Source organism: Leuciscus leuciscus (genome assembly GCF_965113295.1).
Source record: "Leuciscus leuciscus genome assembly, chromosome: 19".
NCBI classification, from domain to species: Eukaryota; Metazoa; Chordata; class Actinopteri; order Cypriniformes; family Leuciscidae; genus Leuciscus; species Leuciscus leuciscus.
The window spans coordinates 34167715-34311893 of NC_138743.1; the positions used below are offsets into that span (position 1 = coordinate 34167715).

The following is a 144179-nucleotide window of genomic DNA, read 5'->3' on the forward strand; positions in this document are numbered from 1 at the left end:
AGATTCACCTGAAAGAAATTTTTCAATTTAGGAGACATACATTTTTTATTTTTTTATTTTTTCAAAAAAATTGTAAAATTTGCTTGACAGATTTTGACAACTAGTTCAACATTTTTGTATGTAATGACTCAAGCAATGAAATGAGGACTATTAGTTTTATATGGAATGACTATTCAGCATTCACAAGTTAATTTTGACTGACATGACATAAGCAAATGATAATGTTATAAAACAGCAGAGAGTTGTGTGAAAGCAATTGATGCATGTCCAAAAGCATTTGTAATTTGTTGGGAGGAATGAGAAACTGCTACTATGATGTGCACAAATGACTAAATGTTGTGGAGGTTGAACTAACTGTTGTGCAAATGTAAATAGTGATGTGAGAAATGCACCAAAGCGACTGAGAAAAACTGTAACAACATTATTTTTATTTATTTTTCGTTAATGATGACAACACTGTTAATGTCTCATAGATGACTGACAATCATGGTATCCCAACAATCCAGAAATGAAGGGAGAGATGCACTCAAGGCATTAATATCTGGGTTACATAATTGACTCTTTAAGCTGTGGGAGCAGTATGACCTTGAAACAAAGCATAAATAGACACACATCTATGCGCAGATTCCCACTGATAAAGCCCTGCAGACACTGACCAGACTGATTTATTCTGCTTCTAACAATGCAGTCCACCTAACCACACCTCTTTCTCTCCGTCTCTCCGTCTCTCATCCCTTCTCTGCAGTCTCTAGCGGTCCGTCATCATCATACCTCTACATCTGCGCTCCCTCCCTCTTACTCTCTGACAGTGCCTTGGTCTCCGTCTTTTGCCTGAATTGATTCTGTCCTATAAGATTGTTGCTCGTTTATTCAGACTGTAACATTTTAGCATGGTGATATCTTTGGTAAAAGTATGTACGGTCATTACATGAAAGGAACATAAATGCTAAATAATAAGAAGTGTATTGGTTCTTCATTAGATAGGCATCATAGATTCATTCACACAACAGCTGATGCTGTCAAAACCAGTTTGAAGGCTTATATTTACTGCAAATCATCCATTTAATCAGTTATCGGTGAGCATTCCAAACTAAGTGATATAAATATTTTATGATACCAAAAATGTGTCAATTGTGTGGGGAATCACGCCGTATGCACCAGAGCTTAAGGCGTAGTGGGTTGCAAGAAAGAAAGAGTGTGTGTATGGCGTGTTTACGTCTGTGTGTGCGGTCCCCTGGTTTGATCATAGGTCTATGGCACCCCAGTGAGGCAGACTGTGGTATTACAGATCCTATAGGGGTGGAGAGGAAGAAAGAGAGGAGAGAGGGATGATGAAATCCTGGCTGCTTTTCAGCAACGAACCGTACATGAGATCATCCCTTTTCACTATACATCCAGCCTCGCACACGCACACGCGCCCGCGCCCGCGCGCTCTCGCCATTATGCAAGCGAGAGACAGACGGGGGGGGGGGGAGAGGACAGGGGAGACGGGGAACTGCAGGGCTTTACAAGGACACATGAAACACTGTCTGGAATGCTTCATATGCTCTCACACTTATACATGCACATTCAGCTCATGCTATATAAATACATTTTGATTTTCCTAGATCAAGTTACAGACAATGGCTCCATGAAACAAAGACTATCCCACCCAAAAATATATATAAATGTACGTTTTAAAATTTCACAAATTTTTATTTTATTTATTGTATAAAAAACCCCACATTGTGACAGTAATTGTTTTATAAGTACATATATTCCAGAAACCATTATAAAAAAATTATTACATAACAATAATAATGATTATACCCTATACCTTAATTTTATATATTAATTATTATTAATTATTTTATGTTATTAACATATTAATTCACTATTTTCAAAACTTTTCATTGCGTTTTATCTCTCCAGTTTATCTAATCTTTAACACAAGATAACAAGATAAAAAAAAATAAAAAATAAACATTTAAATGAACAGGCAGCCCACAAATTGATATTCAAACACACACAAATTGTGCAGTATTATAAAACAATATATACATTAATAAAATAAAATAAATTATGATTTTTTAAAAAGAAATATATTATTTTAATTCTGTGTTTTACAGGTTCTAGGACATACTGAACGTGCAGAACAAAGCCTGCAGGATAGGTGCCGTGAACAAAGAGTCCCAGCTCTGGCTGAAAAGTGTATTACACAACCACATGCTGTACAATAAAGAGGCGCTGCAGGATTGGCTGAGATGAGCTGTGTCTGACTCCAGGTAATAAACCCGTTGAACCCTCCGTGTTTTGTTTTTTTGCTCTCACTCTCTCTCTCTCTCTCTCTCTCTCACTCAATGTACACGCATGCATTTAAGCACACATACACACACCTTTTCTTGTGTACAGACAAAGCCAAATTCATTTTCCCTTATTCTCTTTCGTCCTCTCCTGCTTTTCCACTCTCTTCATTAACCTTGACACTCTTTCAGCCAGCACTACAGTATGGAATTCACAAAAAAAAGCATGTTAGGACACACACAGTCACTGCAACAAAGTAAATATACTGTACAGGCTCACTGCTGGGCTTTTCAATGGATCCGGCACGAAAGTGCCAAGAATCATTAATCACCGGCAAGACCGGAGATATGAATTCATTGAGCACGTCACGGTGGGGTCATCACAGTCATTCAGCGGCATGAGGAGGGATGTTTCCTTAGCATTCCCACGACATCCGTGCAGGATTCCCTAACCTTACCACACACGGAGCCCGAACCGAACTCCGCGTACCTAACAAAGGTAGACGGCTCGCAGCATACGGGAGGGAAGCCCACTCCTGTCCGATCCAGTCAAAGCAAACGTCCGTCCCCGCACAATCACTCAGTATGGGAGAAGACAAGAGACAAAATTACCAAGCACAACCAATTAAACAACACAATGTCTTGAAGAAAGGAGAAAGACAGAGAGGAGGAAAAGAATAGAAACGCAAAAATCCTTTCCTTTGTCACTGCCATGTTTGAAGCCTTTGTGCCCATGGAAATGTTTCAGGTTTAAGTGAATAGCCAGTGACGGGTGAGCAGAGTAGCGGGGCACATGAATTACCCCGGGTGGGGCGGCGAACGGCCAGAACAATGGCAGAGCGCCGGTTCGAGTTGGAGCTCTATTTGTGCGGCAGATGGATGCTGCTCTGCGTAATTTGTGTCCTGTACATGATAAGGGGCCCAGCCGAGCTCGGGTGGTTTCACCGTCCAATCGCACATCACAAGCATGGAGCCCACTGAGCCCACTGAGCCCACCGGGTTTGAACCACTGCATGCACACGTGTTAAAAGAAAAACCCATCAGAAGTGGGCATGCCTGAAAAAAAAAAAAAAAAAAAAAAGAATAGAGACACGTACAGAAACCCTAATGAGTTTGGACAAGTCTCCCATCACGGCACTGCCGGTAGCCCCAGCTCAAGTTTTGCTGTCATTTCCATATCATTACACAATCATTGTTGTTAGATCTCTTCAGCAGTCCGGCTCCATGGCTGCTGTTGCTTATTAGGAGGCCCTGAGGTCGACCCGCTCGCTCGGTCCTACACACGGCGCTCTGTTCAGGCCAGCATCGTAGGTGGGTGAGGCGGGGGGCCAATCACCCACGGTAGTTCCCAGGAGCGGAGCGCCATGGGCCCCCGAGATCCCCCTCAGGGGTAGAGGCATCTGGATAGGGGGAGGAGGGGGCTCACTATTGTCAAAAGCCATCAGATCTCAATATAAAGCACAGAACTCAAGCGAAATCCTTTAGAGCGGCATTTTTCCACCATTTTTACCCTCTTTTTTAATCTTTTCTCTTTCTTTTCATTTTTCCTTCAATGGTGTTTTCTTTTGGTCCTTCCTTCTTTTCCCCCCTCACACTTTTATACTTTCCACTGGCCTGAATTGGATAAGGCATGGCTCAGGCTTGAAAGGAATAATTCACTCTCATACTATTTCAAAAACAAATGACACAAAATAATAAATAATTGAAGAATATTTGGTCATCCTTTTTATAATGCAAGTAAATGAGAATTGGGGCTGTCAAGCTCTACAATGTCAAAAAATAACCATAAAAGTATCATACAACTGGTTGATATAACTACATTCAAAGTCTTCTGAAGTCATACAAGGGCAACTGTGTCTAAGAGAAGTAGTGCTTTACAAATCATTCTTTTGCGCTGGATCTTTTCAATGAATCACTTGATCCAGTTCACAACAACGGTCTAAATGATTTATTCATGAATCGGAATGATCATGAATCTCTTCATACGCACTAGGGCTGCACGATTAATCGCAATTTACATGTAATCGCACTTAAACCGATTTGGCTTATGGCGATTATGAAATCGCAAAGGCTGCAATTATTTTTTATGCGCATCTTAAGTGCACGGCTCTGTAAACGCTCCTTCATCTGAAAGCACTGTGAGTTTGATTCACTTATAACGTGCATTTGAAAAAGCAACACGAGTCAAACATCTTTCCAAAGCATTTATGAACCTCTTGTCCAACAAAAGACAACATTTAATAACATGGATGCAGCATTTACTACCGATCAGCCGAGCTGCACTGACAATCTGCACATTAAATAATCGCAGCCTTTGCCAAATCGTGCAGCTCTAATACGCACCCAAATAATAACCAGAATAACATGAATGACTTTGTGATGTGCCATTTTGTGCATGTTGCGTTTGCATATTTGTTTTACGTCTTACGAATATGTGCATGTTTATTTACATTTTTATTTACAACTGGTCAGAGGAGGTGACTGAATATTTACTAAATAAATGCTCGTCACAGTACCAATATTTTAGTAGTCAGTACCAGAGCAAAAACTGTTGAATTCAGTACATTAAAAATCTTTGATGCTTTGAAACAATCTGTATTGTATAGCTAAATCTTTATATAAAGAAAGGTGACTTGACTTAAAACATTTTATCCCGTTTTGTCTCATCTGTTGGTTATCACTGTCATCGCATCATCGCACTTTCGGATTCAATCGTGCATTTACAGTTGTCAATCCAGAAACATTGCAGTGTACTTCGCAGCATGAAAAACTAAACTTGTATTCCGACTGTAAATGGGTAATAAACAGAAAGCAAGAGTATAATCACTAAGGCTGTCAATCTCTAAAGCGCAAGAACACTGAATTCTGCACTCTCACAAAATCTTGTTTCCATCTTGTTTAAAGGATGAAAGGATTCACGAGCGTGTGGCTCGCGTTGAACAAAACAATATGTTTTTGTGCATTTTCAGCGGTGATAAACTGATTCTGGCTTACTGACTAGCACCTCTGATAGGCCAGTGCGTTCACACGCTGAATAGCTATGATTGTGTTTGGCTACAATGCTCAATGCTTGTAATTTTTTTTTTGAATATTTAAAAAAATAATGATATTCGAACAAATATTAGGCATCCTTTAATATTCGAACCTGTTATGGGCATTATTTTTTGTAAATGTGTTTGCTTGTAAACGTTGTTTTCAATTTAGATTCCGAGGCTTTTTCACGGCTGGTGAAGTTGTGAATCGCGAGCTCATTAGCAAGGCTATTATTGGTCATCTGGGCTCCTGTAGGTGACGTTAGCGTCCTGGTTAGCACTTATTTTGTATACCAAAACAATGGCCGCGCCAGCGCCTACAACAACCACGCCTGACGAGGAGTTCGAAATCTACACTCCTGACAATTTGAAAAGCAACGTGTGGCGCTACTTTGGGTTCCCAAAGAAACAGGGAAAAATCACGAGTAAGGACAAAGTGATGTGTAAAATATGTAGGACCAAACTCACACACCACGCGACGACCAGCAACATGAGAGCCCACCTGTCAACACTACATCCCGGCAAGCTGGAAGAGGAAGAGGAAGAGGAGGAGGAGGAGGGATTGGGGGCAAGGCAGGCCAGAATCGACTCCATGCTATCTCCATCAAAATATTATTAATCAATTTGAATATATTCAAATATTAATATTAATAAACAAACGAACTTAGAATATGATTTTTGGGCAAAAGTCAAAGCCTTACTACCGGTACTGCAGAAAACATATTTTTTTAGTACCGACTGGTACCAGTAGAAGCCTACTGGTACGTTTGACAACCCTAAATGTGAGTTTTCTTTTTAGAAAAGTACCACTCACGGTAGCTCTGGTGTCATGATGATCGCAGCAGATTTCTCCGGTGAGGAACACTGTGACTGGACAAGTTTTGCTCTGCATATAGTCTACGTAATGCACATGGAAACCAATATGTGAATCAGATTGCAAAGTTTAGGGTTCATATAAACAGAACTTGAATCTGAAATCAGATTGAATTCATTCAGATTGATGAAAACTAGTCCATGTAAACATACTGAATGATCAGGTTGAAATGGTTAACAGCTCACCGGAGTGAAAGTTTATCCATCAATAATGACTTATATTTTGGATTGTTCCTCATACAAAGCTATTTTATTGATTCAGAAGACTTGGACTAGAGTCCAGTCTAGTATAGGCTACACATTTTTCTTGTTTTTTGTCATTTTGGAGATTGACGGTCCTCATTAATTTTCATTTTATCGATAAAAAAGTCATACAGTTTTTAAACGACATGTCGATAAGCAAATGATGATGCAAAATTTTATTTCTGGGTGAACTGTCAGTTAAAAATATTCAGAGCAGGCAAAGAACAGGGAAGATACAAGATGACAAAACCAGACAGAGTCAGCTCAGTCTCTCTCCATCACAGCCATATGAGCAAATACTTTCACCATTCCCCAGAACGTCACAGACGGTGACATAAATAATGCATCAGAATAAAAATAGTGTGCATTATGTATATCAGGGGTGAGTGAGTGCATGCTGACGGAGAGAAGCCACTGTCACTGTTAGCTATGGACAGATCATCCTAACTCCCTCTCAATGATGACATCATAAAGCTTATATAATCCACCAGTATCACTGACCTGCTCTAATAATAATAATGTAGCCTAACTTTATTTGCGGCAGATAATCCTAGTGGTCCGTCAATCCCATAATCATATTCCACCTGCAATAATCCACATTTTACAGGAGAGTTACTATTATTTGATTACATAAAATAATATGCATGTAGAAGGTGAATAATTACAAGGAAGTAGAGTTCACATATTCTGATACAAACATGTTATATAACATTTACCATAGATTTCCCAACCATAGTTCCCACTATAATTCCAGTCACTGTTTTTGCTATCCCTGTAAAATAATAACAAATTAATATTAAAATGTAATAAAATCTAAAGAGAGAAAAAAAAGTCACATAGCCAAGCCCGATGAAAAAAAAAAATCTATATTTCCATTTATATATCAAAACAAATAGTAAGAATATTGTTTAACTGTATTTTTATTAAAATATTCATAATGCAAATTCTTCCCTAATTGTTGTTCTCTAATTATTAAGCTATTATTTTGTCAAAAAGTATTAAAAATGCGTCTGGAGATCATCTGATTTACAAAAACAGAAAGAGAACTAATATAGTTCTGAAAGTATGGTCGTTTCTGCCAGACATAAGACAAATCACACCAGCCGACATCATGATGAACAGCATCACAGGACATGATCTAAATAAAGATAAAGAGAAACAAACAACAATCCATAAATCAAGTGACAAAAGACACCTCGAGAGTGTCATGAGATCTGCATCACTGCTTGAGAGAGCTCTCTGTTCAGACACCCAATTAGCCAATCAGCAGCCAAAGCTCCAAAGGCCTGTAGATTCTAATTGGCAGCTTCCTCCTCCCTTCGCTTAACACGTTTTGTTTTTGTGCAGTCAGAGGAAGGGAAGCCTCATCTGCTTCAACATGAGTGTGAAACTCGCCGACCCTCGCACAACAATGCGGCCGCTTATCTGCATGTGACAGGGCCAATTTAAATGAAGAGTACATATGTAAAACAGGGGGAGGAGTGGGCACTCTGTTAAAGCAATCCTAATTAGCGCAAGAGAGCCGTCAGCCAATCAAAGGCCGACTTATATTCTTAATGACTGATTGGTGTTGCACCACAGAAATCAAGAAGCGTTTCAGAGTTACATATTATTGATAAATGATCATGCTTAAAATGGATAGAAATGCCACCTTCAAGTTCTGTTTGAGGTCTCAGAGACACCAGTGCCCTTTAGACATCTCAGAAAATGTTGAATCAGGTTGATACTTCATGACTTTTCCAAAAAGATTGACTATAAACAAAATTTTAAAACATACATCAAGCTATGATTTATCTAAAATGATTTTGGGGGTCTCTGAGACACCTAATATAAAACATGGCCAGGGCTTGACATTAACTTTTTGAGGCACTTGTACCTTCGGACAAGTAAATTTATGTTTCACTTGTCCATGCACAAAAGTCACTTGTCCGGGTAAAGATTTATAATTTAATCATTTATGTTTTTGTGTTTTGCTAATGCAGAATTCGAACAAACCATTGAAAGCATCCAAACACTATCAATATGAATAAAATTCAGTTGAAAGGAACGTGTCCCAAGAATAGAGTTCCCCTTCAACAAGAAATAAGGATCTCCAGTCCAGACTCCATAATACAAAGTAATGCTTTGCACGCTGGTGTGCAGTGTATCACCAGAGGTAGTGGTGACTCTTGGTGTAAAAAATAAAACTCTCTGACCTTTATACAGGCTTCAGTATGGACAAAAACACTTCAAAATGTGTTTGTTTCAAATCGGTAAAATAGACGTAATGAGTGGCACATACCGTGAAGTAACATGGCATTTTATTTTGTTTGAAATTTAACTTGTCCAGAGGGGCAACTAATTTTCTCTTCCACTTGTCCTACAAAAAAAATACACTTGTCCCGGACAAGCGGACAAGCCTTAATGTCGAGCCCTGATGGCTAACAAATGGTTAAAGCTACTTAATTCAGATGAACATATTCAAATAATTTAGAGCAGTGGTTCTCAACTCCAGTCCTCGTGACCCGCTGCTCTGCACATTTTGTATGTCTCTCTTATCTGACACACTCAGTTCAGTTCATGGAGTCTCTCCTAATGAGCTGAGGATCTGGTTCAGGTGTGTTAAATAAGGGAGACATACAAAATGTGCAGAGCAGCGGGTCCCGAGGACTGGAGATGAGAACCACTGATTTAGAGAGTGGAAAAAATACTTACATTTTGAAATTACAATTGGGTCAATCCATGTCAGAAGTCTGGTTTCACTAATTTACTCTACTGTTACTTTTTTTGTTTTAAGTAAAACAAATGTTAATACTTGTATTTAGCATGGGCACATCAAACTGATTAAAGGGTAACTAAACCAACTTTTTTTAGTTAATGATCTGTAAGAATGGGGCTTTATTAGTGCTGTTCATTGATTCGAGTAACTTTTTTGTCATTTGGGTATAAAGTGTTTTAATTTTACAATATATGGTGTAAAAACGTCTGAGTGCTGCCCTCTTCAGGTTGAACGGTGGCTACTGCAGTTGAATTTTCCTATTGGATGTTTGCGGTACTACATGATGTAAGCGGTACTACGTGATGTAAGCAGGTTCCAGCTCACCACGCCCTCCCTTGGTACGAGCTCACCACGCCCTTGGATGAGCTAGCGTAGATTTATCTGTATTTCGTACAGTGGTCAGGAGGGTACGTAGGTGTAGTGTTGCTGGTTGCACTGGACTGCATAGCTTTCCAGCAGACTTGGAAATTAGGCGCCAGTGGTTGCATGCACTTGGCCTGGAAGACCGTGAGTGTGAAACCTGCATTTTACGTGGAATTGCTTTTGAAACGCAATAGAGGTGGACATGGGCTTCTCCACACAGCTCGCGCTGAAAAGCGACGCAGTGTCAAACGTTACTCCTCCTGCATGGACTCCACCGCCGCAGCGGCGTCTTGATGTGAGTGATCATATATATTTTAATCACAATTTATGGTTAGGCTAAAGTTAATCCTCTGGGGTCGACAAACGCGCCGGCGCATTTTGCTGGATTTTTTCACATAGCGGCAAAATATGAAAATGCCTATAGAGAGCGCGCGCTATTGACATCAACTCGATAAAACTCATCAGATGCATGTACTTTACGTCGTCTTGAGACCCTGTGAGTCACTCTCCATTTTAGAGAGTCTGACAGCAGGTCTCAGGTGCACGCCCCCCCGCTCACGGCTCGTCCCCTCTATCTCCGCTGGGGTCTGCCCACTTTTCTAGCATTTTTCAAATATTGCCAGTGGGTGGAGTCAGGCTCTGACCAGGGGTTTAGTTACTCTTTACAAGTGACAGGAAAGACTTTTACATTGTTACAAAAAGATTTCTATTTAAAATAAATGCTGTTCTTTTGAACGTTCATTTAACAGTTTGGCTTTAATCATCAGTTCATTAATCAGTTCAGCTATGATTACCATTTATGTTTTGATTTGACATTTTACAAATGTCTGGAACCCCAAAGACTCACAGTAAAGTTAATCTCAACAAAGCATGAGGGTTGAACTTTTCGTTGAAGACGTTTCATTGGGTCTGTGAGGGAGAGACAGCATGAAGACATGCAAACGTGCATGAGACCACCCCAGCTGTCACGGCTGCAGTGGAATGTAGCGTTACCCAAAACCCCCCCAAAACACACCTTTGGGGTCTCCCCTCAAAGTTCACAGAAAGTTTCCTTCTTTCTCCATCTAAACCGGAGAATACGGCGAGAAAATATCCTGCCCTGGAACCGTTTTTCAGTGCTTTTGATCACAGAAACTTCCCCCAAACTTCCCAAGATGAGGTCCAGGAGGAAAACCGCGCAGATTTGTCCTATTTATGTGATTCAAATTCCGGTTTTAAACAAAAAGGGGGGAAAAGACAGCAAGCCTGCGGCCATTATGTCCACAATTTGCTCCTTCAGCCAGTCAGAGAAGCATCTGCCCCAGGGGAAGTTTGGTGTGTAAATTACGCCTTACCTAGAAAGCATGTTTCAGTTCCTCAAAATGTTGCTTCCCTGGGGTATTTTTATGATGTGAAGAACTTCCAACTACAACAATAACATGACCCCCGTGAGCATGAAGTGCACAGATGCCACACATCATCATTCCAACATAAAGGATCCACTTCAAAGTCACACAAGAGTGTCTGTAACACACATCTGTAAATGAAAATATTGTGTGCAAGCTTGAATTAAGCTGTCCTGGTTCTCAGTCTCTTTGGTTCTGGTCTGAACGTATCTTCATAGCGCGATATACGAGAGGTTGTGTGTGTATAGACATATAAATCAAAAACCTGGATAACAGGATGGTATTTCCTGTGTTCCTGTAACACAGATACACATATTCACATGGTTCGGGGCAATTTAACAGAGAGCTTAAGTTATGGGCTCCAAGATGTTCCTCATTGTGAGCGCTCTCTGTGTGCATTTTACCCGCCGTAACATGTGTTTCTGATGAGCAAATATAGATCTGAATTTCAAATAAAAGTAATGGCGAGCAGACGCCATGTAGGTGGGAGAGCATTCCTGAGCATTGAGGTAAAGGGGAAGCGGAATTAGAAATATCCTGGTCGGCTGGCTCAACTCCAGGTGTGTGAAACAGCGGGAGGCTCCCAGGAACGGTTAACGGAGCGGATGAACGGTAGCGGGCGCTGGGCACAGCGGATCCCAGTGACATTTCAAGCGGGAGGCCGTTTCAGCACGAGACACGATGATTAATGACTAGCATTATCCCTACTGAGAGAAAACACACCACTCACAGCCCCCTCCCCAAAAAATATACATGTGCCTCTTCCTGCAAGAATAAAGGGATGAAAAGAACAAGTGTGGGGAGGTTCCTCTCGGCTCTGCGTGTACTGTGGGTAAACTCACACATATGGCACATCTGAGGGTAATCATCTCATACACTCTCCCTTTATCTCACAGATGAGATATTTATTACTTTGTCTAGAGTGGAGATTGTGTGTCACTGAGCTGTGCTATGGGGTAAAATAGACATGGGATATTGTCAGAACAAAATACTAACATTCTCATAAATGTTTGAGAAAAAGTATGCAACAATCAAAGAGTTTAAATTCACTAAGCATGTGTGACATCTACTTATGAAACAAATCATGATTTAACAATTTCTTTAGATAAAAATGATTGTAATTTTACAATTCATTCTAAAAACACTTTTCATAGAAATTTTCAGTTTATTTCTATGAGATATTCTGTAAAGTTTAGCAGCAGTAGCCAATGTGGCAGATCTTAAGGGGAAAAGGGGTAATTCACAGCTGGAAAGACGGGCTTTTAATAAAACGTGGCTTCTATGCAATAGAAAAAGGCAAAAGAAAGTGCTGACAGAGAAAAAGGGGCTGTGGCATTCACTTTTGCCAAAGACGTAGGGACACTTCAACACCCATAATGCTCTGGGCTCAACCCAACTGAATACAAAAACGTGAATAACAAAACTCTGAAGTACGAACTGGAGATTTAACAAAAGCCAGATTTGTTAAAAGGACTTAAACTGACAAATAAACTGGGAAATCTGTGTGCAGTTAACATGGAGAAAGAGTACATACATATTGTTCATTTACAATTAATGGGTCTCATTCATGAAACACGTGCAGAACGAATTTTTGTGTAAATTGTGTGTAAAGTGGTTCTGGCGTAAATTTTCGGATTCATTAAAATTTTCGTTTTTTCCAAATGTTAGTTGGTACGAAAGAAATCTCCACCTGCTCCCAGCCACGCGTAAATAGTGCGTTTAACATCCGACCGTTTTGCTCATTAATAAGGCTGCATTTTAATTCACCTTAATCGGCTACATATTACACAGCATTTTGAAAAAATATTATATATAGTAATTACATACGGTTTTTCTTTTTACTTTTATTACGAGAGCCAGTAATAGCATCTGCAAACGGAACACAAGTCCGCAAGTCTTTTATTTTTATATATTTTTTTTAGCTGTCTATTCTTTTTTTTTTTCGCAAGTCACAAGTGTTGCAGTCAAGCTTCATGTCGAACCATTTTCTTTTCACTTCTGGGACTGTTCGATTAACAGATGAAACTCCGTTAACTGCATCTGCCAAGCATTTTTAGCTAAAGCATTTAGGTAAAAGCATTATTACCTAAAAAAAACATTTTTTTTAGGACCTGATACGCCACTATGTACGCTTGAAAATAAAATGTGGCGTTTTGAATGAACTTCTGATAATAAAACTTCAATTTCTGCATCTGAGAAATTTCTCTTCTTCATTCGCATTTGAGAAGACATGTTGAAATCCTTCATTTGGTGTCATAATACGATGCCCATATATAGTTGTCAGTCGGTTTTAATGGGCGGGATTTATGGTAATTGAGAGAATGAGCGTGCACGCGCGTCCCATTTACGACTGATTGGAATTCATTAACACACACACATTTCACTATCACATCTGACATTTACGAAGTATTTGTGAATCAGGAGAAGAATTTTCGGGAAGGTCTCTTTATGCGCAAATCACTCACATATTTACTCGTATATTTACGAATGTTTCATGAATGAGACCCATTGTTGTCATTGTAACAATACAAAGCTGGTTAGAAATATTTTCTTTCAATTGTAGTAGTAGTAGTAGTAGTAGTAGTAGTAGTTAAAGAAAACCATAGCTTTCTGTTCTTTCATCACTTAAAATGGAAGGTCAAGATCTCATGCAGTGCACTTTGTTATAAATGTAGAAGGTCATCTGGACATTACATATAAAGAAAAAATCTGAAATAATACACACTACATTCTCGAGGGGGAAGGGGGGAGTAGTAAGGTAGTATGCTATTCTGAACATCACCATGCTCTCCCACTCTACTCTTAATGCTTTTTGCCTTTAGGATGTGAACTCTCTTCCTCACATATAAATCACATTCACATACACTCAGTATAACAATGAAAAGCCCAACGGACAGATGCTGATGGTACAGTAACAGGTTTCTAAATCCTCCTTTTGTCTCTGGTACACGTGGAGGCATATCCACAGCAGATTGATTTCATTAGAGCATGCTGTTGTGTGTGGATGCAACCTAATGCGTGCTCAAGTGTGGCCGATCAATGAGGATAGAGACTGCGCTAGAGTTTCGCCTTCTCAGCACACCGGAGGTCGGAGCTCAGTCTGTTCTCTCTGACCTCCACGAGCCAGAGGACATCTGTCCGACCTGACTGATGACCACCTGCTACAAAACTCACACACACACACACACACACACACACACACACTTCACTAATCCTAAAGTGCCATCTTTTAAAAGGGATAGTTCACCCAAAAATTTTAAATTCAGCATTTGCTCATCCTTTATCTCATTCCAAACATGCACTTTCTTTATTCTGAGGAACACAAAAGAAGATATTTTGTCTTCCCAAAACTGTTTTTGTCCATACAGTGAAAGTCAACGGGTCAAAAACAACATTGAGATTGGATTCTATTGACTGTTTTTGTATGGAGGCATTTTCCAAAATATTTTCTTTTGTGTTCGACAGAAGAACGGAAGTCATACGTGATTGGATCGACATAGATAGGGTGACCATACGTCCGGTTTAACCAGGACATATCTGGCCAGGATTTCGAGATCGCCCAAAATGCCCGGGATTCGGCTTTTGCTTTCTACAGTCACCATTCATTATGTTTACATTATTACGTTATTTGACACTGACACGTACGTGCCAGCTTTGCAGGTCATGCATTCTGATTCACACGGATCCCGATCGAGACGAAAACACAGGAATTTTCTTAGCAATGCTAGAACGCACATCAACCGATCACTTGTTTAGTGTTCATGTAAACACTACATTCAGATTAACCAATCGGAAGTAATTCAGTACTACTGAATCAAAAGGTGTACATGTAAATAAAATGAATGGCGACGAGAAAGCAAAAGCCGAATCGCGGATATTTTGGGCGATCTCGAAATCCCGGCCGGACATGACCTGGAATATGGTCACCCTAGACATAGAGCATCAAGTAAATGAGAAGAATTTAACAATAGTCAAATGGCAGATGAGTTAAATATAATGCACAATGTACAGTCAGCCAGACATTATTGCAAAAAAAACAGGCCTATTTGACAGGGTCATTCTTCTTGCATCACCTTGTCAGGGTTTTTGTTTTCCGTGTGTGACACAAGCCAGCATATCTCTTTGTAAAGTGACTAAACAAGAATGAAACATGACTCTCAAAACTTCACACATGACTGAGCAGACAGCATGTGGCCTCACCATCACCTCTGACCTGGGTCCACCACAGCATCATTTTTGGGATTTCAACCCTGACCTTAACGGATTGCGTTTGGACTTCATTGATCATTTGGCCAAAGCAGTCTTTTGTGGTCACTGGCATTCCTGTTCCAAAAATAATGCAGAGAGGACCAATAATACCAGTGACCTCTCACCTTCAGGAATGGCCATGGAGTTTGGGTTAATCCAGCCAGTCAGATGACGAGAGTCAGTGGCGCTTATGAGAAAACAGCTCTTCACTCATCATTGATGTTCATCAACACTTCATCAGTTAAAATGGCATATTTCCTGCTTTTTTGTATCATGGAACACCCAAACATTCTACATTTGGCAAAAATGTACATTATACAAAACATTTTGGAATGCTGAATCCCAAAACGCAATGCGCTCACCCTAACGCCACAATCTGGCTCCACAGTACTTGACTGATTTATGAATGCTTTACACACCACGCCGTAATCTGCGTTCCTCTCAGAGTGGTCTATTGGTTGTTCCCAAGACACGGCTTCATTCTAGGAGTGATCGAGCATTTTCTGTCTATGCTCCCAAGCTTTGGAATTCTCTCCCGGCCGACATCAGGGAAGCAAATACCTTAGTGACTTTTAAATCTCTTCTTAAAACATTTTATTTTAGGATTGCTTTTACTTGATGTTCATTTTTTGTGTTTATTTTTGTATTTAAAGTGTGTAGTTTCTCTGTTGTTATGTTTGCTTGTAAAGAGCTTTGAGAAAGCAACTTTTAAAGGCGCTATATAAAATAAATGTATTATTATTATTATTATTATTTTCACTGTGATAAATGACCCAAAAGCAATATCAACTGATATTTCTGACTTATTGTAATCATAATCATACAGGTTTGTTGTGCAAATAGTTTTACTGTGTCCTACAATTTGTTGTTATTCTAGTAATTTACCTTTACCGACAGTGGCTAAGAAATCATAAGTCTCAAACATTCATAAGAAATAGCCTTGCTAACTGCCACACTGAAAAATAAGGTGTATTTGATCAGACTACTAAAAGTTACGACTTTTTAAAAATAATAAATATAAAATAAAAAATTATACTTTTTGAGACAAACTTCATTTCACTGCAAACATACAACTTAAAGACATTGTGTGACTACAGTTACAGCACAGATTGTGTTTCTCAAAAGTATTATAAGACATTCTATAAGCAAATTAGTGCCACTGGTTTATGATTCTATGATGCTTTCGGGATATTCCTTCGAGAATACTTAAAGAACAGTAAGCTGCATTATTTATTACAGTAAGCAGTGCAGAAATAGTCCACTGAAAACAAAGACTAGGGCGGTATCCGAAATTGGTCCCTATACCCTCATTTACTAATCCCTACATTAGACCACTATATTGCCTAGTCCTCTAAAAGGAATGGATAAAAACAAGTGAGCAAATCTGGACACTTAATACACTGGAAGAGTCGCCTCTTTTGAGACAGGCCATGCTTTCTATTTAATAATCATTTGACACTTAGGTAACTAGCAAGTTCCAGGACTAATGAAACGATTTATCTTATAAAAACATCATAGAAAATAGCTTGTATAAACCTAATTAACAATTAAAAATCAATTAAAACCTTTATGTTTCACTGTGAATGGCATTTACTGTTGAGACCATAGACTGTAAAGGTTGAGACACAGGAATTAATTCGCCCCGACCCTCACAGTGCAGAATGCGTATCCGCTACCCTCTGAGTGTACATCGGTTGTACAATCATTCTTGCAGTGCATTGTGGGATTAAATGAGTGCACTCCTTAATGTCCACTACAGTTTCTGACACCATCTCAAATGGTTGTCCCTGAAATAGTGCGGTGATTTATGGGCACAGCATGGGACTGATGTTTGACAGATTTTATGAACACTTGGTTTGACAGTGCAAATTATATTTTCACACTGTACATAAATGAAATATCTAGAAAGATGAACTTCCAAACACAAACATACAGCCATCAAAATCCATTTTGTCAATGTTGTGCGCAAGCTTTGTGCAGCATCATCTGAAAACTGACCAAATCAGCTGGTATGAGATTTAGTGCAGACAGAAAATGTTCACATTCTCTCATGCACAGAAAAGATCTGCCATGTAGGCCTAGGTGTTTTATAGTACAGCGCTGACCCTTGTGCCCTTTGTCACGATTCTGTTAACAATCACAAGCCATATAAAAATGGGCAAAGTCGACCAAAAAAACACAAACATCGGCTTCTCACACAGTAAAACGAGACTGCTTGTTGAAACCTTTGTGTAGCCTATTTAACTTTAGAGTCGGTTCCACTCAGGGGAATCAACTCTTCTGAAGGGCCTGATGTGTGATGGCCCTGTCAAAATCAAAAATATATATTTTTTCATAATTAAATTAAATTAATGTATGTCTGAACGTGTCTAAATTCAATTACTGTCTATTTCAGGACGTTGCGATTAGATTTCCAGAAAGAATATGGTTATTTTGTGAGATCGTTACTGAAGGCCCTGACCGAAACCCCACGGTACACCACACGAATAGGGAACTGGATAGCTCACTAGTCAGGGAACTGGATAGCTCACTAGTCAGGGAACTGGATAGCTCACTAGTCAGGGAACTGGATAGCTCACTAGTCAGGGAACTGGATAGTCACTAGTCAGGGAACTGGATAGCTCACTAGTCAGGGAACTGGATAGCTCACTAGTCAGGGAACTGGATAGCTCACTAGTCAGGGAACTGGATAGCTCACTAGTCAGGGAACTGGATAGCTCACTAGTCAAGGAACTGGATAGCTCACTAGTCAAGGAACTGGATAGCTCACTAGTCAAGGAACTGGATAGCTCACTAATCAGGGAACTGGATAGCTCACTAGTCAGAGAACTGGATAGCTCACTAGTCAAGGAACTGGATAGCTCACTAGTCAAGGAACTGGATAGCTCACTAGTCAGGGAACTGGATAGCTCACTAGTCAAGGAACTGGATAGCTCACTAGTCAAGGAACTGGATAGCTCACTAGTCAAGGAACTGGATAGCTCACTAATCAGGGAACTGGATAGCTCACTAGTCAGGGAACTGGATAGCTCACTAATCAGGGAACTGGATAGCTCACTTGTCAGGAAACTGGATAGCTCACTAGTCAGGGAACTGGATAGCTCACTAGACAGGGAACTGGATAGCTCACTAGTCAGGGAACTGGATAGCTCACTAGTCAGGGAACTGGATAGCTCACTAGTCAAGGAACTGGATAGCTCACTAGGGAACTGGATAGCTCACTATAGTCAGTGCACTGGCCAGAGAATTTGCTATTTTTCTAAAACGGTCCCATTGCCAAAAGAACCGTTTAAAAACAACGAGCGTCAGTTACTCACCGGTGGCGTTATGTTCTTTCAGTCTTGTAGAAAACGCATATTCCATGATGCCAACGAAATAATAAATAAAAAACGAATTAACTACCAAACGATATCAATTCTGACGCGTTATAGCAACATCAATAGTGTTGATGAAAAGGCTCTTACCGTGGTTGTAATGCGTGGTACGTAACTTTCCACTGTCGCAGTTAAATTGATTTCATCAATCCAAAGTCCATTGCCAGTCTGAACTCATAATATACCGATTCACGAGGGAGTTGAATGACTGTCCATTGTGTAGTACCGAGTGAACTGACTGAACGGGAACTGTGTCCAATACCATTATTTTCATTCATCCCATTGAATCCCATTCATCCCATTGAATCTGAATTCGCAATTAATCCAGTCTGTCTGAAGGTTACAGCGTTGCACTGTTGCACCAGTAGGTGGCGAAAAGTGGTTGCCTTTTTATGTAAGTTTATGAATCAATCACTCTTTATTTACGAAAAATAAGATGATGATGATGTGCACAGATAAATCATTCATAATAAATATTGCAGTATTCCATAAAAAATAACAGTTTTCCATTTTGATCCATTTCATTGTGGACTTTTAGAATCAAGAAAACTAGAGTGTCATCAAATCTGTTGATTCTAAAAACCTGGGATCTCGGATCGATTCCAGAAAATTCTAAATGCATTTGCTAAGCAAAACAGAAATGACTTTAAAATGGCAGAGATGTATAGAACCAATATAATGTTCTCTCAACAACAGCCTCTTATATAAATTCAGAAAGTCAAAAGATGTTCACTTAGAAACAATCCCAACTTCCCAATTTTTGCTGCAACTGTCACTTCCACAGAGGAAGGTAAAAGGCACAAGAAAAGGTCTTTCATGCTGTGGCCCTCTGCCTCAGGTCACAGAGAAGGGACTGCGATTAAACATGTTTTTGATTAGCGTGAAGTCCTAACAGAGTGAGACACATGAACTGAAGCAGACCTGCACAATGGATTTGATTGTTAGCAGTGCTCTTCCTCTGAGACCAGCACTGACCTGTTAGCCCGTGACCACCGGCGGAGACAGTAGACAATTACATTTCAACAAATCACTGATCTTCAACCAGCCATAAAATCTGTGAATATATTACTGCACCTTTAAATTCAAAACCAGCTGTTACTGTACCAGTTCTGACCCAGAGAGGGTTTGTCAGAGGAGCTGAATGGTGCGCAGTGATTTGTGGTCGGTGGGGAACGGCTGAGCCTCAGCTAGGGAGTGCTTCCTGTGTCATCTCGTGAAAGGCCATTTTACAATCTGAGCGGTAGGCTTTATGGACAGCAGGAGAGAGATCTCAATGCCCCTGATGTACTTTAACAGAGATGACTCTGTTCTCTCCCTCAACACATAAATCGACACATATTAACCGTGTTTCCGAACTTTTAAAGAAGACATATATTCAACCCATATGCAGATGAGAGAATAGTCTGCATTGTCCATTTTAGAAGGATAGTACACCCAAAAAACTCTGTCATCATCATCCTCTCACTCATATGCCGTTTCAAACCTGTATTACTTTCTTTCCTCTGTGGAACACAAAAGAAGAGCATTTAAAGCCTGTTTTTGTCCATATAATCAAAGTAAATATAGGGTCCAAAACAACACTGGACCCCACTGACTTTCATTTTATGAAAAAAAAAAAAATCTAAATATCATCTTTTGTGTTCCAAAGAAGAAAGAAAGTCAAACATATTAGGAATGACATGATTAAACCATTTTTAGCAGAAAAAAAAGTCACACTGTCATCAAACAAAGAAGCGATGACTTTGCGGAACCGTATACATACTACTCTTACTATTTTTCTCATATCTTCCTATGGCAAAAATAGTAAGAGTAGTATGTTAGTATGTGGTTCCAAATTTAGCAACGGGCAGTAAATATTTAAATAAAGATGCACTAACAAAGATATTAGACAAAAAATAAAAATGTTCAGAGGAAATTTCATTGGAATTCTATAATAAGAAAATGCTGTTGCCCTGCACATTTTGCATTTCAAATAAAGATCATACACAAAGGTTTGTGGAAATTGGAAAATAATTTTCCTTTTGTAATACTATTGAGGAGAGTATATGTTATTTGTTTATTTTTACTTTTCTGTAAAAACTCATTTCAAGATAATATTGAATGTGAAATAAATTATTTGTTATTATGAAGAAAAGAGCATTGGCAATTTGTATTAATGTGAATGACAAATTATTTATTTATTTATTTACAAATGAAGACTGGCCAAAATTCCTGTCATAAATATATGACAGCATACAATTTTACAGCATACAATAAAAAGTGCCAAAATATTTAATAAATTGCATTAAAAATTTCCCAATGCAATCAATGATGGTGGAGGACTTGAGCAATGTTAAGAGCCTGTTTTAAGCATCATTGTGTGTGTGTGTGTGTGTGTGTGTGTGTGTGTGTGTGTGTGTGTGTGTGTGTGTGTGTGTGTGTGTGTGTGTGTGTGTGTGTGTGTGTGTGTGTGTGTGTGTGTGTGTGTGTGTGTGTGTGTGTGTGTGCGTGCGTGCGTGCGTGCGTGCGTGCGTGCGTGCGTGCGTGCGTGCGTGCGTGCGTGTGTGTGTGTGTGTGCGTGCGTGTGTGTTAAGGGTTATGAGACAGATATGAGAGCACTGAGAGCAACACTGGTCTTTCATGCTGTTGTTTTTATGATGCACTCAAAGGAGCTCTTAAAGTGAACAGAGGGAGAGAGAGAGAGAGAATAGATCCGTGCTTCACACACACAGCAGCCTGCAAAAACACATTTTATAGCTCTTTAACAGATGTTGATGACATTACATACCAGTCTTAAAAAAACATTTATTTTATGTAATTAATTAAATTTAATAATAATAAATAAAAAAATGCATCCATGCCCAGGAGCATGTGGCAATTTGTGCACATCTGTGCGTGTAAAGCAAACACGTGGGCTCTGACACCTCAGTCGAGGGACTTTAACATGTCGGTTTGACAGTGGCCTCTGATGTAGAAGCATTGTGCATGTGATGGCACGCCACATGTGCTAATGAGACGACAGAGCGCTGGTCTGGGACTTGTCACCAGACAATCCACCCACTTTCAACTCTGAAACAGTTTAAAGCGGTGGGAGAGAGAGAGAGAGAGAGAGAGAGAGAGAGAGAGAGAGAGAGAGAGAGAGAGAGAGAGCATGAAACAGAGTATCACAGTGCTAAACAGCAGTACAGTTTGACACACTTCTCTTATCTCATGCCCAGGCTAACCCGAGACCCCCAGGCTATTGACAGCGGAGAGAGAAAGAAAGATGCTGAACATCAGCAGAGACTGACACATAGAAGCCTCTTATCTCTCACCCAGGCGACTCAGAGAGAGAGACGGCAACAGTCGTGACCCTTTACACAGTTGCACAGACCGTCACGACGGCCAACAGCTGAACGCCGTACACCATCCAGATCTATGAGGAAGTTGTAAAGACCCCCAATTTAAATATATTAATAGTAAAGTCTGTAAAAGTTTAATAGTGATGTTTTAAAAATCCAATGGCGCTGCCAAGAACAGCACAGATCCACAGCTGTATAGGTTATATTTACCCTCTAACAAGAACTACAAATGTGTGTGAGTGCGTGCGTGCGTGCGTGTGTGTGAGTGAGTGAGTGCGTGCGTGCGTGCGTGCGTGTGCGTGTGTGTGTGTGTGTGTGTGTGTGTGTGTGTGTGTGTGTTTCCACATGGTAAAGCCATTCCCTCTTCATGCCTGCTCAAATGCGTTTATTGATTGAGAATGAAAACACCCACTAGTCCATTTATGTAACATTATATAGGCTAAATTTAACATGGTAGATTGTCCTGCTATACTATGTAGACCACACTGTTTAGCCCACAGAGACCAATATGTGAATTTAATAAAACTTCAAAAAGTTCAAAATTGTTTTCTGTCTAATCAGAGTTGGGTTTGTCTTTATGCAAGCCGGAGAAGACTGTGGGCGGATCATGAGGCTAGGGTTCAATCTTGGCTACCGTTCACTGAAGAAAACATGACTCATGAAATCATTCATTGGACAGAATGCAGAAAGCTGCGCTCACATTTACAGAGCAAACAACATGTCAGAGCAGAGTTTTCCATGTGCCAGAAATATCTTCAAAATGGCCTGATTCTGAAGAACATTAGGGTAGATTCATATGACCTCGCCATGTTTTATTCAGTTATCTTCTTTGAAATCAATATTTTAGTAATATTTTTCTTTTTATAATCCAATTTTTTGGTAAATCAAATCATATGTGTGGTGATCAATTAATACGTCAAGAAAGAGACTTTCCATATCATTCATCACACTGGTAATAGAGTGCTGATGAAATAGGCTGGCAATCGCATACGTCCCTACTGTATAGGCCAAAAAAAAACGTATGTAAAATAAGTAGTACATCCGAATTCATCGTATTAATAAAACATTAGGCAAAAACGTCCCAGATGACCTACTTCTTCCGATGAGATTCTAAAGTGCACTTCCAATGGACACTATGCTAATGAGGCCACATTTACATTTGTGAATGGCTACGCAACTGGCGCTATGGTAACATGACAGTGACAACATGATAAATGTAGAACATCCGGATGACATTACACACATTCACATGCAAAGTAATAACTTAATTAAAAGAAGTTCCAAATACTTTTTATTTAAAATCTACAAGTTGAAAAGTTTGAGTTAGAATAGTTTGCAGGAGTTTATACACAACGAGGCTGTAAACAGTGAGTATGAGTAATCGGTACTATACGGCTATCCGGACCACACGATGGCCTACCCCTAACCCCGCCCCTAAACCTACCCGTCAGTGGGGTAAAGACCAATCATACGATGGCCTACCCCTAACCCCGCCCCTAAACCTACCCGTCAATGGGGTTAAGACCAATCATACGATGGCCTACCCCTAACCCCGCCCCTAAACCTACCCGTCAGTGGGGTAAAGACCAATCATACGATGGCCTACCCCTAACCCCGCCCCTAAACCTACCCGTCACTGGGGTTAAGACCAATCATACGATGGTCTACCCCTAACCCCGCCCCTAAACCTACCCGTCACTGGGGTTAAGACCAATCATACGATGGTCTACCCCTAACCCCGCCCCTAAACCTACCCGTCACTGGGGTTAAGACCAATCAGGGATGACTATAAGGACTATACGGGACTAAAAGACACACGTGTGGGGCATGTTCAAGTTCAAAACGGTGCGCAACGTTTTGCTACGGTTTCCGGGTTGAACGTCATGTTTCCTGGAAACGGCGTGCACCGGTGTGCAACGGGGTTTGAGATACGTTTTCTCTTGTTTGGTGGGTGTGTCAGAACTGCAGTCCAATCAGCAGCAACATGTATATAAAACACGGGGTATTAAAGTGAACTCGCACAATGGGTTCAAGGAAAGTAATTTACAAATGTGTTCGATGCAGCTCGGTATACGCAACAACTGAGGATATTAGAAGACATGTTTGTCGTAAGTTTTATTGTAAAAATATAGGATATCAACATAATGATGTAGTTGTTTATATTTTTAGCTTCATTGCAAGTGTATGACATTTGGTATAGAAATAAACAATGGTAATTAAGTGCTTTTCCTAAAAATGAGAAAGAAAATACAGGGTATTAAAACAGTATGACCTACAAATAAAGTCAGTATGTGAGGCTAAATAGATGTGTTTTAGCCTGAATTAGGTAAGATGTGTGCTTCCATTTCAGTTTCAGCAATCCCTTCACTCGATTGGGATGTTCTCTTTTGTTCTGGGCGGCAAGTAACTGTAGTAACTGTAGTAACAGTAACTGTAACATCGAGCATATTTTGTAGTATTAAACACATATTTATACCGACTTCATCAGGCTCAGAAAATTCTTCACAAAGAACACAAAGAATGAGCCTTCTCAGCTGCCATAGTTGCAACTCTTGCGTCATCAGAACAGTGTGTTCAACGCATCACCGTTTTTGTTTAAAAAACGTTGTGCAACGTTTTGCCGGGGCTGAACACAGCCGTGGTCCGGATAACCGTATAGTTCCGAGTAATCCTATTTGATGACAATTCAGGACATAATTCAGTCCAATTTAATCCATTGTGAGCAAGACACGTAAAAGCTTTTTTAATAATCCTGAATGGGGTATTAGCAGTTTAATTTATGTTGTAGAATAAAATAAATAATATCTTGAGCTTGTGTCAACCTCAGACCTTATATCAGGCATTCAACCAATACCCATTGACTTTGGGACAATGGAACCTAAAGCTCAAAACTGCTCAAAACAAAAAAGTCATTAGCAAAACTGAAAAAAAAAAAAAAAGCAGTAAGCAGTATGCCAAAAGTAGACTATGTAATATTAGAATATGAAGTATTTGCGAAACAGTAGGCAAACAATACCCAGCTGTCTACTGAGATTCTGAAGTGGGCAACCAGTGGACACTTTGCTATCCCATGATGGGAGAGAGGAATCCACAGATTCTAAAAGTTAAATACTGCACATTTGAAGGCCATTTGCATGTTTTGCACATACAGAAAATGTGCAGCCTACTCTGCAGAAATGGTATGGCGATATGTTATTCCAAGCAGAATGATTTCCAGTATGTTAAAAGAGATAGGCTAATCAACCAAGGTTCATGATGACAGCATGCAAACAGCCTAAAACCGAACAGATGTAAACACACATAGGAAGCAACCAACACTTTGGATTTGGAATAGATGTTTATGATCATGCTACACTGAACAAAAGGCTTTAGTGAGTATTCCCAAAGATCAATCACTTTTAAGACGTTTATTCAGTAATCAGCCAAACTCAAAATAAAACAAATCCCAATCATGTGAATCAGCCAGTTTCTTTAGCGCCTTAATCTCAACCATATGCTCAAACTTTTGCCCTCTGCTCTCAGCTACCGGGCACCGTTAGACACAATGACGCATAAACGGAGAGGCGCCCGTGGCTCCTCGCTCCCACCGAAACGGATACGCCGCAGTTTTACACGGTGATTAATCACACAAACAGACACGCTATGCTGAACATGCCCCCCGATCACCTCCACAGCGGCTGCCGGGCCATAAGGAGGCGGCCCGGCCGACACAGAGGCCACTTTGTGCAGCGAACACAAGCGATTGTTGGTAGGGGCGACAGGGTCCAGTTGTGCACATGAAAGTGCACATTGTGCGGCTGTTTTGACAACCTCGACGAGAGACGCTGAGGATTTCCTGTTCGGCAGACTTTACTGCCCCTAAACGATTATACAATCTGTCACAAAAGCCTCTCTTGGGGAAGCGGTGATGTGGACTTCGCCCGCCATCTACTGGTGGATTAGAGGTAGCGCACGTGACTTGAAGAGGGGCAATACAAGTGGTACTCACTGCAGAGTCACGTCCAGCCCTGGACGTCTAATGGGGTGTAGTATGGATAGAGTCAGAGATGTGAGTAGGGTGTGGTTGGAAATTCTAACTAGACCCATTAAACCCAAATTACTTTCTCTCCTCCAGCTGGACGTCAAGCGAGGAGGAGCTATACATAAGCTCCACCCATTTGTTCTGCAGTGAGCAGCCTCATTTAAAAAATGCAATTGATTTACTTACAATGCAAGTGCACATTTCGTTTTTGAAGCACAGATTTCTTGTCAAATATTTCATTCTAGTTACAATAAAGTTTTGTAAGTGCAAAAAAGAAAAAAAGAACTGCATTGTAAGGTTGAGGCAAAGATTAACAGTAACTCAATTTCTTTACTAACTAGGCTGCGGTGATTTTATCAGATAAAACACTAATTGTACAAAATACTATTACAATTTAAAACAACAGGTTTTTTTTTTTAAATTTCATATATTTTAAAATGTAATTTATTCGTGACGTCAAAGCTGAATTTTCAGCAGCCATTACATCCAATCTTCAGTCACATGATTCTAATATGCTGTCAAGATACATGTCTTATTATTACCAATGTTGAAAACAGTCGAGCTGCTTAACATTTTTGTGGAAACCATGATATAAAAAAAAAAAATTCGGGATTATTTGATGAACAGAAAGTTTAAAAGAACAGCAGTAATTTGAAATAGAAATATTTTGTAACTCTGTTTTTACTGTTACTTTTGAACTTTAAAGTAGGCCTATTCATTTATTTTTCTTTTATTAATATAAAAATACAGACCCCCTTACTTGTGCATGGTAGTGTGGCTACATGTTTCATAAACAGCATTTAATTTTAGGTGTGTAAAGTATGCTCTAAATTCAAGAATGGAATTTGTTGAACAACACAATTGACTTCCTCAGCCGTTCTTAACCAACAAGAGCAGATTACTTAAACCAGGTCAGCCAGATTTCAAAAGAAGGACCATGCTGGTTTTACTGGACAGCACTATACTGGTCTAAGCTGGTTTTCCAGCAGGGATAGTTGAAAACAAATCAGATAAACCATCAGCCCTTTCTTGCTTCGCTGAATGATATTTCTAAAGCTCCTGATCTGAATCACTCAGTCGCTGGGTGGCTTCACATCAAAGGGCACATCTGTGTAGAAACTCTCCACTGGCATCCGAACAGGCTCCGTGCGCACTGGCACTGCCACATGCCAATGCAAAGGACCAATAATCCTCAACAAATAAATAAAACGCAGCTTCAGTATACACAGACCACCACACACGAAGAGGGAGACACTTCAGCTCGTGCGGTGATGTTGGCACGGTGCGTCTCCTTTGAGGAACGGCCAGCGGCTCCCTTGGATTTGACTGGCGTCGGATGGGGATGAGCTGAACTCAGTCTGTTTGTATGGCTTGATTTGTCATGGTTAAATTTCTAATTAAAAGGCATGTTAGAGCCAGCACACTGGCAGGTGTATGTGAGCTTTATCTCCCCCCAAAAGATGAGACATATTGCATTCGGCAATGATGAGAAGAGATGAAGTGGAACAACATATGGTACAAATCATTAATGGAGGAGGAGGGCTAAATCAAATAACAGAAAACCGAGCAGGATTGATCTGTACAAGCTGAGAACTGTTTTCTTTTGTGCAAATGAGATTTAAATCAGAATACATGTCGTCAAACTTTTACAGCATGTCATCTGGATTTCAATAGATCCTTATTTTTCTTTCATTTAAAAAAAAAGAAAAAAAAAAGAAAAGAAAAGTGTACTTTTCATCAGATTCACCACCGGTCAAATGTCTGGAAGATTTTTAAATGTTTTTGAAGTAAGTCTCTTATAGCAGCCTTGGTGAGCCTGCACCTCTCAAACACAGTATTAACAACAGTAATAATGTGAAATATTTCCTCTGATGATAAAGCTTAATTTTCAGCATCATTACTCCAGTCTTTAATGTCACATGATCCTTCAGAAATCATTCTGAGTACATAAGAGTTTTTATTTTTTTTATCAAAAAATCCTGGGGAAAATGTATCACAGTTTTCACAAAAATGTTAAGTTTCCAACATTGATAATAAAAACAATTATTAATAATTTAGCACCAGTAATAATAAAGCACCAAATCAGCATATTAGAGTGATTTCTGAAGGATCATGTGACACTGAAGACTGGAGTAATTCAGATTTGCCATCACAGGAATAAACTGCATTTTAAAAAGTGAAAAAAACAAACAAATGATACATTGATTTTTGCAAACTTCTGACCGGTAGTGCATAAAGACCTAAAGTTACTTTCTGGCTCCGGCTTGTTGCTCTTAATCTTGCATAAACACATCAATGAAGGAGAAGTACGCCCTCTAGTGCATGCTCACACTATTCTCAGGCTTTTCAAGTACAAAGGGAAACAAGTGAAATTCAGAAAATAAAAACTGTTATCTTTAATTGTGTGCAGGTTGTTTAGAAAGCTTCCGTCAGCGGAGGCAGGACTTTCCACTGACGTATTCAGAAGAGCAGACAGGAGGATCGTTTCAGTGACGAAATCCCAGTTCAAAAGACAAAACATCAGCACAGTTGACATGATACAGGGAACCAGCACAACCGTGAGAGAGATCTACTACAGCAAAGATCTTTTTAATGGTCCCAAATATACTGAACAACTAAGAGTACACTCATGTAAAAGAAAAGAAAATGAAGATATGACAAAAATCGATCACATCTAGAGTTCCACTCAATCTTTAATCAAGACGGGCTTTACAAATTTTCCAAAAAATCTGCAGTTTTGAAGGGCAAAAAAAGGGTAAAACTATCTCCCCCACTGAGGTTTTAAAAACCTGTTCAAGTGCGGCTGAAAACGTCCTGAACATTTAAAGGCAGGTCTCTTTTATGTCATTTAAAAAAATGAGAGAGGAGAACAACAGAATAAGAAAAGGAGGGAACTGCTGGCTTTGAAAGAGGAAGAACTTCCGCTGAGCCACGAGAACAACGGTGACATCATAAACAATGACGACCCAGACTTCTTTGCTCCCTAGTGTCCCGTCTGGCCCTAGAAACTCACGAGAAAAAAAAAAGAAAAAAAATAGGAAAAAAGGCCAACAGAAAAAAGGGCTTAGAGGAAGGAGAGAAAGAAATGGAGATGATGTCAGCAAAGGTGAGTGGTGGTTGTGAATTGGCTGGCCCAGTTCGGGTCATGTGAGGTCCTTCCCTGAGAGGGGGTGGGGGGCAGTGTGTCCTGGTCCAAGCCTGGGACGCTCTGTGGGGCAACAGTTTGAGTGTCTGTGAGTAACTGACTGACTGACTGTGTGTGAGGTCATTTTCACCCCCCAGTACTTTTAGGTTTGTCGAAATTCATTTCTTATTAAATCCATTTTATAATTCTTTTGTCCAGACCACAGTTTTATATTCTCTTCGATCTCTCCGTCCGTTTCACGAGTCTCTCTCTCTCTCTCTCTCTCTTTTGCAGATTGGCACTTGGACAAACTCCATGTGGAGACATTCACCTTTTCGCTCTGTGACCGAATCTTCTCCCTCTCTTGCTCTCCATTTCTCCGTTCCTCACGTGGCGCCCCATGGACACCTGCGGGGGGCTGCATTCGTTCATTTATCCATTCATTTATGTATTCATTCATTGAGTTTCAGTTTTGAGTTCTAGGCTGAGCGCTGCAATAGTCTCTGGATGAAGCTCCCTTTGAGCATGACTGTGCTGATTGACGAGGGAGTGCTTTAGGAGCTCAGCTTGGACTTCTTGGACAGCGGAGGACTTTCTTCTTTACTGTCTGCATCTTCCTCATCCTCGTCCTCTTCATCATCATCAGGATAGTCCACCAACCCCACTAGACCTCCCTGGAATGGGAGAAGACGCCATCAGAAACAAGCAAGCAGTAAGAAATACAATTTTGGGGCATCATTTCAGTGTTCGGCCTGCATAATCACCTTGGTGGTGACAGCTGCCGTAGGTGGGGAGCTCCGGGCTCCTGTCCCAGGAGAGCTTGGAGAACCAGGTGAACCGGGGTGGAGGGATGCGGTTGGAGGAGAGGACAGACTAGGCTTTGGAGAGCTGGAAAAGGAGAGTTTAAAACTGGGGCTCTGCCGTCCTGAGAGGCTCGCCTTACCTGTCAACACCTCCTTCTCTTCTGAATCTTTCACTTGGGGGAAAAACAGGGGGAAAAATTAATCAATTAAAACACACCAAGCAACGCAAGTTATATTAAAGCATCATGCAGTCAGATATGGAATCGTAGTAGTTGGCCATCTGCATGTAGCAGTAACGTACGTTTCTTCCTCTCCATGAACTTGCTGATGGGATCCATCAGGTCCTCGTCACTCTTCATCTTATCTGAGGGCGGCACAACAGCTTCACCGTCCTCCAAGTCTTCCTCATCCGTGTTAAACCACATCTCCTCCTCGTCTTCCAGCGTCCGCGCATCCCGGCGAAAACGGTGATTTCTCAGAATCGACCGCATACTGAAGACAAGCATGCAGACACAAATAACATTCATTAAAAGGTACATCCACTTGAAAGTAGCCATTACATGCACAATGAACCAAGTAACTATTACATGCACTATTTTGATTTTTTTAATTTCGGCTTTAAAGTGTGGATTTACGGTCCACCTCGCAGGTAGGTCTCGGGGAATTCACACTTGACTAGACATAGCTTTAAAAAAAAATTTTTTAATTAAGGCCCCATCCACACTACTGCGTTTTCGTTTAGAAACGGAGACTAAAACGGCAAAACCGAAGACCTAAAACTGAGAAGTTTAGAAACGCTGCCGACCCCGTTTTGCGTTTTAGTGAAGACGGGTAAAAACGGAGGACTTTAGAAACGATGGCGCAGAGGCTCACGCTCGGCTCGGGTGTCATCAGTCATGGAGTATACACAGGTAATATTCAGTACCAGTAAACTCCACCCGCTGGAACAGCTTCTTACAGTAAGGCGCGGTAAACGCGTGCATGCTAGAAATAGAGCCGACGCCTATTCTTCATGCGACACGCAAGCATGTTGGAAGCGTTTCCAGGCAAAATAGAACAGGAAAAGATGTTTATATGTCATTTTGACACAAATACATATTAATAAATGACATTTTGATGTTTGAAAGCATTTTTTTACAGTCTATGTTTGAAAGTCTCTGGGTTTACACCGGCACGCGCATGCCCAGTGTTGGTGACTGGTCACGTGATCCGCGTTTTCAGTCGTTTTAATGTGGACGGAGATCAATTCTAATACGCAGCTAAAACGCTGGTGTGGACGGAGATCGTATTCGTTTTAATTCTCCGTTTCTAAACTCAGGGTGTCTACAGATATAAACAAGTTAAATTTAAGACTTTTTAAGACCTTTTTAATCCCACTTTGAATTAAATTTAAGACCAAACCTGTGATGGAAATACACATTATATTGCATACGTATATGTAATATTTAAGTAATTTAAATAATTTAATATTAATTACTTGTTTATTGAACTAAAATCAATGTAACATTTGCAATCGTGAGAATATTCAGCAAAATAGCTCCCGTCATGTTATGTTACTTAACTATATCACATGTTATAAATAAACATTACATTATCATTATCAATACGCTGATTTCACGCAGCCGTTATTTTGAAATCGAAAGCGAGGCTCCGGTGGGAAGAAAACCGGAAGTGTCGCCTTTAATCACAGGAGAGTCGTGAATGCGATGGCGTATTGTTGTGTTTAATGATGGTGTGTCAATTCTAAAACTGTACATACATTTCTTTCATATTTTAGACTATATACAGTGAAATTCATTTATAAATAAAATATTTTTTTTATACATAATTCAGAATGTAAAAAAAGAAGCAGGAATGAACTATATACATATCCTATATTGAATAGTAACATCCAATAGTGTAAATCGCGGCAGCAGCTTCAGGTTGGTAATCCAAGGCATTGTTGTTTATCTTTACTTCCGGGGTTCTTCCCACCGGAGCCTCACTTTCGATTTCAAAATGGCGGCTGCGTGAAATCAGCGTATAGCTGTTTATGTGATAAAATCTGAATCATTCTCGCGATTCGATGCTTCACTGGTGGAGAAATTTTAGCGGTAATGTGACCAGAAATATTTAAGACCTATCGAATCTGAATTTAAGACATTTTAATACTTTTTAAGGACCCGCGGCCACCCTGAAACTAAAACGCAGTAGTGTGGATGGGGCCTAACTCTCTCCATTGTCAGTTCTCTCAGGCCACATTCATACTGTTTGTTTTATGGAACCTATTCAACAAGGCCAAAGAATAATAATAGTAATTATTATTATTGTTGTTACTGTTAAAATATTTTATTTTATTAAATAAAAAATAGCAATAAAGAAATATACTACTATAGTATTTACACTTTTGTACTGTAAAGTTACAAATGTATTTTACAAAACAACATACTAATATTATGGCTGTCTTCACTGCTTTCAAATTTTAAACGAAAGGGCTTTTTTTTTTTTGGCTGAAAACCACAGAGAGACTATAAAGAGTCTCTTTAGTTGAAAACAGATTTATAAATGATTCTCAGACAAATTTAGGAATTACATCCCCTGATTAGTGATTGACTAAGTTTGAGGATCCATATGACAATGGTTTGAAATGACCATAGACCTGTCAAGTTTCGGGTTGTCCTGTCTTTCTCTCTGCTGTTCATATCGGAGCTTCAGTCCCTTAAACGTCTGTACATAGTCTACGTCCTCCAGGGCTTTCCAGTAGTTCTCTATGATATGAGCCGTCAGGGACTTCACATCCTCCTACACACACAGAGAACACGGCAATTATGAACAAAATTCAACATATATCAGTCTAACGGTATGTTCAGGTGTTTGGATAAATGTACTCACCACTCTGACATACTCAAACATCTCTATAATGGCTGAGTTGATGAGGTTGTATCTCGATCCATTGTTGAGGAAAGCTTTGACCACTGGCTCAAACAGGAAGTTCCTCATAATGTATCTGTTATAAAACTCATCCTTCAGGCCAATGATTTTCCTCATGAAACGCAAAGCACCTGAACAAGAGGAATGATTGAGAAAGGTATAGAGATTTAACAGCCAAGTTATACCTGATGCCTGTCAGTGGGTTAGCATTGAGTGTTTGGTATTGGTATAAATAAATGAGTGCTTGTTAATGCAGCTGGCCCAGCATGTGCTGTAATAATGTAAGGGTAGTCATTATCAACAGGAGCCTTTTATAGGTAAAATGGATCAGCATCATTAGTGTTATTATGCGGTTTGAATCTTCCCATGGTGAGTGGCATGACTGATTATGCCCCATGTCATTTGTCTAGTACTACTTATTTTGAGTCTAGTTCAGTCTTTAAAAAAAATTTAAAAAATCATACTTTCAGTATCAAACCCCGCTATATTCACCAACCCAGTGATCATTAACTAAAACTATTAAAAAACATTGTTCTCGACTGAAATATTGGGACGAAAAACGAAAATAAAAAATGTTGCCTTGCCAATTAATTGCACTAAATTAAAGTGCTAAAATTACTAACTGAAAACTAAAACTGAAATAAAATTGTAATATTTAAATCAAATTAAAAATGACAAAATCACAAAAAAACTAAATTGAAAAATAAAAACTGTAATAATATAAACAACACTAAAAAAAACACTAACCACTGTTGATAAGCAGAGGTTTTGATCCGAGCACAAATGTGTCACAGAGACTAAGAATAATAAGAATAGTATGAAAATTGCAAACAAATCAATCTTTATAAATTTGTTTTAAAAAAAAAATTATGGGAAAAAAAAAACATTACTTACAAGGAAAATATATTAATAATTTTTAAGTAAATACTAAATAATGTACACTTCAATGCAAGCCTAAAAATGTCTAATTAAACATTTAAAATACATTAGAAATATATATATTGTTGGTAGAATGGTGACTACTGGACTACCAAGCAAGCAAAAAATTTTTTTTTTTGAAAATTATGAAAAAAGAAAAGAAAAAAATCATTCTGATAGCACTTCAAAAACACCTGACCCCACTCTTGTGACATTATGAATGTTATATGTATGTGCGTGAGTGCAAACACTCACATAAGGCTAAGAAAGCGTGTTGAGAAGCAGTGAGCACCAGTACTCTGCGGAGGATATCTTTGTTGATGATGTAGTTCTTTATGTGATACGTGTGATGCTCCACACAGAAAGTGAGCAGCTCTACGATCAGAGCCAGCAGCTGACACGTCTGGAAATCATCTGACAAGACAAACACACGGACTGAGAAATCTGCAGATGTTACGTCTTTAAATAGGTATGCAAATTTCAATTGAGGAATGATTAAATACGGCTGCAAACGCATCCAGTCTGCATGAATCCATATGCACAAAACCCTAATTATTACCTTTGCTGGGTTTTTCTTCTGTGGTGTTGGCAAGAAGAGGAGCCGAGAGCACATGCATGCAATGCTTATAGAAGAAACTCAAGAACTCGGTCTTCTCTGTTTTCTGCAGGGACCCAGACAGTTGATGAAATTAAAGGAGAATGTTTTTCTGACAATGAAAGTGTATATTTGATGCAGTACAGGCCAAACGTTTGGACACATTACTATTTTTAATGTTTTTGAAAGAAGTTTCTTCTGCTCATCAAGCCTGCATTTATTTGATCAAAAATACAGAAAAAAAGGTAATATTGTGATATATTATTACAATTTAAAATAATTGGTTTTCAATTTATTATACTTACAATTATCATTTATTTCTGTGATGCAAAGCTGAATTTTCAGGATCATTACTCCAGTCTATCACATGATCCTTTAGAAATCATTCTAATATTCTGATTTATTATGAGTGTTGGACACAGTTCTGCTGCTTAATATATTTGATGAATAAAAGGTTAAAAAGAACTGCATTTATTCAAAATAAAAAAATATATTTTCTAATAATATAATTTTTCTTTACTATCACTTTTTATCAATTTAACAAATCCTTGCTGAATAAAAGTATTGATTTATTTCAAAAAAAGAAAGAAAAAAAATTACTGACCCCAAATTACTGACCAGTAGTGTATATTGTTGTTACAAAAGATTTCTATTTTTAAAACATTTGCGTTTTTAATTTTTTTTTACTTTTTATTCATCAAAGTATCCTAAAAAAAGTATCACAGGTTATGATAAAATATTAAGCAGTAGAACTGTTCCAACTTTGATAATGAATCATCATATTAGAATGATTTCTAAAGGATCATGTGATAGACTGGAGTAATGATCCTGAAAATTCAGCTTTGCATCACAGAAATAAATGTTAATTTAAAGTATAATAAATTGAAAACCAATTATTTTAAATTGTAATAATATATCACAATATTAAAAAAAAAATCTGTATTTTTGATCAAATAAATGCAGGCTTGATGAGCAGAAGAAACTTCTTTCAAAAACATAAAAAATAGTAATGTGTCCAAACTTTTGGCCTGTATGGCACATTGTACTATATTTATATTAAAACCGGCCTCACATTAGCAGTAGCCAGCATGTTCTCCGGGTCCACTAGCGTCCTGAGCAACCCCATTAACTGTACGGCTCCACCCAACTCTGGATCCGTGTCACAGATCATATGCTCAATGATCAGATTTATCAACAGAATGTCCTGTAAAAAGAGACAATTAGTGAAGATGACATGTAGATAGAATGATCACATGGGTCAGTGGGCATGTCTGACTTACATCATCGTTCTGTTGAGACTCCTGCATAACAAACTCGCGCACCATGGAGGGGTTGTACTCCACCAGGTAGGAGAAGATATCAGTGGCTGCTCCACGCACCTGCACATCATCCATGCCCTTTAAAAAGCACACACACACACACGTTGGTAAATACAGCAGGGAAGCAGAAGGTTATGGTTTTGATTGATGGGAAAGTTCAAGCAAGTCAGAGACCGTTTTAGTTGCATAAGGTCTCGATAACATTCAATACAAAAGGTCATTACTCGTTAGTAAAGATGTTAACATAAAAAACTGACACTTGACAATAAATCTGTTGTTTAAAATAGCAAGGACATCTTACAAGAATAACTTCCAGCGCTGGCAGGATTCCCATGTTGGAAAGGGTTTTGAAGAATGCATCTCTGTTCTGTGGTTGTAACGTTTGCGAAAATGCACAAAACTCCTTCAGGAAGTTCACCTGGATGTGACACACATTATGAGTTTTGTACGCATCCATTATGTTGAGGAGGAGGCATCCATTAGTAATGCTGCTATCATACCAGTTCATGTCGCTTGTCGTCATCCGTGGCTTCATCGGTTAGCTGTGCAAAGAGCTCAGTCAAAAATTTCTCATCGTCCTGAAAAACAACACCACCACACACGCATAAGAAACAGAGCTCTGGTTATTACATTACCCTTCATATATATTTTTTTAAAGGTTAAGTCGTTATGCTTTTATGACATGAAATTAATGTAAACAGTCAGTTATGCCATTCAGGGATTAGACTGACAGAACAAAACACATGATGTCTCAAAACAGATCTGTGCGTTAGTGTGAATGCAGCTTATTAGATCTCCCGCTGTCTATGATGTCATCATGATGTCATCAATAATTAAACAGCAGGGTAAAGCTGAGAAAGAGAGAAATCCCTTCATCAGCGGCGGTTTCTTCATTAGGGCGATCGGGCGACGCATCACCAAAGTGTGAAAGGGACTTTTTCAATCACAATCTCATTCAACCACAGAGTTACGCTAGCAGTCACTCACTGTTGTTCTGCCTCTGGATATAATCCAATCAGCGCCAAGTCACGTTCTGTGGAGTACCGCCTCTTTTTGGGCGATTGGTCGCATAGACTTACATTCAAAGATATATATTTTTTTTTGAACCGCAGGCACTGCAATGCATTCTCTATGGGTTCCGGGAGGGCTCGCACTAACGTGCTTTCATCATCATACGTAAACTTCACTTGTGCAGCGATTGGTGGAAACAAATATACCTCTAATAATATTTTGCCATAAGCTGAAGGGACATCCAATAATTTCCTCAGTGCATAACTTACATTTCACGGACATATTCTCCATCTGTAAATGTTAGAAAGTCAATACTTCCAGTTTGCTGTCATGAGTGGGCGAGCTTCTGCAAGCTAAACTTCCGTGAACGAGCGCCGCCGCGTGCATGAGCGCCGAACACACGGAGCGCAGTAGAATAGGAGCGCAATTATTCTGACTAAAATATACATTAGCACTAAATTATAAATATATTTAGCTAAAATATTTGTTGTTGAATATTTGTTGTTGTTGGTGAACATAAATGTGCTAGAGTATTTCAAACCCACATGTGTATTTTTATATTAGCTTTGTTTTTTTTTTGTTTTTTTTAAGTTTAGTAAATTTAACTACTTCTTTAAAAAGCATTATTTTGTTTTTAGATTGTAATGTTGCAATGTTAGAATGTAATATGATTTGACCCCTTTTTTGGATAGACTGCAGATAGACAGCAAGGTTACACTATGTTTGTTTTTATAACCTTCAATATGAACATTGTTTGTAGGACAATATTGATCAGGATATAAAAAATTTTTTTTTTTTTTATTAAATAGTTTTTAAATAGAAAAATAATAATTAAATACTCAGATTATACCATACATCGCCATTTAGCCCAAAAATTCAGATTTATTTGGCAATTGGCTATTTCCCAACCCTACCGGCTGAAGTTTTAGCTAAACTTTAGGCTAATGATAGCTACATTATTATCACTGTTAAATTGTTATTTAACAATTAGCCTACATTCAGTCCTGGATTAATAATTCAGTTTGTTGTCTTGACTGAACAACTTTTGTAGCTTTAATATTAATAATAAATAATATATATTTAATTTATACAGTGAAGATTTTGCAGTATGATTCAATTTCTGTACATTACGGTCATTTGTATCTTTGTTCTGCTGTATTTATCTGAGAAGTTGATTGTAACTTTTTAAAACAAGCAATTTTATTACTGAAGACTCACTTGTCTTCAATAATGTTTGAACTTTGTATTAGTTAGGCTAGAAGTTTTTGCTGTGGTATTGAAATTGTAATCAATCGAGAATTCTGAAATTTCACTGGTATCTACATTTTTTTTTTGCATTAAGTACATTTCATGGTGAAGCGTGATTATATATATATAATCACAGCTGAGAGTGTGAAATATCTTCCTTTTGTGATCTGACATGGCTTCATATCACAGAATGAGGCAGAAATGATATTTTATTGTGTTCAAGGATGTGTGATTAGAATTGCATTATAAATATGTTTATTGTCTTTGTTTCATCAGTCAAACGTCTCTATCTGCATTTTATTCTGCAACAGCGATAGTTGGCAAAGATCATTTCTGGGATATTTTGGCTTCATTTTCTTACAGTGGAAGGAACCAGAGACACGCACGCTTGTCCACACCCTATTCTGTGCAAAAAAGGAAAAATAATCTCTAAAGTTCTCTCTAAAGAAATTTTTAAGTAAACATGCGAATCCACAAGTTTTTCTTCAGAGTGGCGATAGAGAGAGGAGTACAGGAGTTTCTCTCTCAGTGGACGCATACGATTTCCTGACAAAAATGAAAATTCTGTCATCATTTACTCACTTAAGTTGTTCCAAACCTGTATGAGTTTCTTTCTTCTGTTGAACACAAAAGATGATATTTTAAAGAATGTACTATTAAAATACTATTACCGTCAGCTGTCTGGTTACCAACATTCTTCAAAATATATTCTTTTGTGTTAATTTACATTTATGCATTTGGCGGACGCTTTTATCCAAAGCGACTTACATTGCATTTCAAGGTATACATTTACATTCTTATCAGTTCTTGCTTTCCTTGGGAAATGAACCCCTGACCTTGGCGTTGCAATCGCCAATAGGGCTGTCACTTTTGAGAAAAATCTAATTCGAACGGATATCAAATATCAAGCAATGTATTCGAATATCTACGAGTAAAATTAAGTAAACGAACAACCTCGATCCATCAGGAAGCGCCACATGGTCGCTGAATTTCACTGCGCTTCATGAAGAGTTTTTCTTTTGCGTGAAAAAGCCGTTCGCCGGAGATGTGTTAAAAGATAGCGGAGTGCATTCATTATGATTAGGCTACCGGTATAATAATCCTCCTGGCCCATTTTCTCACAAATCTCTACGTTCATTTAAGACTTTATTTAAATATTTTAAGACTGCTCTTATGAGGACACTCGACGAAACGGACATTTGGCATAATGTGTGTGTTATGGTTTGTTCAAGCCCGAAAGAGAACTCGATACTGACACGCGTCTTTTCTGTGGGTCGTGTGTGTGTGTGTGTGTGTGTGTGTGTGTGTGTGTGTGTGTGTGTAATAGGCAGGAATTACAGCGCGGTCTCTTTAGTCTTGTTGTTATCTTCCATTTTCAAAACAAGCTGGCTATTGGCTATTATTTGCTTGATTTGGTCATGGGCTACAATAAGTTTAGAGCGGCCGCTACTGGATGAGATGGCAAACAATAAAATAAAAAGCAAACGGTCTAATCATAGACTGTAAAAAATGCGCTACACATGGCACTTTAAAAACCGGATAGTTTATTTATAGTTCGATTTCGGATATTTCACGTCATGTTCGAATATCGAATAAAAAGTGACAGCCCTAATCGCCAACGCTCTACTTTTTGAGCTACAGGAAAACATTAACAGAAGAAAGAAACTCAGAGGTTTGGGGAAACATAAGGGTGCAATTCTCATTTTGGGGATAACTAACCCTTTAAGAAATAACCATCACAGATTTTTTTTCATAATAATGTAATATTTTATAATAAATCCTTAGACCTTTCTAATGATTTATAGTAATAGCCCTCTTGCAGTGTAATATTGTTATTACAAAAGTAATATTTATTATTTTAATAATTTTGTTTAGCAATAATAATAATAATAATAATAATAGTTATTATAAATATTATTATTATTAGTCATATTTCTGTATAAAAACTAGATTTTGGGCATTGCCTTTACATTTTAAATTGCGATCACAATTTTTAAACCAGAAAAATCGCAGATTTTAGAAAAAATATTAAAAAATCCTTAGTGTTGAGCCCCCCTTTTTTTTTTTTTTTTTTACAAATAAATGTAAGATTTAAAATACACTAATTAGTTAATAAAAAAAATGGTAGATCAAGAATCGTTTTGAAATCGGATCGTGACTCCCAGAATCGTATGGTGAGGTGCTTAAAGATTCCCACTCCTAGAATGAGTAAATATTTGGATGCAATTTTGACTGAAACAGCCTGTATTCACAACAGTACAATAAACGTTCTGATTCTCAATCCCTTTCCTTCCGTATTGTGTGAAATACAACCATTAATAATTTTGTTTAGCCAGATTTGCCACATTAAACCTGGTTTTTGATAAACGTTAATTGTTTATATACATTATCCTAATGTCATTTGAGCTCAATATAAAGCTGTAAATCAGACGCTCAAATCCGTTCTGCAACATTACTTGACCTCTAGCTGAATGAGGGTGACTAGTGACGTATATTTGATCAATGCACGTCGACACCAAGGTTAGAGACGTTACTGATACTGTATCACCTTGTCATGGACATAAAAGATTACACCTCAAAAAAAGAGGAACAAATCAAGTGAACGAAAAAAACTGTGATCATATACGGCCATGGGAAAGTACATCTAATTGCTCAGACAATCATAAGAAATAGCTTTTAGTATCTATGGCCAGTTTATTTAACATCTACTAGATTACACTCAGGTAGTAATGGCATATGGTGATATTAAGACAATAGTGTGCCATATAATATGCACCCTTATCTGCAAAGATGTATGAAACAACCATACTGTACTGAAGCAGCTGACTGGGGGCTGGAGAAAATGATCATCCAGCACGCCTGCCAAGCGTTTGTGACATCACATGATATGGCTCTAAAGAACATGATGGTGCTGTTCCCATGGAAACAAGCCCCCTCCCCTTAACTCCAACCGATATCAAACAAGTCCACTGTAAGGCTTCGGTGAGATGCATGTATAATCAAACTATTTTCATAAAATATATTTTTAACTCACTTTAGCTACGATGAAAACATTTTAGATAATCACTTTACACTTGAAATCTACTATTGAGGTATTTTGTTGCCGGTTTTCTACTAAATATGATCACATGCATCTGAAACAACATCCTTAATCTGTAGACCTTTCGGTGTGGAAAACATCTGATGACCTTTACAGCAAAGAACCACAGTACAACCCACCACCATGGCTCAATGAGATGAAGCAGCAGCAACACAAACATGTAAACTTATTCACTGAAGCCTCAGAAGGTGTTTTGCTGAGGATGCAATGAATTTGAGACGTAAGTTGCTGCTCTGAAAATCGTGGTGAGAAGTTCTGCACAACGACACATAGCAAGCCTGACAGTACGCTACCTGTGAGATATGATGCTAGAAGCCTAAATGGAGAGTTAAACTATAGTTTGTTTTGCTCAGTAGAGCTCAACCATAGGCTTGCTACGATGGTCGGTGTTGATAGTGTTCAGAAGCAAGTATAATTATTTTATACAATAATGTTTTTCAGTTAGAGAACAGACACTACAATTAAACACTGAACTTGTCTGCTTAATAAATTGTGAGCCGAACCAGAGTCGCAGTAGGAGTCAGATTTCATTTATCACGAGAGTGAGGATCTGACTGACAAGGTGATGGCGGAATATTTGGTGTCAAAGCACCTATTTAAGCGAATTTGTCATTGTACTGTTTGGTTGTTGTGTTATTCATCAAGAATAATAGGCTAGTGATAGTGAACTCAACATTCAAGCAATCCGCCCCCGAACTGGCGCAAATTTGAAAGCGAAACTAAAATGCACATCCGTACGGACATTCATAATGTCCACGGGTGCGGAGCGAGCCGAACAGAGCGAGAGTTTTCGGTTCATTCCTATAGACCTTATCCGCCAGAGAAACGAGGGCGCCGCCATCTTTAGAATATTGTCTTTGAACTTCCGTTTTTGCGGTCGCTCTGTATATTTCTATGGCGCTGCTGTCCATGAGTAATTAGCTCTTGAAGTGGATTTACTTAATGTAAAGTTAACGAAAGTTATCATGAGGGCTGTAATGTTTAAAGCAGATGACTAAACAAATGTCAGTCGACCGGGAAGATTTTAAAACGAGCCGTTCATTCATAAACACGCAAAATCGCTGTGAAAATACAAACCGGAAGTCAAAAGACAACGAGCGCAGCGCTGAAAAGGGGCGGAGCTACATAAGCTCTACAGGAATGAATTGAAAACGCTCACTCTGCGCCGCACCATTATGAATGTTGGGCATTTTAATTTCGCTTTCAAATTAGCGATTTAAAAGCCCCTCCAACGATGATACCGGTACTGTCACACGTCGATGAAACGGTGGGAAAATATCATTCAACCACTAATGGTACAAAGCACACTACTGATCACACACACTCGGCTGAGTAGGAGAACCCACCTGCAGCATGCCAACAATCTCCACTTTGTTGAAGAAGATGAAGGAGTGCAGCGTGGAGAGCATGTTTTCTTCAAAGACAGAGGGGGTAGGCAGCACCATGTCCTGAATATACTGCACCCGGTACGTCTGGTGAATCTTCTGCCGCAGCTCCGGGTCTGAAATGGGAATGACCTCTTTAAACCTCGCCGTGGTGGTCAGGAACTCTCGATGCCTCCGCGGTTGGGGTAGCGACGGATCGAACTCCAGACACCCGATCACATCCATGATACATTCTTCGGAGAACATAACTTCGAAGAGCGCCGTGCGGTTGAGGAGGAAAATGCCTTTGATGATGTCATAGAGGTGGTGCAAGCCTTCACGGTTCTCCAAGTCCTCGCACACGCGAAACAGCTCCAGCAGCTTGCGGATGTAGCCCTCGTTCTCTAGCGCCAGGGCCAGTTTCTCCCGCCGTAACGGAGACGGTAAGGATGAGGCCACCAGCTCCGCCACCTCCTCTAGCCGGGAGAGCTCACATGGTGGAAGTTCAAGGCCAGGAGAAGACATGTCATCAAAGCGCTCCTCTTCAGACTCATCTATCAGCTCCTGGGTGATGTCTACTGAGGGGTCCTTTCCCTGGACCTGTAAAAACACACACAACAAAAGGCTTTCAGAATAGAGGCACTACACCAGCATGCAGTACTTAAGAGAAACCTAGAGAAAATATTATTAATGTACATAATTACAATAAGCATAATCACCTGACATATTTTCTCCCAGATCTCATCACAGCCAGCCTTTTCCTGGAAGCTGAGGGCCAGGTCATAGTTTTCAGCCTCAGACCAGACTATTAATGTGTCCTTCAAAAGAAAAATGCAAATACTATCAACAAAAGCCCCCAAAAACAGGTTACTGACACCAGGAAGTCATATTCTGCAAGTACTTACATACAGGGATCTACAGTTTAAGGCAAGACACTAAAGGCTAAAGCACTTATTTTTTCACGACACTTGTCAATTTTTAGCTATTTTGCTTCCACAACATGTCTTCTTTCAGACTAGTAGATAGAAAACATCCAAAGTATATTTTTTTATATTTATTTTGTTACACGTTATGGATTTGTGTCTGTAGATTTTAATAACTTTAAAGGCTGTTTTCTCAAAATGAGTAAATGCGCTGAGTCAGAAATCCACCAAGCTTAACAGTTCTATATTCTGAAGGTGTTTACAGAGGGCTTTATATATCAGTTGCCTGATTTATTTAAGATTTTATGCATTAAAAAAAAATCTGTCTGTTGACTATTTTTGTATTCATGGAGTGATAAAAAATTTTTTTTTTTTTTAAAGGATATATCCAAACCCCCTCTGTGAAAACCTTTAACTCTTATATGTCAGAAGAAAGAAAAGTTTTGGAAGTTCATGCAAATTAGTACATGTGAATGAGTAATTATCAAAATAACATTTATTATCATAGTTGATACCTGGATTTCTAAGGCCTCTAAAAGCTACTCCGGTTTACTTTATTATCCATCTATGGTTACAATCTATGTATTACGTATGAATGATACAACAGGCTTTTGAGGAACATTTGTTTGTACATCTCTCAATCATTACTTTGTTGTATTGCACTGCATTACATGTTTTGCCCCCCATACAATTAAAAGTACAGAGCTTGGGTCATAAAACGAAGCATTTTATTTCATCTTACTAAGAACTATTAATGCATGATTATGGTCAGTTTGGACACCTGAATAAAATTAATTTTATCCTTCTCGGTTGTGAGCTCCATTTTTTTATTTGGGCCATAAAAAGCCTGATGCATTAAAATATGATGTACAACACAAAAATTCTATAAACTGTTCTTACTAGATTTCTGTTCTGAAATTGTTTCTGACTATTATTTCCTATGTCTGACTTCTATATCAGGGTTGTTGTACTGTGAATCCTCAACTGGGGGAAGTATGATATGTGATATTTATTAATTGTATTCACCTGTGCTGTCTTGCATCTTTATAAGACAAATGTATACTTGACTAGTTTTAACCAAGACATTAACAGCACATATTCATGAATTATGTTCACAAATGCACTGATGAGTTGTCAATAAGATCATGTCATTTCAAACGCACCTGCTGTTTCTGATAGGCGGTGTTAGGGTTTATTTTTGACTCCAGCAGCAGTGATCCTGTTTTAAAGAACGGGCACATCTTAATTGCAGTCTCAATCAAAAGTGACCATGTAACTTACATCATTTTTTGTAGTGTTTTGAAACCTACCATCACTTTCGGCGCGCACCAGGAGAGACATGCCTTTCAGTCTCTCCACATAGGCGGATGACACATGTCCCGTCCCCCGATCATCCCACTGGCGATCCTCATTCAGGGTGTACACTTTTACTCTTCTACGAGTGTCAGTCATCCTTGCAAGTAATTCTCAAACAGGCTTTCGCCTTTAATTCAATAAATCTCAACGTCCTTGCCTTGCAAGAGGCAACAGAATCTGCTGTCAACTTCAAGCTGAAATGTATGGCTGTCAGTGGCGAGCTGTCTCGAAGCTGATGCAGATTGTTGTTGTGGTGTCTAACTTACAACAGTAAACTTGTGCTTTCCAGAAAGATTATTCTGACCAGTCTAGCAATGGTCAGCTAGCTGCTGTGTGCAGCCGAGACTCTCCAAAACATACTCAATATTTTGAAATCTTTATAAACGTAACAACAAAAAGCACTTCCGTTTCTAAAAGGGGATGAAACGGTGAGAGGTTTGTTTTAAAAGTATGCAGCCAGAGCACGAATGCAGAATGTGTTTATTTTTCTCCGTGCCCCCCTTACTTTAAGCTAGCTAGGCTAACGCTGCGACTAATTCAGTCAAACGGGGTTAGCGTAGCTAGCGCCTCAGCTAGCAGGCTATCTCCTCGCGCGAGTCATTTTTGACACATAAACGTTAGAAGCGTGCGCGAATTAACTCCAAAGACGTACCGATTACGCTATTTGATAATTATACTCGCGCGCGATAGGTGAAAATGCGGGAAGAGTCGTGTATAAAGCGGCGCGTTCATAATAAGCTAAGCTATATTTTCTCCAAGTATTCCGCCATATTCTGGCTAAGGGCCGCGGATGGACCAGCCAGTCTCTTTTCACACAGAGATAAACATTCCCCAATGCAACTAATCGAATAGACTCGTTCGTTTCGCTTTCCGGGATGGCGAATGGCCAGCGCGACCGTCGAGCACCGTGAAATAGCAGCGACGTGACGAAAAGTAATTATTAGCCCCACTGTGAAGATTCGGCCATCTTGGGTCCCCTCAGAAAGTCGCTACGGGGTTTCCTGTGCTGCAGGCGCAGGGCCGCCGCCACAGTTTAAAGACACAGTACGCCAAAATGACCAGCGCAGACACACACACACACGGGTGTTTCGTAACATCAAACACTCACTGCTGGTGAAAGGGAAGAAGGGACATGGAGAGGAATGTGAATGAGAGGGAAAGTGAGCGCGAACATGCACAGCTCCTTGAGCTGGAGCGCGCGTAAAGATAATGAACTTCATATGTTTTGTCATTCATTCAGTAAAATGAAATGCAGATGCTAACAGTTGTCTCTGAGACCGAAATACATTGTAGTTTCATTTACAGCCATTATAAGTAACAGGAGAAGCCTCTGTTGGAAAAACACAGGCCATCCCATGCTGGTATTACAGTCCAAGCTATTCTTTGGAGTATGGCCAAGTCCCTATCATAGCAAATGTGTTCTTACAGCCATAACTAGGTTGCTCCACCAGATTGTTAATTATATAACTGTAAAATGAATTACAAACTACATGTTAAGTGTTACTTGCCCGTGCAAAACTCACTAACACAATGCGGCGGTGTTGCAATCTGCCAGGATATTGCTAAGTTGTTGATAATAGGTCAGACTGGTTGCTAGGGTGTTGTGGGTGGTTGCTAGGTGATTAACTAGGTGTTAGCATTTGGAAAATGACCAGAAAAGGTTACAGTCAGCATTAAATTAAAATTCGCCCAGTTTTATAAATGGATTTAATTTTTATTATCTTATTGTGAACGATTCATCCATGCATGTTTCATTTTTACTTTTTTATTTTATTTAATCTAAATGTCATAACTCGCTCAGCCGGTGAAACGACAGACTTCTCTCGTGAGGTATGCAGGACTTCTCCTGCCCCTTTCTCACAATTCACAACTTCACAGTCATTCATATCTGCCTCATTAATCCAGGGCCGGCCCGCGGCATAGGCGGTATAGGCAAATGCTAGGGGCGCCACTCATCCATAGGGGCGCCAGAATGAGTGAACGAGTGAATTTTTTTTTTTTTTTTTTTTACTTTTTTTTTAATATATATATATATATATATATATATATATATATATATATATATATATATATATATATATATAATACTATTTTAAAACCATTAATTAGAAATACTACCCCAAAAAAAAAAAAAAAGTCCGGCTCACCAATCGTCCCCCGCCCATCGAGTGCTTGAAGTGCGTCAGAAACAGAGCGCGCGCGCGATCAGTTGTTGGTAATTTGTTGTGAAGCGTGCGCGACTCCGCATCCAATGTAGACAGCACTGCTTTTGTTAACACACAGCTCGTAGAAACGGGCCTGGCAGCTCGCGCCAGTTCCAGACGCGGTGAAAGTTTCCTGATTGTGACGGAAGGCCGAATTTACATGACACATTATAAATGAGCATAGTCTGCGATAGATACAGTACCAAAAAGAAGAGAAGAGGATAAAAGGGGATAAAGACAGAGGTAAAGTGATGTAGTGAATGAACAATTTATGGCATAGGAGTAAGATACTATAATTTCATGGCAGTTATTTTTACCTTAAACTTAATGTTAGCAGTTGTTCTGAGTTCTCCAGAGTCCCCAGACTGTGTGGTTTTGTAACAATCATGTCAGTTTTAAGACGCATTTTTTATTATCACTTTTTTATTAATGTTTTACTCTACAGTTGTGCAGTTGTGGGGATACAGTGCAGGCCAAAAGTTTGGAAACATTACTATTTTTAATGTTTTTGAAAAAAGTTTCTTCTGCTCATCAAGCCTGCATTTATTTGATCAAAAATACAGAAAAAATAATAAATATTGTGATATATTATTACAATTTAAAATAATTGGTTTTCAATTTATTATACTTTAAATTATCATTTATTTCTGTGATGCAAAGCTGAATTTTCAGCATCATTACTCCAGTCTTCAGTGTCACATGTGACATCCAGTCTATCACATGATCCTTTAGAAATCATTTTAATATTCTAAATTATTATGAGTGTTGGAAACAGTTCTGCTGCCTAATATATTTGATGAATAAAATGTTAAAAAGAACTGCATTTATTTAAAATAAAATAAAAATATTTTCTAATTATATAAATCATCTTTACAATCACTTTTTTATCAATTTAACACATCCTTGCTGAATAAAAGTATTGATTTATTTCAACCAAAAAACAAAAACAAAAAAACAACTGACCCCAAATTACTGACCAGTAGTGTATATTGTTGTTACAAAAGATTTCTATTTCTTAAAACATTTAAAAAAAAATTTTTTTTACTATTTATTTATCAAAGTATCCTAAAAAAGTATCACAGGTTATGAAAAAATATTAAGCAGCAGAACTGTTTCCAACTTTGATAATGAATCATCATATTAGAATGATTTCTAAAGTAGATGTGATAAGTACTACTAAAGTAAATGTGATAGACCGGATGTCACATGTGACACTGAAGACTGGAGTAATGATGCTGAAAATTCAGCTTTGCATCACAGAAATAAATGATAATTTAAAGTATAATAAATTGAAAACCAATTATTTTAAATTGTAATAATATATCACAATATTACATTTTTTTCTGTATTTTTGATCAAATAAATGCAGGCTTGATGAGCAGAAGAAATTTCTTTCAAAAACATTAAAAATAGTAATGTTTTGGCCTGTACATTTTATGGCATAGTAATGATATTTATTTACAGGTTTATTCAAAATAGCAAAGTTCACATTAAATCTTTATTGTAAATCGTGCTATAAAAGATAATGGGGACTTGACTTGAATGCTATGTAATGCTCTTGGTATTTGTGTTTAGGCTGTAATGTGTGTGTGTGTGTGTATATAGGCCTATATATATATATATATATATATATATATATATATATATATGCTAAATCATGAACACAATGACGGGGTGAAATGGGCTGTGATGCATGGGGCGCCAGGTAAAATCTTGCCTAGGGCAGCAAATTGGTCAGGGCCGGCCCTGCATTAATCAATAACTGATGGTTAATATTAGGGGTGTGGACCTTCATTCTTCCCTTTTTTTCTTCGAAAAAAATGTTGTTTACATGTTAATCACATCATACTAATTCTCATGAGATCAGGTTGGATGGTTTCTAGGGGTGTAACAATATATCGCAATACAAAACTGCAACAATATGTACAGAGGATAGTGATAATATGTATTGTGTATAATTCACCCAAAATACAAAATGAGAAAAAATGAAAGTTTTCAGATTTTTAGTGTCAGTACTAGGCCTACATTAAACCACTATATATAATGTTGAATATAAAGTATAATAATGAAATGGGGCAATATTTGTGGCTCCTGTTAATGCCAAATGTTACCAGTAAAAAGTGGCCTATTTTAAATCAAATGTACTGTATCTAATCAGTGAAAGAGTGCAAGCTTATTTGTCTAAAATAATTCTGTATTTTCAGCTTCAGAATCATCAATATTTGTATTCTGGTGTCAGCTTTGTCCTGTGCTTTGGGTTTCCAGCACCAAGTCCAAACCTATTCAATTCCACCCCTATGTAAAATCAAATTTAGCATTTTAATCAACAGTACATTTTTTGTTAACCTTTTATCATATGTCTTGGATATGGGGCGCCGTTTGTAAAGCGGCTCACGCTGCAACATTTTGTCACGTTTAGCTTCAAACAATGTTTAAAAAACTGGTATGAATTTTTGACGGTCACTTTTTAGCACATTTATAACAATATTTGTCAACTTAGAGATATTTTAAATAGTTAAATCTAAATATTAAATGTTAGTTACACCTAAATGTTAAATGCTAAATCTAAATGTTAAATCTAAATCTTGAATCTAAATGTTTCGGGTGAAACTAAATATTTAACTAATATGCAAATTTAGATTTGATAAATGATAAAAATTAAGATTCAACATTTAGATTTAGATTTAACATTTAGATTCAACATTTAGATTTAGATTTAATATTTAGATTTAACATTTAGATTTAGATTTAACATTTAGATATAGATTTAATATTTAGATTTAACATTTAGGTGTAACATTTAATATTTAGATGTAACTATTTAAAATATCTCTAAGTTGACAAATATTGTTGTAAATGTGCTAAAAAGTGACCGTCAAAAATTCATACCAGTTTTTTAAACATTGTTTGACGCTAAATGTGACAAAATGTTGCTGTTATTTTCAGCGTGAGCCGCTTTACAAACGGCGCCCCATACTTGGAGTATCGCAATAATATCGTATCGTGAGTTCAGTATCGTGATGTGAGGGTATCGTTACACCCCTAATGGTTTCGAAAGTAAACATTTCAACATTCACTCAGAAACCACTGCTGTGGTGTGTCTCTCTAATCTGAATGAACTCATAAATGTTTGAAAGCATAAACCTGATGAGACCTTTATATCAATAGTATGGGAGGCTACAACAGGACTATGGGCCCAGCTAAGGAAAATGTTTATTTTTTATGACCCCAAAGTATATGACAAATGATTTGATTTTATTGAATACTGCTTAAGAAACGAAACGAAGAAACAAAATTAATGTAAATATAAAACCACATAAGGGCCAGAATTGCCAGCTATAGTGATATATGATAACACTACAGTTAATCTACATTTTCCCCATGCAAGAGTTGGCCTGAAACCAGAGCACATCATCACAAAGATCAAGCCAGACTGTCCAGATTGCAAATCTGCTACAAAATAGAAATTGTTGCAGCTTTATCTTATACTTGTATCTAGCATTACTGTGTTCCTATACTACTTTGAAGTCTAAAACTCAGCTGTTTCCTTGGTTATCCAGTAACAGCCATAAACAAAATGTATTTTTACTTTGGTAACTTTCCAAGAACAATGCAAATACACAGTGGATCATGTAACCAACAGAACAGAATGAAACCTTTTGGGGTTTTCAATACAGCTTGATCACAAACGTCACTCCAGTAGGTATTGGCAACTATAGTGGTCTCAGTAATCACAGCTAATGCAGTGTAATGCTTCTTTACAAAGGTTATTTAGATTCTTGAAAAATTAAATTAAGGCAAAAATTTGATTTTTCATCATCAATAGAAAAGGTTGCTTATAGACCGCAAAGAACTCATAAAAGTTGTTGTACATGTAAAGCGGGGCAGGGGTGCGGGAATTGTAGCAGAACTTGCGTATTTCACAGAGGAATTTGTTCAGCAAGTTCTTATTTGAACAATTACCCCAGTATAGCAGTGTGCTCCCGAGAGTACAAATAAAAAAAAAGGTTGGACGGTCATGCTTTTGTTCCAGAAGATAGCTAGTCATGCTCAGAATTAATCATACCACTGGTAAATATGATCAAAAATGGCTGTAAAAAATAAATCTGCATCGTTTATCCTTTTGATCTTTAATGCAAAAAATTTCGCAAAAATCTAACCTTTCATTGAAGTAAAAGAATTGGAAGTGGGGGGGGATCACATTATGAAATAAATGTTTTTCTCCAAAACACGTTGGCCACAATTATTGATACTTCTATAGGTTTTTTTTTTTTTTACCTGTATTGATACAGTTGGCCATTTTTTATCATATTTACCAGGGGTATGATTAATTCTGAGCATGACTGTATATAAAGATGAGCAGTCGCTTACCCTTAACATTCATTTGTTCAAAATGCAGTAAAACAGCAATATTGTGATTATTTTATTACGATTTCAAATAAAAGCTGAATTTCTCCAGTCTTGTGTCACAAGATTCTTCAGAAATGGAAAAAAACAACAGTATTGACATTAAGTTTTTGTGAGAAATTTTTTATTGTTTTCCAGTGGTGACTACTGGATACATACACAAAACAGAGAGGGTCAACAAAACCTGTAACAGGACTGAGGACAAGTTTGGATATAAGATGACTCAGAACCATCTCCAAAATCTGAAATGTGTAAGTTTTATACTTTACTTAAAAAAAAAAAAAAAAAAAACCACAATAAAAAACACAAGAAAATACATCAATTGAGAGGGATTGTTCCCCCCCCCTGATTTTACCCTCTAGTCTGATAAATATCCCAAGTCCCTAACTCCGGTTACAAAAATTTCGATTTAAAATGCAAAATATTTTCAATCTATTCTTTGACATACGGACTGAATAGACATGCATTCAACAAAATCTGAACTAAGCGGCATCACTTCACCACCTGGTTCCCCTATTGTGATGTAGCGTAGTTCTGATACAGTTGGGGACTAGCTTTAGAAATAATTCAACCTTTCACACTCCTTATTTTCCCGCCTGCTGGGCTTGACGCCTCAGCAGCACGTAGATCTTTTCTTTGATCCAGTCTTTGTTGTAGGGCTGGTAGGTTTGTGTGTCCGCCCTGTACCTGTTTAAACGACCAGAGAGTGAGAGAAATGGACATGATTGGCGAGAGCTCACGTGTTAGTTATGCACTGTTGTGTAAAAAGAGTGATTACTTACACAAGACAGCTGAGGTCAGCAAGATCATCAACAAAGTCGAATAACTGGCTAATGTCATACGTGATGGAGGGACTGTTGGGATTCATCCTCTTCAGATGCTCTTCATACATCTTACAGACTCCTTTTTTGGGAGGAGGGTAAATATTATTAATTAAATGCATTAGAATAGTTCATGACATTAATTTCTAGTCCAATAAAAATGACTAAACATCCTACCTTCCATGCATTCGTTGACAGACTCATAGTCTGCATATGTTCTGCCTTCTGGTCTCTTGGTGGGCTGCACCAGCAGAATAGTGTGAGACTGAACATCAGGAAGAAACAAACAAGTTTAAATAAATTATACAAGTTAAAGAACAAAAATGCATTACAAGTTAATTAGAAAGACCAAATATACCGTAAAATCACCAGAAATTACCTAATTGTGTGGAGCCCTCTACTGCTAATAACTTGCTAGTACTATTTTACATCTGACAATGAGATTAATAGATCACATTTATATTGAAAGGATGACATCTTAATCTGATATTCTGGTTTGGCATATGAACTAAGTAACATTAAATATAAATATTCACACGGAAACTCTGGAATAAGACTCTGAAAACCCCAGCTGTTGGATTCCAACCCTCCCCCAAAACAAAACAGTCTAGATGCTTCTTACCAAGAAAGATACTACCACGGGTGAACTTAAAAATTAGTTTAAATTCACACTTCAAACAAAGTGCTTTACTATGTAGAAAGAGAATGTAGAACTATTCCAGCGGAATATCCAGTTTCCTGAATATTCGACGTTGGCTTGCTAACGTTACACTGCTGCTAGCAGCCCGCGTTCATCTTTTAACGTGCCAAGGCACGCGATAAAACACGGTTTTCTAACAAGACAAACGACAACAATCCATACCATAATACAAAATATAGAACTGAAATACATACCATATCTGCTCCTGGTATCTAAACGTCGCTATGAATGATGTGCTAACCGCTGACGGTTATTCACTGAGAGCAGCAACAGAAAGAGCATAAATGTGCAACGCACATCCACTTCCGGTAGTGGCGGTGACGATTAGGCTTTTCAAAATAAAAGCGCGTGTCACGATTACACAAAAGGGAATTTATTTAATCTCCAAAACGTTCAAATTCGAGGGCTATGAGGGTTTAAAATTGTATTGTAATCATCAGCAAATAATGCCTTTGGTTTTTTTTTCAACAATATCGTATTGTTTTGTGTTAGATGTAGCCTAATATAATGTGCATCCTTTTTATGTCTGTGCTTTTGCTTAGTTTTTTATTTGTTTGTTTGTTTTTTGTGTATATTTATACCATCATTTTCTTCATTTTGACTTTACATTTGATATTTGTTTTCAGGGTGACTTTCTGTCCAGGAACTACAGATGAAAAAATAGGCTAACCCTGGCATATTACTGTAATGTGCACTATCCCTGTTAAATAAACGAATAAAATAAAAACAGAAATCTGCATGCAAGATCGTCTCAAAATGCTGTAGGGAACAAGATATTTATTCTGGTAAGTTCTTGAGTGGAATCATAAACAAAGTGTTCTCAGTTTGTGTTAGCACTTTAATGGCTTAGCAAGAGTATACAATTGAAGTACAAAGTATATGTATATAGAAACATTAAGAAAGGGATCATGATTTTAGCTTAATTCTAAACAGCAAATTTATTTTCATGAAATTGATGAAACAGTTGAGTATGAAATATGTATAAAAAAAAATTATTATTAAAAAAAAATGACATGCTGTTTTTGATGCTTAAAACTTTAAAGAGAATGTGTGTTTATCTTAAACTACAATAAAAAGCTTGAGGGGGCACTCAATATTTTTTCACAAATTAATGTCAATAAATGTCAGTATAAACCCAAGATGCCTTTCAAATAAGCCAGCGTAAAAATGCTGTGTGCACATTCGAATAAATTGTTGTTTTGTCTACATGTTTCTAAGTTGGATTTGTTTGTTGCGGGATTGCAACGACCCTTCTTTTAACCCTTTATGCACGGGATCTCATTCTATAGCCTCTGACCCCGCTGATCCCTCTCCTGGGTGTTGGTTCTCTCGGGGAAAGGCCTCTGCCTGAAGCATTACATGTCCGCTCACATTCCTCTTTGGATACAAAGTTATTGCCATTTCCTCGGCAACCCCCAAACCAGAAATGCGAGCAAGAGCCAGAGGAATGATCAAAGTAGAAACGAGATGTCCATTCATAACAGGACCCAACATCTCGTCCCAAAGAGCACTCGCTAGCAGAGGGTTGACGGACTGAACTGTAGTCCTAAAAACAAAGGAGATAATGTGTTGGAAAGATAGTTCATACAAATAAATAAAGTTATATGATGATAGATGAAGCATAAAGGAAAATTGAGTGTGAAAAATGTACTATTATACCCTATCAGGACATCCTGCTCTTCCAAAACCATGAGCAGCTGTTACTCCATCCAGACAGCAGCCATATCTGTTATCACACACACAGACATAACATAGATAATGGTGTGAAATAGGATATAAATTGTCAGTTTAGGTTTTAAAGTCTTCATTATATTGAATGGACCTTATTAAAATGATAGTCTACCCAAAAAATCACCATCATGTCATTTCAAACATGCATGACTGTTTTTTTTCTCTTCTTCTGTGGAACAGAATAGAAGATATTTTGAAGGATATTTGTTACCCAAACGTTTTGGTTCCCGTTGACAAATTCAATAGATGTCAAATGGGAGTCAATGGGAACCAGAATGGTTTGGTTCTTCTCAATCTTCTGCTTCACGGAAGAAAGAAAGTCATACAGGTTTGGAATGGCATGAGAGTGAGTAAACTATGACAGAACCATCATTTTTTAAGGGACTATCCCTTTAAAATAGACTGACAGTGATTTATTTTAGAGTAGCTAGTACTATTATAAAAAAATACTTTAAAATATCTTGTATATAATTCTCTCTCTATATATATATTATAGTGATCTTAGTGGAAACAAGATTTTTAAACTATTACTGTGTTTTTAAAATAATAGTACTAGGCCTACTATAAAATATCATTTATGAAAGTGTATTGATGTGTGGGCAGATTATATGACTATTTAGTTATGTATTATACTGCATATATGTACCTGGACCTGTGACAGTCATCATGGGCACAGCCTTCTCCACGAGGCCCAGAGGCACCAGTGTGACCATCAGGACAGCAGCCGTAATATGACTGGGCGCAGTGCGGACCAGTCACAGAAGGGTATGGATCGCTTGGTCTGCGAACTGTCCATAAAGCAAATGTAGAGCAAGAATCAGCACATATACAATAGAAATAAGCACATGAGTAACTGCTTTTGAATCATCAACAACATATTTGTGACAGCTTTTTAACCTGAGGTTGCATCATGGGTGTGAGGCACAAATCCAAGCAAGGAGCTCTCGTAAGCGCCAGGATCCTGCAAGCTGGGCACCGCTAAACCAAAGCAACACAAGAGCAGAATGAGTGCCTCATAGCACATAACACACCGTCAATGACCATGAACGAACTCACCTTGTGCTCCAGGGCAGGCCTGTGTGTTGCATTTCTCCAAAGCATGAGGTCTGCTGAGAGAAGCACATCTATCATCGGCATATTGATTCTGATCCAAATCCATGCATACCACTCTGCGCTCGCGAGTACCAGTTCCACAGCTAAGAGTACACTGACGGAGAGAGAGAGAGAGGAAAATACTTAAATCTGTTTGGCTTTCTCCTTTATTTCCTTCCTCCTCTCCTTTCCTTTTCTCACCAAGCTAAAATCATTGGTGTAGTATCTAAAAACTTGGTGACAAGCTGGTCTCTGGCAGGATCTGATGTCTTGTGGACGTGTCAAACCCCTGCAGTGGTGCTCAGGGAGACGCTCTCCTCTGCCACCGACGCAGAACAACTCCCGCGTCTGCTGTCCCTCGCCACACGTCACTGAACACTGGAAGAAACAACAGAAAAGCACTATCATCAATGTTATAAATAAAGGAGCAACACCTGCAAAAAATTCTTCTGAGCATCATGTATACATAGATATTAATGGAATAATTACATACATCACCAAAAGGACCAACGCTGTACTCGGCACAAGGGTGCTGGTTGCAGGCCACCTGGGAGGTTGGTTTCCTTAGGCCTTGTGCACTGCAGTGAGATTCATCCACCATGTCTGATGTTCTCTCATTAATACAGTACACAGTACGGGTCTGCGTGCCTCCACCACAGGGAAGAGAACACTCTGAATAGGTGCCGTATGTGTACCTACAAACACAATATATAAAGATAGTGACTAATAAAGATAGTCACTTGTCGGACCCTACCTATAATCCGAGAGACTCCCTGAAAAATCCTCATCACTAATTCACAGACTGGAACACACATGATACACACAATGAAAATGACATATACAGGTCCTGCACCCATACACAAGAGAAATATATTTGAAATATATGCAAATATTTGAAATTGGCCCAATAAATATATTTCACACTTAACATCATATATTTTTGTTATATTTCAGAATATATTTCAATGTATTTGGAATATATGCCACATATATTTTTGACACTTTTGGGGACCCATACAGAAAAAAATACATTGAAATATATTCTGAAATATTACAAAAATATATGATGTTAAGTGTAAAATATATTTATTGGGCCAATTTCAAATATATTTCTTTTGTGTATTGCCAAAGGGGGAATTTTGTTGAGCCATTCCTCTTCCAAAATAGTGGCCAGGTCAGGTCACTGTATGTGATGCTGGTGGAGGCAAAGGCTTTCTGACTGGCTCCTCCAAAATATCCCACAGTGGCTCAAAAATATTTCGATCTGGTGACTGTGCAGAACAGGTTTGGTTGCAACAGAAGAGTCAAGGTGCGCATTTAAAGGGATACTTCACCTCTGGAAAGATGAATGTGTATTTAAAATAGGTCATTTATGTAGAAGAAATGTGAAGAAATTTTTGAATTTGGAGCTTTCTAGACTGAGAAAAGCCAGAAAATGTATTTTTGGCTTATGTGGATGAAAGACAACAACTCCCAGAATGCACTTGCTTCGCTGCTCTAGGAGGCCACTGGGAGAATGACGCGAGGCCGGTGGCGTCATCACTGAGACGCACCGGTCTCGTATCTCTCACGGAGGAGCGGGAATTTTCTTAGCAATGTTAAAACGCACATCGACCGATCACTTGTTTAGCGTTGATGTAAACACTACATTCAGATTCACCAATCGGAATGAATTCAGTTAGACTGAAACAAAAGGTGTGCATGTAAACAATGAATGGCGACTGCAGAAAGCAAAAGCCGAAACGCGGACATTTTGGACGATCTCGACGGCCGGACATGTCCGGGAAAAAGAGTATGGTAACCCCTACTACTCAGCTTTCTCCTACTACTCAGCTTTCTCCACAGAACAAGAGCCTGCTAGCTTAGCTTCCAAAAAAAGACGTCTGACACTGTGTACATTCTGTGAGTGAGATCCTCCTATGGGCGGGCTGAGAACATGCGGGACAGCTCCTCCTACTGTCTGTAGTCTTTAGCCTCCGGCCAGAAAATCCTCCGATGACGCAAAATGACGATTTTTGCATCATCGGAGGATTTTTTCCAGACAAAAAATACATAAATCTCTCGTCTCAGGGGGATATGAGGGTGGAAAGCACGGTAATTCGAAAATACTACAGGTTTTCTACTGATACAAAGCTTAATGCTAAATCCTGAAGTATCCCTTTAATTCTGGAGTGAGTTGGGTATCTGTGGTTTTGTGTTTTTTTGTTGGATGTGGTTCGTATGAGGTAATGTGCTGACTTTACTAGATGCCATAGCTCTCGATACACCACAAATACTCGCTGTCCTGTTCACAGAAGAGCCAGTAAGACGAGCACCAACAATTTGTCCTCTTTTGAACTCCCATTGTGTTGTGGATTGCATTATCTTATGTACAGCTATTGCTCTGCGAATTAAACCTGCACACTCTGCTCTTACTGATGGAATTGTAATCAGAGAAGATTGGCGCATACATAGGAGTGAAACCTCCAACACTATATTGGCCAGTGCTGCAGTTTCATTGTCCAACTCCTGTATACATTTAATTATAGATGCACAAACAAATCACACATACACACACACAAAAAAAACAACAACACAAATTACTTGTAGGTGTCCAGATGGGCAGCAGCCCCAGGGCGATGTCTAGAGGTGACAGGAAGAGAGTCATCCTCAAAAGCCACAATCTCCCCATGGCTCACCGCCTTTCAGCAGAGATAAGGGTGTTAGAATGAAATGTTTGTGTGTGTGGTTTTGAGCTGTAGTGAGTGTACACGTACTCTGCAGACACCCTCCACACAGACGTCTCTGCGGCCCACGTAGCACGGCGTGCCGTCCACCACAGTGGGTCTGTGACGGTAGTAGAAGCTCTCTCCGCTGGGCACACACACCAGCTCACATGGGTTGGAAGCTAGACCAAAACACAACAGGTCATGTGACTACATAAAGAGCCACATCTTATTACAAAATGTGAAAGCATCCAGAACTTTCTGACTGAACCATACATTACATCTAATTATATTTTTAAGACTTACTTTGTGTGTAATAGTATTTCCCTCACTGTCATTTAACAAATGAAAGCTCAGATTTAAAGGTGCTCTAAGTGATGTCGGGTGACGTCACTTCTTGTTGACGTTCAAAGTATTGTCAAACAAAACGGAGGCTAGCCCGACCCTCCCTCCTCCTCATCCGCGCACTAACCCCCCCAAACCACACCCCCAAATCCTTCTTGTCGGTTATTGGCTGGAACACTGTTTGTTATGTTTCGTGGTCCAGGTTGGCCCAGTTTGTTTTTGTTGCTGTTTGTGGAGCCTGGGCTGTCTACAGAGATCACGTTTTTTTACAGTGTGTTCAGGGGACAGGCGGCTAGCGGATAGTGAGGAGATGTTTGCTGGATGTGACAAAAAAAATGTTCAGCCTAAAAAACGTGTGACATCGCTTAGAGCACCTTTAAGTCTACAGTACAGGCCAAAAGTTTGAACACATTACTATTTTTAATGTTTTTGAAAGAAGTTTCTTCTGCTCATCAAGCCTGCATTCATTTGATCAAAAATACAGATTTTTTTTTAAATATTGTGATATATTATTACAATTTAAAATAATTGGTTTTCAATTTATTATCCTTTAAATTATCATTTATTTCATGCAATGCTGAATTTTCAGGATCATTACTCCAGTCTATCACATGATCCTTTAGAAATCATTCTAATATGATGATTCATTATCAAAGTTGGAAACAGTTCTGCTGCTTAATATTTTTTCATAACCTGTGATACTTTTTTAGGATACTTTGATGAATAAAAAAATAAAATAAAAAAAGAAGCACTTTTTTTTAAAAAATAGAAATCTTTTGTAACAACAATATACACTACTGGTCAGTAATTTGGGGTCAGTAATTTTTTTCTTTCTTTTTTTTGAAATAAATCAATACTTTTATTCAGCAAGGATGTGTTAAATTGATAAAAAGTGATAGTAGCCTAAAGAAGATTTATATTATTAGAAAATATTTTAATTTAATTTTGAATAAATGCAGTTCTTTTTAACCTTTTATTCATCAAATATATTAGGCAGCAGAACTGTGTCCAACACTCATAATAAATCAGAATATTAGAATGATTTCTGAAGGATCATGTGATAGACTGGATGTCATATGTGACACTGAAGACTGGAGTAATGATCCTGAAAATTCAGCTTTGCATCACAGAAATAAATGATAATTTAATTGAAAACCAATTATTTTAAATTGTAATAATATATCACAATAATAAAAAAAATGTCTGTATTTTTGATCAAATAAATGCAGGCTTGATGAGCAGAAGAAACTTCTTTCAAAAACATTAAAAATAGTAATGTGTCCAAACTTTTGGCCTGTACTGTATGTGAAAATAACATTTTAGACAACAAATCATTTTCTTATTTAGGCTTATTTTTCATAAAAAGAGATCTAAATGTAATAGCTAATACTGTATTTAATAGCCAAACAGTTTTTGAATCAACAACAATTTTTTTCTTGTTTTAAGTGTAAATTTAACCAAATTGACAGAGGTTTATGCTCAAAATGAGAGAAAAAAAAAAAGTCATTTGGATGAGAAAATGTATGTTTTTAATAAAATGTATTTATTTATTTTGCACTTTATTTAATTGTATTTATTTAATTCAGCTATACCTTAAAAACATTAGCTATTACAGCTCAAATATACAAATAAACTTCCTAACGGAACGTCCTCATGCAAAAAACTATAATCAATTAAATGAAATTTTGCATTTCGCCTTGTGTCTTATACCTCCATAATATGGCTGCCAGGTGTAACGTTTTCCCTGGAACTCCATCCGGTCAAACTGAGAACACTGTTCTTCACGGAAATCTCGAGCTCCAACAGGGCATTCCTTTACAGAGGACACAAGTTATAGCGCTCTAAAACAGTTGTGTGTGTGCATTTGATTGTGTGTTAAGTTGTTTACCTGTGTGTTACAGAGTTTGTAGGACTTGGATGGTCCCACGCAATTGTGTCCACCATCCGTCCTTAATAATAAAAGATAGAAGATGGGTTTTGAGAGCTCTGAAGAAAAGGGTTTCAAATGTACTAAACACACAGCAGGTGTTGACCCACCTCATGGTGTTGCAGACCCTGGTTCTCACAGCTACTCCGGTGCCACATGTGCGGCTGCAGGCTCCGTACGGACCGTACTGATCCCAGTAATCATCAGACGGCTGCCTCACCTACAGCAAACACACTATCTATCACGGTGGGGACAAATTCCCATCTTATATAGACACTTTTATATGGATCCCTTACACATTCTAGGTGAAAAGAACATACATTTAGTTGATCTGATTCTCTCCTCTCTGACATTCCAGCCAACAGGGAACATTCCCACAACTTTCACTAATGTTTTGTAAAGGTTATGTAAATGTTAAGATAAAACGTTTTTTTTAAAAACATTTATAATATTATTAATATTTGATATGCGTTCTCATGTTGTTGAGAGAAATGTTCTTGAAATGTCTTTATGATGTTAAAACATAAACATACTGAGAAAAAAAATGTCAGAAGAAAGAAAAAAAACGTATTTACTTGATAAATGTTGACATTACATTTCTTGGAATATTACAAATAATAAGCATTCAAAGAATGATATATGTTTAGTAGGAGAATGTACTAACTTTATCATAACATTTTAAATAACGATATATTAACAATTTAGAAATATTGCAAATCCCTGTGTTCCCACAGTTGTGTTAGCTGGGAAAACATTTACTTAAGAGCTAAACTCTGACTGGACAGTCATTTCTGCAAACATATTAATTATATAGTTTCATGTTAATGTTGTTTTACTCACACAGAAAACTGCAGAGGTCAAGCACAAGATCCCGAGAAGAGAGTGGACCATCATCTTCAACATAAGAATTTTTGTTGACCACAAATTCACAAAACACTGAAACATCTACAATGAATAGTCACTTACCTTCTCACTGTCTTACTTCGAAAATTCCAAGTTCCCCGAGTCACAGCGAGACAGTCGTGACACTGGTGTCCATTCACTCAAGACTGAACATCTCTTCCTTTGTGCACACGTACACGTACCAATACACACTACTCATATCAAGTTACAATTAACCCCTCTTGGGAGACAATATCATGCCTGACTATATTTAGTCTGAGATCGTGATCACACTTCATCATTCATAACGGTTTGGTAAAAATGAAAAGCATAGTTTGAGTTCTACACAATATCTGTTTATTTAAACTAGATCCATTATCGTTTTATAATGTGCTTTAGTAAAAGGTCAGAGGTCAAGTGTACATTTTCACAATACATGTTTCAAATCAACTTTACAGAAATATACTATAGACTTGCAAGAGGCTTTCGACCTGCCACTGTCTATAATGGGGCCAGAGCCCCCCAAAAAATGATTATGAAAGCAAGAGACAGCATGATTATGAAAGCATAATTGTGTGATGTGTGACAGATCTCACAGTCAGGCTTTTTTCAATGTTCTGACCAAAGATGTTCCTTGGTGCCACTAAACGTATAGTATTAAATCATAGGGGTGGAAGCGGTCTGTGACACGCTGTCCTCAAAGGTGCTATTTTAGTCCATTTCACTTTTCAGCAAACAAAATGACAGATGGTGGTTTTCACTGTGAAGGAGTCATTTACCTACAGAACTGGCTTCACTTACACCCCAACAAGCTAAGATCCAGAGACCACGTACACTACTTATGTAGAAGAAAACCCTTGGATACTTGAATCAACAAAGCTGCATTGCATAACATTTGAAGATCTGTAAAAGTAATTTTTGTGGATGTTAAAATATTTTCTTGTATCTCCATTTTAAAATGCAGAGACAACTAAGCAAGCCATGTTGATTACCCTGGAAAAAAAAATGAAAAAAAAAATGGCTCTTTGCATGTCTACAGTTCCATCAGAGCTGTCGGTTCAGCTTCTCTGCCTGCCTTTCTTTGGCATCCAAAGCGTATTTGGTGTCCTGGAGGTCCTTGACGGTCTCCAAGGCCTCCTGCAGCTCCTCGTCGAGGGCGTTGTACTTCTCGGTCAGTATTCGGTTCTCCAGGCGGAGCTCCGTGATGTGGCGACTCAGCTCCAGGTTGTAATGACCACAGTGCTCACGGAGCTGCTCCACCTCTCTAAGCAGGACCTCCATACTCCTCATCAGGGTCTCCAACTTCTCCTGCTGTTGTGTCATACTGTTGTGTTGTGAATACAATATTCATAAAACTAATGAGAGGAAAAATGATCCAGAAACATGGACTGCGATCCTCTCTCACGCGTCTCCCTGACTAATTTGTTAAATCCGGTTTGTTTAATCCCCTCCTTGTTTAAGCTCTTTCTTTTTCTGCCTGCTACTCTCCTGTTTCTTCTTCTATATCACTCTCAGAAAAAAAGGTATAAGCTGTCACTGGGACAGAACCCTTCAAAAGGGTTCTAATATGTACCATTTAGGTACTAATATGCATCTTTGAGGGACTTATATGCACTCTAGGTACAAAGGTATACCTTTTAAAAATGTAGCCTACCGCCACACCTTTTTTACACACAGCTTTATATCTTTTTTTCTGAGATTGTACATCTACATCGGACGTCATGCAACATTAGTGTTGTTATTGTTAACTACTAAAACTCGTTTTGGTTTAAAAATAATTTTCTTAAATGCTTACAAAAGCTACATAAAATCTAAACTTTAAAAAATTCAATGGAAATTACAGTTGTTGACTGGTAATTTAAATAAAATAAGTTGAAGTTGTAGTACTAAAAGCTACAACTATAAATACAAATAAATAAAAGTAGAAATTACTAGTAAAACTTAGTAAAAATGACAAAAGCACATTTAAAATGACTAAAACCTAAAACTAAAGTGAAAATAAAAACTAATAATTAAATTATTATTAGCTTATTCGAAATATTAATAAATATTATTATATGAATAACACCAAAATAGCACTGTCCAATAACAGCAGAAATGTGATTTACTAGACAAAAACTTAACACAAAAAATGTAACATAAAATTACACGTAATATTGTACTAATATGCTAGCCTTATTAGTAGAGTGACAAAAATACTGTAGAGTTTGATTGGATTTGTGCGTTTAATATAATCAAGAACATCAAAGTTATGGAAAGTGTTTTCTCCTCCCTTTATTTTGGTACCCAAACCAAATTATTTGCATTGAGTTATGTTTTATTCCTGCTGTCTGTGACACACCAGACAAATGTTGGGGTTGTGAGATCTAAAGGACATTCTGCTTTTTTTTTTTTTTTTGCTTTTTTTTTTTTTTGCTTTTTTGTGTGTGTGTGTGTGTGTGTGTGTGTGTGTGTGTGTGTGTAATCCCCTTTATAAGACGTTGTTAATGCATCGATGCACACACATAGATTCGCATTATACTGTAATTAAAGACAGATGAACTTTGGTCCATGTGCATCATCAAGTTGAATGATGTCTGCTCATAAAACTCTTAATGTGATCAGTCAAGCAAAGGCAAAAGTGTCGCTAAGCCATCATAATCACCAAGGTGATTACCATGCCAATACTTTAAGTCTATAGTACTGCTTATCCAGTACGCTGTCAGTCTATGGTCCTCTCAGAATAGACACTAAAAATAACCCCAGTGCATAGATCTACTCTGATATAAGACATTTCTATTCTAATGAATGTGCAAAAGGCACATTTGTAGAGTGAGAGAGCTGTACAGTGTGCCGCTATAAAAAGAGAGGTCACATTAGATTAAGTCTGTCGCCATAGTCTTTTAATCTGATGGCATTGACCTTATTCACAGCAGCGCCTTATTTTAATGTGAGGGATACATCAGTGGGTTGTACTGTCATTTAATGCGTTTTTGGATTGTTCTGCTCATTGAGGGAAAGCCACAAAGAGAGCTTTCCGAAATTATCGCCACAAACTTGTTCCACAATCATCACTGCTGCTAAAAAAGTGCTTCTGACATGTAGTACTTTTGTCATGAGTTATGACCCTGCAATTCTTTCTGTTGTTCTTTCTGTTTGGCAAAAAGAAGAAGAAGAAGAAGAAGAAGAAAAAGTTTAGCATAAATATTTTTTTCTATCCAAAATATTTTATAGGCCTACATATTAAAAATACAATAACATATATTTTTTAATTCGAACTAGTATATTTAAACTTTGAAGAAATATTACAAAATATTATTGCGGGGCGATAAAATACAACAGAACAATGTACAACACGATGTAATGTATCAGGGTTACTTCTGTCTTAAGTTTCTTTGTGTTTTAGGGGCCGTTTTCCACTAAAAACTGAAAACTTTGTGCGTTTTGGCCATTCATTTACATGACAATAACGTTTTGGGTTCCTGGAAACGGGGATTGTGTCTCCATGTAAACTACAAAAACATGAATGTGAAAATGTTGACAGCATGCACATGTGTGTTTAGTCTATATAGTGTTTCTTTACAAAGTGGCATTGCCAGTTACTGGCCTGGAATGAAAATACACCCTTTTAAATAGTTTTCGCTGATGCTGTGAATGGGGATTATTTTGATATTGTCATCTGTACAAAGATAAAACTTTTCTGTTTTAGTACATCGTTTTTGTCATGTAAACGTACACTTTGTTTGGTTTTCCCTGTTCCTGTTTGCCTGATCTGATCATAGTTTGTTTCCATGGTTTCTTATTAAGTACACACCTGTTCTGTGTCAGTTAATTAGCTTTAGAAATAAATGAGTGTACTATTTTCTTGCATTGAAGTTATGTTGGCTGTGTAGTGTTCATTTCTCCCGAGTTCATTAAAAGTATCTTCATCATGCATTCTGCTCTTTTTGAATTTGAATTGTGATTTACGCTCACTGTTATAACCAGAAAGTAACGGTTTGGTATTTCTTTCGTATTTCATAAATTTTTTGTGATCAACTTTTTATTGTTTTTAGAAATAACATCCATTCAAACAAACAGACAGGGAAGGGGGAGCAACAGACATATTATCCATAATTTAACAATATGAAAGAGTGAGAAAAAAAACCTTATATAGTCATTCCTTTATATAGTCCAATATGTTGGAAGAAAAACATATATGCATCAATGGTACTAGGTTAAGCCTTGTTAATTCATGCTGTTGTATATTCACAAGCCACTATTTTATGTAGGCTAAGCTATGAATCCAATATGTTTTTGCACACATGTGCGGAGTAAAGTATTTCACAAATTTGATTAGGCTATATAAAATTATTTTTAAAATACACAAATGGCACACAAAAAAAAGATCAGTAAAAAATATAGAATATATTTAAAACACAATACAGAACTATATATACAACATTTTAATATTGAGTTTCATAAATGATCAAAAATAATTCATAAAAATATTAGGCCTATATCAAAATATTCACAATAATAAAATAAATATTCCTAAATGATGAAAAAATATCAAAAAAGTAGGCGTAGGGGTGTAGAGATTTATATATGAAGAGTTCAGATGCAAAAGCCATAAATGCCATCTGAAATTTTCTTATAGAATGATCATTTTTATCAAGCTCGTATATTTAAATTCAATAATTTCACTTAAATGGCAATGAAGATTAGGCTACCTATTAATTGTCAAGTGAAATTACTGAACTTAAATACACAAGCTTGATAAAAATGATCATTCTATTAGAACATTTCAGATGGCATTTAGAGGCTTTTGCATCTGAACTAGTCATATATATTCTCCCAGATATATTTCTCCCATATTTTTGGAATAAAACATGTTAATTTTTACTCAACTGCACTTGATTTTTGTTTGTTTTTGTTGTGCAATGAGAAGATAAAATGGTTTAATAGCTCATTTTAGCACATGTGCGGACAATGTGTTGCAGCCACTTCCGCCGTATCATAGCAACGCTCTTGTAAACAATCCTGGCCCATTCATCGTAGTCTTCTCTCTTTCTCCCTCTCTTCATGTTTTAATTTCTTTTCTAGTGGTTATTAAAGCAGCTGAACATGCACCAACCCGAACTCTTTGCAGGGGATGAGGCAGGCGAACCTGGGCCATCTGTCGAGTCAACAAACCAAGAGGAGAGAATAACAGCCCGGCGCATCCGCATAGCCGCGCGAGATGAGGCCGCCACACGGTAACGTTAGACATTCATCTCATTATTCAGATGCTTGTTAGTGATAATACTTCTCACACATTTAAGTAACTTATTCTGGTTTAATGACGCATTGTATATATTTTGTTGTTGTTGCAGCCTTGGTGAAGATTCCCAGGGAAAGTTGGATGTTAAAGAAACACGGAAAAGTCAGAAGGAAGTGGAGCAAAGGGAAAGGGTCAATATATATTTAATAAAAGGACAAAATAATTTATTTAGTATTATATATATATATTGCAATATTCTGTTTTAATGATGGTCTGTTCAGATAATTAGCATTATCATACAAAAATGCAATAGCCTAACTGGGATGATAATTAAGAAATATCTTAATAATTAAGAGTATTGTAGATTTGAATCACTGTACTGTACTGTAAGTACTGAATATTGTGCACATAGTGTAAGAGGTAAGTTTGATCAGGTTTTCAGGATAACTGTCCTCTCCTCTTTTTGCAGCAAATGGCAAAATTAAAAAGTGATGGTCTAGAAATGGTGACCAACATCCAGGTAGCTGCCGACGCCAGAGAGTCTGACAGGAGAAAAGAAAAAGAGGAGGCATGTCGACTGAGGTACATGCAATATAACACTTATTACTATATTATAGACAATATCACTAAAATGTTTTACACTGGGAGAAACCAACAATATGACAATAAGCCTTTGAAATTGTACCTCTGTGACATTTGTATTCACAATAAAAATCATTTGATTTTGTGAAGGAGAGAAATTTTGGAAAACGAGGCCAAATCCAGTCAGGAAAAGTTTGAGGAGATCACTCGCAAATGGACAGACGCTAAAATGAAACACTCCCCGCTAGATCTGAGAGATGCTCTGAACAACCAGCAACAACTCTGTGAGCAGATTAAAGTGGACAAGACTAAACTGATCAGTGAGCTACAGCAGGTGAACACACACTCACACACTTCAACGTGCAACAAATGCATCAAGAAACATATAGACTCAAAATTAAGAGTGTTTGTGTGTAGGAGCTGAAGGCAAGTGATGATCGCTATGTGAAGGACCTGAAAAGACAGGCTAATGACGTAGACCTGCTGACTGAGAGGATAGAAGAACAGGCCTTAAGTCTAAAAAAGTCATACCGGGAGGACCTGCAGCTGATTGAGGTGTGGTACTGCCCCCTGCAGGCTGGAGGCCATTTTTGCAGATACAAATCTTTATTCCATCCTTCATCATTTGAGCATAATGTCAAGCAATATACATAATGGAATAAATATGAATGCATACTATTTCTTTTCTGTGAACATTAAAGAACTCGTTTGATGAGGAGAGGAGAACGTTGCTAACCAAACACAGGCAGAAATGGGAGCATCAGATGAAGGAACGTAATGAGAAAGAGGTACAGCGTGTAACATGTAACGCACACATGCACAACGGAGTAAATCAGGGATCCGTTCTATTGATTGAAGCCAATATGAATGTAAATACCTTTGATTGAAACCTTTTAGACAACAGATGCATATTTTTCTGCAGCTGAGGAACATGATGAAAGGTTTAAGTCTCCCTGAGGAGTATGAGGACTGGCTGCAGAAACTAAGGGTTCAGACAGCTGAAGAATACAACATAGACAAAATCAGTTTGGATACAGAAGTACAGGTGAATTTGATATGGATTTAATTACAAGAATAACTACTAATAACAATAAGAATGTTACTGTATATTGCTTAGATGTAACTATACTAGATACAGTAATGCTATAGGTACAAATAAAACACTGATTTTGTGTGTATCTGTGTGTGTGCAGAATATAAGGAAGAAGGTACAAGAGGCGAGGTTCATGTGCCATATGAAAGAAGAAACACTTCATTACAATTTTGAGACGCTAAAGAAAAGAGAGGAAGAGAACACCATTTTAAAATCCCTATTGAAGAGGAAAATCATTAGGTATTGAAAGTTTTACAGGTTAATCTTAGTACACTTTTTTTTTTAAAGTGACAGTGACTTTACTATTGTTACGATGAGGCAAGGACGAAGCAGAGAGAGAATCCATACGCAAAACTCATTTAATGACACAAACATGAATTCCAGGGCAAACAAAGGAACACAGAACTCAGGACAGGAACATGGAAACAGCTACAACGACCGACAAACAACAACTGAAGCACAGACGTTTATATACACAGGCAAACAAGCTAAACAAGATAACAAGGGGGTGTGGTTAATCAGAAACACCTGGGGAGACTAATAAACAAGAAAAACTACAAAGGACTACAAAACATGGCACAGGACGGGAAATAACAAAAGTCCATACAAGACAAGGGAAACAGTACAGGAATCATGACAACTATCACTGTTCACTTTAGTGACAGTAAAGACATTTACAGCGTTGCAAAAAAAAAAAAAGTATGCCAAATAAATGCTGTTCTATTTTTCAAAGAATCTTAAAAAGTATCATAGTTTAAGCAGCACAACTGTTTTCAACATCGATAATAACAAGAAATGTTTCTTGAGCATCAGATCAGCATATTAGAATGTTTTCTGAAGGATCATGTTACACTGAAGACTGGAATTTTAATTTTAAATTCTAATCAAATGTCAAAATATGACTGATTTCACTGTATTTTTCATCAAATAAATGCATATTTTTTTAGTACAGCAAAACCCCATTATCTGGCCATTTAGGTTTCACTGTAATGCCTTACATTCTTGTGCAATAAATAAATGAGCTCAGCAAGAATCATTACCAAATACTTAAAGGTAAAGCGACACTGTAAAAAGTGAAACCCTGATCTAACCCTTTAAAAATGACTTTCCTTTATGTAGTGAGGTAGATTCAGTCAAATTTTATTTTATTTTTGACTTGAATAAAATATACCACCCAAAGCATAGGTTACTTCAAAACACTTTTTGATAGAATGAAAAATTAGATCCATAATAACTGTGATTCTGGTAATCTCCCCCTAGGAAAAGAGTCAAGAATACTGATTACTGAGTAGTTTTTTTTACTTGTATTTACAACTTATCTGAATTTTTCAGACTGCAGGACGTTCTTAACAACCTAAAGACTAAATGCGGCAATCAGGAGAAGCAGTCAAAAGCAGAAAACCAATCACTGAGCAATGACTATCCCCGCATCAAACAGCAGTACAAAGACATGCAGAAGAAAGCAAGGTGAGCAAACTTACTCACATCATAATCTAGAAACACGTTCAGACAGTCCCTGGACATTCCTTGTGTTTGTGTGTGTGTGGACAGGCACTTTGCAGCGCTCGATGCCGAGCATTTTGAGAAGCTATGGTTGACGTATGAAGATGAGGTTAAGGCCCTGGCACACAGGGCGCTAGAGACGGACCGAATTATTCACGAGCAGCAGTTGGGTCTGGCTTGGGTGTCTCCTCCGGTCCCCTTCATGGAGCGCTCCGGCCCGATCAAACAGCAGACCGTCAGGAGGACGGACACACAGACTGCTGCAGATATCCTGCAAGGCGAAACAAGAGGACATTTAGTGGAGGAATCTGAGGGCCTGGAGAACACTGGAGTTAACAGAAGCACAGTGAAGAGAATTCTGGAGCTGCTATGTGATGAAATGGTGAGTGTGTGTTTGTGGCTGATTCTTTAGGTAAGACACTTTTGGCTGTCTTGAAATCTTGAAAAATGTCTGCGTTAAAACATGTATTGCTTATCCTACAATACAGGATCTTATCATGGCCTCAAAGTTAGCATGAAGCATAAGTTGCGACAGTCTTGTCTTCCCTATTGTATATATATCAGAGTGAAACGGCTTCTTGAACACGAAAAAATGGAGGGCGGGACTTGATTTTGTCCATGGGGAATTGATTGGATCGTTGGATGGTTGTGGTTTGCTATTGCTGTGATGTCATGTGAGTGACAGGTTGTCCCGCCCTCGCACCAGTAAACACGTTATCAGATAAGAAAAGAGATGTTGTTGCAAGAGGGAGGGGAAGTTATTTCTGATTAAAGATTATGCGCATATGAATTAAATAAGAAATAATGTTGTGCACGGATAAATCATTCATAATAAATACTGCAATATTCCATAACGAAATAAGAATGATCCATTTTAATTTCATGGTGATTTTGATTTGCTCACCCTCATGTAATTCCAAACCTGTATGACTTTCATTCTTGTATGGAACACAAAAGAAGATATAGAACATAATGTTATAATATTTATTATGTTTTGTCCATATTGTGAAGTCAATCGGTTCCAATGTTGTTTAAGACTCATGTGTATAAAAGGTTTTAGTTCTTAAAGGGATATTCACCCAAAAAATGAAAATTAGCCCATGATTTACTCACTCTGAAGCCATCCTAGGTGTATATGACACTCTTCTTTCAGACGAATACAATCAGAGTTATATTAAAAAATGTCCTGGCTCTTCCAAGCTTTATAATGGGAGTGAATGGGTGTATGACTGTGGAAGTCCATCAAAATATATCCATTCATGATAAAAGTGCTTGTGTAAGAAAAATATCCATATTTGAAACTTTATCAACTAATATAACTAGCTTCCGGCAGACGGCCGTACGCATCGATTTACGCCAAAAGAGTAACCCTTGAACTTGACGCACAGCGTAAGGACGGACGCGGTTGCCCAGCCCTGTTTGTTTGACCCACGAGAGGCGTCAAAGCTTACGCTACTCCTACATCCTACGTCATACATCGTCAAGTGTTACTCTTTTGGCGTAAGTCGACTTGCGTAGGCCGTCTGCCGGAAGCTAGTTATTTTAGTCGATAAAGTTTTAAATATGGATATTTTTCTTAGAAGAACGCATCGCTTCACTTCAGAAGGCCTTTATTAACACCCCTGGGCCGCGTGGAGCACTTTAATCAGGGATGGATGCGCTTTGATGGACTTCCAAAGACATAAACCCATTCACTCCAATTATAAAGCTTGGAAGAGCCAGGACAATTTTTAATATAACTCTGATTGTATTCGTCTGAAAGAAGAGTGTCATATACACCTAAGATGACTTCAGAGTGAGTAAATCATGGGCTAATTTTCATTTTTTGGGTGAACTATCCCTTTAAGAAAAAAAAAAAAAAAAAAGTAGAAACTCCTAATTTTAACAATTAAAAACACTATAAATCTATAATAGAAGGGAAGTCAAGTCAAGTCAAGTCAAGTTTATTTGTATAGCGCTTTTCACAATACAGATTGTATCAAAGCAGCTTCACAGTATTAAATTAAAATAATACAACAAAGTAAAAAATTCTTGTAAGGAACAGGCCCAAAATAGAGAAATTCTTGTTGATTTAACTTTTCAACTCTTAAAAGTTAAGAAAAATAAGTAAGGAGACATCATAAATGATTTAAAGTGATTATAATCTATTCTTTAAAACTAAAACAAACATGTTTTTCTTTTCAAAATCCTCTATTTCAAAAATCACCATTGTATGTATGCGTTTTTATTTATAAACTATTGCGATATCTTATCATTTCTCTTTTTCTCTCAGGGGTTTCTCGTAGAGAGTAAACTGCTAAAGCTGTTGTCTCATCTGGAGAAGAATGAACAGTCCCTTATGAAGCTAGATGCCATTTTCTCGGTAAGTACAATTATACCTGTAATAAATTATTTTAATTTAGTTATATTAACATAATCTTATTTAAAATGCAAAAAAAAATAATAATCACAAAATCAAACTAACACTAAATTTGTGAGCAGCAGAAGTACCAGAGGTACATCAGCTTAGAGGAGGGCCTTCGAATGGAGGCCTTGGAGTCAAAAAAGTAGAGAACCACAAAAAACAGTCTAAGTTGATTTCTTCTGTCTTTTATGCTCACAGGCAATAGGGATTGAGAGTGAGGTGGATGTGTATAAAATGGCTGAGTTCTTTATGAATTACAAACAACATGGCGGAGAGCAGAGGGAACAGATGGAGGTAAAAGTGGATCCCATCACCTGAGTTCAACCTCTCACTGTGTCACTCTGGAAACAAACCTAAACATGTTCCACTTCTCTTTTGTCTTTTTGTTAGGAAGAGGAGACAACCAGTGAGCAGGGAGACTCAGATGAAGAACCCTCTGACCTCATCCATCCTAATGACCTACTAGTGGCTCTGAAAGACTTCACTGCCCAATACTGCAGACCATAGTCAGTGCACTAGCATTTCAAACCTAAACGTTTCTGTCATCACACATGTTCCCTGAAATCTGCTGTATTATGTGTCCAGTGATGTCCAGGCCTCGCAGAAGAGCAGTGTTTTGGGTTTGGAAATGAGAGATGACTCAGAGGATGAAGCATACTGGGAAAGCATAGCCAATGTCATGCCAGAGTCCAAACTCAAGCTCTGGAGTGCAATAGATACAGCTCTCAACAAGTACCAGTAAGTGTGCATTTCATAGTCAATCATTACAGCATATAGCACCCAAATCAAAACCTTGAATTTGACTTAAACCTGTATTATTCATGACCATCGTGACTGGATTACTGTAATGCTTTATTAGCTGGTTGTCCTGCATCCTCAATAAACAAGCTACAGTTAGTCCAAAATGCTGCCGCTAGAGTTCTTACGAGATCAAGAAAATATGATCATATAACACCGATTTTATCATCACTGCATTGGTTACCTATAAAGTTCCGTATTAATTACAAGGTATTGCTACTGACTTATAAAGCCCTAAACGGCTTAGCTCCAGTCTATTTAACGGATCTTCTATCACCCTATAATCCATCGCGCTCTTTAAGATCACTAAATTCAAGGCTTTTGGTCATACCTAGGATATCCAGAACCACTAAAGGAGGGAGAGCATTTTCACATTTGGCTCCAAAACTCTGGAATAGTCTTCCTGATACTGTTCGTTGCTCAGACTCGCTCTCCCAGTTTAAAACTAGATTAAAGTCGCATCTCTTCAGCCAGGCATTCATATAATCTTACAGTTCAAACTACAATCCGGCCTCTAGCTCATAAATGCCAGAGGAGAACTGGCCCCCGACTGAGCCTGGGTTCTCCCAAGGTTTTTTTTCTCCATTAGGTCACCTGATGGAGTTTTAGGACACCATTAGGTCACTTGATGGAGTTTTAGGACACCATTAGGTCACCTGATGGAGTTTTAGGACACCATTAGGTCACTTGATGGAGTTTTTCGGTTCCTTGCCACTGTTGCCTTTGGCTTGCTCAGTTGGGGATATTTTGGGGATATTTAATTTAATTTTATCAATCAATAAATTCCTCTTGAAACAAACTTTGTTGTATTATTTTAATTTAATACTGTGAAGCTGCTTTGATACAATCTGTATTGTGAAAAGCGCTATACAAATAAACTTGACTTGACTTGACTTGACTATTAGTAATAATAAGGATGTTTTATCCTCAGCACTGCACTGACTGAAAGGGCTGAGCTTCTGGTGGAAACTCAGGATATACAACAACAGAATACTGAGCTCAGACAGCTCCTGCATCTTTACACATCCTCCAAGGTGACTGAGTGTGTTACATGATGTTAAGTTTCAGTTTGGCTGTTAACTTCAAATCATCTAACTTGATTTCTCCCGATAGGCTAGTGCTGAGACAGAGACCCAGACCACCAGAATGAGGCAGTTCCCCATGTGATATAACTTGAGCTTGAACATTTAAATTGTAGTGTTGAAATGCATATTTTCCATCATATAGATCAGGGTTTCTCAAACTCGGTCCTGGAGGGCCGCTGTCCTGCACAGTTTAGCTCCAACCCTGATCAAACACACCTAGCTGGGAGTTTCTAGTGATCTAGATGCAAATAGTGTTTTTTGATTTATTTATTTTTACGGATTTTTTTCCCCAAGGTATGAGTAAGAAATAAATCATTTTCAACACAAGAATCTGAAGATGTTTATTTTGAAACATGAATTGATTACATAAATTTTTCTGTGATTCCAGTGGAATAATTTGTATAATTTTACATTTTGTGTTATAGCAACTAAATGTCAAATGTTTGTTTTATTTTGTTTTTATTTCTTTAATAACACATTGGCTGATGCATCATCATCCTGTGCTTGCTAAACTTATCTAAATATTTAACAATTTTAAAGTGAATGAACATTGCTCTTAAGGGGGTCATCTTCACACATCTTTCTACACATTACTCGATATGTTTTATATGAAACTTGGATTTCAAAAGACGCGAGCGCAACGGTCTAGCGCTGTAGAACTGTTGAAAAGCAGCACAGCATCGATATCTTTGACACTTTTCGAGACTTCTCAGATAACATAAGTAAGTTTTGTCATAACTGCCTTTATATGTGAACATTCACATTCAGACAAGCTAATCAAAATTATCTGAAATGACTGCCTTCAGTATTGGTCATTACAGTTTTTCTCAATTGCTGAAACACAATTTCTGAAACCTTGCTCCATTTTCTGAAAACATTAAACCACTGATTCTTGAGAGTCAGGACAAAACACATTTTAAAAAACTTTTTTTAAAAACACACACTATATCAATTAGAGTTATATGTTTCTGCAGAGAAAGGTCTTAGCTATTTAACCATGTAAAGGAACAGGTTCTAAATAAAAACACATTTTTAACAAATAAACATGTTTCCCTTCAGAACTGGATTTGTGTCAACTCCGTCAGACACACTAAAAATTATAAAAAATTTATTCTTCAAATCCAACAAGAATCTAAAGTTCTGAAGTATATTGTAATAGTGTTTAGTTACTCTGATATGTAAAAAAAATCCAATATAGAAACTTAAGTTGTGATTTCACACTATTCTGAAAGCTCAGATTTCTAAATATTTGCATTTTCAAACTTTGATTTTAATTTCAATATTGTAAAAACAAATTCCTTAAATAAATAAAACATAAGAGGATGTAGATCAAATGGTCCTTTATTACAAAAACAACATAAACTGAAGGAAGAATATTTGTTTCCCCAAAAAAATTTACAAAAACATTCATACATCCAACGCTGTTGACGAAGATCTGACGGTGTTGACGAAAAACTGACAGTGTTGACGGAAAATGTTTGAATGTTTTACCTCAGATTTGTGAAGTGTTCACCTGTTTGTCATGATATGTTCTGACAATAAAGAGTAGTTTAAAACCACAATTAACACTCAACTTACACTTAGGAGCAAAAATCTGCCTTTAAACTTGAAAGAAATAAAGATTTGACATTTATCGTGATAATTATCGATATCGACTGATATAAAAAAATAATTTCGTGATAATTTTTTTTTGCCATATTGCCCAGCCCTACACTGGTTTCTCATTTCTCTATCTCTGTCTCTACATATATAAATATATTAAAGTGCTGGCAAAGTTACACGTTACACAATAATAAGCAGACCACTGCCTGCCCATTCTCTACAAGTCAGATACGTATGGTTAAATAATGTAATGCATGCTATGTATGTGCATTTATGTGTAAATAAAACCTTGAAATAACAGTTTAACCCTTCACTATATTCACAAATAATATTATATTCGCACATTAAGAGGTTATTGGTGGATTTGTCAACTCCGTCAGACATAGAACCTGACGGAGTTGACGTCTGACGGAGTTGACGTAAGGGCATGTATTTTCCCGCCAAAACATGTACTGTACACTGCAGCTAGGTAGTTTTTCCTCAGTTGCTAGCTGTCCCAATAACCTCACTAAAATGCTTAAATTCAATCCACTATGGTTTAAAAAAAGTATCTTAACAGAAAGATGGTATTGACATGGTGCAGCTGTGACCATAGGAATATTGACATTGTTTGTCTAAAATATAAAAAAATGTAAAACGCACCAGAGCATGTGTGGTAGTGCTGCATTCACCACAGGCAGGGAGATGAAAAGGGGTCCTCAGGGATATAGCTGACCATGCTATTTCCTGATTTAAAGAGGTTTATGAAAAAATCTGACGGAGTTGACAGAAACTGAGGACACAACTTTAATAGGCAGATTTTTATGGAAAATATTGTTTGATGTTCACTTCATGCATTGTTTTTTATATTTATACCCCTTATTTTTTATTTGATATATATGTTTTCACAATTGTAGAGCTTTTTTAAAGTTTTTTGTGATGGTTAATATTGTGACCTCTTGCTGAGGACAAGTGCAATAACATGGACCTTCTAACCACAGACCATACATTTAAAAAATTTTCCCCAAAAAGATAAAAAAGTTTATTCTAAAAATCAGATAGGTATATACAATTCCTTTAGATTTAACTTTGTAAGTATGTCAATCATGATGAATTTCTTAATTTTTGCTACAAATTAGACTTTTCTATGTGGGACATGTTTTGTCCCGACTCTCAAGAATCAGTGAAACACTAAACCTCATCTTCAAGCACTATTCACAAAATCTCTGACTCCTCTTGCAAAATGAAACTTTCGCCTCAAAACAGTTTTACCTGTGTTCAAAATCAAACACTGCTCTCAAAGTGATATACACTATCAAGCAGTCAGTAAACAATACACCAAATAATAGAAAACACATTGTTCAAAACATATAGTTCTCAGGGAGAAGTACATTTTTAATCTCAACAAATTGCATATTTTTCCCTCATTGTCTTTTGATGAACAAAAACATGTTCTATCATAGTAGCTCAAAATTGATCAGAAATGACTACTCTGCTTTGCTCTTTGCATTTTTTTCTCTCCTCCTTGTACCCCTATTTTTACAGTACTGTACCCTGCATCTCACAAACTTGTCCTTTGTCTCTGATACTGTCATTCTTGTTATTTGTTGATATGAACCTGCAACCTATCAAAATCTATTGAGCAGTCAGTACTGTTACTGTAACAAATGGAAAGCACAATGTTCAGGGCCATACAGTTTGTTCATTGTACAGTATACAGCACAAGGATCAAAGGAGTAAACATGTGATCAGTGTGCTTCTTCTTGTCTTTGGGCATCATTTGAAACAGGTTAAAGCAATTTTGAGTGGTTGTGTTCAATCAATGACATGTGTTCTCTATTTGTATTTGATTGTTGCCACTAGTGTTTATGGATGACATGTGCATTACAGTGCAGAATGTGTTTTGAGAATGAGAATGTGTTTAGAGTTTTGCTGAAAAGTCTAAGTGAAATCTGCAAATTGTGTTTTACCATGTGAAATGGTTTAAGGTATTGACAACAGAACAGACTGCACAGTTAGCTAGAGTTCAGGCAACTGAGAACTTTGTTCAGCCGATGGGTTTTAGTGTTTTAGCAATTGAGAAAAACTGTAATGTCAAGATGACAGTCAAAAGTAGCCGATTGTTAATTAATGACAGGTTCACATGGTTTGAAACATTAGCCTATACATTTTAAAGTTTTTTTTCTTTTCTTTTTTTTTCTAAACAATAGCTCTGATCTTTTTTTAATGTTTTTGTATAAATTTTTTTTTACATTTTTGCCTAAATAATTTTGTACTTCATAATCGTTTCGTGGTTTAAATTGAGCTGAAAAGCCTTTAATAAGAGGTCAAATAAAAAATACACCTAACGTTACCCTGAAAAATATCCACTCATTTTTACTAGTCACTGGCATGTTGCTTTTCATAACCTACAGTTCTCATTTTGTTTGAACTCTGGATTATCAGTTGAAATGTGGAAGTTTCCCAGGACTCGTTACGCGGACTGTAACGGCTCAGAGGCGAGCGAGGAGAGGAGATTACAGTGAACATCGGTGGTGTCAAGCACTTTCTCTACAGGGACGTTTACGCGTTTGGCTGAGCTGGTGAACCGAGCCACGAATTCCACACGAGAAGATCTTTCTGCCCTTTGCGATGACTTAAAGCGAGAGTTTTATTTTGACAGAAACCCAGAGGCTTTATAAATGCATCCTAGAGCTGTATTACCACGGAAAGATTCACATGAAGCGAAGAATCTGTCCCATTTACTTCATAGTTTAACTATTGGGGAATCGACGTGGAACATCTGGATGAATGCTGTAAAAGCCATTTAAATGAGGTGGAAATGCTGGCGCAAATAGCAGAGAAGGTCAAGACCCTGAAAGAGGATGTGACGGCCACTAGAGCCCAGAGGTGCCAAGCGTCCCTGCGGACGTGCACGAGCTCCAAGCGCACGATGCCGAGGGTATGTGGAACACCCGATCCTTCACTCCATCTAGACGGCTTGCATCAGCTGGTTTACGGTGAAATATATTTTGCGATTCGTGTCCTCTTCGAACAAATTGCGTTTTATGATTTCTTTCATGAATATAATAGACTTTCTAACCATCATGCCTTTTTACTTAGTGTTGATTCTGGACACTGCCATGATGATGGAGCTGGGCAATGTTCAGCAGGCAGCGCGGGTGTTGCTCGTCATGCGTATCGTCATTCATCGGGTCTGCGAACTCTCGCAATAGCGCTTAAAGGCAGCCTGATAGACAGAGATGAGTCTGCTTCTCGTATATGAGCGTGGGAGTTCTCCTGTTCTCGGCGTTGGGATACACAATAGAGGAGAGCCACCCGGAATCTATGTTCACCAGCATCCCACTGTCCTTCTGGTGGGCGGTAAATTCCATGTCCACAGTGGGTTGGACTGGAGACATTTACCCTAAAACCACACTAGGCAAGTGTATCGCCGCTTCAGTGTTATGTTTGGCATCTTAGCTAAATGTTGCCACTTCAACTGATCATTAAGACTTTCGGCGCTATTTACAATAATTAGCATGAACTTGAAATCATTGCTAAGCGCAAGAGATCGAACTCAGCGTTACGTGCGGAGGATGAAGCGCAGGGGTGTCCGGAGGCTGGAGAAGTGACATCACAGGCTTCTAGCAACCATTCGGTGTGAGATAGAGCTGGTGTGACCACGAAACGAAGTAACAGATGTATCCCTGTTACTCGGTGATACAGCAACCGTGTCCAAAGACCGATCTAAAACGCAAGAGTGACAACTAGAGAGTCAACTTCAAAATAATAAACTACTCAGGAAATAAAACCGATCAATATAGACAGTTCACTGTGTTATATATCTATGTATGTATTGTATGTATGTATGCATGTATGTATGTGTATGTATCTGTCTATCTACCAAATTATTCAGTGGCTAAAGTGATCCATCTTTTGTTTGAAATCACTTCTTTGACAACAAGTGCATATTTTTCTCCAGCTGAAGAATATGACGCAGGGTTTACTGTAATAACTTAAAACCTATCCTATTTGTTATAGTGAAATGATATTTTCTCATCACTGCAGTTACAATTTTATGTTGACGTTTTGGGATGAAATAAAACATTTTAACACTGGACAAACATGTGAGCAGCGTATGGACTGCAAAAGCTAGTCAGTCTTTTCCCAATTTTATCACGTGGCACAACTTGCTGCATTGCAGTGTCAACTTTTGGAAACTAGAGGGAGATATTTTAACATAAGATCGAGGTGAAGTGTGCGTAAACAACTAATGCTGTTGACACAAAAGGACACGCAGAAATTTCTAAAATATTTTCTAGCGTGCACTTATTTGTATTGAGTGGAGAAAGCACTGTTTTACACAAGAAAATATTACTTGTTGGGGAATTAACATTTCTCTCAAATCAAAATAGTATATAAAACAAATGTATAAGTGCAAAAAGTTTAACAGTGTAATGCCATAAGATGTCGAAGACCTAGTATATTGAAATGTACTTCTATCAGTTATAACACCAAACGTGTTTGTTGGAGAGAAAAAAAGAGAGAATTTGAGAGAGAAAAAAATATATTTTTATTAAATAACATTTGAAAAAGCTGTACTGAACACCAAAGAACAATATTAACTATGCAGATTATTAACAATATACCTAAGTAAAATAAATAAATAGCCAAAGCAATAACACTTCTGTTTTCTGTGTAACAAAATACTGTTGAAAAACAATCAGAACTAAACTCCATTGTGGAGATAATTTCAATCACAGATTTCAATATTTGGTTGGGATGAGTCACTGAGTATTTAATTATAGAATATCGAATAGGTTGTGCGATTATTATCTAAAAAATACTCCATGTTTTCGGTGCTGATGCGGTGGTGACGCGTTCATGTATGTAATGGTGGCGCTGCCAATAACGCACCTAAGCTGTCACAAAAAAACGGCAAAAGTAATGATTATGAAAATGTCAAATATAGCAAGGAGACATTTCAATTGTTTATTAATAAAAAAGTGTTTTCTGTGTCAGTGTCGGCAGCAAAGATGAAGTTGACGATGCTGACTCGCGACCTTCGCAGTATGAACGCTCCAGAGAGAAATGCACATTTCATACGGATTGCGTAAGCAGAGAGCAGTCAAGCTTTCAAATACATTCAAGCTTTCTATAGATATATTTCTCAGGTCTGTGAGGCAAGTATAGTTTATAGCTGAGTTTCGATCGGTTCATTTATGATACAAGCTCCAGTTCACGCGCCCGCGCCTCCATGTCCTGATTATATTGCCTGCTGTATTTACTTCTTATTTATTAAATCCATGTAAATGGTTGATTAAACATTGATTAAAAGTAATAAACAATTAATACAAAACGAAATTCACTTTAAAGAAAGGCTTTCTAATATGAAACTAGATAGTTTTTTCCTCATAAATGCGAACACGAAAAATAAAATAAAATAAATATTTTATATTCTGTGGAGAGCCAACCCTTCTTCATCCGGTGGGTAGCCTAGTATTACTTTTGATTTGCGCAGTGTAATTCACAGAATTACTAAAAAATATTTTGCCACCTAAAAGTAAAATATTTTTTGTGTCACGTCCGTTGCGGTGTATTGTGTATGTGTATTTCCCTCATATTAAATATAAAACGCATGTGTAGACTGATATTTTTCTAATGTCTGGACTCCTTTATTGAGGCAGTATGGATATATAAATAGACATTTCAATTGGTATTAAATGCATTTTCTGAGAATTTATATTTCAAGTTTTGACTGCAAAAGTCACGTCCATAACGCTGGAATTGCCCAATAGTAATTTAAAGATGTGGTAGCATTGGATCTGGACGGGAGGGATAACTCTGGGAGTTGGAAGGGGTGTGCTCGTGTGTGCCTTCACACACCGCGACACAGGTTCGTGGATCTGAGTGTCGCGATTTCGTTTTCATATCGCATATCGTTACAGCCCTAGTTATAACCACTTTAAGAGTGTGTATGCCTATCTTTTATGACTGCATGAGTAGCAGGCTTTTCAGGTCCTTCAATCAGAAAACATAAATTATGACTCTCTCCACCCCTCCCATCACGTCTGCTCTACACACACACACACACACACACACACACACACACACACACACACCTTTTCGCTCCTCTCACCAATCATGTTGCGCTCTTTCGGATTTATTCAGCTCTACACACGGACATGCAGTTGAAGTCAGAAGCTTTTTGAGACTTTCTTCACAGCTTTTGCCCCAAATATAAGTAAGTTTAATAACAACCGAACCTTTAAGTTAGAACATAATTTATAAAGTGGAGCGCGCTAGACCTTATTAATGCGAAAAACACGATTTTTTTTTTCAGGCTCAATCATTACAGGCTAATGATTTAAATATATTTGAATAATGTATTGAATTATTTTATAAAACATACATTTTACAACATTTTTTAATAAAAACTATTTAATCTTAAAGTGTGCAAAATTAGTTTCTGTCCTCTTTCTTGGCTATTTACATTTAGGTACGGGGAATGCTAATCGTATTTTTGACTGGATAATCAAGGAATAGGGTGAATTCAGGGTGAGTGGGATACTTCTTGCCAATGAGATGACTTGGAAAGTGTCCCAATCAACCTGAAATACACCCCTATTTTCAAGTGAAAACAACTTCTCTCGGGTAGGCTATAATTTCCCATACTTGTCAGATCGGGGCAAGTTGTCATTTGAATTTTAAATGTTATACATTTATACAACATATGATTTACAATATATATATGTTTTACCCATACAATTATTTGATATTTAAGTTTCCTTTTTGTTTTGTTGTCTTATAAATTTTAATGGCAGGTTTCATTCTGACAACTTAACGTAGCCTATGCCCTGTTGGCGAATGTCATAAAAAGGTCAAGAACGGTGGAAACTGATTTTCACAAATTCACACAGCTTAAAAAAGTATGTGGCAGTGTCTAGCACCGGTCTCTCCTAGAATATGTTGCTAATAGACATGTTACTTTTTATAACTTAAGGTCCTCTAAATGGTTCTTTTTTGTTTTGTTTAAAACGGGATTGTAGATGACATGTGGGAGTTCTCCAGGACTCGTTACGCGAACTGTAACGGCTCAGAGGCGAGCGAGGAGACGGAGATTGCTGTGAACATCGGTGGTGTCAGGCACTTTCTCTACGGAGACGTGCTGAACCGATATCCCGAGACGCGTTTGGCTCATCTGGTGAACCGAGCCACGGATTCAACACGAGAAGATCTTTCTGCTCTCTGTGATGACTACGACGACTTAAAGCGAGAGTTTTACTTCGACAGAGACCCAGAGGCTTTTAAATGCATCCTAGAGCTGTACTACTATGGAGAGATTCACATGAAGCGAGGAATCTGTCCCATGTGCTTCATGAGAGAGATGGACTATTGGGTGATCGACACGGAGTATCTGGATGAATGCTGCAGAAGTAGTTTAAATGAGGTGGAGACTGAGCTGGCGGAAATAGCAGAGAAGGTCAAGACTATCCTGGACGACCTGGAAGGTGATGCAACGGTCACTAGAGGCCAGAGGTGCCAAGCGTTCCTGTGGAAGCTCATGGAGAAACCAGAGTCATCTTTAGCAGCGCGCGTAATCGCTGTTGTGTCGTTCGCGTTCATCCTGCTCTCCTCAGTGGTCATGTGTGTTAGCACCATCCCGGAGCTGCAAGTGCAAGATGTCAAGGGAAACCTGGTGGAAAACCCGACCTTTGAGTCCATCGAGACGGCTTGCATCATCTGGTTCACCGTGGAATATATTTTGCGCCTCGTGTCCTCTTCGAACAGATTGCAGTTTGTGTTTTCCTTCATGAATATAGTAGATTTTCTAGCTATCATGCCTTTTTACGTAGTTTTGATTCTTACGCATTTGGGCACTGCTATGATGGAGCTTGCCAACGTCCAGCAGGCAGTGCAGGCGTTGCGCATCATGCGCATTGCGCGCATCTTCAAACTTGCGCGCCATTCATCCGGTCTGCAAACTCTCACCTTCGCGCTCAAAAGCAGCTTGAAAGAGCTGGGTCTGCTGCTCATGTACATGAGCGTGGGAGTTTTCCTGTTCTCGGCTCTGGGATACACAATGGAGCAGAGCCACCCAGAGACCATGTTCACCAGCATCCCACAGTCCTTCTGGTGGGCTATCATTACTATGACTACAGTGGGGTATGGAGACATCTACCCTAAAACCACTCTGGGCAGGTGTAACGCCGCTGTCAGTTTTCTGTGTGGCGTAATAGCCATCGCGTTGCCAATCCACCCAATTATTAACAACTTCGTCATTGTTTACAGTAAGCAGCGCGTACTTGAAACCGCTGCCAAACATGAGATCGAGCTCATGGCGTTACGCGCGAAGGAGGAAGCGCAGGAGTGTTCGGACTCGGAGGCTGGAAAAATGGCTTCGACTGACAACAGCTCGGTGTGTAACAGTGCTGCTATGAGCGCCTCACAAAGTGACACATATATCCCCTTACTTGGTGAAACAGCAACTGTGTCCAAAGTCCAACCTGCCCACAAACGCAAGAAAAAGTAGATCAATTAATATCAACAGTTCGCTGTGATTACAGCCTGGAAACGGGCTAAGCTCGATATCTATCTATCTATCTATCTATCTATCTATCTATCTATCTATCTATCTATCTATCTATCTATCTATCTATCTATCTATCTATCTATCTATCTATCTATCTATCTATCTATCTATCTATCTATCTATCTATCTATCTATCTATCTATCTATCCTGTAGGCTATGACCTCCAACTCCAAGTCTCTGTTCAGAAAATAATCAAATAAATGATTAGTAAATAAATACAACTTATTCATTCATTAACATTAAAGGAACATTAAAGTAAAACAATGCAGAAGTAAATGAAAAGGATTGAACATCATTTTAAATAACATATAATTCAAACTAAAACGATTTGGCAAAAAAAAAAAAAAGAGAGCAAAAATCATCAATCATTTCAATCTTATTAACATCAAAAGATTAAATACTCTTTGTCTCTGACAATATCTTACAGTAATATCTGACTGGTATTTTAACTGAACAAGCCTGAATGAAGAAAAACGACTATGACTTTAAAATGCAATTAGTGTACTCTGAGGCATTACAGTTTTTCTAAGTCACTTTGGTGCATTTCTCACATCACTATTTACATTTCCACAACAGTTAGTTCAACCTCCACAACATTTAGTCATTTGTGCACATCATAGTAGCAGTTTCTCATTCCTCCCAACAAATTGCAAATGCTTTTGGACATGCTTTCATACAACTCTCTGCTGTTTTATAACATTATCATTTGCTTATGTCATGTCAGTCAAAATGAACTATACTTGTGAATGCTGAATAGTCATTCCATATAAAACTAATAGTCCTCATTTCATTGCTTGAGTCATTACATACAAAAATGTTGAACTTGTTGTCAAAATCTGTCAAGCAAATTTTACACATTTTTTTAAAATCTTTTTTTCCTGAAAATGTCCCATAGACAGTATATAAACTATACCAGACAGAGAGGAACGTCTGGATGTGCATGAATGATTACAGTACTATGTATGTTGTATGTTCAGCTCCAATATGTACTGCAATATTGTTTCCAGTTGTGCACAGCTCTACCCAAAGGGAGTTTATGTTTGTTGTAAATAAGGGTGTATTTGTTCTTTTGCACAATGCTGTGAACAAATTAGAATTGCAAAGAGCATATGCAGTAAAAATGTGAAACATACATATTCAGTGTCTTGTTACCTCACTAAATACAGTAATGTGTAACTTTACTGTATTTTTCAAATGGCTGTGCAAATAGTATATAGTGCTGTCTTGAGCATTTTCAGGTAGTGTCACCAAGATCTGACTTTTTTGCATTGGAAAACATTTACAGAGTAAACTTTCATAATGAAAACATGACAAAGCCATTTGACTATCTTGTTCATAAACAATGGTGTCAGGACTTTTCATCTTGATGACACTGACACTTTCATTGACATGAAAACTTGCTTTTGAGGAATGAGCTCTCCATTTTGAGCAAGTGACACGCTTTTGCAGGTTATCAACTAGGTTTTGCAGTTTGTACTAATTGTTTTGAGAACTGCATTAACTGTTGTGCAAATGTAAATAGTGATGTGAGAAATGCACCAAAGCCACTGAGAAAAACTGTAATGGTCTTCAAAATAAAATGATTATCTGGTTTACTTTTCTTTCCACATCAAACCATTCTCCTCAGCGAGGTTGTACTTATTTGTACTTAATGCCATTTGGCATTAAACAACATCAACTGATTGTTTAAATTATTATTATTACTATTATTATTTAGCTTGACCAATGGTTCAAAACTAAAGCAAAACCAGCAAGCGATATGTGTTTTTACTGTGGTGACTGAATGTGCATGCTACTATGCTAGTTTATCTCTAAAACCTTGTAGTGATTACAATTTGATGTTTCAAATACATCAACTTTTTTAAAGGAGTGGTTGATTATGATTTCACTTTTCTTACTTTAGTTAGTGTGTAATGTTGCTGTTTGAGCATAAACAACATCTGCAAAGTTCAAAGCAAAGGGGGATATTTGCTTTTAAATAAATAGTTTTTAAGGACTACAAAAAACCACTGGTAGGGACTACACGACATTCCTCCCGGGTTAGTGACATCACTAACCCTAACATTTACATAAACCCCGCCCCCGGGAACACATAGTCCATGTTGAGAAGAGGAAAAGTTGTTGTAGTAGAGCACATTCGTGAGTCTGCTCAAGCCGTCTTTTCACGTGCAAAACAGTACGTAACAAATGCAATAGCATATCACTCTGTAGGCTTCTTATACAGTTCCCACACGTGCGATTTTATATATTATCATGACAGAATAGGATAATTGAGGATAGTTAACTCCACATCAGCAACATAAATTCATCAACTAACCATTCAGAAATGTCCTGTTGCATTCTACATGTTGTCACTTCTTCTTGAGTCTCTCCATCATTGTCCGACTCCAGTTTAAACATAAAAGGCAGAACAGTTTCTGACATTTGAGTGCATGTCTGCAGAGCTGCTAACACACACGAGGTTTTGAAGCTCCGCCCTCTGTGCCGGGAGCAGCAGCTCATTTGCATTTAAAGGGACACACACACAAAACGATGCATTTTTACTGACCCTTCAAAAAGGGACAATTTTATCATGCTGTAAAAAAAAATATCTGTGGGGTATTTTGAGCTTAAACTTCACATACACACTCTGGGGACAACAGAGACTTATTTTACATATTGTAAAAAGGGGCATTAAACCACCCCTTTAAATAGTTCACTCTGATCCTCTCCTGTACAGGTATACATATGAACTTACCTGTACTTTTTCTCTCCCTAGATGTTTTTTTTTTATCTAACTTGCCCATTAAACAATAGTGTGAACCACCATCCACCAGTTTGAATGATGTGTCACTAGAGGGTTTGAATTTTGCCTCGGGGTGTTAGCCACTCATTTGTTGGCCCCTGGAAGAGATGGACGGACATAGATGTGGGTGTGTTCTGTGTTAGTGTGTGGGTGTTATTCATTCTGTCTGAGTGAATAATGCATTGAATGTGATTTTGCCCACATGAAAAAGCTTTTGTGTTTGTGTGTGTAGGCCCACTGATGGCTGGACACTGAGATATGGCTTAGATCTGGCATGTGGGTGGAGGAAAAAAGAGCAGCCGGTCCTAATAGCCAGTAATCACGGACCCCACCAGCACAACTAAATCAGCTTCACACAACACGGTATTGCTAAAATGAGGAATGCAGGCCGCATATCAGTGTCTACAATGTAAAAACAGCGAAATGCACCTCTATAATTCTCAAACGCTGTGTTGTTGTCCCGTTGAGCACAGCTAAGAAGGAAGAATATGTTCCATGCAGCTGACGGCATCCAAAATCTCAATTGCACATGGATCAGTATTGAGTTACACACTATATTGTAACCCGAGCACATAGTCAGCACACATCAGGCACATTTTGGAATCTTAAAGCCCACCACTTGTCAGCTTCTAAAAATAAGTTTCCCTTTTAGAAGTTCTAGGAGGTAAAAATCAACCATTACACACAAACTACTACAACTTACACAAAAAAAAAATTGCATTGTCAATTTCCTACCAAACATCTATTTTGCAAAGGTCATTGTGCCTGACCTTTAGAAAGTTTGTGGAAGTACAAGTGTTTATTTTTAAAAGACAAACAGGTGTGAGCTAATCATTATGCGTAGTTTATGCCCCGCCCCTCCCTGAGGAGGATGGAATGTAAATAACTGGAATCTAATGAAAAAAAGAAATATGACTGTTTAAATGTGCAGATCCACTATAGGGTAAATGTACCAAAAGACATGCTGTGATTTAAAGTGGATAAGTGGAAAAATGACAGGGCGGAAGAGTCTATCTTCCTTCACACCATAGCAACAATTGCAATAGAATACATAAAAAAAATAAAAAAATAGAAAGATATAAAAAATTACTGTAGTATTTTTCTTTTAGAATAAAGCTATTTCTTCACAAAAGGAACTTTTACAAGGACTCACCATACTTTGGACTTCCGGACTGTGGTTAAATCTAGAGTAAAATAATCACAGTGATTAAAACTGACCTTTACTGATGGGGGGAAGATAGAAAAGAAAATGAGAGAGAAACTCTGAAATGTAAAGAAGAAGGGGAGGAAAAGTAGATCTACTCTCCTTTCATGGGTTTAAACAACCGAAGGGCTGAAAAATGGTGCTAGGATGTCAGCAGAAAATTTGAGAAAAAATAAAAAGTTTTTACATAAAGTGCTTTAGAGCAGGTTAATGCTTTCTTACAGCATTGGAACAATATTTAATCTGCTTTAAGTGCTTTAGGAATAAATCTGAATTGAAAATGTTTCACTTCAGGTTTATACACTTAACACTATAAAACTGGATATAAAAATATACACTGTCAAATTAATTAATATTAGGCTATATATGTTTTCATATCATATTTTAATAATCACAGTGACAATATAAAAGTGAATTATTTCAGTTTAAAACCAACATGTTGCTTTTATAATATATGCAAAAAATTCTTACCACAGTATAAGTGTGTTTTTATGCATGAAAATAATTACATTTAAATTTATGCATTTAGCAGATGCTTTTATGGAATGCAATCTACAAGAGAGGAACAAAGCAATTCGTCAAGGAGCCAATAATATTCGTAATATATAATGCCAGGTCGATTTGACAAGTAGATTAGTAAGCAAGCTAGAGCAGAGAAGAAATGCAGAGACATTTTTTTGGGTGGGTGGGTGTGGAGAGAGAGAGAGAGAGAGAGAGAGAGAGAGAGAGAGAGAGAGAGTGGTTCAGGTAAACTACATTATGGGGACAAAATTTCATTGCAAAATGGCAATATCCCAAATCCTTGTTCTTGTGGGGAGGGTATAGGGTTAGGGTAGGGTTAAGGTGATATAATATACAGTTTGTACAGTATAATAATAATAATAATAATAAATTGAATTTTTATAGCGCTTTTCTCTAACTCAAAGTCGCTTTACAGGGCAAAAATAAATAAATAATAATAATAATAATTGGGGGGGGGATATGGATAGGCAGAGGTGAAGAGATGGGTCTTGAGGCGGGACTGAAAGATGGTAAGGGACTCAGAGGTACGGATCTCAAGGGGAAGGGAGTTCCAGAGCCTTGGAGCTGCCCTCGAGAAAGCTCTGTCCCCAAAACTGGAGAGTTTGGACTTGGGGATGGATAGGAGACCGGCTGAGGTGGATCTGAGGGACCGTGAGGGTTGGTAGGGGGAGAGGAGGTCAGAGAGGTATGAAGGGGCCAGGTGGTGGATGGCTTTGTAGGTAAGAACCAGAATTTTGTATTTGATCCGGTGGGAAATGGGAAGCCAGTGCAGTTGTTTTAAAACTGGAGTGATGTGGTGCCAGGATTTGGAGCGGGTGATGAGTCGGGCGGCTGCGTTTTGGACCAGTTGTAGTCTTCTTATGTAAGTTGAGCTTATACCAAGGAGTAGTGAGTTGCAGTAGTCCAGTCGTGAGGAGATGAAGGCGTGAATGAGTCTTTCAGCAGCAGGGGGTGTGAGTGAGGGTCTGATTTTAGCCACATTGCGGAGGTGAAAGAAGGATGTTTTAATGACCTGACGGATGTGGGGCTCAAGGGAGAGGGTTGAATCAAAAAAGTTTTGTCAAAAAGATACATTTTTATCAAAAAGTATAAAAATCATTATGTCAACAGAATGCCCCCATAAAACATTAAAAAACCCAACGTGTGTGTGTGTGTGTGTGTGTGTGAGAGAGAGAGAGAGAGAGAGAGAGAGAGAGAGAGAGAGTGTGTGTGTGTGTGTGTGTGTGTGTGTGTGTGTGTGCACTGGTTTAAGGGTGTTGAGTTAAGTGCTTGTGAAAGAGGTGTGTCTTCAGCTGCTTCTTGAAAGATGCGATGGCCGCAGAAGTTTGAATGGAGGTTGGCATCACATTCCACTAGAAAACGTTATTTTGCCTTGTTGTAAAGGAACAACAAGACGTCCCTCATTCAGTGACCTTAGCTGGATGAGGAAGTAAAAACTTGTAGGAGAGAATTGAGGTAGGGAGGTGCTGTTCCAGTGGTAGTTCAGAAAGCCAGTGGGTCACAGCAAAGTAAGACATGTTCCTGCCTCAACCTATTTTGTTGATCCTGGATCAACATTACTGTCTGAAAATTTAGACCTAACCCTATCCCTATCCCTAGTCAGAGGAAAATAATTCATGAATATAACCACCAACTTGACTTGTCCCTCAAATCTGATTGATTGATTGATTGTAATGTTGTACCTGGTGAAATCACATTCACTAAAGCGAGCGATAAAGCCTTAAATTTGATTCTGGACGTGACTATAGGAGCCAGTGGAGTGAGACCAGGACAGGTGTGACATGGATTCTCTTAGGCTCTTGCATTCTGGATCATCTGTAGGGACTTAGGCCTCGTTTACACTGCAGGTCTTGATGCCCAATTCTGATTTGTCACCTTTATCCGATTTTTTTGACCGTCCGTTTACACGTTCTTTCAACTGTGACCCATATCCGATTCATGTGTTTACTATCTGAAACATCGCGCATGGTTAAAGGGTTAAATTCTCTTGCACAGATGGGCGGACGCGAAATAGGCTTGAGCTCTGTGATATATGTGAAGTTCGCCAAACATCACCATGATTTTTAGGCGAAGGAGGACGAAAAGTGCCATCATTGCACATATGCTTCAGTTATTGTGTGTGAGAGAGATCTCAGGACTGGTAGGAGCATATTGTGTTTAAATATCGGCTTTAAGGAGGAGCAGTGGGTCCGAAATTTTGTTCTGTACGACAATATGTTGTGTCAACGTTTTTTCACATTCCTCTCCTTCGACGACACAACGTTTCGTCTGGCCATCCGTCCCTTTACAGAAGCACCTCGGGGTTTCTCTCGACATTAAACCGCGGAGACGTCGCCTAATGCCTTAGAAACTCTGATCTGCCTGTTTACATGACAGTCGCATTGGCACATATCCGATTTATTTCCACATATGAATGAGGCCTGAAACAGATCTCGAAATATCCGAATGCATGCGTTTTTTTCCTGTTTATACTGTCATAGAACACATCCGATCTGTGTCACAGATCGGAATTGGGTCACATTTCACTGACAGTGTAAACGAGGCCTAAGTCACGCTGACTGGAAGACTTCAGTAGAGCGTTGCTGTAGTCCAGTCTTGAGATGACAAGCAGTTGTGTTGCATACTCTGACTGAAAGGGTCTGATTTTCCTGATTTTGAAAAGAGCAAACCTGCACGACCTGGCCGTTGTTGAAATTTGGGTGGAAAAACTAAATTGATCGTCAAACACAACCCCCAAGTTGCTTGCTGTTCTGATTGGCGTTGGTGTTGTGGACCACAGCTGCACAGTGATGTTATGGTCAACTGATTATTACAAGGAGCTCGATCTTTTCAAGGTTGAGCTGTAAATGTAAAATATATAGGAATGGGGTCTCTCACTAGAGGATCGATATGAGGGGTCCTTGGCATCAAAAGCTCATTTGCTCAAGGTATTCATTTCATGTCTTATACATAGTACAATTATTGGCCCAGATTTGAATCCAGGTCCTGATCAGCACAACAGCCAAGTGCGACATACTACCAGTACCTTGTGTGTCATTTCTCCAACAGATTTTAACATCACACCTCTAGACATAATTTTATACTAAAATATTCCTAACTCGTGGTTTTCATGTGACATTGGAATAACCACTGAAAACAACACGGATTTAGCAAATAGCAGCCTCTGACTGAAGGAGTTGCTGAGAGAGTTAAGTGTATGTTAGTGGGAAGATGGTGGAGTGCCACAACCACATTAAAGACACGGTACATGTCGGCGCCAATGGCCTCGTGGTCAATGTGCCGACATGCCTTTGCGCTCGGGCGGCAAGAGTTCGAGTCCCGGCTCGTGGATCTTTCCCGATCCTATCCCCCGTCTCTCTCCCACCTCGTTTCCTGTCCTCTCTCTACTGTCCTGTCACAATAAAAGGAAAAAAAACAATATAAAAAAATAAAAAAAGACACGGTACATGCTGCTATGCCACCATGTTTGCTAAATAAAGATGAAAATTAGAGCGTGAAGGTGAACATAAATAAACTGGATGGTGAATAATCAACTTCCTGTTGACAGAAGGCGTCAAGTCATTTATAAATGCGGCCACTAAATATGTGCAATGTTTAGCTGTCAGTATCTCCTAAGTGCATGAAAATATGAGACACGTGGCTCTCAGGGAGCCATTCTTCACCACCCCATGTCATCTCGGCTGCTGTGAGGAATTTCAATCCGGGAGAACTCACTCCAAATTAAAGGAAGTGACAGTCACACTATAGTCTACTCACAGCAGCAAGGTCATTCCTAGAACAGCACAGACAAGCTGAGACTGAAAAGCCTAGTAAATCCCTGCTCTTAAATCTTATGGCGGCACACTCTGTCTACAACATTCCCGCCCTTCAGTCGAGCAAGACCCTACAAAAGACACCATTTTATTGAAGATATATTTCACACACTGCGCTTACATTTTCAGCGGACGACTAATTAAGGAAATTGGCCATGAGTGGCAGAGCAAGCCGGGTCCAGAGCTGAGCAGGTCCATTACTCTGTATAATTAATTACTGGTATAAAGCAGAATTATGATCATATTTCTCTCAGGATATGATGGGCACATAGATTTTGGCACAGAGTTCTTAAAGAGTGAGTGTGACCTTTTTAAAGCAGTTTTTTTTGTTTTGTTTTTTACTAATGGATTAGTGTTTCAGACGGAATTCTATTTTTGTCCCCATCCACCCTTGACTATATCTATATCTATCTATCTATCTATCTATCTATCTATCTATCTATCTATCTATCTATCTATCTATCTATCTATCTATCTATCTATCTATCTATCTATCTAACTTTATGCATTTTTACATTTTTAATAAAACACTGTCTAGTACGTTTAGACTTGTCCACATGAATCACGTTCACGTTATAATACCAGTATAATACCCATGTCATTATACAAATATCTGTCTTCATAAATCACAAACACACACACACACACACACACACACACACACACACACACACACACACACACACACACACACACACACACACACACACACACACACACACACACACACACACACACACACACACACACACACACATCATAATATATATTGGTCAATGACATGATGTGCATATTTTTGTGTCCAAGTGCATTATTTCCTTTTAAATTAATTTGATAAATTCATGACATATATCGCTTTATTCTATAAAACCTATTTAGTTTGAATACATTTTAGTACATTTAAATAATACATATTATTTTATGTTATCTTACAGTTTTTCTAATTGCTTACACACTAAAAGTGGAACTTGAGGCCCACTCAGTGAAACTATTCACCCATGTACCCAATCTTCAGATCAAGTCTGCAAAACTGCAAGCACATTTTACACTTTACACTCAGTTTGCAATTGAAAAACAAACTTTTTTCAAAACTTTTTTCAAAAACACAGTTCTCTACATTAGACACATCATTCAAAACTAACAGCTCTTGTGTTTCATTTAGAAAAAAATGGCACATTCATTTACTGATTACCTACAGTAAATGATCATGTGTGAAAACACTTAAAGCTAATTTGTTCACTTAGAAATCAGAGCTTGAGCACTATATTTAGGCTTTAGGATGGCTTTCTTGATTTGGACAAAATTGGAGGCCAATTTTGGAGAAAGAGTTAGAGGAAGAGGAGTGAGAGGAAGAGGGGGACGAGGACGAGGAGTCCGACAAGGAAGAGGACAGAGGAGAACCTTTACAAATGAGATCAGGAGGACAAAGAGGAGGACAAGGATGAGGAGTACGACAAGGAAGAGGACAGAGGAGAACAATTACTTTGGTTGACCATGTGGTCAAACATGGTTTGAGTTTCAGGGAGACTGGGCAGAGAGTCCAGCCTAACTTACTGTAAGCCACTACACGATAGCCAGTGTCATCCGGACATTTCGAAATGAGAAGAGGTAAGTAAACCTATACCCTCTATAACATGCTACTGTGCTTACAGCACTACAGAAACTTTTCATTGCGTAGTGAAAGAAACCTTGCACCCTAATCCATAGCATCGATTCACTTCATGTTTTTGCAGAATGGCTAGGCGACCCTGCATCAGAGGAAGAAGACGTTTGTTCACGGCGGGGAAGGAACAACACATAGTGAATATGGTCATAGCAAACAACAGCATACGTTTACAACAACTGCAACAACACATCATCACTGACAACACAACATTCAGTTACATAAATAGGGTGAGTTTATCCACAACAAGCAATCTTCTGAAACACAATCAGAGTCGAATGAAGCAGCTCTACAGAGAACCATTTGAATGAAATTCTGACAGAGTGAAACAACTTGGTTATGAATACGTGAAAGTAAGCTATATTGTCCTTATTGACTGCTCTATGTGTGTTCATACTGTGTGTTCATGTGTTATCTATGTTGATGAAGTCGGATTTAACCTATATGCAAACCAAGACGTAGGGGAAGAAACCTTATAGGGCACCGCACCATTGTCCCTGGACAACATCACAATGTGTGTGCAGCCATTAGTCACAATGGTGTCCTTCATCATCATGCCACTCTTGGTCCTTAATACTGCCCACATTATCACTTTTCTTGATACCCTGCACAATATCCTCGTTCCCAATGACCAGAGGAATGGACCAGAGCTGTCAAGGTTTGTTGTCATTTGGGACAACGTAAGTTTTCCACTGGACTGCTCTGGTCCACAATTGGTTCAATGACCATCTGCAACTTTTGATGCTCAACCTGCCACCATATTCTTCATTTTTAAACCCAGTAGAAGAGTTATTTCCCCCCGCTGTTTATCCAGAGAGAACATTGCTTGTAATGTTGATGAGGTTTTGTGGCCAGACCCAAACAGGAGACAGGATGCAAACAAATGTTTCCTTTACATTACAGTAACAAGCCTATTTGTTTTGTCTGTTACTGTTGATCCCTTTGTGGTCAAATACACTGAAAATACAATGTTTTGAGAATAAAATATTTACTCCTCCCTTGCATTTCTGTGTATAGTGAACATATATACTGAATACACATACATACAGTGTATTTGTGAGTGCTATGACAAACACCTGCACTCCACTGCACATGGATCAAGCAAAAGACACAAGAGAATAGTGTTGTACAATTTATTTATATTTTTTTTACTTTTTTGGGGGGCATGAATGTGGCTAATCATTTGATGTTTGTGTGTAGAGTTACTATGCAAAAACACAATTTCTGGAAGAGTTTTTGAATGAAGAGTTTGATTTTGCAACAGATGTAACTGTAAACCCCCAAAATGTCAGGTGGTGCAACTGTCCGAACAAATGAACAGACTAAGAAAACTATTTAAAATGGTGTCTTAATGATAAAAAAATAAAAAATAAATACTATGGCATAATTTTAGGTTTGAAACCTCTCATATAAATACATTTTATAAATACCAGTAGTCATTTTTATTTGTACATGCTGTGACTATACAAATCACAACATGTAAATAGGAAAATGTTGGCGTTATTTTGTCACTTATTGGGAGCAGTGTGCTAGCTGGAGCCGTTTACCTCCAGTCTTTGTGCTAAGCTAGGCTAGCGGTGTGTGCGTAAGACAGAGTTACGGCACGCACGGAGATGAAAAGGGTATGTATGGGCTTATCTAACTCTCGGGGATACGGTGAATAAGCTAAAGTCACAAAAAGTCGGTGTGATCCTTTAAAGGAAACATATGTAAGATTGTGGCCAAAACTGGTACTGCAATCACTTTCAAATTACTGTAGAGCGGTGTATCCCCTCCCCCTCCCCCCTGACTCAAGGTTGCAAGATAGTCTGGCATTTTTTATCCGATACGTTTGTAGCTGCAGCTGTGGTAACTAGAGCAGAGCTGGCAACCCGGATGCCAAAACACTACTGACTTCGTGATTGGTAGATAGGTGGAGGGTGGAGCTTCAGGCCAAAACACAACATGACAACATCAACATCAGTTGAGGGCTGCAACTTCACTTTTAAATGACAATATCCTGGCCGGACTACTGTTGTCAGTGATATAAGTATTTGAAATGAACATGATTTCTTAATGTCTAGTGACATATCAGGGCCATTTTATGATTAATTGAAATACATTTCTTACATATGGTGCCTTTAAGTATAGTGAGAGATAGCCTTGAATGAATAACCATACTTTTCTCCTAAAAGAATACTCAAACCATTTATCATTATCATATCTTCATCATATATTATTATTAGACCATATATATTATATATTTTTTATTATATATATATATATATTATTTTTTTTACGGTTAACTGTGTAACAACCAAATTGTTATATGATCATTGCCCCACAATATTATTGGTCAGCTTCAGAGATCTTCAAGGTCACAGAATGTCTTTGCGAGTCTTAAAGCTGCTAAAAGGTTTATTCTGGCTATAAAAGAGCACAAGATTTGTGGCCTGGAGAAAAACTATTTTTCAAGTAATGGTCAGTCTCTCAGAGGAATTATTAAAATCATCACGCTGCATTGAACACTGAACCAATCTTCAGATCCTTAAGGGATGGTTCGGAGTAAAATCAACCTAGGGTCCTTTGCACCATGACCTCGAGCCAAACAAGCACTAATATTTTGTTGGTAGAACCAGTTTGCAAATATTATTACTTAACATTAAGTTGTCAACACTTCAGAAAAAATATATAATTCGTCGTTACACTACATCCTTATGCATCGCTTTCTGCCAGGACTTTTACGGGCTTTTCCCAAATAACGGAAGTGACCTTGACGTCCAGGTTGGATGTTGTTATAATAAAGTGAGGTTTGTTTTATAGAATACAAATTCATTAGGAACTCCTACGTATTTTATACCCAAAACACAGGCAGAGTATATAGAGAGATACTGAGATTGGGAAATACTCTCATTATTGAGAAAATAAAGCTATTTTTTCATAGTCAAATGTATGACAATGCCTCAATTTTTGTGATTAGGAGTAAAAATATCTATACATATATATATACTGTAAATATAAAATAAACAAAGAAATGAGAGGTATTGTGGGCAGAAGTTGGAACAAGGGCATGCTCTGGTCATTTATCCTCTTTATACCCTCCATGAAAAACTTTCATTTTCATAAGTACCCTCCCCTGGAGACAGCCCTTGCTTACAGGAATTATAAATCTCTAATGCACAAAGGCACATTTTTATTAAGATAAACTATGGATTTCTGAGGACATATACATCAGAGACTGAGAGAGACACGTAGACGGGAAGGAAATCTGAAAGACAAATCAAGAACGAGAGACAGATAATGTGAAATAACAGTTTTGTAATGTATTAATAAAAGCAATAACAGACAGAACTGTTATAAGAGACATGTGCACAAATTTTGTTGGAGAATATGTCAAAAGTGTAAAATAATAGCTATAATCAAAAAATTGAAATGACTTTTTATAAAACCACATTTGCCACAGGACATACTGCACAGTGTGGTGTGTCTAAATGACTTTGATTAGAGTTTAGTGCCCTCTGCTGACCAAAATCAGCTTCTTTCTTCAAAAATAGTCCCAATCCTGGGGTGTGTTTCCCAAAAGCATCGTTAGCGTGGCCGGGTCTTCCAGCATGACAACGACCCGAAACACACAGCCAGGGCAACTAAGGAGTAAGAAACATCTAAAGGCCCTGGAGTGGCCTAGCCAGTCTCCAGACCTGAACCCAATAGAAAATCTTTGGAGGGAGCTGAAAGTCTGTATTGCCCAGCGACAGCCCCGAAACCTGAAGGATCTGGAGAAGGTCTGTATGGAGGAGTGGGCCAGAAGCCCTGCTGTAGTGTGTGCAAACCTGGTCAAGAACTACAGGAAACGTATGATCTCTGTAATTGAAAACAAAGGTTTCTGTACCAAGTAATAAGTTCTGCTTTTCTGATGTATCAAATACTTATGTCATGCAATACAATGCAAATTAATTACACTGTTAAAAAAATCTGTAGAAATTACAGTATTATTGGCAGCTACTTGCCAGTAACTTACTGTAGATTTAAATTGATGTTATTTACTGGCAACAGTTTGTTCAAAGTTAAATGAACATTAAACATTAACAAGTCTTTATCTTTACAGAATAAAACTAAAATAACAGCCTCATGCAAAGCATTCTGGGAACCAAAATCTGAAGGAAAATAACAGAAAAAGGTTGATGAAGATTTCTGGTTCCCAGAATGCTTTGCATTAGGTTGTTATTTTATAGTTTTATTCTGTAAAGACAAAGACTTGTTAATGTTTAATGTTCATTTAACTTTGAGCAAACTGTTGCCAGTAAATAACATTGATTTAAATCTACAGTAAGTTACTGGCAAATAGCTGCATAACAACAGCAAATTTTTTACAGTGTACTTAAAAATCATACAATGTGATTTTCTGGATTTTTGTTTTAGATTCCGTCACTCACAGTTGAAGAGTACCTATGATAAAAATGACAGACTTCTGCATGCTTTGTAAGTGGGAAAACCTGCAATTTTTTTTAATTCTGCTCTTTAGCTCAATACTGTAATGACATAGAGGACTGCAACACATATTCATTTGGATTTTGACATTTTTGCAATAATACATTATCGTGATTACACTTGTCTGCCTGTTATGTTTTTCTTTATAAAAGTACATATATTTAGAAATGGTTATGGGTAGGTTAGACGTATCTGGGATGCTGAGGAGATGAAACTGATCAGGAATATTATTAATAAAGCAATCTTTAGTGGCTGAAGTGATAGTTCTACTGTATTTGTAATAGGGAGTCGGTTTTGCAGTCTTGGCTAAATGGAGTAAGACTAGATAATGATCTGAGATGTCATCGCTCTGCTGCAGAATTTCAACGGCATCAACACTGATTCCATGTGATAATATTAGATCTAAAGTATGATTATGACAACTGACACGTGTTGTCTAACTTCAATAGAGTTTAGAATGTCTGTAAATCCCAATCCCAATGCATTAAAATCCAACAGTGATTCTAACTAAAACTTTTTAGTTAACTTTACTCAATGTCTAAACTTAATTGTAAAAATCGAATCTGTACTATTAACATATGTGACTTTTTTTACTCAGAAAACCCAAGTTAAGATTAATTGATTGGTTTGAGTACCATTTTGTCAAGAAAATAATAATAATAACTAATTTCCTCAACTTCTGCTGTTATCTTTCTCAGTTTGCATTCACAGATTTCCCGGTCATCTTAATGTTGAATTGTCAATACAACTGACAAATTTGATAGAACATCACATAAGCTGATTTTCCTAAAATGTTTTCGTTTAAACTCACCATTATGGGGATTATTGGTTTGGCACTTGGAACTTATTTTATATTATTGTAATTCTCTTTCTTTTGATGCAATAATATATCACAGTTATTTGTTTTCAAAGGAAGGAAAGTAATAACTATTATATATATATATATATATATATATATATATATATATATATATATATATATATATATATATCTTATAAATGATATATAACATAACTATGTTTCATGTCAAATAATGATCTTTGAATTTAGTTGCTAACATTGAGGTCATAAACACCTGGTGAAACTTTTAATTGATTTAGTCCCTCTATGTTTTTGACAATATCTTGCAATTGACCATGCTTGAGTCACACAGACATTCAGCATGCAAAACACAATACAATGTTATTTAAAGTAAATTATCAAGTACTCTCAGTTCTTTTTTAGTTAATAGAACTCTTGTGTAAGTGAACCATAAGCATTTGTCAGTACAACATACTATTCTTATTTCACTTGTTTTTTTAAGGCAATCGTTTTGCATGTTTAAAAAAAAAAAGTAAATCTAACTAATTAGACTGTACAGTGTACATTGAAAAGTAGTGTATAATATTACAAAAGATTTTTATTTTAAATAAATGCTGTTTTTTTTTTTTTGTTACATTTTATTCATCAAAACACAGGTTTATGTTACACCATTTTGTCCCCACAAGGATAGTAAAACCTGAGATCACCCACACTGTGGTGACCAGCCAGCGGTCCCCGTGCAGGAAATGGATAAACATGTGTTGCAGAAAGTGTTTTGTGATGGATAGGTTTAGGGTTTGTGTAGGGGGATATACAGTTTACAATATCATTATGTCTATGGAAAGTCACCATAAAACATGAAAACACAATGTGTGTGTGTGACAGACATATTTTTCGGTATAATTATTAATATTTGTAAATATACAAAAAATGTGTAATGTTGATGTTTATAACATTTTAAGAAACAAAACAAACAAAACCATATGGCGAGTCAACTGCAGAATCAGCCAGTCGAGGGCAGTAATGAGCGGCCTGTGTCTGATAGTAGAGTTAAATGAAGAAGAGGAATGTCCTCTGTGTGGAGATCTTTCCAGCATGGGCTCAAGAGTAACACGCATGATTAGAAACTTTAATTTAGAGAATCGCGCTTTCCGAGAAATAAGCAAAGCCAAACCTCAGGCAGCACCGCGATATCCAACATCAGGCAGTTTACCACAAGAAGAAGCAGCGGGTGAGAGAGTGTGTTAGAGTATTCTAGAGTCATATAACCTGTACAGTCATATAACCTGTGCTCATAAGAACTGGTTTAGGGGTGAAGGAACATGCCCAATGTCTCGTAGAAGATATATGACTTATAATCACATCCGTGACCGAAATTAGTTCAATATAACCACTCGAAACAGGTGTTGTTGTTTAATGTCAAAATTAGCTTAACTCTATTTATGTAATTGTGTTAATAGCCTGCTTACTGCACCAAAGTTTGTGGACACCCACTTTCGATAAGAGGATTATTATTATAATTTTTTCAGTGACAACAAATTATATTGCTTGTCATACATGACAATCCCTTAGCTGTAATAGAGTGGACTGGACGCAGTTATATCCATATTTCTCCTCTTTTCACCACTGAAACATGGAGCAACTAGTACACTTTTTGTTGTTTTATCCAGTTGTATTTAAAATAAAAAAAATGTGAGTCACATTGCAATAAAAAAATACACAGAAGTACGTTCTTTACCCCATTTTACTATGGTAAGCCTGTATTAATTTTTTTTTTTTTAAATCTGTTTATGTATGTCCTTGGATATCAAGGCAAAAAAAAAAAATCTCTTCATATTTGTAATAGGAATATTATATATTGAAACAATAGGGTGATCATGAATTTGCACTTTAACATTTAACTATAAACCTACTGATAAAAAACATTCTGCTAAAGATCACATTAAAACTAGCCTATAACCACTGCAAACATAAGTGTTTTCTTTTAAGAGAAATAAGCAGATTATGTTGTTTCGTTTGCATTCTTGTCTTTACGTGTTGTTTGTCTACTTAAAGGGATAGTTCAGGATTTTAGACATGAATCTCTATAGCTTCCCCATAAGCAGTGTGGTGCATTGACCATGACTTACCCCCGACAGCGTCCTGTGAGCCGAGCTCCGGTCCAGTTTTGGTCAAGATGAAATTTGATCGCATTGAGGATGACCATGTAAACACACGTGTGTTTTTCCCCACTTAGCCATTTAGTTTAGGTCAGATTCAACACTTTGTTCTCTGTTGCTTTAGATCCAGAGGTGTCCATTGAGTAGCCAGACCTGTTAAAAGAGGGTGCTCACATAATTTTGGCAATACAAGTTACACATTTTTCTGTTTGATCTGACGTATGTGTTTCTGTGCCAGTGAACAGCATTGCAGAAGAGATTCACCAGAAGAATGACCCACTGCTGTCAATGCTCAAGGACGTTTATGTGGAGTCTGACGATCCAGTTCCTCAGGTTTGAAGTTTGGGATCATTTCACCAACAGTACAATTATAGTCATCAGTTGGTTTACTGTAGTATCACATTAATTCAGATTCTTATGTCCGGTTTCACAGACTGCTTAATCTAGTCCCAGAATAAAATGCATGTTTGAGCTGTTCTAACTGAAAGCAACTTAAAATATGTCACTGCCATAATTTTTTTAATTTTAAATTTTTCTAACCTAACTCAAGATGCACACTAGTAAAAAAATGTAAGGCACGCTTATAAAAGCTACTTAAAGGGATACTTCAGGATTTAGCATTAAGCTTTGTATTAGTAGAAAACCTGTAGTATTTTCGAATTACTGTGCTTTCCACCCTCATATCCCCCTGAGACGAGAGATTTATGCATTTTTTGTCTGGAAAAAATCCTCCATATGGAGGATTTTCTGGCCAGAGGCTAAAGACTACAGCCAGTAGTAGGAGCTGTCCCGCATGTTCTCAGCCCGCCCATAGATGGAGGGATCTCACTCACAGAATGTACACCGTGTCAGCCATCTTTCTTTGGAAGCTAAGCTAGCTGGCTCTTGTTCTGGGGAGAAAGCTGAGTAGTAGGAGAAAGCTGAGTAGTAGGGGTTACCATCCTCTTTTTCCCGGACATGTCCGGCCGTCGAGATCGTCCAAAATGTCCGGGATTCGGCTTTTGCTTTCTGCAGTCGCCATTCATTGTTTACATGCACACCTTTTGTTTCAGTCTAACTGAATTCATTCCGATTGGTGAATCTGAATGTAGTGTTTACATCAACGCTAAACAAGTGATCGGTCGATGTGCGTTTTAACATTGCTAAGAAAATTCCCGCTCCTCCGTGAGAGATACGAGACCGGTGCGTCTCAGTGATGACGCCACTGGCCTCGCGCCGTTCTCCCGCGCCCCTCAGCCTCGTCCTGCTCGCCACAGTAAACATAATGAATGGCGACTGTAGAACGCAAAAGCCGAATCCCGGACATTTTGGGCGATCTCGAAATCCCGGGCAAACTCGTCACGGAGTCTCACTGGTAGCCTAGCCTTGTTGTTTTCAACTGCGCTCTCTTACCGGTAGGCGTGGCTTGGGAGTGGCCTCCTAGGGCAGCGAAGCAAGTGCATTCTGGGAGTTGTTGTCTTTCATCCACATGAGCCAAAAATACATTTTCTGGCTTTTCTCAGTCTAGAAAGCTCCAAATTCAAAAAATAATTTCACATTTCTTCTACATAAATGACCTATTTTAAATACACATTCATCTTTCCAGAGGTGAAGTATCCCTTTAAATGTCCTACTTGTACTAAGGCCTAATTCTGGCTTAATCTAAGCCCTGTCTGTGAAATCCAGGCCATGAAAGGGTTAGTTCACCCAAAAATTATAATTATGCCATGATTATCTCACCCTCAAGCCATCCTAGGGGTATTTTACTTTATTATTTTAGCCAAACACAATCAGAGTTATACTAAAAAATATCCTGGCTTTTCCAAGCTTTATAATGGGAGTGAATGGTAACTTAGATTCTTTTGGGCTTCTAAATCTAAGTTACCATTCACTCCCATTATAAAGCTTGGAAGAGCCAGGATATTTTTGAATACAACTCTGATTGTGAAAGAAGAAAGTCATACACACCTAGGATGGCTTGAGGGTGAGAATTAATTTTCATTTTCAGGTGAACTAACCCTTTAAGTTATGTGAAATATAGTACATTTGTATTACAGTAAAATGGATTAAATCTAAGCAACAATTAATAATGCATGTGTTTATTAACTTGGAAGAGGCCAGCAATATTTCGCATCCGCCACCCACAAGCTTATGTTTGAAGTGTTTCATGTAAAGTGCTCTCATGCTTTAGACAACTGAGTTCATGCACTCTTCCCACTTCAGTTTGATCTGTGGCTTCTGCCAGTTTTTCTAATGCTTTGTTCTGAGTGAGAAATTCACAGGCCAAATAGAAAAGTACCTGCATTTGGTGCTTCGTGGTGGGTGTTCATTTCGACCATAAAACTCAATGTTAAAGGAACACGCCGACTTTTTGGGACTTTAGCTTATTCACCGTATCCCCCAGAGTTAGATAAGTCCATACATACCCTCTTCATCTCCGTGCGTGCCGTAACTCTGTCTGACGCACCACCGCTAGCCTAGCCTAGCTTAGCACAAAGACTGGAGGTAAATTTTGAGTTACAAACACAATGCACATCTGGCGTGTGTCGAATCCACTTTTGCTAGTTTAACAACAGGAAAAATGTTGCACCCTGCACATGGTCTAAAAGGGTTGTCCCTATTCTCTTAATGAGTAATGGGTGTGTTTTGGGCGTAACGTGCAATAAACCAATCAGAGTCTCATCTCCCATTCCCTTTAAAAGCCAGTTGCGGTCGCTCCGTGGCGGATTCGCTTTTCACATGGAGGAAAACTGAACGCTTCTCTAGTGAGGATTATCTATTATCGTACAGAATGTACACACTCGAGTCAGTCAGCATATGGTTATCGTGTTTATATTGTTTCATGTTGAGAAAAACAGTTAGCCTATATCCACATACTCGAGTGAGAAAACGCGCTGCCGCTGACAGACGTTTCAGACACCGATAACGGTGTGCTAAGCGAAGTTTCTAACAGCAATTTGCATTAACAAAAAACACTTGCGTTGCACCTGGCGCTGCATTGTGCCAGGTGTATGATAGGGCCCTGTGAAGCTGTGAAAGTGCACTAGTGAGTCGATGAGTTTACCTGTTCGGCTGATGTCCCAGGCCAGTCCACCTCTGTAATCTCATATATCCACTTGTTAGCAGCTCAGGTTGTGGTTTTCAGGTGGTGTGCGCTGCCCTCTGCTGGTGTGACTGACTCTGTGCTCTGTGCTCCTCTAGGGTGAAGCAGCATCCGCTCCGATGAAGGTGGTCAAGACTCAGACCCAGCGCCGGCTGCTGAAGTTCAGTCTGCCCGGCGACCCCTATGGTTTCTCGGATGTCACTGATGTTCCCAAAGGAAAACTGTCGCTTGTGGAAGCTTTAACCGGCCTGAACAACCACAAACGCATGCCTAAAACATGGACTCCAGAGAAGCTGGCACTAGAGTTCTCTCTGGATCCCAAAGATGCCAAAGCGCTGACAGATTTCTTTTTTCCCTTTGACGTCAAAATCATTCCACCAAAATCCGAGGAGACGAAGCAGATTAAGGATTCTTAGCACACGTGAGCGCCGTTCTGTACAGACTCGAGTCGTCGCTGAAACGCACAATGGATAATTGCCTCAATATAAGTGTTTTGACATTTTGATTGTTGTGTATATTGTTTGTTTTTGAAGGGCCTGTCTATTTATTAGTTTGTCTTATTTAAACATGGCATATCCCAATGGTTATTTCAGTTATAAGATAATTAATATAAATCAATGTAAATGTTTCTGGAAATCTTATGTCATATCATAGTATCAGCATCAGATCAGTGCAGATTATATATTTCTCGATAAAGAAATTGGCTCAGAAATGCTATATTATGTTTGCTGTTAGACAATAAATCAGCTGCCCTTGCATTTTGATCCAGTGAACTGAATTTAACAAGGTTGTACAAGGTGAAACATTCTATAAAGTTACTCTCTGCCATACTTGAATATTTGATTTTAAGACTTTTTGCACTCCTGGTGGACATGATATTTTAGTGAATTTCTGAATGTCCTGTAAAGAGCACATTCAGGGCTTTTCAGAGGTACCAAATGTTTGGAGTATTTGCCATGACACTAACGTCTCTTTGTTAAAATTGCCTGACATTTATTTAGTAATCAAATTTAGCACTCTTATGGAAATATGATCATATTTTGTAATTATCATTTCAATCTGACTAATTTTAAAATTGTCGTCAATCAACATCTCAGTAAAATGTTATGGGGTTTCTAATCAAATTATGACTTTGTTACAAAACAGGGCAATTATTTCATACATGTCCACTGTAGACCAGGACTTACATCATGTTTATCAGACATTTTGGGAGACACAAGTGAATAGGGAAAGAAATTATATATCAATATTCCTATGAGATATTAGACATTATGAAAATTTTGCCATTTATTATTCCCATTATTGCACTAGTTTTTTCCTTACATGTTGCCCCAAGAACACATTAATATGCTAATACGCTATACAGATACATTGTATTGAATGGGAAACTCCATTTATGGCCGTTTTACCCACATATTCCATGGTATATAAATTCCGCTATATCTTTCATAACATAGTTGAGGATAATCTTTTTACAAAGTTTGGTTAAAAAAAAATTAAAAAAATTGATTGGTGAATGAAAGAAAAGAAAAAGTTTGCGTTGCATCCACATGTACCAGACGTGGGCCGGATGTGGGCAGACACTATCTTGGATGTAAACAACTGAGTCCATAGCATAACATATTAATAAAATATATCCTCCCTCCTTATATATATATATATATATATATATATATATATATATATATTGTATGTATCGTTAGCAGCAGATTTTTTTCGTGTGCGCATTTCGAGTTAAAGTTTCAGATGGCTTCGTTTCGCTCATCACTAAATCAGAACGCTATGCTTTTCTGTGTCTGTTGTTCATTTCATTTTGTTAAATATTTCGAAACCACTGAATGAACTCAGCTGAACGAGATAAATTCCCGTCCCATTGATACCCGACCCGTCCCGCCGCCGCCGCAACCAAACACAGCTGCACCGACGGCGGTCATTGGCCACAGTGAGTACACCAGTGGATGACTCCTGCGTTCTCATTGGTCAACGGCGTGTCAATCAAACCCGGCACTGAAATGTCATTGGTTTCCTCTCAGCGTGCGGTGAATGCGGACAGCGCGAGCGTCACGGTGTGTTTGGGATGCATATGAGGAACGAGACGCGGGTACAGAATGTATCATGCATTTCTCTCCGTTTAAAACGAGCGTTTGCATTCGGAAAAACAGCGAGGCAGTTTAAAGCAGTTTTCTCAGGGCTGTTTAGATTATTAAGATTAGACATATGTTTACACGGGGGTTTTCTGATTGATTCATTACGCTAAAACGGTCAGAATTCAAATGTTTTAATGCTTTAAAAAAAAAAAAAAAAAACGTTTAAGGTTAGTCTTTTTAAACCGAAGCTGTGTCAGTCTGGTTTTACACCAATACGCGAAGAAACAGAGCTTTTAACATCTGTAAATAAGTATATATTTATGTGGAAATGTTGTGTTGTCGGAGCTTCAAACATCTGGCGAGAGAAGGATGTGAATCTGAATCTCAGCGAATAATGATGTGAATGATGCGGCATCCTTTATTTCAAACAAGTCACAGAGGAGAATCAAGGTAAAACACCAACTTTATTAATGATTGTGTTTAGAGAGCACTATATAACAATTCAAATACGATTGTGATGTTGTCTACTCTTTCCTCCATTTTAAATCAGTTGATCCACTTGCAAGGTGAATCTTTCAGATCTTAAATTGAAAGCAATGTGCAAGGCAAGCCTTTCTCTGGGTAAATATAACATCAGTGCAAAAAAGAAAAGAAAGAGACCATTTGTAAGGAGTCAAAGTGTAATACGAATCATGTCTCTGCAATTGTTTTCCCACCTATTCATCTGAGATGAAAGTCTGGAGGCTTTGATCCAGAAAGTATCTGGAATTCATTGAGCTTTTCATTCTGTATCATCTTCTTCTGGTCTGGCCTTGGCTAGGCCTTTTCTGTCTCAAAACTGCTGCTTTTAGAAATGGAGGGATGTTCTAGGTTCACAACATCGAACAGTCTTGGACTACTGTTGAGGCCTCTTGAAGTGATTGTGCTTCATAATGGAGGGATACATTTCCCAAGCATACATGAAGAGACACTTAATCATTTTATTCCTGTTGCTAGGATCCACAACTATTCAGTATACACGACTGTCATTCGCTCACGAGTTTCCTCTGCTGTCACTATGGTTTCAGCTTATACTGTACCACTGATAGTCTGCTGTGAGATGATTTCCACTTCAGTTTGACTTCTTTCTTAGAGCTTTTAAACAAGATAGAGACCTTTCAATGCAGACACCTTTTATTTGAGACTGGTCTGATATCATGTTATATCCCAAAAACATGTTCTTTCTTGTTTACTTTGGTAGAAAATCATCAGCCAAGACCTGTGAATGTAGGTCAAGGTGGAAACTCCTGAGTCGATACAAGCCGATTGCAAGATCGTGGTGAAATAGTGATCTGATTTCTCCTGATATGCCGGTGTGTGTGTGTGCTTGTTTTTCTGTTCCGGTGGGGACTTCAACCTGTGGAAACAAGATTATAAATCATACAGAATGAGTTTTTTTTTAAATGTAAAAATGCAGAAAGTTTTGTGTGATGGGTGGGTTTAGGGGTCGGGTTAGTGTAAGGTGAGATAGCCTACAGTTTGTACAGTATAACGTCTATGGAAGTCTCCACAAAGATAGGGAACCAGACGCGTGCGTGTGTGTGTGTGTGAAGATAATTATGTGTGTGCGAGACGAGTATGCTGCATGGGTGCTTGCATGTGGGTGGGTGAGTATATTTAGCATAAAAGTGTCTTATTCTCTCATTGGTTTTCATAGATGCATTTGGGTAAAGTGGCACCTTGAAAAATATTTTAAACCTAGCCTTTGTAGAGGAACCTTTTGCCAGGTTGCCAGATAAAATGCCCTCTTTGTCCTCTAGTGGAAAATGTACACTTTAAGCCAGGACTTTTCAACTCCATTAACAACTAGGCCAAATCATGGGGAAAAACATATTTTGGGCATATATAGTTCCATATGAATGTGCCCAGTTGGTATGTTGCTTTGTAACTGAAATCAGCCTTTAGTTAGGCTAAATAACTATCCTTGGCAAAATTGTTTATTCTGACTATTAATACATTTCATTTTAAGTTTTAGAAATATAAAATACCAAAGTATGTTACAGCTGTTATAAAGTAATAGGACGCTCAGTCTCAAGGCTGTGTGTTAAAGTGATTTTTTTTTTTTTTTTTTTGTCTCACTCTCCACTTTATGTTCTGCATTATCCATGGTACAATCAATGAAAAACACAGCCTCTTGTGGTTTATTGTTTTGGCTGTAAGTCTTGAATAAATATTATTGATCAATTAAAACAACACGGTTAAAGGGATTGCGTTATTCCATATAGTCCAAACAAGACTTACTTTCTTCTGCAGAATGGAAAAAAAGATCCATGGACCTACAGGACCACAGCGGTGCTCCTCTTTCCTTCAGTGATTTACTCATTAACATCAGGTGTCATCACTAATGGTCACAATGAGCGCTGTTAAACACAGGGGATTTTGTTGTGTAGCATCCAACCGTGAGACATTTTCAAGCCAACAATTTTGTGATACTTAATATTTAAAAGACGCTCAAAGAATGATTTCAGAAAACATTATGAGAACATTCATCAAATAACATTAGCCTATATTGTGATTTCATGAACATTGTTTTGAAAGTACTTAATTCTTACACTTGCATAACCTTTACATTAATTAAAGAGAAATGTTGGGAACTGTAACTATGAGGCAGGCTACAAAACCTTCCCACGTTCCAAGGATGTTCTTTTAACATGCATAACGGCACACACAACCTTATTCATTTTAAGTTAGTTCTAAATATTTAAAGGATGTTCCTAGAATGTTGTTCTAAGAACTTTTTATCCCAATATTATGAGAACATTTAAAAAAACCTTACAGACAATGCATAAATTATGTTTTTGTGGTAACTTTTCGAGAGCATTAATACGATTAAATAACATTGAACAAACATTCTATTAATGTTACTGGAAGAACTTTGAGAGAACCCTGTCAGAACGTTAGCCAAAGCTAGAACGGAACGTTAGCTGGGTTTATATAGGTTTGTGATTATTCTTCAGTCCTGCTATTAAAGCTCAGTGGCTCAGATAAATGACATCTAGCTATTAATGGTCTGATGGACAGCTGTTAAAACTAAACCAATAATTGTATTATATTCTTCAGTGAAAGAGGTAAAAATAAATGAGCAAATCCATACAGATCAACCAAATTTTAGAAAATTCTTCAGTCCAAATATTTGATTTCTGTTACTTTAATTTCCTATTATCACTGTAAATCTGCTTTGAAACAATCTATATTGTTAAAAGCGATATATAAATGAAGGTGACTTGACATAATGATGGACATAAATTATGACCATTAGCCCCCAACATATTTTGTTGTATTGAATATCTGAACATGCATTATATCAAAAGAAAGAACATTGCCTCTGCTTTTAAACTAACAACCAAAAATCTATTCTTTTTTTTATCAACACTTGAATGTTAAGTTTCATAAAAAAAAGCAACATTTTGAGCAAAAAGTTCTAACCCATAACCATTTTTGTCTAAGACTACATCCAGATCAGATCAAAATATAGATAGAGTAGATTCTTATTACTATTACATTTTGATAACTACAGTATCTATGGCAGAAGGCCATGCGACAAAATATAGGGTATGAGGGTTCAGGGTTTCCTTATGAACTCTGCACCAATTTTATATTTTGCTCAAAACAAGTATCTTATAAAAACGGTTCGCTATTTGAGAGTTCACTCGATAATGTCCACCATGGTTTTGCACACAACTAGAAATGTGTTCTCTCTGAACATTTTTGCATTTCTCCGAGAAACTTTCCTTTCACTCACAAAGAATGCATCTGCATTTCCCTTCAGGGGCTCCGTACTTTAAACATGCTTGCTTGACGTGCTAGAACCAATGAGGTTCATTCTCGTGTTACGCAGCACGTTTGAGCTTCTGCAAGAACCAATGAGGTTAATTCTCGTGTTACGCATCACGTTTGAGCTTCAGCAAGAACCAATGAGGTTCATTCTCGTGTTACGCTGCACGTTTGAGCTTCTGCAAGAACCAATGAGGTTCATTCTCGTGTTTTACGCAGCACGTTTGAGCTTCAGCAAGAACCAATGAGGTTCCTTCTCGTGTTACGCATCACGTTTGAGCTTCTGCAGGAACCAATGAGGTTCCTTCTCGTGTTACACATCACGATTGAGCTTCTGCATGAACCAATGAGGTTTGTTCTCGTGCGTCAACCATGTAGGGTTTAGCTTGCGTTTACCATATTTCAGTACTTTATGTATGGACGTTGATCAATGTTTATGTGAACAAAAGCCTGAATTAAATAATATAAAGTGATTGTGTGTTTTCAGAAGACTCAGATTAAATCGCTCTATTCATATGGATTTCATATTCATAAACGTTTTGAACCGTTAGAGTTTTGGGTAAATAGACTTTCAATGAATGGAGACTGAAATATCTCTTGATTAATTCAAATTATCTTCATTTGTGTTGCAAAGATGATTGAAAGTCTTATGGGTTTGGAACGACATGAGACTAATTGATTACTGAATTTATTTAATTTTTAGGTGAACTTAACTTTGTTTATTATGAAATACTGATTAATAATGCTAAATGTAGATGACATGGCATGACAAGTTTTTTTTTAAATTATGATTATTAAAACAAAGTATTTTGAAAACGTTCATATCAAATCGTCATATATAATTATGAAATTGTTTGCGACGTAGCTGCTGTCAGATCCAACACAGTTGGCTGCTTAATTTTTCAACTAGGTTTTTTTGTTGTTGTTGCAAACTTTCTCTTCATCGTTTACAAAACAATTTAGAGTCAAATGATTTGAACAAGCATATGATCCTCTGATGCGATCTGCGATGAAATGAGAAATAAACCATCCATTTGTTCCTGAAGCTGTGGAATCTGTACCGTCTTAAACAAGCTACGTAAACTCTTCCGTTTGTCCTGTTGTTGACAGACTCAGGTGTGTGGAGTACGTCAGAAACGAAACTCACATCTGTATACTTCAGTGTAGACAGCGTCAGTGATTATAATGAATTCTATTTGCTTTTAACGCAACGCTCACATCTGGTGTAGACTGGTGTCAGCCATTAAGCGACTGGATGCCATGTGGAGATAGAGTGATGATGTATAACTATTTCACAATAAACCTACTCTAAACCTGCAGTCAGCTGGCATCATCACTTTACTGCGACTCTATATTGTGTTACATGTTAGATAGTTTGTGACGTTGTGAAGCTAATTCCTTTTCTCTGCTTCCCCAGGCTCTGCCTCCATGCTGAGATGTGTGCTAGCGACCTGTCCGATAGGCTGAGCTTGCTCTCTTTACCATGTAACTGCAAAAAGAAGAATGCTTTATTCCTCCACTAGTCTGCTTGTGGCTTCAGGGCCGCCCAGCGCCACCCGGCCCCCCCCACCGAGGGCGCTGACCCAGCCAGCGGGTACAAGAGCCATGGAGAACTCCTCTGCAAAAGCCAACAGCTCGCTGGAGCTCCGGACTCTATCGGGATACACAACGCCTCCAGCTGTCGGGCCGGACCCCGTCCAGGGCCTGAACCTGCCCCTTCAGGTGTTCTTCGGGTCGGTCATCATCTGCGTGCTGCTGCTGGCCTTCCTCGGGAACATGGTGGTCTGCGCCATGGTTTACCAGAGAGCCGCCATGCGCTCCGCTATTAACATCTTACTGGCCAGTCTCGCCTTTGCCGACATGATGCTAGCGGTCCTCAACATGCCTTTTGCCCTGGTCACAATGGTGACCACGCACTGGATCTTCGGAGAGGTGTTTTGCCGCGTGTCAGCCATGTTCTTCTGGATGTTCGTGATGGAGGGAGTAGCGATTTTACTGATCATCAGCGTGGACCGTTTCCTAATCATCGTGCAAAAGCAGGACAAGCTAAGTCCGCGCAGGGCCAAAGTGTTAATCGCAGTCTCGTGGTCTCTGTCTTTCTGCTTCTCTTTCCCTCTTTCCGTTGGCCATCCGGCCCTGGACATTCCCCCCAGAGCACCACAGTGTGTTTTCGGGTACACGGCGGACCGGGGCTACCATGCCTACATGATGCTGATAATGCTGGTGTTCTTCTTTGTACCGTTCCTGGTGATGCTGTACACGTTCATGGGCATCTTGAGCACACTCCGCCACAACGCGCTCCGCATCCACTCCCACCCGGACTCGGTGTGCCTCAGCCAGGCCAGCAAACTGGGTCTGATGAGCCTCCAGAGACCCTTTCAGATGAACGTCGACATGAGCTTCAAAACACGTGCCTTCACCACCATCCTCATCCTGTTCTCGGTGTTCACCGCATGCTGGGCTCCGTTCGCCACCTACAGCCTGCTGTCCACATTCAGTCGCCCCTTCTACTACAGGCAGAATTTTTTTGAGATCAGCACGTGGCTGCTGTGGATTTGCTACCTCAAATCAGCTCTGAATCCTCTGATCTACTACTGGCGTATCAAGAAGTTTCGCGACGCCTGCCTTGACCTGATGCCCAAGTACTTCAAGTTCCTGCCGCAGTTGCCCGGCCACACGAGGAGACGGATCCGCCCCAGTGCCGTTTATGTGTGCGGGGACCACCGCTCCGTGGTGTAGTGGAGGACCTCTTTTAACCCTGAAGCGTCTTTTGTAATTCGTATGGTACAGTCTTATCAAGCTGTGATCTGTTTGGTCTTTCTTAAAACTGCGGGATGTTTTAGCTGTAAAAGATTGTACAGATGAGAAGAAGCCTGTACAGTTAAACTACTTTAATTGCACAATGTTTTTTATAGGGTTTAGAATTTACTAGAAGTTTGTTCAGTACATATCAGTCAGGTGCTGCTATATTTGGTGAAAATGTGCAATCTTCTGTTTAATGCCATTGAATGTTATATTTTGTGTGCTGTATTTGTTTTTTTTCCTGGCTTTGTGATCCGGTTTACACTTTAACATATATCTATTTAATTTTATTATTGATTGTTCAACTATTCTTTTTTTTTTTTAGGGATACACAGATTATGAAAATTTTGGCCGATAGCGATAACTGACAGTTCTTTAAATTTGGAAGCCGATAACGGATATATTGGCCGATAAATCTAAATCCAAATCCAAATTTTTATATCGTTTTTGAGAGCCTGATTACAAAAAAACAAAAGTCTCACCATTAAAAGCCATGTCCCAAGCACTTTAACATAAATCAAACATATACAGTTTAAAAGTTTTAAAATGGGCCAACTTTCCAAAAAAACTAAATAAAATTTGCCTTAAAAATAAACTGCCTAAATAATTCAAGTCATTGGACATCATACTTGCATATAAATAATCAAATTGCATATGCCATGGATAAAATAAGATAATTAGTTATTTATCAGCTTTAAGATATTAGTCAAATTTTCCATCAAATTTTTCCGATATATCATGCATACCTACTTTCATTTCAGTGTGGAAAAAAGGCAATTGACAAAGGTGACTATTCAGCGTGTTCCAATCTGATCAGACTTTGTGGAAATACAGTACATGATTTTTATGTGTGTTTTTTTATTTTTTTTATTGTGATTTCCATTTCTGGAGGTGAATAAAATCATGGAAATTAATCAAATTGTAATTCATGGATATTCCATTCTAGTTATTGCTTGTTGTGAGTGTAATCGTGAAGGGTTTTTCCCCCCCTTGGTGTCACGAATGAATGGAAATGTCAAGAAGTTTATTGGTCAGAAGTGGGAGAACCCTGTCAGTATTTGTGTACAGTACAGTACAGGTATGTACAGTATATATCATATGAACAACAGCTGACCAACTGCTTGCTGGTGACATGGCGTTAAAAGTCAATAAAGAAAAACAACAACAAACAACCAACCACAGATATGTTTATTATATCTTTTTGAAATGTCAAACGGCTGGCGTCTGAGGATCTGTTTCATCCCTCTGTCAGCTGCGACTGGAGCAAGGTCGGTGTGAGCCTTTGTAGTGTGCCGCTGCATTCAGATGATGATTTCTTTCTAAGGATAAACCCTGAAGCTTTATGGAGTCTGAAAGGTAATGTTCCTTCGCTAGTGTCCCTCGTGGGGTTGATTATTTCTCCAGCCACCGCTAATGAGGATGCTGTGGGCTTTAGAAGCTCATCAGACCCAATGTGTGCAACTCCATTACTTAGCAACAGTATGTATTACTTGGCAACCAGCTTGTGTTACTTAGAGTTGACACACTCTCTCGTGGGAGTTTTTGTTTTTTGGAGAAGCTACTATAACATTGACATTTAACATGGTTTCTCAGGGGTGTTTTGTGATCTTGAAATATCAGTAACATAATAATTAAATGATTTAGATCACACACACACACACACACACACACACACACACACACACACATTTAAAAACGATTTAGTAAATGATAGTTGACAAAACATTTAAAAAATATAATTTGTTGCAAAAAAAAATATGCAGTTGTTCCAAAATGTAATATTGGGGAAATGATTACATTACAATGGTTATTGTCCATATTTTCATACCAGTCTTTCAGAATAAAAAAAAATAAAAAAATTAGGAGGACATTTCTCCCATGCTTCATAAAATGAAAATGATTAAATAGGCTAGGCTATACCATTATATTATAAATCTCTGGTTTTAATCATCTGTTTCTGGAAATAGTATAGTTAGTAACATACATGGTTAATTCCAACTATAAAATTATATGAATTATTAAAAACTACATTTGCATCAGGGTTGCATCAAATTTTAATTGTATTTTTTTAATTTGTCAATTTGAACAAAAAGCTATTTTTTTGTCAACTCACTTCAGATTCAAGAAATGTCAATCACTTACAACTGTGAGTAGTGGCCGGACCTGGCCAGGTTGTTCACCTGTTTCTATTTGTGAATTTCATAGTATATTTGCTAATATTTTGTTTATTTATGTTCATTTAAATTTTTTGAAACCACATTTTACACTTTATCACACAGAACAAAAATATAAAGCAGTTGCTTAATAATGAAAATAAATATCAACCTGATCACGAAAATCTGAATGCTCTTTATATTCAGTGATCATATCTGCAGTGTGTTGAGGTCCTATAGGCCACTGAGTGATTTATAAACAACACTTTAAAAGCAATCCTAAATGTAACTGGGAGCCAGTGTAAAGACTTGAGGACTGGTGTGATGTGTTGATATGTTCTGGTTCTGCTCTTATGGTGTGTTTGGGAAGGCCAGTGAGGAGTCCGTTACTATAATCCACCCTTGTATAGAAGTCTTGTATGGAAACAAAGCATCTCATTCTTGTAATATTGTTCAGATGATAGTATGCTGATTTAGTTATTGCTTTGACATGACTACTGAAACTAAGGTCTAGTGTCACACCAAGATTCCTGACTTGATGTTTAGTTGTTTGACCCCTAGAGTGAAGGTATGCGTTCACCTTGAGAACTTCATCTTTGTTTCCAAACGCAATGACCTCGGTTTTGTCTTTGTTTAACTGAAGAAGGTTCTGGCACATCCAACTGTTGACTTCACCAATGCATCGGCACAGGGAGTGATTGGGCCTGTAGTTGTTAGGAGCAGGACAGAAAAAGAAAAAGGGAATATGAAAAACAATGTATTAAAATGTGTCCAAACAGAGATTAATAAGCTTAACCTATCATTTTTATCTCTGTAAGTCTTGAAGTTAATCAACTTTTGACATTTCTGCCTGAGAGGGCAAAGTGATTAATGTTAACATCCGTTCATATCCGAGTGTCTCTGGAACAGGGATTTGACTGGGCCAGTTTATAATATAACTTTCATTCTAGTACATTTTATGAATATGCTTCATCATATATTGTGCTCTTGCTGTGTGTGCATGTATTGTTATAAATTGAGCTTTAGAGTGTTATAGTTTTAGAAGTGTATTTGTGTGTTCATTGGGTCTTAACATTTTTCTTATCAGGTATTTAACTATGTTCACACTCTCACTCTCAACTTCTGTTGTTGTTCTCAAAAAACGAAGTTACACATCATCTCCCTGCTATTCCCATGGCAACAAGAAGCAAAAGTGTATAAGAAACCGGTCCCTGGACACTGCAAAGAAAAGGGCAAAATTACAAAAATGTAAAGGAGTGGAAATTGTGCACATATACAATAATAGCCATCTGGACCAACCAAGAAATCCTGCAAAGCAGACCCAGTATCAAACCCGGCATATGAAAATCCATTTCACAGATCATATTAGACCTCAAAATATACCACACCCTATTTGAGTAAACCAATTTTCTTCAATCTGAAATCTGTGATATAAAAATGTATTTCTGGTTACAATTATCAAGTAAACAATTAATCAAATGTAATATTTCACTGTCAAAGTACTTGATGTGCTTTCAGAATAATCAGTGTATATTCATAATTGAAACCCATTAGATGTAGTGCAGTGTTAATCCATTCTGCGAGAAAATATCCATTTACACGGCGGCACATTTTAATCAGGTTGCAGGAATGTGGGCGGGTGTGAAATCATAATTATGAGGCTCGCTGTTTGTTGTTGTATTTATAGAATCCGAAATATGAGTCCTTCTGTGAATTTGTTTGTCCATCAATCCATTTTCTATACCTGGAATATCCTAAGTATGGTCCCAGCATGCCTCAGGCCTGAACAGGGTTATAGCACACATTCACATTCACTCAGACCTACAGCGATGATGAATTTAGACGGTCTACCTTCTCGATCTGTACATTATTATATGTACAGCTGAATGGTGGCCTTTAAATAGTGTGAATGTGGCTTTAAATCGCTTTCAGATGCCTCGACAGCTCAGGCGTTTCTTTTATTCTTGTTCCGACTGTAACATACTTCAGTGCTTATGCCCTTACTATACCAGATTATTCTAGTTTACTGAAGGTGTGGCCTTCATCTTCATCTGGCCTTCATCAGCACCTGAATCGAATAGCAGGCACTTGATGTAGTGATAAAAGGCTCTCTTGAGATGAACGCTTTCTATACAGAATTACTCACTGCCAGGTGCACATTGGTTGACATGTATAAATCAGTGGTTTGAAAACAATAGGCAGTGTCCTCAGTTTCTTTAATCAAATGTAAATTCATGTTCCAGTTTTATCCGACGCGGATACATTTTCCAAAAAAAAAAAAAAAAACTACACTATTAAAATCCCAACATTTTGGGTATGTTTTATTTGTGAACTGAAGTTCAGATATTCTTTTTAATTATCAGATTTCAGTTCCTTTTCAGATACAGAATTGCCTCCTCTAACGTGACTTTCCTCCATTCATTCTCTATCAAATCCACAGCACATGTAGGCTAGACTGCATCTGAAATCACATAGCAATTTTTTTTTTTTTTTTTTTTTACAAAACAGTATTTAACAAAAGAAGCATGTCTGAATTCACAGTATTCGTAAACGTGTAAGCAGAAAGTACCTGGATGACCTACTTCTTCCGGCATACGATGGACACTTTACTATCCCATGAGGCCACAGGAGAGGATTTGTGATTGGCACTGAAGCGACCGCGACGCAACTGACTCTGGAAGCTCACGTGATACTGATAACGTGGCAAATGAAGTAGGCTACGTCCGGAATAAATTCATACTTTATAGAACATACTTTTTTAGCGGGCGTTACGCAGCCGTGGTCTATCAGAATCAGAATCAGAGGAGGCAAGAGATGCTGTAACTTTAACCGCTGCTGTCACTTTAGAAAAATTCTTTTTCCACTGTTTAATACGCTATTTTTTCATTACATTTATATTTGTGTGGATTATTTTCTCATTATTTTGTCCTTTTCCTTCTTTGAGAGAATGCTCATATGAAAACAATGAGTGTTAAGCTTAATGATCCAGGTCTGCTCTCCTGACTTAATTTACAATCTATCGATTAATATTTACTAAGTCTCTCGTTTTTCTCCCCAAACCCTCACTTTCCAGGTTTTTCACACGGATACAGTAATTGTTTCCCCTTTTCACTTCTAATCTGTATAAGCAGTGTTTACTTGAATGTTTCTAAAGCAGGTAAAAAGGTCTACTATATTTATTGTCTGTCAAAATGACGGAAAGCACTTTGAAATCACTCAATGTTCCAGGTGATGAACATTTTTGATTAATCAACATGTTTCATAATATACAGATATTAGACTACAATGCACATCATGTCAGTAATATTGCTGCGGAAAATTAATTTGGGAGTTATGATTGTTGTAGTCATTTGTTAATGCTTTTACACTTTTAATTGTCCTTTTAATGTTCTATGTTTGAAGGGTTAGTAAAATAATGTGATCTTATTGTACCGTTTTTGAAAATGCTTATTGCGTTCACTTTGGCTGATTGTTTCCATCATTTGAGCTAAGCGTCATGAGGCGTAGGGAAAAGGTGGATAACCCGCTAGTGATGGGAATGCACTGAAACTCCTTTCTCGATGTGAACCCTTGAATATTTTTTTACTTACCTTGGCATGCGGAACAAAGTAAGGTGAGTTAAATTTGATGTTTATAAAAAAAATGCAGTAAACTCACACTATTCTGAATTTGGCCCGTTTGACAGTCAATTGGCATATTAGATTAATATTATTTCAGAGAGCTCGTTTATAGTCATTTGAATAGGATGCAAAATATCATTGATTTGATATAGCTAATTATTTGTAGGAAAAAGAAAACCTTATATGATCAAAACACTTTTGATTGAATGAGTCATGTGTGTAACTTGAGGGTTCTTGACCTCAAACTTTCACATTTCCCCCCACATTTAGCAGCTACAAAGAACTACAACTTAACAGTTTATTTTTTGGTCCTATAAATCCTTTATATTTGTACATCTCAGCTGTCATGTATGATTTTACAGGCACAATGGAAAAATATTTAAATTAACTTTATTTAATGGGTCATAGACAAGCAACATTTCAAATGTGTGCTAAATCATTTTGGTAATACTTCTTGATAATTATCCTTCTCAGCCTGGGCTGAAGGGCTTTGAGGGTTAAGCACTTTTGTCAGTAAAGCACTGTAATTGTCAGAACAATACAGATGTCCACCCTCTCCAAATGTAAATTCAGTCAGTTTATTTGACACGTTTAAAACGAGCTCTAATACATCATGTAGCCGGACACACTAACAGCTGGGTTACTCTGTGACAGAGGGTTTTCCCTGAGTAAGGATGTCTTTGACGTCTCTGGTGAGACTGTGAAGCTCTTTCTGAAGGCTCTCCACGTCATCAGGAACAACAGAACTGTCCTCCTCTCCCAGACTGCTGTTCTTCTCCAGGCCATGACCCTGAACTACCAGCTGCTTGACCACCAGACCCTGGTACTGAGACAGCAGCTTCAGCTGGTCCTAAAACACACACAGGGACAAACATTTGGCTTATGTGTTTCTGTACATTCACTATGTTGTGATGTCTGACCTCGAAGGACTAAACAGAAGAAATAAACCAGAGAAGATTTCCACGTCAAAGAAGGCGGAGCTCCAGAGCCACACCCACCTATTACATCATCGCCACAGATCAATCGTAGCTCAAAGGTGTTTACCAGCCAGAGCCGTATCAAACTCCCCAAACAAACACCAAACCAACTTTTATACGAAATTACATCACAGCAGATCGTTCTTCGATTTTGCTTGAAGTATATCAGGGCTTTAACTCAATGGATCTCAAACTACTGCTTTAAAGTCCCCCTGTGGTGAAAATCCAGCTTTTAATGTTGTTTATATTTCTATGTGGTGTTTTTAATGTGCTTTAAGACAAACCATGTGCAAATTCATAAGTCGACACCATTGCTGAGTGTTTTCTCCTTAAAACTGCAGTGAACCAAAGACAGGGTTCCCACACCTTGGTAAACTTCAAATTCAAGGACCTTTCAAGGACTTTCCAGGTCCAATACCCTCAAATTCAAGGACTTAATGTGGGGACACATTTCAAGATAGAGTAAGGTTACATCATTTCAGCCTATTTTTTATAAACGTTGAGGTAGGCTATCATCGTAGTAGTTCCGTGAACATGTGAATGTCATGGCAATGTACAACACAAAGTACTTGACGCAGGAAACACGTAATGTAACGTGTAAATGTGCGTAACTAGCGTAAATCAAGCAAGCTAGTATTCATAGACTATGAAGAGATGGCGAATTAACACATTAGTGGACCGGAGGGAGTAATATGGAATATTTAAAAATAAATTCAAGCACTTTCAAGGACCTGTATCTATACATGTTTATTTTCAAAAACTTTCCAGGGCCTTGAATAAATTTTTTCAGATTCACAAACGTTCAAGGATTTCAAGGACCCGTGGGAACTCTGCAAAGACAGTCTCAAAAACACGGTTTGAAATCGCTGGTGTTTCTGACGTCACAAAACTACCTTGTAACCAATCAGATCAACGTGTGATCGTCAACGTATTTGCATATTCATAGAACCACAAGGGTGTCATGTTACATTCAAGATATTTTAAGGCATGAACATTGTTTTTCAAGAAAAAAACATCAAAGTGATCATGGTGAGTTTTAAGGGATACAATTATTGACTACAGGGCGTCTAACTATGCACAAGCAAATGATTCGCTGCCTTTTAGTATTTATAATTTGCATTATTTTTCCCTGCTGTATCACAAAAAAGACAGTCCATTTTTAGACTGTGACCCAACAGAACTACACATTTATGCAGTGTGAGATTATTCTGAATGGGTAAACTTTTATATAATTGTTGGCAGTAATATACACCACACACCTGAAATATACAGTTATTTCGACTTGTTTCAGTGACTCATGTTACCTCGGGAATCTTGCTTTGCAGGAAGCCGATGATATGTGGCACACAGCGTCCCGGTGCATGAAGCATGCAGTGTGTGACGTTCTGGAAGAGCAAGATGCTGGCCAGATGCAGCACAAGCGCGGGGTCTTCTGCATCTCTCAACTGCTCCAACAGAGCCTGACGGTGCACAAAGAGAGCCTGCCTGCGCGCACACACACACACACACACACACACACACACACGTCAACCATATGTAAACCTTGTAATTATTTTTTTATGTGAATAAGAGCCTAAATTCAATCGGTTCATCATATAAAGCAATCGTGTCTCTTCAGAACTGTTCGAAACAGACATGATTTTCAGATTAACTGCAATGTTTAACGTTTATCATTTAAACATGTTTTAGGTCCTGTCAGTTTAAGCATTCAAGTGATTTTAAAGCATCTGAATTCACAAAGACGTGAAAGAGAACTCAATTTGGAACACAGATTTCTGATCAATACTGATGCATTGTTGGAGAATGGAAGAGGCTATACCTTTCTCTTTTCTTGTCTCCTTTCTTCAGAAGTAGCCCGCACTCTTCTGCACTTGTCTCCAAACATGACAGAAACTCTTCAATGGCCTGCAAGTGTCAAGAAATAAAAGCTTGATTCTTCCAACCTATGACAACTGACAGCTCAGCTGATCCAACATTTTGACAAATATAATGTAATATATAGAATTTTTCCAACTGATTTTGGGGAAAATTTGTGGAATTCTCAGAAATGGATTTAAACGTATTCATTCATTATGTTACTCTACACTCCTATTCATATTTCATAAACATCATTATTACAGATGAAGAACGGCTGAAATTTGAGAAGTTCTGTGAGCACAGATTCTGTGAGGGCTTGACAATGACGCACCTTTCCATTGAGACTGTTGTGTAGCTTCATCAGAGGAGATTTAACTTCATCTGAGAGCTTAGCCAGAATCTTCAGCCTGATCTGCAAGATGGTAACAAACACAGACACAACACATATGTAAACATGATCGATATTTAGAGGATTTTCCTATCTAAATTTCCAGTAGTAAACTTCATCTACTGGAGAATCAAAGAGAGCTGGTGCGCATGGCCATGTCCATCAGTGTGTGTGTGTGTGTGTGTGTGTGTGTGTGTGTGTGTGTGTTTTAACAGCCACAGTGACGATAAGCTTCTTCTCATACAGTCACCATGGGTAGCAATCAGGAGTTGCAATATTTATCTTTTACATATTTTAACTCCTGATTGCTACCCATGGTGATTGAGTGTCATAGGGTTCAGTTCAGCAGAGTGGTTTGTTAATTGTTTCTATTATTAATGTTTTTGTTCATGTTCAAACATATGACAGGGAATCAGAAAAGCCGAAGTCTACCTCTCAATCCCATCAAATCCTGATGAATAAATGAAAACCTAGTACAACATGATGAATATTTGGCTTCAGAGTACTGAAGTTAAATGTGCTGTGAATGGTGTTTAATGTTGGAATATCAGTTAGTTGTACCTCGCTGGTGATGGCAGTCGAGCTCTCCGAGGTCATGTGTTCAGCTGCCACAAAGCTCAGCAGCACATTGGTTACATCCGTACATACAGTCTTCAAAACATGCCTGGCAATGGTAGCCTGCGTCTCATCTGGTGTGTGCAGAAAAAAAAAAGCAGAAACGATAAGATAGAGAGAGAAAAACATCACACAGATACTGTACAGCCAACCTTTATGCAGTCATTTGCTGAAAACTTCAGCTGCTTTTCCACCGTCGGGCCGAACGGTTCTAAGAACAGTAAGGAACGGTTCCAGTTCCTTACTGGAAAGATAGGTGAAATGCGTTTGGTGATGTCGCAACTCAAGATTGGTCACGTGTCTGTTGCCTGGCTGCCAGTTTCTCTGTAGCTGGCTAATGCTGGGTACACACCAAAAGATTTTTTACATCTTATAAGATTTTCCAAATGTGATAGACCACAAACATGAGGACAAAAAATCCTAGATTTAAGCATTTTGCTCTTATAGTGTGTGTGGTGTGCCATGATGTGACAAAGACAGCACACCATAGTCAACCAGAGTCTCGACTGTGAACACAGGAATTCTCGCAAAATCACGCGAGACTTCAGAATAAGCATATGGCGGATGATATGCAGGAAGAAATTGCGATGATAGTGTTTGGAATGATTTTCACAGGAAATTCACGTGAAAAAAACCATTGTACCCCAACATTATATATAACCTTTTATACAGAAATATATTCATTCTTTATTGTCTTTATTTATTCTTTATTGGATTTATTGTTTCTTTAGAAAAAGTTATTTAATCCCTCTATAGAACCTCACTGAACCCTTAACACTCAGCTTCCTGCAAATGTGTGTGTGTGTGTGTGTGTGTGTGAGAATGACCGTGTCTTACATTATCTCACTTTGTGACTGGATATTGTTTAGTTTCACGTGATAATCTCCAGAACGTGCGCGTGTTTGTCCTCAGGGTTAACACACCTCACACCAAAGAAAAATCTGATAAAATAATGTTGAACCATCAAGATAATCGGGACATAGCTAGGATTGTCGGAAGGGGGGAAATCGGCCCCAAATCAGCCCGATTATCTTTTGGTGTGTACCCAGCATAAGAGCACTATTTGAGCGACGTAAACACAAATTCATAATAAAATTAAAAGAAATATCTGATCATCCTCCAAAACGCGGTCACTTTTTACATCTTATTTACGTCACGTCTATTACATTCTAAAGAGCTTCGTTATCAGATCCACAGTGGAAAATGGGGGAAAAAAAGGTTTCCGGCTGGGCTGGATCGGCGCGGTTTGACCCGGCGGTGGAAAAGCGGCTCTTATGTGTGCTTGATGCCTGAAACACCTTAAAACTAAAGAACAACTGAGGAGCTGAAACAGACAATTCCATTACAGGCGATAATACTGGGCTTTTAACATTATTTGGCGGACAGAAACGGTCCACAAACGTTTGTGTATTAATAACAGTAACAATACTGTAAAGATTACATTAAAGAACTGTAAATTCACAGCTGCTCTTGTTTTGCTGCTTTTACAGGTGTGCTGTATAATTTTACAGTATAATTGTAGTTTATGATTTACAGTACTCTTGTAAAGTTTACAGGCTTACTGGCAACCAAAATAGCCAGTAAGTTGCTGTACATTTTACAGTAATTTGTTACCGTGTACTAATTTAAGACTCAAAAAGGCAAACCTGAGAAGAGTTTGGTTCCTTTCTCAAAGAGGCGGATGTTGTTGTACAAGTTGTTGATCTCCTCCTGAAGATCCTTCATGTTTTTCTTCCGACTTCCTCCTGCTCCGGTTGAACTTGTGGACATGAAAGCTGTACTGACCACTTCCTGGTACATTTTACTCAATGGCCTGTCAATAAAAAATAAAAAAAAAGAAGAAGAAAAAGAAGTTGAGACTTAATTTTCCAAATGTTGTTGATTTTATGTAAAGCAAATCCTTTAAAAAAAACAATAACCTCAAAGTCTGTTCACAGCAAGAAGAATGTTCGGTGCAAAAATGCTGTGAGATAAACATTTTAATTTGAATGAACAGCTGTTCAGATTTTGTTCAGATCAACAAGAACATCACATGCTGTTAATGCGAGAGGTAATTTTAAGGAGAGGTAGTCTAACCCCAGCTTTCACTCAGATCAGAAGTCATACAGGAGCTGTGTGAGATGCAGAATTCACAGATTTGAGTTTTGGATGTGCTAAAACATTTGTAATATGATGTATTCCAATCAAATCAGTGTGCATGAGATTACTTTGTTTTTTAACTTTATCATAAACACTTAATTCTTGTTAAAAAAGCCTGTTTATCGATAAATAAGTAAAAGATTATACATTTTATATTTATTATATTTGATTATTTTTAACGTCTCCATTTATTCCCTCTAAAAGTTTTGGCAGTCATGTGCCCTATATGCCTATTTTGCTCAATACGCTTATTCTAATGCTGACTGTTTGGATCAAATGTACATGTTTCTCCCAAAGCTTTGTTAGGAACTCCATTTATTGTTTGTAACCAATAAGACTTGCGCTTTTGCTCACAAGCCTGGAGCCACTGTTGTTAAGTCAATTAAAATGTATTCATATAGCATTTTTCACAAAAACACATTATTTTAAAGTAGCTTTACATAAAATCATGATGTTAATGTTCATAATATGTTGATATCTTCATGCCTTAAGCTTGCATTGGGTAGATTAAAGCTGGGCAATAATATAGGTTGTATTTTGCTAATAGATACTTGCTATTAAGTATGTAACACCCTATGCAAGTACTCATATGAGTAAAGAGCTGGCCAATTACAGTTACATTTTGCAACGAAATAAAGAATTAGGTATTTGAGATTTGCTTTTTGCTGTATATCACCTTTTGCGAGTGTATGCATGCATATAAAGTTGGATAGAATAGATATACAACATTATATATAGAGCTGTAAAACTGAGCGCATTTTCGGCCTGAACCTTTGTGTTGGTGTGAATAGGTCTTCAAGCTGTTTTCCACATTATGAACTTGCCAGTGCTGTACTTTTAGTGTCAATTAGCTTGAATCTCATGGTATGAACCTTAGTATCTGTTCTGCTAGTTCCTGCAGCATCTCCTCAGAGCTGTCACACACTTTCTTCTCCAGAACCTCCATGATCTCCTCCACTGAGAGGAAGGGCATCTCTCCCAGCTTATTTCGACCTGTAACACATGCACACACACACAAAAACAGGATTTACAACTGCTCACACTAAGGGTGTGTTCACACTTGTACATCGGTTCTCTTGGTTCTTCTGATTCGGACCAAAGAAGTAAATAATACATTAAGTCCTGGTTCGCTTAGTGTTCACACGCAGAACTTCGAGATACAAAACAAAAGGCATAAGGATAAGGTCACAACCTGATTGGACAGCTTTTATGACGTATATTTTGCAGGAGAACTTACAGAACATCCAAAAAATTGCTGTGTGCTAAATGAGCTCGTTCCCAGCTGAGAACTAACACAAAAAGCGTATAAAACAGAGTCAAAACAGCACCAGGAGTTCATCTGTTACACACAAATGAAGATCTTCTGCAAGAGGACGACTGTTCTGAACTGTAACGGGCAACATCGTGACTATGACGAGAGGAACCAGGAATGCTCGAGCATTCTGTTTGTTTTCTGCATGGGCAGTGAAACCACTTTTATTACGTAATGTATACGTTTATAAAAGGGGTAAACACGTCCCGAACACGACAAAGTGAACACAGCGTTGCGATACTATGTGCTACAATGGATGCATCAATACCAAACAGCATCATCATGCACTCGTTCAGAGAGACAAATGTCCTAGTTTATAGGCACGTCATGTTGGTGCAGATAAGTTGGATGGGTTTATTATAAGCGAGACGCTCGTGTTTGCTCTAGACAGACTGCTAGAACCTTCTCAGTTGCTTACTCAGGACACATAGCAACACAGCTAAAGTATTCCTAATATATCAGACCTTTTATTTTAAAGTAGCATAGTTTTACCTGTTGAGACATGCCTTCATAAGCACCCGTAAGAGCTGTGTTTATGATCTGTGTGTTTGGGGAGTCTGCAATGTTGTTTAAACACATTTTTGTAATTCTGCTAGATGCCACTAGTGTCGCAGAAACTACACACTTCACCTTTAAAGCCACACTAAGTAGAAATTGTGTTTTTGTCAAACAGCGACCTCTAGAGTCGCTGTGGAATATTTGCACTGTCGTAAATTATATTATAACTTTTTACATGATTGCAGCTAAATCACAAGTAAATAGTCTATAGTCTAGGCCTACTGTATAATTTAATTTGTGTTGTTTTTATTGGAATGTAAACATTACAAAATGCCAGATAACATCAATTAAGTTAAATGTACGTCGCATTATTTCATAACATTGGCCGTTATGATGTCATTAGACATGATTATTGCAATTTATCATCATAGTTTGCAAATTGTGCTCGTTTACACTATTTACAACCTCTACGTTAGGCTTATTTATGTCCTGATAATTATGTGAGATATTGAAAGCTGTTCTCATGATAATCGCAGGAATCAACGTCAACAGCGTCGTCTGATATCCCTCAGGACTACGTGATAAATACACCTCACAACACCTGAGTTCAGCTGGCAAACTAATTCGTGAGGCATATCTATCTGATTTATCAAAACGATTCCATTTACACCTGGTCACATATATGTATTTTTGCGAAACGGATTTAAATTCGATCTTCAATTCTCGCGCTATATGCAGATTTAATGGAGTTCACGTCACCGAAAGCAACAGATATGAGCTGCATTTTATAGATCATCAGCTAAAATTTCAAAATCAAAGACCGCAATAAGAGAGAGCAGTAACAGCCCTGGTAAGATCATTTAGTTTCTTTACTTTTAATGATGAAGATTGTGTGTTAAAGGTATAGCGGAGGATGTTTTACTTCCTGGTGGGTAGTCTAAACTATTGGTCCTCCTAATTGTCAATCATTCTGGTGAATCAATCAAACTTTTCAAAAAGTGGAGAGGGCGGGTCTTATCTAAAATTTGGAAAGATCCTCCGCTATACCTTTAAGCGTCTGCGACTTACTTTCACTTTGATTTGCGATAGTTTGCACGTTGGCTTGATGCAGTTGCTCATCTGCGGTGATGCGTGTTCCAGCGCGTCATCATATCTGGAATATAATAGCCTATACAACGCTCTCACACGTTTTTTTTTTAGTTTGTTTTGTTTTTTGGGAGGAGTACAATTTACATATGTGGTTTCAAAAACCATATGCATTTACACTTGTCCAGTTTCGTCTGGAATGCGTCTCAGATCTCCTCCTGAAGTGGTTTGAGGGATCGGATTCAAATCCGTCTCAAATGCGTTTCGGAGGGCATTTAAACCTGGACTTTTCACGATCGGATAGCTATCCGATCTGAGAAAATGCATGAAGTGGCCAGGTGTAAACAACCCCCATGACAAAAACGTACGCACGAAAGCCGAAAACAAACGCTGGTTGGCCTCTCACGTCCAAATTTGACGAAGTGGTGGGGGAAGTGACGTATGCCGTAAAGCAGTCGAATTTTGTAGTTCTTTTTGTGCTCTGGTTACTACCCGAACACCGAAGTTACATAATGCCAGTAAAAGCGATACACACCCTGTCAGGCTATGGCAGACGTGTCATTCAACCTATTGTAAGTCGATGTACCATCACAAGGATCTTGGAAATATATTATGAAGGTTGAAAAGTTACATAGTGTCGCTTTAAGTGAAACAACAGTTCACATAAAATAACAAAGAGCAATACTTTAACATTAACCTAGATTCATAAATGCATGTGATTCTTTTGTAACACGATCACATATGAATCTGTGAATGTGTGTTCATACCCTGAGAGGTGTGTGATGTCTCCTCATCGCTGTCTTCCTCCCTCCTGCTCTTCTTTTTTGTTTTGCGGATTCGGATCTCTCGGGCATTTCCGCCTCCTCCTCCTTTCACACTTCCGCTGCCCTCTGAGAAGAACAACACCGACAGCAGAGTTGTTTTATTATTCTTTTCTGATCAACAGTCAATTATATTACAAGAATGACAACCGCTGAGTTTGAAAGTTTAAGTATGAAAATCACAGGGAAATAATACTAATAATAAACAGCCTGAGTGGTTATAATAATTACATATGGCCTGATGAGCTCTTCTAGCCATACATTTCTTTCTTGTGTTTTTACTATTGAAACAGGAAGTATGGGAAGAACACATTACACACTGGTCTAGACACAAGCCTTTAGTGTCCGACACAGCCATTAACCTATTGATAAGCTGAGGCAGGATGAACTGGCAGAGGATAATCAATTGCATATGGAATGTTCTGTTGGGATTTCAAGGGTTTCTGTATTGTCTTATATTGTGAGTGAAAGTAGATCCTGCGCTTTATTGCTAGCTAACAGTTAACTGCAAGAGATTCACATTTTACAGTGAAATTATTTGATCATAATAATTCAGAAAATAAATTTTTTTCTTAAAATATTTCTGTAAACGTTTCTGAATTTTATTCAAATGAGGATATTTTACTTTAATTCAGGGTTGCTGCACACTTTTTAAAGTCAGATTTAAGGCTTTTTAAGACCTGAATATTTTATACCGAATTAATACTGAACATTAGGGGTGCGCAATATTGACAAAAATATATCTCGATATTTTAAAAGTTTTGTTAGTTGATATTTTACTGATTGTGTTTTTGTACAGGTACCATGGCTGGTTTAGGCCTGTCGTTGACCGTATGCATCACCTTATTAATGTCAAACTCTAATATTCAAATTAAATTCTATTAGAATAATAACACAGTACTACTGTTACCAGTCAAATTAAATCATTAAATCAAAATCCATCTTTGCAGAGCAGAGCTGACACAGAAGCGGCATCAGAACTGGCATTAATATATTTACACTCCATTTACATTTACATAAATAAAGTTATGAGATTTTTAATTATTATTCAATATTTAAATAAGGGTCCTTAAAATATGAAACTAAAGCATGAAAGGAAAGCACGAGTGACAAATGCGATGTCAGCTCGCAGTGCCTCGTACATCGGTAAAACAATGATTACAATATCATAAAAGACATTACATATCGCACACCCCTACGCACATGAAGAACGAACTTACAACTGAACTGACATTTACCCATTTTCTTCTCCTTCTCTCCTCCTTTCATGTGCAGGAGACAGGCGTAATATGCTGCCGTAAAGGACGCGAATTGTCACGTGAACAAGCAAATCCACAAAGATAGAATAAAAAAAATAATAATACCTACGCTAATTAGATATTTGGAAAGCATTGAGATACATCTAAGTCAAAGTGTTTCCTTTCATAAGTAAAAAATAAGACTTTTTAAGGACTTAAATTTTACATTTTAAGGATCCGCGGGAACCCTGTTAATTTTATGGTTTTTGTTTGGCAGCCAATCATTTGAACATTATTTTAAGATTTGTTTTACAGTGTACATTAGTATATAGAAGGCTACGAAGCAGGCATGGACTAAAAGCATAAAAAAAAACTCCAATTCTGATTTCATAGAGGTCCTAAAAATCTATCTATATCATCAGTGTTTCCTGTCCTGTTTTGCAGTAATCTGAAAAACACTTTCTTTACCTGTACCCTTCTTGCGCCTGTCATCTCTTTTCTCTTTCCTTGAAGAGGCTGAAGTCTCCAATAAAAAAGACGCTTGTTTGACATCCTCCTCGGTTATCAGAAACACTGGGTTATTCTTCACTTCCTATTGATAGAGCAGAGATGATACACACATCCAGTGACAATCGGCTGCAAACCTGTTAGTCTAGATGCTCGCTATTTCTTGCCAGCCGGAAACAACGCTCCCTTACAAGCCAGAGTATTCACAATTTTTTTGACTGATTTCCTGTTAATGTGTTGATGCATAAGATATCATGCAACTCCTTGAATCCATTTGTCAACAATGGACAGTCAACCAAAGCATGTTTCTTCAAAATATACCTGTTTATATTTTTTGTGTTTGGTGCAGAAAAAAAAAAAAATTCATACAGGTTTGGAACCAGTTATACTTAACTATTATTTATATACTATTACATTGTGTATTACTATTTTAAATTAGATTTTATTTTGACATTTTCAGTTTTCATTTAAAAATTGTTACATTTTTTGTAATTTTGTGTTTTTTTAATATTACTATTTAGGTGTGATTTATTTTTATTTCCATTTGAATTTGAATTCAGTTTTCCAGAAATAGCTTAAACCTATTTCAATTAGCTGCCAACTGCCAAGGCAACATTACAAACTTTTCATTCAATATTTATATTTTATTTTAGCTTTATTCCAATAAACAAAAATACTTTTCATAGTTTGTTTCATTTAGTAATAAATGCCCTGTTTGGAATGACTTGCAGGTGACAGTTGTTGGACCCCATTGACTTCCATTGTATTTTTCCATATGCAGCCTCTTGGCAATGTAAAGATGGCTTTTGTTGATGCTTATAACATTTTATTGGTAACAGACTCTAGCATTCTGAATTATTGAATTAATTTATTCCATTCAAGTATTTTACATAAAAACAACAGATATTTAATAAGGGTTAGATTATTCTAAAGATTGCCCTAACAAAGGGGAAAAAAAATGCCCCAGGAAATCACTTTCTGGCTCTTAATGGAAAAGTTCATATCTGACCCTGTCGAGGTGTATGGTGTACAGTAGCAGGACGAGCTCACACACCTTCTGTGCTTTCTGTTGCATGATGTCATCAAATAAAGCAAGGCATCCGCTGATGAACTTCTCGCTGACTACAGAAGTGGAGAGAAGCCTGGCACTGGACTGCACGTTCATGGCCCTCAGCACTTCATTCAACAGGATTCCTATATCCTCCTCAGACAGACTGCTTGGGAGCATTGGCTAAACAAGAAGAAACAATAAGAAGTTACCTCATAACATTTGTGGATATATTTTTTTTTAATTTTTCTTAAGTTGCCTGACTGCACCTGCAGGTCAGCCCAAGAGGCTGAGTTGATGGCCTCCTCCACTGAGGCCTCAAGCTGATCTACAATAGTTCGGCCAACACACGCGGATTTGAGAAAAAGCAATTTGCTGGACTTAAACTTCTTCTTTATGTAGTTGATTGGATCAGGTATTCCCAAACGGGTCAGTGGCTCAAACTCTGCAGGAGAAAAGACACAACTGGACTGAGAAGAGCTTTAAAGGATTGTTCTCAGGTCAACATAAATTTTGACCAGTCCCTGATTTAAACAAAAACTACAAATGAAATACAAAAGAGTTTTTTTTCCTGAACAATTATAATAAATGGTTTAGCAATTCGCAATTTGGCTTTTAAACCCTTCAGAACAGAGTTTACTTTCAATGTTAGTACTTGGTACTTTTTATTTTTATTTTTTTTAGGTAATTAATTATGCCACAAACTCTTTTGGCAACGCTTAACTTAATTCAGATAAACTGATCACAAGTGGTCAATATGAGACATTGATATTGTCTCAAATGTGTTCATTATAAACTGAAAAACAGTCAAAATTGAGGTTAGGGAAGGTTCAATGTTTATATTTTGAATTAATTGAAAATATGAGTACAGCAGTGGGCTTCTACAGGGACGGACACATGATAAATACATGTGCGTGTGTAGTTGGTGACGGTATTAATCATGATTTATTGTACTTATGCATATTTGTGTCATTTTTGACAATTTCTGACTGAATTTCTGACTATTTTATAAAAGCTTATACAGCACACTCTGCAAATAACTACACAGACATAAAATATTCATCAGAGTTAAATTAATTTTATAATTTTACCTGTATATAATGTTAAAGCTTTGCTAACACTATTTTCAATAGTTAAACTGCATGTCGACTAGCATTCATTAGAGTATTAGTATATGGATTAAAGCGTCTGCTAAAATGATTAAATGTAGACTGTCTGCTTATTATCTGCCAACTCTTTATTTTGATTATAAGTAACTTCGCAACTACATGTCAACTTATTCTACTAACACAAACCCTTTACTAATACTCTAATGAGACTTAGTTGATATGTAGTTGCAAATGTAAGTACTAGTTAGTAGGATATCTAAAGTGGACCGTTGTAATAAAGCGTAACCAAAGCTTTCAATAAGGAAAAATAGTTCATAATGTACAAATCAATTGGTCTAGGAACAAACTGCAAAAATATTACAGTAATAACACTGATAACACTGAAGTTCTTTTCACTTTTAGTGCAATTTACAACTGACATGGAAGAATATCTATATAAGACAATCTATCTATATTTAGGAAGACTATATGATGAAGCCAGTAAAACTGACACATTTTAGTATTGGTGATGATTTCTGGTTTAATTTATGTTGGTTCATGGCATTTGCTCATCAGTGCTAAGATGTCTGACCTCCTCCATAGCACAACTATGTTGCATACATTTATCATACCTGCAAACTTAGAAGGTCTGAAAAAGGTGACACACATTTTATAAACTGGAAGGGGCTTTTCAAAGAAGACGCTGCCATTACCTTGACTGTGATTGACATTTTCCCATTCAAAACGGCGATTTTCGCCGAAAAGCGACTAGTTTGCAGGTATGATTTATTGAGGCCAGCCTGGTTGACTTGCGCAAATGATCCACTCTGGGCTATGTTGTCTCTGGAGCACATTGGTGCATGCTGGGATGCAACACTGACTCCAAACCAGGCTTCTTTTGCTCCAATGGAAACCATATTACACTGTGTTTGAAATCGCTCCCCATTCACTAAATAGGAACAGTGCATAAGTGAACAAGTGACCGATGTGGGACGCAGCTTTAGTTGGAGGCAGGTGGCATTTATTATTAAAGGTGTAGGGGGCATTCTCGTTCTAGAAAGCATTTGATTGGGCGACTGCAGTCCATTCATTTTCCTGAGTCCCTATTTCTAGAACAGAGAGACTAAAAATTGTAAATGCATAAGCTATATTTTCTAAAAACGAAAGCAAACGTTGGCTTTGTCATTTAAGATTAACACACCTAAGTATCCATTCTGTTTGAGAAAGGACTCCACCCAAGTGCTCTGGGCTTTGGAGTAGATGTCAGGGATGTAGATGGCTTTATCCTGCCTTCCTCCGGTCACGGATCCCTTCAAACGGCCACTGCTAACCAGCTCTTCAAGCACCGCTGATAAACAAGAAGAAACACACACACAAAAGGTCTATATGCAGGACGCACAAATGAGAAATGACTGTGTGAAAAAGGCCAACTTCAATACTTACAGTATAACAGATTCTCCTGGAAACCATAGAGATTTAGCAAGTTGTTGATCTGCGTAGGCCTATGGATGGAAATCAAATCACAGCTGTTAATAAACTCCAGAGAAATCAATCTTTAAAGTCAGATAAAATAAAATAAAAAAGTCTGTGTATTCCATTGACAAATTCACGATAGTAGAGATTCTCAAGAGATTTGAAAAGCAATGTCATGTGCACAGGTTGAACACACTTATTTAAATTCTGCCATCATTTAATCACCATCATGTTGTTCAAAACCCATAAGACTTTTGCTCATCTTCCAAACACAAACCTGAGAGTCCCTACAAAGTATGTCCACCTAAAACTTCATAAAGAGATCGTGACAGTAAGCCATATGAATCGAGCAGTCTAACCCAAGCCTTATGAACAGACACGATTGCATTATGTGATAAACAGATTTCATACAGGCTTTTATTCGCAATATAAACATTGATTAAAGTACAAAGATCAATTCAGAGCTGGCAAACAGAAGCTCAACCAGAAAACAGAAGCTCCACTGAGGTTTGTTCTCGCGTGTCGAAACACATCTGAGCTTCTGTAATGAGAGTTTTTGAAATGTCAATGTTTTGGGTGAGTGGGAATTTCAATTGAGGGGCAGAAATCTCTCAGGATTCAAAAGATTTGCATTTAGAAGATAAAATAAAGTATTATTGGTTTGGAACGAATAAATAACATAATTTTTATTTCTGCTTGAATTAACCCTTGAATTCAACAGGCTGATAACAGCACAGGAGAACGCACAGTAAAGTTTGCGCACACCCAGCGTTACACGGTTTCCATTATCTGGCAAGAGTTCATTTCATTAACGAAATCTATGATGAAAAATGTTTCGTTGACAACCTTTTTTTACCATGATGAGACGACACCAACGTCATTAAATGATAACTGTGACTATATCAACAGGAAATATCATTGACAAAAAAAGACGAGACTAAAAAGTAGTAAAAAAATTCAAACTTTACCAAGATCACACTTTATTTTTGTCGAATAAAAGAGACAAAACATTACAGACTGTTGCCAGATTTGAAGAATTTAAATCCCCAATCAGAACTTTTCTGTTAAAAGAACATGTTTTCTACCTGGTGTTTTACGAAATATTTGCAATCTGGCAACCGTGCGCATGCGCTCTCGCTCGCTCTCTGTCTCTACACTGCAGAAGAAGCGTGGATGATCTGTAAAACCGAATAGGAGCTGTTTCCTGCAACTAAATCTGCCATCAAACCTTGTAAGAGATGACCTGTAAAAAATCCAAACATGAATCTCTTGACTATATTTGTGATTGTGGTTCACAAAGAAAAACATTAATGTAATTTGGATTTATTGGGTTACTATTAGGAATTTCAACGTGTTCATTTTTGAGAGAAGTTTCTTGTTTTACCAGTAGGCCTATATGATAATTAGCCTATAATAAATCAGGCAACTAGATGAGGTCAAATAAGCATTCCCTTGATTTGTGCTTATAGGTGAAAGTGCAATAATTCTACTGAAATGTAAAAATACATTTGTATTTTTTATAATTGATTATAATTTTGAGCAAAATAATTGGGATTATCAATTTAACCATTTTGCAGCAAGTTTTCATTGACTAAAACTGACTAGAGCTGCGAATCCACTGCAGGAACTAGGAACTTTGGGGTGGCACTCGGTGTGTTTCCACCTCAGGAACCAGGGTCTAAATGAAGTTACGGGTAAATATTTCCCCCTCCGATAGTCCCTGCTCGCGAGGTAGTACTTTTTCAAAGTTCAGGAACTTTCAGGGGTGGGACTTGGGAGCTGAACATGCTGATTGGTTGAGTTCATGCCGCATTTTGATTGGTTGACTCCACGCAGCATTTTAATCTTCCACCATCTGTTGCGGTGCGTGCAGTAAAAAAGTTACTGGGACAAATTGTTCTGGGTAATTTCGGTGGAAAAAAACTAAAAAGTACATTTGACACAGGACTAAGACTGACTAAATGTTTTAAATAGCTGACACAATGACCATGATGATCTGGAGCTGCTTACCTTGTGATGGCACTGAAAAGACCACATATGCAAGCTTTGTGTCTAGAGACGAAAGCTTGTGTGAAGATCACTCCCCTGTTGCACGGATCAATCTGTCCCATGATCACTCTGCCCAGCCTCGCGTTCAGCTCCTAGTAGAGTCAACATGTTACAACGGTTAGAGAGGGCAAAAACAAAGACCATTTCATGACACATGTGTAACGACGATACAATTATTAACTGGAAAAGCTAACATAAAGTGAGCTCATATGTTTGTGGCAGCTCATCCATATTGAAATATCTCCACTGAAAACAGCGGAGGCCAAAATACCACAGTATGAAAATGACTTTCTCCTAATTATGCATTGTGAGAATCACAATCCTTCATGCAGACTGGACTAACCTCAGTCAGGAAATCTCCAGGTAGATCGTACATCTTGCTCAGCTCTGCAATGTTCACCTGTCCCGCCTCCTGTAGTTTATCGTTCACCTCCTCAGCAAGCCGATCCAAGTATGTTCTTAATAGCAGAACAAGCGTTTAGGACAATAAATTGCATGACAATCTGCCACCTACAGTCAACTAACACGTTGACAGAACTGAAGAGAAGTGTTGAAACCCAAGTCAAGACCAAAACCAGACCCAAGGCCGGTTGCATAAACTGCTAAGATTTTCTAGGCTGATATGGCTAGGAACTATACTCTCATTCCTGCGTAATAATCAAGAAACTTTGCTGCCGTACCATGAGTGCAGCAGGCGTAATGATATGACGCAGCGCCTGAAAATAGGTCTAATAGGCTAGACAAACTTAGTCCCGGTCACGTTGGAAGTTACCGAGCTGGGGACTATTTTCAGGCGCTGCGTCATATCATTACGCCTGCTGGACTCATGGTACGGCAGCAAAGTTTCTTGATTAATACGCAGGAATGAGAGTATAGTTCCTAGCCATATCAGCCTAGAAAATCGCAACTTTACATTTTCCGTCGGTCTTAGTACACGATGTAACTACAGAAGAGTCAAGTTTTAAATAGGAAAAATATCGAAACTCTTTGGTCATTTTTTTGAGAGAGATGCTAATGGTCCTGTCTGATTCAATGATCTATGCTAAGCTATGCTAAAAGTGGTACCGCCAGACCCGGAGATCGGCTGAATGGATTCGAAAACGGTAAGACTCAACTGTTTAACTCTGGGGGAGTTGTAAAATGAGCCTATTTCCAAACAAAGTGGAGTATCTTCCTGTTCCTATCTTTCTTTTTCAAGTAAGTTACATAAAAACCTAGACCGGTCTAATTTGACACCTAAAAGTAAGATCAGATTACTCCTAAACTAACTGCTAGTTTTTCGTACTAGTTCTTACAAAACAGTCTTAAGATAACGGCTATGTTTATGCAACTGGCCCCAGAACTCCTCAAAGATCCACATTTACTGCCTGAGAAATGTCTTATATTTAACCAATACATACAATTAGAATAATAAGAAAACATATAGAGCTGTTATCAACTGCATACATAATGCTCAGATTAATGCATTAAAATAAAAATCACATTTGCAATCGCGCTCATATTTGTGAAAACATCTCTCTTGCTCTTGTGACATTGCTTAATCATATCGTATATTATAATGTAGATCTCATACAAGTACTATTTTGCGATCATTTCTTGTGTTTTGTGGGCATTTGTATTAATTGTGGTGACATTTATGACACAATCCCCCATTCATTTCTGACCAGGCACAACAATAACAAAAAAAAATCTAATTAGAAGTTAGTTATTAATGGCATTAGACGCAGGAAGTTTTACATCCAATCACAGTAATGATGTTAACAAATGAATCAGTCAATGCACAGGCAATTTTGTGATATTCCCGCAGTTGTGGCCTTGAGATAAATTCCTGAGACCAAGACTAAAACACTACCGATGAGCATCTTCAATAGTTTCCCCAAGAAACATTAGTCGGTCACTCACTTGTCGATCAGCTGACCCAGTATGAGCTGTGTGCTTTTGTCTGATTTGGCGATTTCACTCGCTCTGCCCTCCACATGGACCAAATCAACATTGATGATCTGTGAGGAATATTAAAGAACGCTTGGAAATGTATTCATGTATATTATAATATCCCACCTTCTGTGCAAGATGAATATGAAGACTAGAAACCAACCTTTTGAAGGTCCACAACATTAATCCTCCCTTAAGATACAAAGCAAACTGTTAGATTCAGGTAGTCTTGTTATTCACAGTGGTGTATTACAGGGTGAAGGAGTCGCCTGTGGGATCTATTTCACTAACCTCTCTGCATATAGAGCTCATCGCGCACTTCTCGGTTGATCTGTGCTGGAGTCACATACTCTTTCCCATCCAGCGTGTGAACCACATCTAACTTCTTCTCCAGCACCAGCTTAGCCACGATCTCAATGCAGTTCCTTTCAGACAACCTGGATTCAACACACACACACACACACACACACACACACACACACACACACACACACACACACACACACACACACACACACACACACACACACACACACACACACACACACACACACACACACACACACACACACACACACACACACACACACACACACACACACACACACACACACACAATCACTGTGGCTCAATCTGCAGGTAGCACAATCAGTGCTAAAGTCAAATCTTTATTTCTTATCTTACTCAAAATTCTGTGTGATAGAACTTCCTTTTATTAACCCTATAATGCCTACTGTATCATTTGTGATACATAAACTTCTAAACATGATCAAAACTTTGCTGAAAAAATGTGTTTTAGTTCATCCTTTATTAGCAGCTAAAAGGCCTTTTTTATCATTTTAAAAATGTCCAACTTTAGTTTGTGGTACACTTTTTTTTTTTTTTTGCTATGAAATTTTGGTAACACTTCAGTATGGGGAACACATATTCACTATTAACAACAACTTTTGCCTTAATAAACTCCTAATTTACTGCTCATTAATAGTTAGTAAGGTAGTTAAGTTCAGGTATTGGGTAGGATTAGAGATGTAGAATAAGGTCATGCAGAATAAGGCATTAATATGTGCTTTATAAGAACTAATGAGCAGCCAATATCCTAGTAATATGCATGCTAATAAGCAAATCAACTGGTTAATAGTGAGAACTGAACCCTAAAATAAAGTGTTACCGAAATCTTTAATGATTTTTATAAAGTAAACATAAGAATAACTTTTATTGTTATTAATATTTCAAAATTAGCACTGGACTGAAGCAGCTTAGGTTTACTGGATTATCTATACATCATCTTTTAGAAAAATCATGTTAAAATGTGAGTATCAAATATTATCAGTCATCATTGTATTGGGTCTCTGGCTAAAAATGTATATTGATCTTTTTTTTCTTTTGTTTTCTGGTGAAAGAAATGCATAAATGAAGAAAGCCAAAATGTTACATGTAATGAATGTATGTGTACTGAGTAATCCACTATTTTGTAGAGGGTAACATTTTTCACCTGAGATTTGGTGCCAAATTACAGGGGGGTAAAAAATGACTTTAGAAAGATAGCAGCATCATTATTATAGTTGTACACAGAGATTGATAGGTATATTAGTCAAATCTGTTGACAACTGACCAATGTACTCATGGAGCTGCATTAAGATCTCCATATCTCTGGGATAATTTAACCATTTAAATTGACCCCTTTTTTTACTTTTTATACTATTTATTTTTATTTTTATATATTTTATTCTTAGAATTTGTATTACTATGTTTCTTGTTGTATTTGTATATGTGCACTGGAAGCTTCAGTACCAAGAAAAATTCCTTGTGGGTGCAAGCACACTTGGCAATTAAGCTCTTTCTGATTCTGATTCTGATTTTTGGCCTTTAAAATTAAGATACCAAAAGGAAAGTTTGTTAAAAAACCTTAAATACTTCTTGAGTTACAGGCGTGTAAACTTGGGGCAAAAAAAACAAAAAAAACACAAGAAGTGCTTTTCCACCATTTTTGGACTGTCACCATTGGCATATAATGCAGAAAAGATTGCTAACGTAAACAGATTTTACTAATACACCTACCAATCTCTGTGTAAAAATATAATAATGATGCTGCCATCTTTCTAAAGTCATTTTACCCCCCTGTAAATTGGCTCCAAATCTCAGGTGAAAATGGTCATTTTGGCCCCCTCGACAAAATAGTGGATTACTCAGTCGTGACATTTAAATATTTTGGCTTTCTTCTTTATTTATGTTTGTCTTTCTTTTTTGAAAGTATTATAATTTTGTTTTGTTTTATAAAATAAAAAGTTTGAGCCAAGGAAGTTTCTGAAACTTGGTTGATTTGACATGGAATGATCCTTTTGTATTGCATTATGTGTCTTGAGCTTTGATCACAAAACAAAGCACTTCAATGTGTATAATCTTACTATAGCTTTTATTTAAGTTATCTGTAAGTCATCTATATTTAATTTCATCTTACTTTTTGGTCATATAAGTAATATGTACACCTAATTACATATTTTTGTTTAGTTTCCAGGCCATGATTAAAAGCCTATGATTTTTTTCTTCCTTGTCCGTCTCACTATATTATATTATATGAACCATATATGCATAACATATAAAATATAGGCCTAATACAAAACATAAAACATACAGGCAAACTTTTATATATAATATATATATATATAAATATTAAATGATTTGTCTGTATAGGTTCAATAAACTGCTCCATTTAAATAGATGTTCTGACTATTATTTCATATGTCAGGCTGTACAGAGTTAAAATGTAGTGCTTTGATACATAACATGATACTAAATTATGATTCCCACACACAAACTATATAGGCTAGCGTGGTACTATATGTGTTTGACACTGTAACATGTTACAACGCAGGTGTATGATCAGTTATTATGATCAGTTATTATGATGCGTTATACAGTCACGCGCTTTATAAACACCAATGACGTTCTAATGCGCGACAGGTGATCGTGTCGCAGAAACTTGAGTCATCAGTTTTCAATATTTAGTGGCTGAAGAATCTTCTCAGTCTGCATATTCTTGTGTTTTGTTTATTTGTTTAGCTTGCAGAAGCAGCAACAACAGCGTGACTTTACCTTTGAACAGAATCTGCAAACTGAGCTCTCTGAAAGTCCGCGGCCAGACGCCTGATTTCCTCCCAGTCTGCCGCCATCGCTTCACTTATGCGCACAAATGTTGTTCTTATTCTATTAAAGCATTAATGAAATAGTTCCAACTCTTCTCACGCTCAAACAGCAGCTGTACAGGCTCGCACTGGAGGAAGAGACACGTCAGTCTCCGCTGTAAACGTCAGACGGAAACGCACAAGGGACAAAAGGTTTTCAGAGCGCGCGACACCCACAATTCAAATAAAATAAAAATGTTATTTTTTTACTTCTAAGTTACAAATATAATTCCTATTAATATTATTCCCGTTCCAAATATTTGTTTATAGTGGAATCTCAAACAGAATTATAACGCATCTTTAAAAGATTTATCGAAATAACAGGAATATACTTTAAGTTAGCATGATTCATCTTATATATTTAATTTATTATAGCTATCAAATAAATCACTCCTCAAATAAGAACGTTTTATATCAAATTACTGTAAAGTAATTATTTAACTAAAAAAAAAAAAAGGCCTTTAAAGCTTCATACCTTTAGGAGCTTTGGGAGATATTAAATGTTATAATAATTAATTAATAATAATAATTAATATGTTATATTATTAAATGTTCCCAAAAACGAGTTGGACATCATCACACATTGGCGAGACCCTGCAGTACCGCTGTGGACCCCCAGGGGTCGCCAAATCACTGTCAATGACCGGGCATTCGTTTCTCTAGTGGTCAAATCATTATTGCACATTGATAGCTTAATACATTTTCTTAAAATAATTTCTGCATGTTTTGGATGTTCATAATGTTAAGCATGAATAAAGACATTAATCCATCAAGACTTAAGATTTATCCTACTCAATCAACAACAACAACAAATCTTCAAATTGAATGATGTTCATTTTAAATTCAAGAATATGGTTTCAGTGAAGCAAATGATACTGGCAGGGAAATAATGTTCCATATGTTGACATTAGTTAACTACATTAACATGAACTAACAGTGAAAACACTTCTAAAGCATTTATTAATCTTAGGTAATATTAATTCCAACATTTACTACAATCAAAAGTTGTATCAGCTAATATTATTTAATGGACCTGAGCTAACATGAACTAACAATGAACAGTTGTGTTTTAATTAACTCATGTTAACAAAGATTAATAAATACTGTAACATCATTGTTATGATGCTAGTTAATGCATTAATTAATATGACCAAAAAAAGTCAAATGTGTGACTTTTACTTTGATAATCTAAAATAATGATCTCCTTTTACTTTGTGTTGCATAACACAACACAACACACTTGTCCACACACACACACACGCACGCACACACACGCACGCACACACACGCACGTACTCGCACACGCACGCACACATCCCAAAAAATCGAGGAAGGAATACTGAAACCGAAGGATGTGCCTTTATCTGACTGTCCCTCTTTGTCTAATCTTACCTATTTGTGTGTGTGTGTGTGTGTGTGTGTGTGTGTGTGTGTGTGTGTGTGTGTGTGTGTGTGTGTGTGTGTGTGTGTGTGTGTGTGTGTGTGTGTGTGTGTGTGTGTGTGTTTCCTTTCTTCTGTCTATTTGTCAATAAGAGATAGCCTCTTATTTGGTACAAATTTACGTGTGTGTGTGTGTGTGTGTGTGTGTGTGTGTGTGTGTGAACAGTGTGTGAACAAAGATCAGTATTGTGTCATGAAATTCATGCTATTCAGGACATTTCCCATCATGACACAATACTGATCTTTGTTGCTCTTTCTTACTCAATTATAATACAGATGTAACAGTCTGATGTTGCTTTCTTTTAATTTGAGTTTTCTTATCAAAAATAATTACCTTGCACTATATTCAAAATAATGTTTGATATAATTGTTTTAAATGTGAAACACACATGCACACACACACACACACACACACACACACACACACACACACACACACACACACACACACACACACACACACACACACACACACACACACACACACACACACACACACACACACACACACACACAAAATAGGTAAGATTAGATAAAGAGGGACAGTCAGATAAAGGCACATCCTTCGGTTTCAATATTCCTTCCTCAATTTTGTGGTGTGTGCGTGCGTGTGTGTGCGTGCGTGTGCGAGTGTGAGTGTGAGTGTGCGTGCGTGCGTGTGCGTGCGTGTGTATGTGTGTGGACAAGTGTTATGCAACACAAAGTAAAAGGAGATCATTATTTTAGATTATCAAAGTAAAACTCACTTTTTTTGGTCATATTAATTAATGCATTAACTAGCATCATAACAATGATGTTACAGTATTTATTAATCTTTGTTAACATGAGTTAATTAAAACACAACTGTTCATTGTTAGTTCATGTTAGCTCAGGTCCATTAAATAATATTAGCTGATACAACTTTTGATTGTATTAGTAAATGTTGGAATTAATATTAAGATTAATAAATGCTTTAGAAGTGTTTTCACTGTTAGTTAATGTTAATGTAGTTAACTAATGTCAACATATGGAACATTATTTCCCTGCCAGTATCATTTGCTTCACTGAAACCATTTTCTTGAATTTAAAATGAACATCATTCAATTTGAATTTTTTTTGTTGTTGTTGATTGAGTAGGAGAAATCTTAAGTCTTGATGGATTAATGTCTTTATTCATGCTTAACATTATGAACATTGGTGTCTGATTTCCATCTAATAGTCAAGTCAATCACCCTTACTAATAATACGGGTCCGCTTTTATTATTTGTATTATATTGCAGCGCTGGATGATATTTGTTAGATGGCATAACAGCAGAAAAGTCAAAACACTTTTTTATAATTTTTAAATATAT

General features: G+C 37.8%; 9 protein-coding genes, 2 long non-coding RNA genes and 1 pseudogene across 15 annotated transcripts in view; 6 read left to right on the top strand and 6 right to left on the bottom strand.

Annotated features, from left to right (window-relative positions):
* Positions 1 to 28271: 28271 nt before the first annotated feature.
* Positions 28272 to 45568, bottom strand: smek1 (SMEK homolog 1, suppressor of mek1 (Dictyostelium)). The gene is made up of 15 exons (XM_082147906.1): positions 44525 to 45568; positions 44378 to 44433; positions 43011 to 43109; positions 42274 to 42891; positions 36069 to 36146; positions 35870 to 35986; positions 35530 to 35646; positions 35322 to 35453; positions 34214 to 34316; positions 33910 to 34068; positions 32698 to 32867; positions 32465 to 32607; positions 30128 to 30318; positions 29788 to 29999; positions 28272 to 29697 (listed from the first exon to the last, which is right to left on the bottom strand). The coding sequence occupies exons 1-15, from the start codon at positions 44664 to 44666 to the stop codon at positions 29578 to 29580; spliced, it is 2457 nt and encodes an 818-aa protein (XP_082004032.1). The 5' UTR covers positions 44667 to 45568; the 3' UTR covers positions 28272 to 29577.
* On the top strand, positions 38938 to 39897 carry LOC309482583. The gene is made up of 2 exons (XR_014200319.1): positions 38938 to 39137; positions 39168 to 39897. It is a non-coding gene; the product is annotated as an uncharacterized lncRNA (long non-coding RNA).
* A 5720-nt stretch (positions 45569 to 51288) lies between the features above and the next one.
* Positions 51289 to 53031, bottom strand: erh (ERH mRNA splicing and mitosis factor). Its single transcript, XM_082147608.1, has 4 exons — positions 52897 to 53031; positions 52180 to 52267; positions 51964 to 52084; positions 51289 to 51868 (listed from the first exon to the last, which is right to left on the bottom strand). The coding sequence occupies exons 1-4, from the start codon at positions 52897 to 52899 to the stop codon at positions 51766 to 51768; spliced, it is 315 nt and encodes a 104-aa protein (XP_082003734.1). The 5' UTR covers positions 52900 to 53031; the 3' UTR covers positions 51289 to 51765.
* A 479-nt stretch (positions 53032 to 53510) lies between these two features.
* Positions 53511 to 61432, bottom strand: paplnb (papilin b, proteoglycan-like sulfated glycoprotein). Its single transcript, XM_082147940.1, has 13 exons — positions 61343 to 61432; positions 60613 to 60722; positions 60464 to 60524; positions 60286 to 60388; positions 58282 to 58412; positions 58109 to 58206; positions 56019 to 56220; positions 55727 to 55903; positions 55490 to 55640; positions 55331 to 55411; positions 55080 to 55221; positions 54362 to 54428; positions 53511 to 54248 (listed from the first exon to the last, which is right to left on the bottom strand). Exons 1-13 carry the CDS (start codon positions 61403 to 61405, stop codon positions 53967 to 53969), a joined length of 1668 nt encoding a protein of 555 aa, XP_082004066.1. The 5' UTR covers positions 61406 to 61432; the 3' UTR covers positions 53511 to 53966.
* A 4761-nt stretch (positions 61433 to 66193) lies between these two features.
* Positions 66194 to 74303, top strand: drc1 (dynein regulatory complex subunit 1 homolog (Chlamydomonas)). 2 transcript variants are annotated; one of them, XM_082147918.1, is made up of 16 exons: positions 66194 to 66600; positions 66718 to 66796; positions 67075 to 67187; positions 67338 to 67521; positions 67605 to 67742; positions 67889 to 67975; positions 68110 to 68232; positions 68381 to 68520; positions 69613 to 69747; positions 69832 to 70165; positions 72056 to 72145; positions 72386 to 72481; positions 72578 to 72693; positions 72773 to 72925; positions 73917 to 74019; positions 74099 to 74303. In XM_082147918.1, exons 1-16 carry the CDS (start codon positions 66470 to 66472, stop codon positions 74150 to 74152), a joined length of 2076 nt encoding a protein of 691 aa, XP_082004044.1. In that variant the 5' UTR covers positions 66194 to 66469; the 3' UTR covers positions 74153 to 74303. The 2 variants fall into 2 exon arrangements, with proteins under 2 accessions (XP_082004044.1, XP_082004045.1); XM_082147919.1 differs by having other exon boundaries at positions 74104 to 74303.
* Positions 66888 to 69927, bottom strand: LOC309482572. Its single transcript, XR_014200306.1, has 3 exons — positions 69766 to 69927; positions 68065 to 68185; positions 66888 to 67147 (listed from the first exon to the last, which is right to left on the bottom strand). It is a non-coding gene; the product is annotated as an uncharacterized lncRNA (long non-coding RNA).
* A 3447-nt stretch (positions 74304 to 77750) lies between the features above and the next one.
* Positions 77751 to 79399, top strand: LOC309482955 (voltage-gated potassium channel regulatory subunit KCNF1-like; annotated as a pseudogene). Its single transcript has 2 exons — positions 77751 to 77763; positions 78532 to 79399. The product of its transcript is annotated as a voltage-gated potassium channel regulatory subunit KCNF1-like (transcript).
* Positions 79400 to 81536: 2137 nt separating this feature from the next.
* LOC309481540 (voltage-gated potassium channel regulatory subunit KCNF1-like) lies at positions 81537 to 84742 on the top strand. 2 transcript variants are annotated; one of them, XM_082146500.1, is made up of 2 exons: positions 81537 to 81877; positions 82133 to 84742. In XM_082146500.1, exon 2 carries the CDS (start codon positions 82688 to 82690, stop codon positions 84164 to 84166), a length of 1479 nt encoding a protein of 492 aa, XP_082002626.1. In that variant the 5' UTR covers positions 81537 to 81877; positions 82133 to 82687; the 3' UTR covers positions 84167 to 84742. The 2 variants fall into 2 exon arrangements, with proteins under 2 accessions (XP_082002626.1, XP_082002625.1); XM_082146499.1 differs by having other exon boundaries at positions 81539 to 81877; positions 82683 to 84742.
* Positions 84743 to 100535: 15793 nt separating this feature from the next.
* ndufaf4 (NADH:ubiquinone oxidoreductase complex assembly factor 4) lies at positions 100536 to 105559 on the top strand. 2 transcript variants are annotated; one of them, XM_082148028.1, is made up of 3 exons: positions 100536 to 100723; positions 101887 to 101974; positions 104822 to 105559. In XM_082148028.1, the coding sequence occupies exons 1-3, from the start codon at positions 100578 to 100580 to the stop codon at positions 105137 to 105139; spliced, it is 552 nt and encodes a 183-aa protein (XP_082004154.1). In that variant the 5' UTR covers positions 100536 to 100577; the 3' UTR covers positions 105140 to 105559. The 2 variants fall into 2 exon arrangements, with proteins under 2 accessions (XP_082004154.1, XP_082004155.1); XM_082148029.1 differs by having other exon boundaries at positions 100536 to 100713; positions 101880 to 101974; positions 104822 to 105481.
* An 858-nt stretch (positions 105560 to 106417) lies between these two features.
* On the top strand, positions 106418 to 119458 carry gpr63 (G protein-coupled receptor 63). Its single transcript, XM_082147982.1, has 2 exons — positions 106418 to 107260; positions 112041 to 119458. The coding sequence occupies exon 2, from the start codon at positions 112127 to 112129 to the stop codon at positions 113360 to 113362; it is 1236 nt and encodes a 411-aa protein (XP_082004108.1). The 5' UTR covers positions 106418 to 107260; positions 112041 to 112126; the 3' UTR covers positions 113363 to 119458.
* A 304-nt stretch (positions 119459 to 119762) lies between these two features.
* Positions 119763 to 141530, bottom strand: ufl1 (UFM1-specific ligase 1). Its single transcript, XM_082147907.1, has 19 exons — positions 141320 to 141530; positions 138518 to 138663; positions 138390 to 138418; positions 138197 to 138294; positions 136638 to 136752; positions 136256 to 136386; positions 134216 to 134274; positions 133974 to 134120; positions 131954 to 132129; positions 131691 to 131867; positions 130598 to 130721; positions 128838 to 128960; positions 126047 to 126167; positions 124682 to 124848; positions 122982 to 123109; positions 122364 to 122444; positions 121995 to 122080; positions 121480 to 121660; positions 119763 to 120048 (listed from the first exon to the last, which is right to left on the bottom strand). Exons 1-19 carry the CDS (start codon positions 141394 to 141396, stop codon positions 119839 to 119841), a joined length of 2376 nt encoding a protein of 791 aa, XP_082004033.1. The 5' UTR covers positions 141397 to 141530; the 3' UTR covers positions 119763 to 119838.
* The window catches only part of LOC309482535 (uncharacterized protein), a gene marked incomplete at its 5' end in the record, with an annotated part of 153587 nt that continues 137460 nt past the window's right edge, over positions 128053 to 144179 (bottom strand). Inside the window, one exon of the mRNA XM_082147996.1 lies at positions 128053 to 128103. The remainder of the gene's footprint in view (positions 128104 to 144179) is intronic.

Coding starts and splice junctions, on each gene's coding strand:
- smek1 (XM_082147906.1), bottom strand. CDS start 44,666: ATGACTGACACTCGTAGAAGAGTAAAAGTGTACACCCTGAATGAGGAT. Junction 36,147..42,273: donor AGATTGTTGGCATGCTGCAG/GTGGGTTCTCCT, acceptor GTTGTTTTTCAG/GACGATGAGAAATTTTTGAC. Junction 34,317..35,321: donor ACATGCTGGCTACTGCTAAT/GTGAGGCCGGTT, acceptor GGGTCCCTGCAG/AAAACAGAGAAGACCGAGTT.
- erh (XM_082147608.1), bottom strand. Junction 52,085..52,179: donor TGTCAACGAATGCATGGAAG/GTAGGATGTTTA, acceptor CTCCCAAAAAAG/GAGTCTGTAAGATGTATGAA. Junction 51,869..51,963: donor GCTGACCTCAGCTGTCTTGT/GTAAGTAATCAC, acceptor TCGTTTAAACAG/GTACAGGGCGGACACACAAA.
- paplnb (XM_082147940.1), bottom strand. CDS start 61,405: ATGTTGAAGATGATGGTCCACTCTCTTCTCGGGATCTTGTGCTTGACC. Junction 55,904..56,018: donor GCGTTGGTCCTTTTGGTGAT/GTATGTAATTAT, acceptor TGTTTCTTCCAG/TGTTCAGTGACGTGTGGCGA. Junction 55,222..55,330: donor CACCCATGATGCAACCTCAG/GTTAAAAAGCTG, acceptor CTTTATGGACAG/TTCGCAGACCAAGCGATCCA.
- drc1 (XM_082147918.1), top strand. CDS start 66,470: ATGCACCAACCCGAACTCTTTGCAGGGGATGAGGCAGGCGAACCTGGG. Junction 66,797..67,074: donor AAGTGGAGCAAAGGGAAAGG/GTCAATATATAT, acceptor CTCTTTTTGCAG/CAAATGGCAAAATTAAAAAG. Junction 70,166..72,055: donor AGCTGCTATGTGATGAAATG/GTGAGTGTGTGT, acceptor TTTTTCTCTCAG/GGGTTTCTCGTAGAGAGTAA.
- LOC309481540 (XM_082146500.1), top strand. CDS start 82,688: ATGTGGGAGTTCTCCAGGACTCGTTACGCGAACTGTAACGGCTCAGAG.
- ndufaf4 (XM_082148028.1), top strand. CDS start 100,578: ATGGGCTCAAGAGTAACACGCATGATTAGAAACTTTAATTTAGAGAAT. Junction 100,724..101,886: donor GAAGCAGCGGGTGAGAGAGT/GTGTTAGAGTAT, acceptor GCCAGTGAACAG/CATTGCAGAAGAGATTCACC. Junction 101,975..104,821: donor CTGACGATCCAGTTCCTCAG/GTTTGAAGTTTG, acceptor GTGCTCCTCTAG/GGTGAAGCAGCATCCGCTCC.
- gpr63 (XM_082147982.1), top strand. CDS start 112,127: ATGCTTTATTCCTCCACTAGTCTGCTTGTGGCTTCAGGGCCGCCCAGC.
- ufl1 (XM_082147907.1), bottom strand. CDS start 141,396: ATGGCGGCAGACTGGGAGGAAATCAGGCGTCTGGCCGCGGACTTTCAG. Junction 136,753..138,196: donor CTGGGTCAGCTGATCGACAA/GTGAGTGACCGA, acceptor TCTGCTATTAAG/AACATACTTGGATCGGCTTG. Junction 136,387..136,637: donor CTGGAGATTTCCTGACTGAG/GTTAGTCCAGTC, acceptor TGACTCTACTAG/GAGCTGAACGCGAGGCTGGG.